The sequence below is a fragment of the Erpetoichthys calabaricus genome, chromosome 14, assembly GCF_900747795.2.
Source record: "Erpetoichthys calabaricus chromosome 14, fErpCal1.3, whole genome shotgun sequence".
NCBI classification, from domain to species: domain Eukaryota; kingdom Metazoa; phylum Chordata; class Cladistia; order Polypteriformes; family Polypteridae; genus Erpetoichthys; species Erpetoichthys calabaricus.
The window spans coordinates 5,471,607-5,593,502 of record NC_041407.2 but is presented as its reverse complement, the minus strand read 5'-3'; the positions used below and the strand labels follow the sequence as shown (position 1 = coordinate 5,593,502).

General features: G+C 43.2%; 4 protein-coding genes across 7 annotated transcripts in view; 1 reads left to right on the top strand and 3 right to left on the bottom strand.

Annotated features, from left to right (window-relative positions):
- Window positions 1-2,942: 2,942 nt before the first annotated feature.
- slc25a10a (solute carrier family 25 member 10a) lies at window positions 2,943-70,028 on the bottom strand. Its single transcript, XM_028818369.2, has 11 exons — window positions 69,598-70,028; window positions 57,292-57,411; window positions 51,387-51,495; window positions 50,257-50,305; window positions 40,033-40,074; window positions 32,690-32,733; window positions 28,850-28,920; window positions 26,929-27,021; window positions 17,022-17,099; window positions 14,841-14,897; window positions 2,943-12,714 (listed from the first exon to the last, which is right to left on the bottom strand). Exons 1-11 carry the CDS (start codon window positions 69,685-69,687, stop codon window positions 12,613-12,615), a joined length of 855 nt encoding a protein of 284 aa, XP_028674202.1. The 5' UTR covers window positions 69,688-70,028; the 3' UTR covers window positions 2,943-12,612.
- Window positions 70,029-75,709: 5,681 nt separating this feature from the next.
- On the bottom strand, window positions 75,710-94,544 carry LOC114664301 (ficolin-2-like). Its single transcript, XM_028818368.2, has 8 exons — window positions 94,430-94,544; window positions 92,422-92,535; window positions 89,621-89,674; window positions 83,620-83,655; window positions 81,693-81,820; window positions 80,021-80,150; window positions 76,238-76,372; window positions 75,710-76,151 (listed from the first exon to the last, which is right to left on the bottom strand). The coding sequence occupies exons 1-8, from the start codon at window positions 94,512-94,514 to the stop codon at window positions 75,904-75,906; spliced, it is 930 nt and encodes a 309-aa protein (XP_028674201.2). The 5' UTR covers window positions 94,515-94,544; the 3' UTR covers window positions 75,710-75,903.
- Window positions 94,545-100,276: 5,732 nt separating this feature from the next.
- arl16 (ADP-ribosylation factor-like 16) lies at window positions 100,277-105,196 on the bottom strand. The gene is made up of 5 exons (XM_028818925.2): window positions 104,911-105,196; window positions 104,677-104,735; window positions 103,923-104,039; window positions 101,794-101,909; window positions 100,277-100,856 (listed from the first exon to the last, which is right to left on the bottom strand). The coding sequence occupies exons 1-5, from the start codon at window positions 104,969-104,971 to the stop codon at window positions 100,691-100,693; spliced, it is 519 nt and encodes a 172-aa protein (XP_028674758.2). The 5' UTR covers window positions 104,972-105,196; the 3' UTR covers window positions 100,277-100,690.
- A 5,111-nt stretch (window positions 105,197-110,307) lies between these two features.
- Window positions 110,308-121,896, top strand: part of hgs (hepatocyte growth factor-regulated tyrosine kinase substrate) — a 24,382-nt gene continuing 12,793 nt past the window's right edge. For 2 of the 4 annotated variants that reach the window (XM_051936267.1, XM_028818387.2), the window contains exons 1-9: window positions 110,308-110,472; window positions 113,852-113,936; window positions 114,750-114,825; window positions 115,976-116,068; window positions 116,393-116,516; window positions 116,786-116,838; window positions 117,242-117,310; window positions 119,734-119,858; window positions 120,178-120,256. In XM_051936267.1, the coding sequence (XP_051792227.1) occupies window positions 110,436-110,472; window positions 113,852-113,936; window positions 114,750-114,825; window positions 115,976-116,068; window positions 116,393-116,516; window positions 116,786-116,838; window positions 117,242-117,310; window positions 119,734-119,858; window positions 120,178-120,256 (741 nt within the window). In that variant the 5' untranslated portion in view covers window positions 110,308-110,435. Of the gene's footprint in view, window positions 110,473-113,851; window positions 113,937-114,749; window positions 114,826-115,975; window positions 116,069-116,392; window positions 116,517-116,785; window positions 116,839-117,241; window positions 117,311-119,733; window positions 119,859-120,177; window positions 120,275-121,896 lie in introns of all 4 variants that reach the window. The other 2 variants (XM_028818386.2, XM_028818385.2) reach the window with 1 other exon arrangement.

The following is a 121,896-nucleotide window of genomic DNA, read 5'->3' as shown; positions in this document are numbered from 1 at the left end:
AGGGATCACCAGGACTCTAAAGACTTGGACCTTCGTCCTTTTATTGAGATATCAGGAGCGCCACACACCCCTTTCCAGTGACCTCATGACCCCATGATCCTCCCATGCTCTCCCAGTCCATCTACTGACTTCATAGGATAAGTCACCAGAGACATGATGGTCTCTCGACACACCATGAGTGACAGGATCTCCTCGATAGCATTCTAACACAGCCAGACCCCCCCCCCAACCCACCCCCAGCCAGCTGCAGACATAACCTTCTGTCATTGGTCCTGGCAGCAAACACTGCGCCGGCAGAATGCACTTATTGTACCGCAGTCCACTCCGTCGTAATGTGCAGATCAGAGTGGGAATTCCCATTAGAGTCAAATGCAAGAAGATCTCCGATAGGAGAGCCACGATCCAATAGATGTGAAAAGGTGCGATTAGTGGGGGTTTGAGGGGGTTGCACCCTTGGTCTTTCAGTTTCGAGCTTGTGTGGAGTTTCCAGAAAGACATACAGTTCTGGGCAATCGAGTTTACAATGTTAGCTCACTGGAGTTAATAAGGATTAGGATGATCTTGTGAAGTTGGGTCAGAATCCTGTTATCTTGGATTGATTACAACTGTGATCTCGTTAACTAGGGTTAATTAGGGCTGAAATCCCAGTTAAGTTGGGCTAATCAGAATTGAGTTTTGGATCCAGGTAACTAGAGATCATTAGAGCCAGACCCATTAACAAGGGTTAGTTAAACATGGTGGAAGTTCATGGGCTCAACAGGGTTGGATCGAGCGAACAGAAAGGAATGGAGACTGTGATCTGGTTAACTTGGGTTAATTATGTTTGTTAACTTAACATTGCGCTAACTACAGTTTATTGTGATTGTGTTAACTTGATTTGAGCCATCATTAATTATCTGAAGATAATTAGGGCTGTGATGGTTGGAATCCAACTGGAGTTTGGAAAAAGATAACTCTGGTCATAATCTTATTAATTAATTAATTATAGTTATCATCTGTGGTGGGCTGGCGCCCTGCCTGGGGTTTGTTTCCTGCCTTGAGCCCTGTGTTGGCTGGGATTGGCTCCGGCAGACCCCCGTGACCCTGTAGTTAGGATATAGCGGGTTGGATAATGGATGGATGGATGGATGGATAGTTAGTTATCATCTGGATTCAGTTAGTTTAGAGTTAACCAGGATTATGATTCTGCTAAGCAGGCTTACTCAGAGATGTTATCACACTAACGAGGGTTAATAATTAGGCTTTGAATCAAGTTAACTGGGATTTTGATTCCATCAACTTGGGTTAATTAGAGCAGCAATCACATTAGATATTGTGCTAATTAGGGCCATATTAGCATTAATGAGGGTTAATCAGGGCTTGGCCATACTTACCTAGTGATGTGATTCTGTCCACTGGGATTACTTACTGATTTGATCTAGAAAGCTAATTAGTGGTAGGATTACATTAATTACACTTAATTTGATTTATCACATTAATTAGTGTTGATCATGGTCTGGATGTTTTAACTGGGGTAGTAATCATATTAATTAGATGTGGAGTTATTACGATTGCAATTCTGTTCACAATTCTAATTAACCCTAGTCACCACATTAATTAGACTGAGAGCTAATTAGGGCTATGATCCCATTAGCCAGGGTTAATTAGGTGTATCCTGATGTCCTGGCTAAATTGCCCAGCACAGTCTGCTCATTCATCCCTGGTCTCTAATTGGCTCTCTCTGTCTCACCACCTAACAGCTAAGGTGAGATGAGAGCACTGGCGCAAAAATGGCTGCCGTCGCAACATCCAGGGGGTGCCACACATTTGAGGTGGTTGAAGTGGCCCCCCTCTGCCTACATAAAGTGCTTTGAGTACCCCTATATAAAAAGTACATTTATATGGGGATATAGGGGTTAATCAATTAATTAGTATTACAGCTGGTGTGTTTCCATTAACCGGAGTCAATTAGAATTGTAATCACATTAATTAAATCCAAAGCTAATTAGGGTCAGGCTTACATTAATTAGAGTTATCAGAATTATTAATGTTAACCAGAGTTTGGAAAGTTAACTGGAGTTAAGTAGGGGTGTTACTCTGTTGAGTAGAGGTTGCTAGAGTTATAAGAACGGTAATCAGACTGGAGTTAATTAGGGTCACAATTCCATTAATTAGATTTGTCACATGAATTAGTGTTAAGAATTTTAAAGTTAGCTAGAGTTAATTAGGGGTGTAATTCGGTTAACTTGAGTTAGTTGGAGAGGTAATTAGGGTTATTAATCCATTAATTAGATTTATCAAACTAATTAGGTGAAGCGCTAATTAGGGTCATGAGTCCGTTAACTGGTGTTGGATTAACCACACTAATTAGTGTTAACCAGAGTTTGGAAAGTTAACTAGAGTTAATTAGGGGTGTAATTTGGTTAACTTGAGTTAGTTGGAGAGGTAATTAGGGTCATTTGTCCATTAACCTGTGTTGGAGTAACCACACTTATTAGTTTTAATGAGAATTTGGAAAGTTAAGTAGAGTCAATCTGGATTGTGATTCTGTGAAGTAGAGTAAACTAGAGTTGTAAATGCCCTAATCTGATTTCGAGTTCGTTAGGGTCAGAATGGCATTAATTCGGGTTAATTAGATGTATCACATCAATTGGGCCTAATCAGAGTTTGGAGGGTAACTGGTGTTCATTTGGGTTCACTCTGCTTAATTCGAGTCTCCTCGGTGAAGGAGCTCCTGACCCAAAGCTCCCACTCCACGTTCACCAGCCCCACTCCACAAGCGGCAGCAGACACCTAAATTGAGGACACCTCAGCCAGGCCGCCATAGCAGCCTTATCCAGGGTGCGTTTCAGGAATTTTCAAATGCGTTCTTTCATTGTTAATGTGTCAAACAAAGAATATCAATGAGAAGTCTGCATCAGTCGAGGAAGGGAATAATAAATCTTACAGAAAACATTTGGATTGCAAATTAATGACACTTTATTATCATTTTTTAGGCTAACATTATAAGAAGAAACTGCACAAAAATATTAAAAGTAAAAAGTCTGGAATGCTCTGAGGAGTCAAACCAGGAGTGACTAAAGCACACATGATGTCTCATTATGGATCAAAGCTTGGAATGATTCATCAGATAATTGCTGCAATAAAATTCAAAGTTAAAACGATGATGAACAAAAACGCCAAGGATGTCATTTTTTTTTTTTTCGACTCACAGGCGTCACACAGAAACAATATTTTCCACTTAACGTTAAGTTTTAGATCTTTGGACAAGAGGAACATCACTGGATTTTAATGAGCCGTAATCAGACAGCCCACTGAAGGGCGCTGCTGTTAATCATCTGCGCCAATCATTTATAGCGCCTTTCACAGTAAGTACCATCACAAAGAAACAAACCAGCACAAGATAACTGAACAATATGCTGAATGACAGACGGGACTACGGAAAGTGCTCTGTGAGCCTCCTGCTGGCCTTTGATGCGGTTTTGGTTGACCAGTTCCCATAAATGGGATGATCTGGTTCGATTTCAACATTTTTTCCACAAAATTCCTATCTTTTTCATGAAACTTTTTCCTTATTTAGTTAGCACTTTTTTTCTGATTTCAACCACGTTTTAAAGAAGTTAAAAATAAATTGCATCTTTTCAGACACCATTTTGTTTTCCAGTTAGTGCTGAAATGTGAGATGACCAGAAGTCTGTGACGCTTCCATCACAATGGTGTAAAAGGTAGCATTGTGAATTTTCTGGTTGTCCGAGATTACGGAGTCCACAAAAAGATGGCGTGTTTCGTTGCCTTAGCTACTTGGTAAAAGATTACTGTGCTTTTCGTGAAATTAGCTTCAGCTTCACAGTAACTAAAGATTACTGTGCTTCCTGCTTTTGATGATGATTTTGGTTTGGTGTTTTGGCTTGGTTATTTGGTGTATTTGACTTTGGATCTTGGCCTGTTATTATTGTTAAATTTCACCTTCTGGTCTTAATGCAAACCCAAAATGTCTTCTGATCACTCTATGCAGTTCAAGAAAGAGTTCTCATCAAGGAGAATAATCACCAGCTTTTAAAACTGACATCACACTTGAAATAAAATAAACCTACGAGCAAAAAAAAGTCAAATCTGTCAATGGAAAGAGGACAGCTGGTATCGGAAAGATGGCAAATACATACAGGGTGAGCAAAAAGGAAGTATCACATTTCAAACGTTTATTCTACAAAAATGCTACAAGATAAAATAAATTACATTACGACACAAGAAAGGGGATACAAAATAGATTTTTTTCACTGTGTTTTAAAAATTATGTCGTCAAGATGGTGGCCATCGTTAGAGATACACTCTTCAAGATGATTTCTGAACGCTCGTATGACTCTTTCGGCCATTTCAAGGGGAATAGCGGTGATTTGCACTTTGAGCTACATTTTTTTGTATGAAAATGTGCTATATAAATAAATGTTGTTGTTGATTTTGTGGCGAATAGCAGCCTTAAGAGCTTCAAGGTGTTGAGGTCAGTGTGTGTGTATACCTTTAACTTGAGATAGAAATCGCACAGAGCAAGACCAGGTGAGCGTGAAGGCCACCAACATCGCTGTGCAGGGAGATCAGCTTCCCCGGAAACATACCCTGCAAAACTTGCTTGGATCTCCGCACCGTATGAGCTGTCGCTCCATCCTGTTGAAACCAGGCATCCACCCCATCCATTTCTTCCAGCTGGGCCCCAAAAAGTTCTCCAGCATTTCCATGTAACGTTCTGAAGTGATGGTGATCGTTGCTCCCCTCTCCTCAAACAACTTAGGGCCTAAAACACCAAATTATGCAATGGTGCATCAAACTATAAGACGCTCATTGTGCAGGGGTCTCTGATGAAGTTCATCAGGGTTTGTTTAAACCCAATAGCGAAAGTTTTGCTTATTTATGCAACTATTCAAATGGAAATGGGCCTCGTCGCTGCATTCCAATTTGGGATGTCACCATTATTAGAAGGCGCGTTGTGTAGTGATGATTCATTGTTTTTGAAGAATGCATCGACAGCAGAAGCACGGTTGCCGACTGAAAACTACACGGGATTTCCTATCAAAGGACCCCCACCCCAACCCACTTGGCTGCCTGTACCTCGCGCAATGACCTCGAGAAATGTGGTACTTCATTTTGACTCACCCTCTATAAAATAAGCAATAGGAGAAACAAGATGGTGTCCTGCAGAAGGTGCAAGTCCATGGGTTAAACTAAATCCATTATCAAAAGACGATTTAATGACCCACTGAATTTTTCTTGTATGCTACAAACTTCTTTTTATTGTTATTTAAGAAACCACCTTTTCAACTCAGTCATCAGTAACGTTTTTCAACGATTCGAGAGTTTCATCTGGTTAATTTCCGCTCATTATGACCAATCTTTTATTTTTATTGTACATTTTACTTAGCACACCTCACAACGGCTTAACAAAGCAAAAAGGAGTAGAACTTCAAGTCACACGACACACGTGGGCTCAAGGATTAAATTTAGCCCGTTTCCATGCGTTTTAATAACCCGGTTATTCACAGAAACGCAGTTTCAATCACGCCATGTATACCCTTTATTCCGGTTACAGTCACCAGGATATGAGGCTCTGAGAAACCGGTTTAACACACGTAGAGTTTTCGGCGAGTAACCCGGTTATGCGGCCGTGTAATCCCTTAACTGGGTTGCAGTTAAGAAATTTTGCATTCCGTGCTGTCGCAGATGGCTCAAACCTGGGCACTGAGATGCAAGACCAGGGGTTGCCGTTGAGTATTAATGCTTTTTCTCCTCTCTCTATACAAAACTCAGGAAGAAAAGACCACATAAACCGCTGATGACATCACTACGGGCACTTTCAGATGACCTCACACCACTTCCTTCCTACAAACATGTCCTTCCTCTTCCTCTGCTATAAAAGCCGGCGCTGTGGTCACTTGCCATCAGTCCCAGTTTTAGAGATCCAGGAACATTATATAGAGATCAGTCTCTATAGACTACTCTTTCATACTGCACAATATACCGGGTGGATCCCCAACTCTTTTCGATTTGTTGCGTGCTTTATTACAGTGCATGTCCGTTGCACTCCATTAAACTGAGTACATCTTTGCTTTGCACACGCATCCTGCAGCCCCAGATGCAAAACGGTGGATACATTTCCTGAGGCAAATACTCAGGTGATCACATTATTCCATCTCCCACCACATTTCAGAAATTGATAAATGTATGTTGATGACCTGATCGTACAGTGTTAAGTTTAGCAGCACAATCTTGGGAGACACAGGCCCCCATGCTTGGTTTCGGGTTCATGGCAGCCATTGATGTTGTCTAATTAATTTTTTTCTTTTAGAGTGCTTTCCCATAATTGGACTTGCGTGTGTAAATAGGGGTGTTTAAGACACCAGGTTTCTGCCTTAACCGGGTTACTAACCTTATCCCAGTTCTGCATGTGCATGTCAATGAACTCATCGTCTGTGCTCAACGTTTTGATTGCACATCTCAATCATTTGAAGTGGTTTATTTTTTTTGGCTTACACCCATATTTGAATTACCTTGCAGGAATAATAAAGTCCATTTAATGTAATCTAATGAAACATCAAGGCCCAGAGAAAGATAAGCCATCTGGCTGCTGTACTAGAGCTGCATACCGAATGATCACGTAAAGAACACGAGATTACTGGAATAAAAGTCAGCCTTTCAGATGCAGGTAATGAGTGCTCCGTGACAGCCATAAGTCCACAGGCACTCACTCACTCCCTTGGTATTACTTTACCTCCCATACGAGCCAACATTCTTTCATTTTGATGAAATAAAACCATAAACCGTCAAACACTGTGTTACATCGAGTCTGTAAAACTCAAACTAGTTCCTCGTCAGACAAAACACAACCATACAGCCGATAGAAAAATATGCATCACATTTTATAAAAAGCCACAAGAACGGCGTCAGACATTTATATCCAAAATTTGAACGGGTAAAACTATGCCAGGAATAGAATAGAGAATACAACATTGCTTTAGGATCTGAATGGCCTAACACAGGCTCTGATTTACTGGAAGGGCTGAAGGCAGGGGGTGAAGACCCCCTAAGAGAGAGTTCCTTGTTAAGGATGATGGATGAAGAACAGTAAGCGAGACAAGAGAGAGACGTGGTGCGGAGGTTAAAGGAGAAACAGACCAAGTGGACTGATTAGCCAAAGAGTTGCACCAAGATGGAGGTGGACGAGGCCTATCGGAGAACCAAAGGAGACGCCGATGGAGGTGGTACCAGATGATAAGAAAAGAATGGAACTAACAACTAAAGGATGTCCAGGACCATGAAGAGTGGAGGAAAAAAGGTTTGGGTGTAACGTCTGCAACAGTTCAGGCATGCTGGGGGTGGGAGGAAGCTCAACCGGATATTAGAAACACGGAAATGAGCCGGACAGAATTCAGAAGCTGCTCCATTCACAGAACAGGGCGAGACGTCCTGGTCCTCTCCACAATACACCTGGACTATAACACTGGGAAAATTGGGGAAAATGGCCAGGAAAAGGGGTGAGGATGAGGATAATGAGAAAATAATTTAAACCACCGGCGAGCTAAAAAGCAATTATGTCCATTGAAATACAACGAATTATAAATTCATAGGTAAATATGATGGCAGGAACAATCATTATGGCACACGTAAACCAAAAGGCACTTGCCTTCATCACTTCTCCATGACGTTACCTCAAAAAGCTGAGAGAAAAGAACCTTCCGAGGGGTCTCGTACCGTAAACGTCCAGAATTCATGGAAGCAACGATCCTAAGGTAATCCGCAGAAATCCTGTTAGCTAACATGGCGTAAGTGTGCATACTGTACAAAGAAAAGCAGAAATACTGTCAGTCTTCAAAATTCATTTTCTGTGCTGTGCAAAACTTTTAAAAAACCACCAAATCTGCACTCATTCCAAATCAAGCCCCCCAGGAAGGAGTTTTCAGGTTTGCGAGTGAAGCGGTTATCACTTTTATGGTTAAATGTGCATCATAATGGAAGCCGCAGCGCCTTGTGATGGCAGCACCCTGGGTGAAGTGGGCCATCAAACGTTGTCGGTGTACAGTGAGGGGCATCGTATCACACTATTATCAAACCCTGCTCTGCAAATACAGTAAACTGGTGGACGAGCCAAGATACCGCAGGGGGGCGTAGGATAGCAGTTCAGTGTCATCAAAACTTCTAAGGTATATCAGGTCTTAGCTCCAGGGACAAGTGCCGGACATCTGCTAAAAAACATTCTCTCTTTATAGAGGGGGCATGACATTCATCAGGTCTTCTTCCTTTTGGAATCATCATGCTGTGAATTGTCTGTCCATAGATGAACAAAAAAAAAGTTAATGAAAGAGGGGACAGATGGGAGACCAAGGAAAAGCAAGGCCGGGATGCGATGTCAATAACAAGCACAAGAAGTAACCGTTGAAGTGGGTCGGAATTTAAGTGACAATCGGAGCTCATTAAACTCAAAAATCTGGCCGTTATGGAAGAAGCGGATTCTGTTAACTTTGGCTTACAGCAGAAAGGAAACAGACGCCAAGTCGGGACACAGCTGGAATAAGGAAACCATCGTGGCTCCCGATGACGGCACGTGGCCCACTGGTCTGCCAGATTAAATTGAAAACTGGAAATGCATGGATGTGAGTTTTCAAAGAGCTGGTAAGGAGCCCAATTCCTTCTGATTCATTTGGTGGATAGAGCCAAGACACATCTGATCTCGTTTTTACCGCACGATCCTTAACGGAACACGTGAGTGCAAATGAAGGGGAGCGTTTAAATTCACATTTGCTGGGCTAAGTTTACTCTGCGCTGGCAGAGTGAATAATGACTTAAAAAAAAAAAAAAAGATTCTGAGGGATGACATCAACAATTAAAATGTGTAAAAGGACCGAGAAGGGAATGAGAAAGTTTAGAAAATGAATGGACGGACTCTCCTGGTTTTCTGGTCTGCTGTTCCTTGGCACAAACACGATGCCACGCCACTTGGGCTCTAGTTCGCTTGTGTTATGTCTGTCGCTGCACAGCTCTGGATGTAACAAAGGCATCTCGCATTTCAATATGAAGTATTAACAATCCGACAACACATTGGACCCAACCATTTAGTAGTGGCGCTCTGCTTTCAATCTGGCAGTGCAAAGATGATGGAGAGCCTGCTACGTTTTCATCTTGCCAAGTTTAGAAGAAGCCAATAAATGGAGCAAAGACCACAAGATGTCAGACGAAAAAAAAAAAAAAAAAAGAGAGGAGAGCGTTCAGCGCCTTACGCTCCTCCATCTGTCTAACTATCTCAGCCAGATACGTTTAAAAAGTTGTCCAGGTTTCCACATGAAGAAGTGCTCCCTGGTTCTCCATTTTAAAATACTAAATACCCCTAAACCCTTCTCCTTAATCTCTTATTAGATGTCCCCAAGTGAGTGATTCACTGTTTGAACTGAAAGGAATCCCTGGCTCAGCTTTATGAATGCCTACTTGAGGTCGCCATGCAGACGGTCAAACTCCCTTAAGCGGTCAGAGTAAGACTTGCCCTTCAATCCTTGCATGGACAGCTGCTGCGTCTCTTTTGTGACGTAGTGACCTGACCAGCCAGCCGTGTGCAGTCTAAAGGCCTCCTTAGTGAATTTCTCTTATTTTTGTAACCCAGCAGGAATGTGATATGCAGGGTGAGTCAAAATTATGTTAACATGAATGGATTCTTTTTATCTCGGCCACACCTTTCCAGGTCGATGGATAGGTCATAGTGGACCATTGCCATGGCCTCCACACTCCCCTGATTTGACACTCTGTGATTTCTGGTTATGGGGTATGGTGAAGGAACGCGTGGATAGCCACAAAGTTTGTGATATCAATGACCTGAAGGACAGAACACAGACTGTGGTATCATCTATTCCCCACGAAATGTGTGTCCGGGCTTTAAATGGTACTGTTGCTTATTGGTTTGTGTGTGTTGAACGTGATGGCAAACAGGTCGAGACATTCCTGTAAATCATCTTGCACATGTGAAGTATGTTTTGTGAATAAATTGTTTCTGTCTTTCAAATGTTAACATAATTTTGACTCACCCTGTATTTTAATTGGGGCCTACATATGTCATAGCTCTGTTATGAAGGCCACAATCGATCAAAATGCATGAGCTTTGGTGGCCGATTGTGCCAAAGGCAAGCCTCCATTCCAGATCTGCAATTTCTTGGATCCCTGGTGCACCTTGGGTTGCCTGGAGGCCTTTTTCAGCCCTCTGGTGCACATCTCTCTGCCTGCTGGTCAACTGTGCATACTAATGCTCCGTGGCTTTGGGTAGAATTACTCAGTCAGCCAACGTAACCAAACAGTGTGGCGGTGGTGTCAGTAGTGGCTACAGTGGACGGTAACCCTGTAGAGGCAGCGACCTCATAAGGCCACACATGCAGTGAAGTGACGAAGAGAGAGCAGGCAGGGAGGACTGGTGAAGAAGAGTGGCAGGAGTGATTTGTAATAGGTCTAAAAAACGGTAGTGACGCCAGCTGTGTTGTATGGTTTGGAGACGTTGGGAATGACAAAAAGACAGGAGGCAGAGCAGGAAGTGGCAGAGTTGAAGATGCTACGATTTTCGTTTGGAATAACAAGGGTAGACAGGATTAGGAATGAGTACATCAGAGGGACAACACAGGTATGACAGTGTGGTCACAAATTGAGATTGAGATGGTTTGGGCACATGTAAAGAATAGATGATGGGTACACCGGAGAACGTTGAGGATGGAACCGCCAGGCAAGAGGAAAAGAGGAAGGCCAAAGAGGAGGTTTATGGATGTGGCGAGGGAGGACATGAAGGCAGTCGGTGAGCCAGAAAATGAGATAAAAGACAGGGGACAGACGGAGACAGATGATTCACTGTGACGACCCCTAAATGGGAGCAGCCAAAAGAAGAAGCTGACATGGAGTATCTTACACTGGGACTACATATGAAACGACTGGAGGGTAGCAGGGTGCAGGATTCTGAGCCACACAAGTAAAATGAAGGTTTGATTGATTCTGACCTTCAGGCTGACTTGGACCTTCCGCTCTGTACCAAAAGCTTCTGGAAGGATCTCATGGCGGCAGCAGCCAGGCGAATTGTACGCACCACAATGGTGTAATTTTGGGTTGAGGGCATATCAACCTCCCATCTAAGCTTTGTGCAATTCCTAAACAGGTAAGCTCAAGTGACAATCCAAAAATCCGAGTAATTCAGCGGACACCTACATTCGGGCAAAAGGAAGGGGTTTACAATACTGGCAGGAAGCTTCACAAAACGAGAGTACATTATTTTAAGAGAATTTGAAAAGCAAAAACGGTCACAATTTTCCTCAATCAGAAACCATCAACAATGGTGACTGATGTAATGATACCCTTTACTTCTTATAAAGTGGGTACCTTTAATCATAACCTTTAAGGTCTCTGGCAGAACTGGCACCTCCTGCCATTCCACCAGAAAGTTCATCTCACACTCAGTATTTATTAAAGATATTGGCTGTCTCCTGTAAACACAAAAAAGTAGAATATGCAACACTCGTTCAACCATTAAGGTCGATGTACCGGCCCAAAAAAACACTAGGTAAACCCCCCCAGACTGGTGATCCACACCTTGGCAGCCTGATTAATACAAATTACACAGTTACAAACAATACAGTAGAATTAAGAAGACTCTGTCTCTACTAGTTCAGTGTTTCTGAATAAGTGCCAGTCTTATGTTTGACATTTTTCACATTTCTATCTATACACTTTATGTAAAGCGACACCAGAGTGGGCATTCAGACTGAACACTCCTGGCTTTAAGGCACTTCTGGTTACATCGTTGCCCACTTCCAGTTTTATACTAAGCACCAACTCCCCAAGTAATTCATCCTCTAGAAAACCTCAAGATCTGTTTTAATTGGCCATACTACAGAAGAAAACGTACAAATCACAGAAAACAGTGTAAACGTGCACATACTTGGTGGGGTCTCGAGTCTACAGACCAGTAAGGAAAACACCAAAAGTAAAAAATAAAAATAATAAAAAATAAAAATAACAGGTGAATTAATGCCCCTTTCAAGGTTTGTATGATTCCAGACAACCATATAAAGCCAGCCGTCTCCATCTGGAGGCAACCCAGAACTGTCCTTAGTGTAAGTGGACAAAGGGCCCCCATTTAAACTAACACAAGTGACTGTGACTAATTAAAGTTGAAAATGCCACTAAAATGCCCCTTTACTGCTTTGTGGCCTGCAGTGAGATACAGTGGTGACAAATGACCTCATTCAGGACACACATTACACAAATTCATTCAACTGCTCGTTTGTTTAAGAAAGAGTGATACTGCTAAGCTATAAACTAAAACGTCTTATTTTTTGTCTCCCTAAATGAAAAAGACACCACATTTAGTGTGTTAAATCAAAATGACAATAAATCAAAATCTTTTCATTACAATATATTAAGATTCAGCATAAAACTATCAATTAGAATTACTCCCCTAACTAAGTACACTGGAATTGTATTTCATTTTTATAATTAAAGGCTGCAAACTTGATTGACAAAGGACATGACTCCGTCGTCCGTTTCTTTTCGTCTGTCGCTGCTCTCCACAAATTGGAAAGGTGGGAAGTGCCGACTCTCCATGCTGGGTCCCCCTCCCCCAAAACATCATGCTATAACTTTGATCCCAAAGTTCTTTCGAAGTTGTTCAAGAAAGACAAATGTGAGGATCGTGTGTGGGACAAGTCGAATTGCAGCAGGAACAAAGCCCTGTAGTGAAGAGAAGTCAGAAAATAATGAAAGAAAAGAATAAAACGTTTACTCTTCTACTCTATGGCAGCCAACAGGCAGACTAAAGCCGATGTCACATTACACGACTTCTGGTTGGAGGGGATGTCAAACTGCCAACTGCTCATTTTGCTGCTGGGGTATGTCAGATTACGTAACTAGGAATCACAGGCTCATGTCAAACTTGTAGCAGCATTGCTTAAAATTGCCTACAACTCCCAGCAGCCCTGGCAGAGCTACACCATTGGGCAAATTCAGAGGGTGCAGGGGTTGCTGGGAAGGAGGATAATTAAGCTGGCAAATTCAGAGGGTGCAGGGGTTGCTGGGAAGGAGGGTAATTAAGCAGACTCTTCAAAAGGGAGCCAAAAAGATGCTGAGGAGATTGTGATCAACTGTAATCCACGGTGGTTGACTTGTAAGTTGTAGCATTTGTTTTTAAGCCTCACACACACAATTGAATTACAACTCAACCACTGTGAACTTCAGATTCTATCTGGATGTATGTACCTCAAAGTGCCTGCTTATCTATGTGATTTTGTCAAGGGTGGGTACCTCTTTGTCTGCGGAGCACACCCAAACTTCTCACTACAACTGGAACCTGGTAGGACAAAACTTTACATTTCTTTCAGAGGGTAGTTCACTGGGATTGTCATTCCACACTCCATTGTCATCTGCGCCTGCTGTCCTGGACTGTGTTTGGACTTTACTGTTAGTGTCTGTTGTTTTGTTCTGTTTCATGTGTGTAAATAATTATTGCCGGCGGGGAAACTGGGAGGACTTTTGCACATGTGCCGTTTATTTAATAATATTTTTTTTCCTTCTTTATTAGTTGAATATATACTTTATTATCTTTATTATATGTTTAATAATTTATCAAGTCTTTGAACCACTTATCTGTGTCTGTGTGTGTGTGTGTGTGCGTCAGGTCAAGGCAGAGGGTGTTCCTGCAGTGCCCATAATAAAATAAACAAATCTCGGTCTTTGGACAGTGTGAATCTTAGTGTCCTTGTGACCGCTACATGACTGCGTGAGAACTTTGCAGCACGGTTTCACATTTTGCAGGTATTGCAAGCTCCACCATTGTTTTGGACCGCAAATAACTGTTATTTTAATTACTTATTATTTGGCTGACACCTTCATCCACTGCGACTTATAATATCTGAGATACAACTAAATAAAGAAATGTATTTGTTTTTCCAATTGGAACACAGGCAGGTGAAGTGACCAGCTCATGGTCACACAGTGTTAGTAGCTGGACTTGAACCCACAACCTTGGGGTTGGAAGTCCAAATGTCTTACCCATTATGCCACATTGCCTGCCTGATGGAGCCTGAGCCCGTGCCAAATCTTTGCAGTTACAGCACGTTCAGCTGCAATCTCAGCCCCCCCATTATGTTGAGGTACATAAAACACGAGACATCAGACAGATGAGCCTCTCTCCTGTTTTTAAGGCCCACAATCCTTATTGATTACTAAGGGGCTTTGCCACCCGCCCGCTTTGCTTTCCCACCCGCCCGCTTTGCTTTCCCACCCGGGGCGCGCTACGCACCAGCCACTTCACATCTCTGCCGCTCATGTTGTGAAGGGGGTCTAAACGCACGCTAAGGTGATGCGGACGGATCATCTGCTGGCTTGCTGCTGCCGAGCTGCGTGTTCTGCTTGTCCCACTGCGCGTCAGTCATTTAAAAGCCTGCACAGCAGTTGTCCTTTTGTCTCACTGGCTTGTCTCGCGGGACGTTAAAGTGTCTTCCGAGAAGATCATGTCTCGACCCAAGATTTTTTTTATTACAATAGAGAGATATGGATTGCACTCACAGGTGGGCGATCATTGGTTGTCCGCGCTCACACGCACACAAGCCCGCCTCTGCTACTTAAGACGAAGTCAAAGTGGATTTGTCAGGGCTAGTCGCAGACTGGTCTGACTGAGTCACTGGGCATGTCAAACTTGACAGCTGGAGTTTACTGGAGCACGCCACGACTGCCTGCTAAGATTACGCAAATGAAGTCCATGACTGGAAATCGCTGGAAAAGTCGTGTGAAGTGACATGGCCGTAACACATTACATTCATTGACAAACAAGTCAGAGTAATTCGGGGTGATGGTTTTACCTTATAAAAGGCCAAAGGTCCCAGTTTTCCTGTCTCCACTATGCAATGTATTACACCCTGAAAGGCACAAAAAAGCAGAAACACAGTCATGAATAGAAAAACTGGCGGCGACTGCTCAGAGTCAGCACTTCTAGAAACCTTAACTGTGTGCAACACAAACACGAACATGGACAGAGAAACATTTGCTCTATGAAAACTGTAGCATAACGTTAAAAATACAAACACTCACAATTTATACATAAACAATAAAAATGGAATAATGCCACACAGGTGAGATGGTACAAACACTGGTAATGTAATTGCTGCCAATCACAACAGGCCACAGGACCCGCTATACCCCAGTAATGTGTGAGGACCCTGCTAAGTCAGGGGCACCAAGAAAAGCCCAGGACCCTGGGAAACATGCACTTAAGTGGCAGCAATGAGGACATGTCAGGTAATAAATGTCTCCCTGCTCTCCTCCAGGTCTCTGAGGGAATGCCTGGCCACTTTGATAAGAGGGTGAGGGTCCAGGATTGTGTGGACACCTGGTTATACTCCGAGTCGGGAGGTATAGCCGTGGCAAGGGTAGAAAGAGAGGCCAAAGAGAGAGAAATGTAGGAGGTGGCAAGCAGGAAGAGATAAACTGAGGTGGGCGAAGTGGGCCAAGCACCCTGCCTGGTAGACAGGAGTAACCTTAGTTTAATCAGGCCCAGAGGACTGCAAGGTTTATTTTTTTACCTATCATTTGGTATCCTTACCACCTAAACATGATACTCTTCTGTTTATTCCTCTTCTTCTTCTTTCAGCTGCTCCTGTTTGGGGTTGCCATAGTGGATCATCTGTTTCCATATCTTCCTGTCCTCGTCATCTTGCTCTATCACACCCATTACCCTGCACGTCCCCTCTCACCACATCCATAAACCTTCTCTCAGGCGTTCCTCTTGTCTGGCAGCTCTGTCCTTAGCACCCTTCACTCATTATACCCAGCATGTCTCCTCTGCACATGTCCAAACCAACGCAATCTCGCCTCTCTGACTTTGTCTCCAAACTGTCCAACCTGAGCTGACCCTCTAATGTCCTCATTTCTAATCCTGTCCATCCTCATCACACCCAATGCAAATCTTAGCATCTTTAACTCTGCCACCTCCAGCTCTGTCTCCTGCTTTTTGGTCAGTGCCATCGTCTCCAGCCCTTATAACATAGCTGGTCTCACTACTGTCCTATAGACCTTCCCTTTCACTCTTGCTGGTACCCATCGGTCACAAATCACTCCTGACACTCATCTCCACCCATTCTACCCTGCCTGCACTACTCTCTTCTGCACTCCCAATTACTCCATACTGTTGTATTTAAACTCATCCAGCTTCGCCAACTCTACTCCCTGCACCCTCACCATTCCTCTGACCTCCCTCTCATTCACACACATGTATTCCGTCTTGATCTCACTGACCTTCATTCCTCTCCTCTCTAGAGCACATCTCCACCTCTCCATGGTCTGTTTGACCAACTCCCTACTCTTATTACAGATCACAATGTCATCTGCAAACCTCTTAGTCCACGGGGTCTCCTATCTAATCTCTAATGTATATCTTTGGGTATAATGGAGGAAAACAGCAGCACTAACCACGGTACTAATGTGTCTTTCCCATAAAGGATCCACAACAAAGGCAGCTGTGACTTCTGTACCACTTTAAGCCACACGTGAGGAGTGGTGGATCGGAGGTTAAGGATCTGCGCTGGTATCGGGGAGGTTTTCAGATTCAAATTCTGCTACAGTCTATTCTGTTGGACCCTTGAGCAAGGCCCTTAACCTGACAGCTGCTCCAGGGGGTGCTGTACAATGGCTGACCCTCCGCTCTGACCCTCCAAAAGGGTCGTGTGAAAAGACTTAATAAAGTGTATCAAAATCAAAAGGTGATTCCCTTTGTAGTTTGCATTCCTAAATGTTCTCCTCATTGTGTCTTCGTGGAGGAAGTTTGACATTTCTTCTCTAGATTGTCTTCGATGCACCTCAGAACAAATCCTCTGAACCCGTGTGTGTGTGAGGCATTTAAGGAGTGAGGTCTTTGCTGCTACATCTTTTGCCACATCATAACCCACAATTTGTCATTTTTACATTCGCTTTCACAATGCATCTACTAAGACGTAGGAGAGACCTGCGTGTTATTAAATAAAAGCAGACATGTGTGAGCATCTTACCCGGTATTCCCCTTTGGAGTTCATCAGCCTGGTCTTCAAAACATCCAAAGGCTGGCAAAGGAAAGTGGCACAGCCACCCTGCAGGGAAACAAAAAAAAGAAAGAAAGAAAACAAGCTTTACATGTTTTTATTTTCAGCTTGGGTGCTGTGAGTTTATTTTAGTCGAGGCCAGTCCTTACACGCTGCTGGTGCCTTATCAGTTTTGGACGCGCTAAGCTGACTCTGCTCTCCAGCAAGGTATGCAAACTTGCCACACAATCTGTGGAGGGAAGAAGCGGCGGTGTAATGAAGCAGACATGTCACAGTCAGCAGCACAACAGTGGTGCAGTAAGCACATAAACGGCAGAGTGAGCCGAGGTTGATCCTTCTGGTTTATTCTTTATGATTCGGAAATGGGATGAGCAGGATAGAAAATGGAGGAGTCTGTAAGGTGCGTGGGTACAGTGGGGCAGCAGCTGGCTGCACTCAAAAACGCAGGTCCTGCTTAAACGTGAAAATGAAAAATCAGTCCTGCAATCACGATGGCAAATTCTTACTTGTAGGTGCTAATCCAGTACAGCAATGTGTAAAAGTAAGTGCACCCCATGAAGTGGTTTTTCTTCTTCAAAACTAGGGGGCTTCGCTAGCCAAGACATTCCCGCCAGCACTATGCGCCGTTGTGAAGAGGGGGGCTGAACGCACTCTAAGGAGACGCAGTCGCTCCTCCGAAACCCCTCTTAAACGGTGACACAATGGGAAACAAATAGTCAGTCAGTCAGTCATTGTCCAACCCACTATATCCTAAGACAGGGTTACGGGGGTCTGCTGGAGCCAATCCTAGCCAGCACAGGGCGCAAGGCAGGGACAAATCCTGGGCAGGGCGCCAGCCCACCGCAGGGCACACACACACTAGGGACAATCTAGGATCGCCAATGCACCTAACCTGCATGTCTTTGGACTGTGGGCGGAAACCGGAGCACCCGGAGGAAACCCACGCAGACACAAGGAGAACATGCAAACTCCATGCAGGTCTCCTTACTACTACTACGCTACCGTGCTGCCTGAGAAATAAATTGATTTTTTTTTTTTTTTTTTACCTCCTCTTTGCTCGATCAGTTGCTGGCTTGCTGCTGATGCCGTGCCGCGTGATCTGCATCACGTGCGCCGCTGCGAACATTTAAAAGCCTGTACAGTAGCTGTTCTTTTGTCTCACTGCCTTGTCTCTCTCCTCCCCCAGACATCCTCAAACACTATTCGATCTCTTTTCACTGTTCCATTATTTCACTGAGTAATATTTTTCACTTTTTTGCGCTAATGCGATCTTTACTATCATTTTTTTAAGACGTTCGAATTTTCCTACTTCCATCATCTCTAACATGCTCTGCATTTGTACTGTGCCAACATTTTTGAATTCTTTACGACGTTCTACTTTTGTCTTTTTCCGGCCCTGGGCGTGGTTAAAATCTCTTGGCACAAAGTCTAGTCTCACGGGATGGGCTGATTATTACTTTCCTTATTTTCAGAATTTGCACATAAGATTATTTTTGTTCTTTTTTGCATTCTTTTCTCTCCAACGCTTTTGGGTCTCTTTTCGACGCGCAGCTCTTTCTTCTTCACTTAGTCGTTGATGTGTCATCTAGAACGTATAAAATTTTTTAAGAGCTGAAAACACAGAAAGTGTGTCTGCCAAAAGCATTCCAACAACTGAGAGGTTAGATGACCGTGGTCTTGTTTGAAAATGGTTGTAAGTGGGGCGTGACTTGCAAAAGTCTCCGTCTCAAGGAACTTGCTTCCAAAGGTTGTAAGTATGATGTGACTTGACTGTCTCGCGGGAACGTGAAAGCGTCTCTCTTCAAAAGATCACGTCTCCTCACAGGAGAAAAAGTCTCATCTCGTCCCAAGATTTTTTTTAATAATATAGAGATATCTGGACAAATCAAGTTTGGACCTTCATTTAAACAGTATCTTTACATCCTATGAACAATCACACTCTAACTTTAGCTTTCCATCAACACAACTTTTCCACTCTCTCCAAATTAGAAACTTGGCTGAACAAAATCTGCCCCAATTTTCCTCAACCTATTTCTATCCCAGAAGAGATATTGATCAGTCTTGGAAAACTCGGACAGCATTTCTATAATATATAAAAACATCAGAAGGTCCCGTCCTTTTAAAAGATCCCAAAGTACAGTGGGAAAAGGAACTCTCACTCAATATTTCAGAAAAGGAGTGGAAGGCAGCCATGCACAGAATTCACTCAAGCTCCATATGTGCAAAGCATTCAATTATTCTCATTTAAAATTGGCCAAAATGTTTCCAGGGAAAGACCCAACCTGCGAACGTTGCAATCGAGCTCCAGCCTCACTGGGCCACGTGTTTTGGGTGGCGTGTATCAAATTAACATCATTCTGGAACAAAACTTTTTAAATGCCTGTCAGACAGTCTGGGTGTCAACGTAACTCCCAATCCATTCACAGTTGTGTCTGGTGGGCTCCCAGAGGGGCTTAAAGTGGAGAAGGACAAACAAACTGTAATCTCCTTTACCTCACTATTGGCACGTAGTCTTGCTCAACTGGAAGAATCCTAACCCACCTCTTTTAAGTTTGGGGGTAACTGACTAACTATTTGAAACAAGAACGGAAATGACCGGTGAGGTCAGCTCAAGCCCATTTCTGTACAGCTATATCGTTGAGTCAACACGAGAGTCCCTCACTCGAAGTCGCTCCTGCTTGACGATACCGTTGAACTGACACCCACAAATACTGCTTAGTATCAGCTCATCAGTGTGCAGATCCCTAAATTTCGATCTAAAGGAAAAGAAAACAATGGCAACAATGTTTAGCATCCATTTCGGGGTGGCAGGCCATGTTTACTACATTACAGGACCATCACTGGGGCCCCTGCGTTTTTCAAATCGGACGAAAACGTCCTGCCCGAAGGATTCCTCGAAAATATCGGCAGACACTATAGATGTTGACTTTTGGCATCCAGGTAAAACCCATCAACGTTTGTGTCACCGGTAACATATACAGTTCACATATCTGTATACAGTGCATCCGAAAAGTATTCACAGCGCATCACTTTTTCCACATTTTGTTATGTTACAGCCTTATTCCAAAATGGATTAAATTCATTTTTTTTCCTCAGAATTCTACACACAACACCCCATAATGACAATGTGAAAAAAATTTACTTGAGGTTTTGCTAATTTATTAAAAATAAAAAACTGAGAAATCCCATGTCCATAAGTATTCACAGCCTTTGCTCAATACTTTGTCGATGCACCTTTGGCAGCAATTACAGTCTCAAGTCTTGTTGAATATGATGCCACAAGCTTGGCACACCTATCCTTGGCCAGTTTCGCCCATTCCTCTTTGCAGCACCTCTCAAGCTCCATCAGGTTGGATGGGAAGCGTCTCTGCACAGCCATTTTAAGATCTCTCCAGAGATGTTCAATCGGATTCAAGACTGGGCTCTGGCTGGGCCACTCAAGGACATTCACAGAGTTGTCCTGAAGCCACTCCTTTGATATCTTGGTTGTGTGCTTAGGGTCGTTGTCCTGCTGAAAGATGAACCGTCGCCCCAGTCTGAGGTCAAGAGCGCTCTGGAGCAGGTTTTCATCCAGGATGTCTCTGTACATTGCTGCAGTCATCTTTCCCTTTATCCTGACTAGTCTCCAGTCCTTGCCGCTGAAAAACATCCCCACAGCATGATGCTGCCACCACCATGCTTCACTGTAGGGATGGTATTGGCCTGGTGATGAGCGGTGCCTGGTTTCCTCCAAACGTGATGCCTGGCATTCACACCAAAGAGTTCAATCTTTGTCTCATCAGACCAGAGAATTTTCTTTCTCATGATCTGAGAGTCCTTCAGGTGCCTTTTGGCAAACTCCAGGTGGGCTGCCATGTGCCTTTTACTAAGGAGTGGCTTCCATCTGGCCACTCTATCATACAGGCCTGATTGGTGGATTGCTGCAGAGATGGTTGTCCTTCTGGAAGGTTCTCCTCTCTCCACAGAGGACATCTGGAGCTCAGACAAATTGACCATCGGGTTCTAGTCACCTCCCTGACTAAGGCCCTTCTCCCCCGATCGCTCAGTTTAGATAGCCAGCCAGCTCTAGGAAGAGTCCTGGTGGTTTCGAACTTCTTCCACTTACGGATGTAGCAGCAGACATTTTTCTGTAACCTTCCCCAGATTTGTGCCTCAAGACAATCCTGTCTCTGAGGTCTACAGACAATTCCTTTGACTTCATGCTTGGTTTGTGCTCTTTCATGAACTGTCAACTGTGGGACCTTATATAGAGAGGTGTGTGCCTTTCCAAATCATGTCCAGTCAACTGAGGTGGACTCCAATTAGGCTGCAGAAACATCTCAAGGATGATCAGGGGAAACAGGATGCACCGGAGCTCAATTTTGATCTTCATGGCAAAGGCTGTGAATACTTATGTACATGTGCTTTCTCAATTTTTTTATTTTTAATAAATTTGCACAAATCTCAAGTAAACTTTTTTCACGTTGTCATTAAGGGGTGTTGTGTGTAGAATTCTGAGGAAAAAAAATGAATTTAATCCATTCTGGAATAACATAACAAAATGTGGAAAAAGTGATGTGCTGTGAATACTTTCCGGATGCACTGTATCTGAAAAAAATCTAATTCTCACTTAATAATAATAATTTTTTGCATTTATATAGCGCTTTTCTCACTACTCAAAGCGCTCAGCAATTGCAGGTTAAGAGTCTTGCTCAAGGGCCCAACAGAGCAGAGTCCCTATTGGCATTTACGGGATTTGAACTGGTTTGTTTCCTGCCTTGCGCCCTGTGTTGGCTTAATTGACTCCGGCAGACCCCCGTGACCCTGTGGTTAGGATATAGCGGGTTGGGTAATGGATGGATTTATATTTCTGCTTGTCTTGATGTGTACGAATGTTAATACAACATTTCTAGAAGCCTCCGACGTTACATTTTGCTTAAAAACGTCCTCTCTGCGGGATTGAGGACGCAGGTTTTTGGCAGATCCTGTTTGCCCCTATACAGTCTTCTTATTGCTGCTCGTTCCCCAGGAACTACTGCTTTGCATGCTGTTGCCTCATATGCATGAGATCCCTAGTGACCCCGGTATGCCAGCTGCCTGCTAGCTGCCATCTTCTGCTATCACCTGTCCAGCCTGTGACGACCCTTCTGCAGATTCCACTTCTATGTATTTTAGTCAGGCAGGCAGGCCCTTCGCTATTCCCCATTAAATAAGGTTTGCGTCAGGCCATCAATTTCCTGATTTAGTGTGCTTGACGTCTTTATATCGAACAGAGCAAAAGCTGACCTTTAAGATACTAACTTGGACTTTTTACAGACTTTAGGCCTCAGCTGGCTGTACGTGGACTGTGACCGAGAGACCTCATAAGAGAATATATTGCGGAAGCAGACGGTGCAATGCTGGATTTTCCTAACTCCTGTGTCACTTACTTCTATAGACAGACAGACAGACCCTTTATTTGTCCCATTGGAGAAATGTGGCATTCTAAGGTTACCAAAGCGTAACAATTTCACCATCTGATGGAAATAAAAGTTGATTGCTTTATTCATATAATAAAATAACTGGACTGGCACTGCTGGCCCTGGCTGATTCCAGCTGTATGCACAATGCTGACAGTATGGGCTGCAGCCCCCAGTGACCTTAAATTAGTTAAAGTGAATTCAGGAAGGGCGCAAACAGATCTCTCAGTGACAGCTTTTTACATATTTTGAGGGTATATCAAACACTAGAGGCAATTTAAAAATTATGCGGTAGCTGCAACAGATAGAATTGGATACAATAGAAAGTGTCAGTCTCTCTCTATATATAGAGGAGGTCATCAAGAACACAGCTGGAAAATTGTGAAGAGGAAATTTCACACAAACATTTGGACGTTTTTCTTTACACAGAGATCTACAGACACTTGAAATAAGTGACCAAGTAGTGTGGTAGTAGTAGGACTTTAGGGACCTTCAAAATTTGACTTGAGGTTATTTTGGAAGAATTAGTGGATAGGACTGGCAGGTTTTGTTAAGACTGAATGGCCTGTTCTCGAACAGATTGTTCTAATGTTCTAACACGTTTGCGGTGGATCAAAAACATACCATGTATTGCAAAAAGATGTAATAAAATAATAAAAATGTTCAACATGCGCAACAAAAGCAGGAGAGAGACCTAAGAAAGAGCAGGACAGCAGGCTGAAGTGGTATGGATCAGTGATGAGGAGAGACAATGTACATGTGGGCAAAAGACTGATGGGAGTGGAAGTCCAAAGTGGAGGTGGACGGGCAAAGTAAAAGAAGATTTGAAGGAAGAAGTCTTGACTGGAGGAGGTCCAGAACTGAACCGAGCTGTATGGAGAAGGTTGACCAAGGAAATTGACCCCACATAGAAGTGGGAAAAGAAAAAGAAGATGAAGAACTGGTGTATTGTTACTACATTACCTCTAATTTTTAGGTGCATTATTGGAAGAGCATTGATTTATGATCCATTTTAAGAACATTTTTATTATTTACTAGTTGCAAGGGAAAAAAATAAAATGTAGTCTGTAAGTTATTAAACAGTAAAACATTAACATTTAAGAAGTAAAGATATATTGAGCACTACTGGAGTGGTTTGGGGTAAACTACATTTTAAAGGCGCTATAACACAACAGGTAAGTAGTACTAACAGTCGCTAAAATGCATTTGGATTATCTCTCGGTAGTAGATCCCTTGTGAAAGGCGCTACACGACCGCTGTGGTATAGAAATGACATTTTCTATGTGATCGTCTAAATTTCTGCCTGAGAACCTTGCACTACGTGCCTGTGATTTACTTCTTAAAATAATTAATGACAAAAGGAACTTTAAGTGTTGCGGGGTTTTAGTGACCCAAACTCACCTTCAGGGACAGTAAGTAGTAGTGCAGGGTAATTTACAAACAGAGTCGTGCTTCGATGGCACCGATTACTTTCATTCGCAAAGATTTCCACTCTCCCAGGATCTGACGGGGCACTTGAAGTGTCACAAACAGTGCGAGAAGAGAGGACGCTGCCCAAAACTGGGAAGCTCTCCACCCCGCGGAGCAGCCCGATATTCCACGCCTCCCAGTGTCCACTTTGTTCTCACACACATTGTTTAGAGCTCGCCGCAGTTAAAATGTAGAAAGACGCAAAGCTGTTTTCCTCATCTCTTCTACTATCAAGTACTGCCAACTAAAATAAAGTGACAATGTGGCAGTTTCCGCGACAGTCACCTGGACGAATAAATAAAACTTCTCAGTCAGAATGCGCCTGGCGGCGGAGGGGTCAGCACTGTAGTCCAGAGAGGAGGGCTGGGAGAGGACAACGCAGGGTGTACTTCTATGGGAGAGATCGGCGCGTTTGTGTTTACTTCTTTTCAATATCAGTAAAATAACTCTCCCACAAATAACAACAATTCGTAAAGACGATATAAAAATGGCGTCCACAAACAAAGAGATTAGTTCCTGTATTATAATATGTTCTGTGATCAGGCCGTGATCATCAGCTCTCTCTGGATCGGTTCGCAGCCGAGTGTGAAGCGGCTGGGATGGGAATCAGCACCTCCAAATCCGAGACCATGGTCCTCAGCCGGAAAAGGGTGGAGTGCCCTCTCAGGGTTGGTAGCGAGATCCTGCCTCAAGTGGAGGAGTTCAAGTATCTCGGGGTCTTGTTCACGAGTGAGGGAAGAATGGAGCGTGAGATCAACAGGCGGATCGGTGCGGTGTTCGCAGTGATGCGGGCTCTGCATCGGTCTGTCGTGGTGAAAAAGGAGCTGAGCCGTAAGGCAAAGCTCTCAATTTACCAGTCGATCTATGTTCCTACCCTCACCTATGGTCATGAGCTATGGGTAGTGACCGAAAGAACGAGATCGCGAATACAAGTGGCTGAAATGAGTTTCCTCCGCAGGGTGTCTGGGCTCTCCCTTAAAGATAGGGTGAGAAGCTCAGTCATCCGGGAGGAGCTCAGAGAAGAGCCGCTACTCCTCCGCATCGAGAGAAGTCAGATGAGGTGGCTCGGGCATCTGATCAGGATGCCTCCTGGACGCCTCCCTGGTGAGGTGTTCCGGGCACGTCTAACCGGGAGGAGGCCCCGGGGAAGACCCAGGACACCCTGGAGGGACTCCCGGCTGGCCTGGGAACGCCTCGGGATTCTCCCGGAAGAGCTACAGTAGAAGAAGTGGCCGGGGAGAGGGAAGTCTGGGTATCTCTGCTCAAGCTGCTGCCCCCGCGACCCGACCTCGGATAAGCGGAAGAGGATGGATGGATGGATGGTCATAGGTAATTTCCATATTGCGTGGTCATACGTAATTTCCGTTTCATACGTAATTTCCATATCGCGTGGTCATACATAATTTCCGTTTCAAACACGAAAAGAATTTTATATTATTGATATTTTTTGCTATACATGGCATGTTTTTGATCCATAGTAGTGTTCAAAGGCAGTTGCTCTCTCTGTAGATGAACTGCAAGCACCCAGTAATTATAGCCAGTATTAACTGCTCTGTATGATCGTTTGCTTGTCACAGCACACCCAGGTCTTTGCCTGCTCAGTGTCCCATTCCGATTGCTCCAAATGCAGTATTTCCTTTTCGAAAACAAATAATAAAGTAGCCAACTGTGATAGGGCCTTTCACGCCATAACCTCCTCCACCTTGAACACATATGACCTCCTGCACGACGAGACAAGACAAACAGCCTGCCCGCCACCCAGCTGCTGCAGACCTCCATTTACTGACCTTGGGACACAGTCAAAGATGTTGCATCTTCCAGTCCATAATGTGCAGTGAAAAACCTTCAAGCAAATTCAGCATCCGCCACTCAGTTTCGTTTTCGGTGAACGTAAGAAATTTGACGCACGAGAGGAGATCGTTCCGTCTAGTTGTCGCTCATTTCTTCAGCTAACAGCTAAGCGGTCCCCTCCGCTCATCCAGATCCTTTTTGAAGGTTGTCCGGGTTTCTGCTTCGATGACGTGGCTTGGTAGTTTGTTCCAGATTCCCAGAACTCTTTGCGTAAAGACCTCCTTTCTGGCACTTTTGCTTCTTTTCTACTGGTGTCCTCGAGTACGTGATTTACCGGGAAGTTGAAAGAATTCTGCTGGCGCTACTTTGTCAACGTCTCTGAACGACTGCACCCCAGCGAATATGGACAGGCCCCCTAAACAAAGACTGCGACGACAGCCACACACATTATGATTCAAACAGGCAAAGTGAGCAAAAAAGAATGGACCGTTAAAAGAATTACTTTGAAATTATGTGATTATTAGTAACAAAAATTAAGGGTGTACTCGCACTTGCAATTCGTTCCGCGCCCGAGTATGTCTGTCGACATGTAATACCCCCCCAAAAGTCTAGTTCGTTTGATTAGTGTGATTGCTAAGTGCCAGGCCAACAGCACCGTGCCTTGAAAGAGGTGGTCCTGAGCACAATACGGTAGGATTTGGGAACAGTGTGATCACTGAATGTGCCCGAGCACGGCTCACAGACATGACATCACTGAAGCGACGTCATTTCATTCGATAACATTCGAGTTAAAAACAGGTTTTTATTCTCTCCTCACAGATTGGCAAGAAATTCTGCAAATTCTTACTTTAACGTCATTTGTCTCCGTAAAAATCTTCTTGTCAGTGCAGCACGATTAACAGCAAACCGCTGTAAATAAATCTATAAGAGGGTAGCGTCGTAATGCCCTACACAACTCCAAAAGAAAAACAACAAATAAGGAGGATCATTTTGACATGCACTCCGTGTTCGGATCTTGTTTTGGCTTTACACAAAGCCGCAAGGTGATGAGTGGCAGGCCAGCAGGGGGTAGTAGGGAGTCAGTATAAGTTTGCTCGGGCACGGTAGGGAAGAAACGGGCCTAGTGTGAGTACACCCCCCCAAGGTTAATCAGAGGACCACTCCCCAAAAACACTTACCGCAATAAAACTGGAAAGGAAGTGGGTGAAGATATTATCCGACAGGAAACCCGTGCTCAGAACGAGCTGCTTAGCTTGGTCGTAGCAGGCCAGCTGTAAAGAGAAAGCAACAGCAGACTCAGTGCTACAATTCCTGCTCTCCTGGTCCATGTCATCGGACAAGAAAGGCGTACTCAGCACTTCCAGGCACAAGCTGAGTATTATTGGCTAAAAATGGCATTCACCCTTTGATGTATGCCCTTTCGTAGAACATGCAGCGGGTTCAGGAAGTTTGGTTGTAAATTTGGTTTTAAATGTCCAAAAATCTACAGTACATAACACGTAACAACAAAGTGTGCATGTGTGTTCAGATAGTCAAAAAAACTGAAATCTCTCCTTCATACAAGTATTCTGACCCTTCACTGTGGCACTCCACTTGGATGGGAGACCATCTTGGAAAAGCTTGGGTGGCTGCTGGAAGAGGTGTTGGCAAGGCCAGCAGGGGGCACTTACCCTGTGGTCTGAATGTAGACCCCAATGCCCCAGTGCAGTGATGGGGACACCATGTCAAGTCAAGTTGGGGAGCATGCACTGGTACAGCGCGTTTGCCGCACCCACCACACAACGAAACAACTCAGGATCCTGGTTGGCAACCCCGCAGGCAGACACACGGTCCAGTCCTACCCTCCGGAAATGACCCTCTATCTGCCACAGCCAGGTGTTATGTGGGCGACCCCTTGGCCTGGTCCAGCCACTCTGGATCCCCAACAATGAGGATCTTACAAGTTGGATCACCCTCGGGGGGGGGGTTAGCGCCAAATGGCTGTAGTGCCATAACTGACACTCCCTCACAATGCAAGTAATGTGCCTCATTCGGGACTCCATGAGCAACACAAAGTCAAACTAGCGGGACCCAAGGATTTTCCGGAGAGACACACATAAAGGAGTCCAGTCTTCATTTCAGGTCACTGGATAGCGTCCATGTCTCGCAACCATATAGCAAGACAGGAAGCACCAGGACCCTAAAGTCTTGGGGACACCGTGCTGTAAAAATGGCGCCACCCTTTGGCTGAGACATAAAGCCGAAGTCCCGACTCTCTCTGGTCATTAAAGATCCCTGGGCATCCTTAGTAAAGAGTATCCCGATGTCCTGGCTAAATTGCCCACTACGGCCCCCTAATCATTCCCTGTCAATCCCAACCCTTCACTACCTAACAGCTCATGTGGTGAGCATACTGGTCCAAAAATGGCTGCCATTGCATCATCCAGGTGGGCACTGCATATTAATGGCTCTTCACTCTTGATGTAAAGCGCTTTGAGTAGTAAGAAAAGCGCTAAATAAACGTAAGGAATTATTAGTACTATGTTACTCCATTGAAAGCCTTTTGGCTTTATCTCATTTCATGAAGTTCATGCATAAGAAACTTTGTGAAAATCCTTCTGTAATATTAAAAAAACTATTCAATCAAATGTATGATCTGGACGGTGGAGGTGGGCTATCAAGCCTCCTTCAGGCAGTAGGCAGGAAACGGTCCAGGACAGACCCCCACAGGGTCCCCTTACAGCAACACCAGGGTAGGTTTTTTTGTTCTTTATTTCGCCTTACACTATTTCTTGTATTAGGAATTAGTTCGTTTTCGCCTACCCCTTGGGGTCAGAGACCAACGTCAGCCATTGTATAGCGCCCTTGGAGCAATCGCAGGTTAAGGGCCTTGCTCAAGGGCTCAGCAGAGTAGGATTCCCTTTGGAAGTAACGGGGATTCAAACCGGCAGCCTTCCAGATACCAGTGCAGATCCTTATTCTCAAGAGCCACCACTCCGTTTAGAATTTGCCAAAAAAATTCAAACAAGAGAGTCTTTGGGATGCACAATATACAGAACATATAAAATTATTATATACAGTATATCATTTTTGTTTGCCTAGAAAGACATCACATCTTACCTGCCCCACTGTGACCAGAGCCCCTCGACTAGATGCCATGGTGGCTCCAGAAAAAAGTTTCCTTAATCCCTCTGGAAGAAGAAGACATGTTGCAGTTTTAGGATGCGTCCCACGGGTCTAAGACCACAGTACAGCTCCAGTTCAATTAGTTCCAATAAGGTACACTTAATTTTTGAGCAAAGCGTGTTGTATAAGAATCACAAATACATGAAACAAAGAAAAGTAACATAAACAAAAAACATAATGTTGAAAGAGTGAAACATGAAGCATTCTATACACACATACTAGTTGGGTTAACCGGCTTCACGCGGCTACAGTGGCATCGGCCAATCACAGTATGTCGCGGAGGACTTTTCTGTATACATTATTTGTATTGCCCCCCCATCACCAAACAAGGGCCAATATTATTAGTTGACTGGAGCCCCTTACTTTAAAACATGAGACATTCAATTGTCCAGAAGTAAAACATTCCTGTCGTAGGTCACTTCCTACTTTTCTTAGTGACTCGGCTTCTGTAGCTGGCCATTGCAAAATGCCGTTATAGAGGAAACTGTGTTCTTTGGAATTCAAACTGGTATTTAGTAGGAATAATGGGTATAAATACAGTCATATGAAAAAGTTTGTGAACCCCTCTTAGCCTGCATAATAATTGACTCTCCTTTCAACAAAAAAAGATAACAGTGGTATGTCTTTCATTTCCTAGGAACATCTGAGCACTGCTGTGTTTTCCGAACAAAGATTTTTAGTGATGCAGTATTTAGTTGTATGAAATTAAATCAAATGTGAAAAACCGGCTGTGCAAAAATGTGGGTCCCCTTGTCACTTTGCTGATTTGAATGCCTGTCACTGCTCAATGCTGATTATTTGGTTGGATGAGCTCGTAAGCCTTGAACTTCATAGACAGGTGTGTCCATCATGAGATATAAAGGTATTTAAGGTGGTCAATTACAAGTTGTGCTTCCTTCCCTTTGACTCTCCTCTGAAGAGGGACAGCATGGGATCCTCAGGGCAACTCTCCAAAGATCTGAAAACAAAGATTGTTGAGTCTCATGGTTTAGGGGAAGGCTACAAAAAGCCACCTCAGAGGTTTAAACTGTCAGTTTCAACTGTAAGGAATGGAACCGGGAAATGGAAGGCCACAGGCACAGTTGCTGTTAAACCCAGCAGGTCTGGCAGGCCAAGAAAAATACAGGAGCGGCATATGAGCAGGATTGTGAGAATGGTGACAGACAACCCACAGATCATCTCCAAAGACCTGCAAGAACATCTTGCTGCAGATGGTGTATCTGTACATCGTTCTACAATTCAGCGCAATTTGCACAAAGAACATCTGTATGGCAGGGTGATGAGAAAGAAGCCCTTTCTGCACTCACGCCACAAACAGAGTCGCTTGTTGTATGCCAATGCTCTTTAAAACAAGCCAGATTCATTTTGGAACAAAGTGCTTTGGACTGATGAGAGAAAAATAGAGTTATTTGGTCAGAACAAAAAGTGCTTTGCATGGCGGAAGAAGAACACCACATTCCAAGAAAAACACCTGCTACCTACTGTCACATTTGGTGGAGGTTCCATCATGCTGTGGGGCTGTGTGGCTAGTTCAGGGACTGGGGCCCTTGTTAAAGTCAAGGGTCGGATGAATTCAACCCAATATCAACAAATTCTTTAGGATAATGTTCAAGGATCAGTCACAAAGTTGAAGTTACGCAGGGTTTGGATATTTCAACAAGACAATGACCCAAAACACAGTTTGAAATCTACAAAGGCATTCATGCAGAGGGAGAAATACAATGTTCTGGAATGGCCGTCACACTCCCCTGACTTGAATATCATTGAAAATCTATGGGATAATTTGAAGCTGGCTGTCCATGCTCGGCAGACATCAAATTGAACTGAACTGGAGAGATTTTCTATGGAAGAATGGTCAGAAATACCTCCATCCAGAATCCAGAGACACTCGTCAGAGGCTATAGGAGGACAGCGTCTAGAGGCTGTTAGATTTGCAAAGGAGGCTCAACTAAGTATTGATGTCATATCTCTGTTGGGGTGTACCTGTCTAATTTTGTTATGATGCATATTTTCTGTTAATCCAATAAACTTAATGTCACTGCTGAAATACTACTGTGTCCATAAGGCATGTCAGAAATCAAAAGGAAGTTGCTACTTTGAAAGCTCAGCCAATGAGAAACAAAAATCTAAAGAATTAAGAGAAGTTCCCAAACTTTTTCATATGACTGTATAATGCCACCCCATGGCAGGTCCTGTCGGCATCCATTAGATTTGAACGTATCTCTTTGACATGTAATCTTGTATTGCTACAAAATTTAGATTGCTAGCCTCTGAATCATCGTTTACATTAACTTCGTACAAACGGCATCGAGGTTTACAGGCCGCACATTTACACGGCCCACGTTAATAAGCTGAACATCTTAAGTGCTGCACAGATAAGATCAGGTGAAAAGAAATAATAATATTACAGAGTTACATACAACACCCACCCCCCTCTGTGTTCTGTCCATGGGGGGGATCACTTTACCAGGCACAGCAAGCATTTAAACTGACCAAGGTGGGCCGTCGCTCCTGACTTGTGTTGTACCCTGGGCTTGAAGTGGGCTGGCATTTCCCTGTTAATGCACTGCAAACCGCTCCAAAGGGACAGCATAATGCGTGTATTTTACCAGCTCACAAACCCCCCCCCCATTCTAGAATGTTCATGTATCTAAAAGAGTGCTCAACCATCCAGGCCGGCTTGAATTTGTATGCCATTTACACCTCATCGTGAGGAGTAAGGAGAAGCCGACAGAGCAGAGGGCTACCACGTGTACCCAAGAAGGTCACCTTGTCCCCACGTCTTCTCCGAGTTTCGCCCCTAACTCTCCCCTGACACCTAATCAAAGCACCGTGATGTCCCTACAACTGATGGATTAAAGGCCAGAAGTCCACATGACCGTCATAATCAAGTTCTTCCATGTGAACCCTGAATACCATGAGGACTGATTGTGAGGTCATTTATGTTAGGTAGAAGGCTTAGAGAAGGATGGGTGGTCTCATGGCCTCAGACCCCCTGCAGATTTTATTTTTTTTCTCCAGCCATCTGAAGTTTTGTTTTTTTCTGTCCTCCCTGGCCATCGGATCTTACTTTTATTCTATGTTAAATAGTGTTCCCCAATTCTATTTTTTTTTTTTTAATTTGGTCTTTTTTCACTTTCTTCATCATGTAAAGCACTTTAAGATCCATCATAAATGTTGTTGTTGTTTCACGTTTTCCACGCTGCTCTCCACCTCGTCCCTTTTCTTCCTGCAGCCCATCAAGTCAGAAGTGTGACCTTAAAGAAGTCGTCGGTTCACTTGGACATATTGAAAAAAAATGACACATAAATAATAGGAGGATTGTTCTGTGCTTGTGAAGTGCAGGAGAGGTCAAATAGAAAAAACACATTCTGTAAAGTTATTTTTATTAGTTAGCCTGGCGGTATCAAAAAGCCGGCGTGTTAAGGGAAAGAAATAAAACCCCAGAGAAGGTACCGGGAGCTACACTGCTTGCCGGCGCCATTATTGTCAGCATCGATTAACCCAACAAATGGAACTCGGATTGTGGCTAAAACTAACAGGCATCTTGCGTAAGGCTGCCATTAGGCTCATGTCATTAAATCTAAATTTGCAAAAATGTTCCGCACCTTCTGTTTTAAAAGATGCCCCCTAAATGCCAAGAATGCCTGTGGTCTGTTCCCCTTATTAGGTTAATATTTGACTGGGTTGAAAATGACGACAGGATGATAACCTCGCATAAAATACAATAAAACACTGCCTCTCTCTCTGGCCCACTGAGCCATTATTCCTTACCTTCTCTCCAGACCCTGAACATCCCATCCAGTGCGTGAGCGTAGCTGAAACAAAAAGAAAAACAAAAATGGAGCATTAAAAGGCCACTGCGAACTTCAGATCATGAGCCAAACCTTCAGTGAGATTCTTGGACGCCGTGCCTGCATTGCTCATGTGTTAGAGCCGTCTTTCCTTGTGATCTCATTTCAGGTGTGCCTTGAAACCTCGGGGGAAAAAAAAACGTGCCGCAAAGCCATGGAAATAAAAATAAAACCAATTCTGATTTTTTCATAGCCCGACAAAGCAGTGAGGCAAAGATCCAAGAGGAAGCGAGTCATTGTCTCAATATGAAGAGCAAGGATGTGCTGATGGTAACGATTAAACCTCTGTTATCTGCTTTAGGCGGAGTGGTGGCCCTGAGGCTAGCGATCCGCACTGGCAATCGGAAGGTGGCTGGTTCAAATCCCGTAAAATGCCAGAAGTGATTCCACTCCCTTAACCTGCAATTGCTCCGTCCTGGGTATGACGTTAACCTGCATCCAGCTCTGTAAGGAGTTCTCTGCAACGAGTGATGTCGCTAACCGAGTCAGAGGTGACTTAAAGTATACGGGAGGATGTGCGCAGGTTCTATGCAAATCCCTTTACATTTTATATAAGGTACTTGAACATGCGTGGATTTTGGTATCCTCTGGGGTATTGGTTCCAGGGTTAGGGTTAGGGAGGGCTAACTGTACAATGCAACACGAAACAACAATGGTAGATTAGAGGTACCAAAGGACCTGGGGTAACGGCAGAAAGCTCTGGGCCTATGGCAGGACCCTGAGGGATTCCTCACTGGCTTACGAACTAAGGGCTCAAGTGTATTCACTGTGCCCAACAAATTCAAATCGTATTCTGTGATATCATCTACTGTTGAATTCTGCTCTGTATTTGTAATACTTCTACTGCACTATTATATTGTAATAATAATAATTCTTTAATAATACTTTGCAATTATATAGCGCTTTTCTCACTACTAAAAGCGCTCAGCAATTGCAGGTTAAGGGCATTGCTCAAGGGCCCAAAAGAGCAGAGTCCCTTTTGGCATTTACGGGATTTGAACTGGCAAACCTTCCGATTGCCAGTGCAGATCCCTAGCCTCAGAGCCACCACTCCGCCTGTAGCGAGGATTACTTGTATTCTGTTCTGTGTATTTTATTGAATTTACCCCCGCCCCTTCTTTTTTTGACACACACTGCACGCCCAACCTACCTGGAAAGGGGTCTCTCTTTGAACTGCCATTCCCAAGGGTTTTTTTACGAGTTTTTCATTGTCTTCTTAGAGAGTCTAGGCTGGGGGGCTGTCAAAAGGCAGGGCCTGTTAATGCCCATTGCGGCACTTCTCGTGTGATTTTGGGGCTATACAAAAATAAATTGTATTGTATTGTATTGTATTGTAACATGATACAAATAAAAGTGTGCTCAGTAATGTTAAAATTGCACATTTTTGATACACGTGACGTAACAGGCAAACCAAGAAAGTGAGGCTTTAAGAGGCTGAAGGACATTCAGGGATACATTTAGATGACGGTGCTTTGAAGGCCTGTCTGTAAAATCTCTGGATGCAATATAGGGGGAAAACTTTTTTTGAAATCTTCGTCCTTTGCTTCTGTCTTTTGAAATGCACCATGTGTTATACATTACGGTGTGGACAGGAGCCAAGTGTAATCGAAGGTGCAGTGTTACTGCAGAGCAGACACACACGCTCTTATTTATTTTATATGCACGCACTTGGCCTGACTTAACACTTCTAGGCATCAACCAAACAAAGCCCAAAAATCCACACCGAGTCCTGACAATGGTGCCTGAACACTTGCCAGGTCTCAATCACACGGACTTACTGAGGCCGGGTGTGCAGACCACTCTTAGAGCAGTAACAGTGCATGACAGCGCCCTCTAGAGGCATACTGCAGATATAAAAAAAATTCCAAAAAACTAAATACACAGTAAATTATTTATAATAAATTTGGAAACATTCCTAAAATCCCGTTTTCACTTCATCATTCTGGGTTATTGAGTGTTGTGCAACGAGGGGGAAAAAATGAAATTAAATGATTTTAAAATGTGAAAAATGTGAAGACTTTCTGACTCCGTTGTGCTAAATCCGTCTCTCTTTTAAATCCACTTTTTTTTCCAGTTCAGGGTTGACAATACCCCCGGGATCAAATGGAGCAAGCAGAAAACAGCTTTACACGGAATCCCGGCCTGCCCTTATCACACACCCCCTGTCACACTCGCATCAGGCACGTTTAGAGTCACCCACTGGCCCTCCAGAGGGTCCTGACAATTAACATCAACGGCCGAAGGCCTTGGTGAGCCAAACAAAACAAAAATGATTTTCATTGCTGGCCTTTTCATTTGGAAACCTTCATTACTAACTAACATCATAAGGCGTATTGTGTTGAACTAAAAAGCAGACTGCAAGATCTCGCTTTGCGTGATTGAATTTCCAAGGTCTCGGCCGAAGGAAAAGCCATTCAGTGCGCGCTGTGATGTACATAATGACGCAGGAAGTCACAATTACTATAACAAGCATGTATATTTAGATAAAGTTATTTATTTAGTCAATGTAGTTAATTGTTATTGTCCATGATCTCCAGAGAAATTTAGAAATGAGTAAAAAGTTTAACAATAATAATATACTTTATTTATATAACACCTCTCCCATGCTCAATTATTATTATTATTTGCTACATTTGTAAAATGAGGGATGCCCATACCAAGGGCACGGTGGCACAGTGGGTAGCGCTGCTGCCTCGCAGTTGGGACACCTGGGGACCTGGGTTCGCTTCCCGGGTCCTCCCTGCGTGGAGTTTGCATGTTCTCCCCGTGTCTGCGTGGGTTTCCTCCGGGCGCTCCGGTTTCCTCCCACAGTCCAAAGACATGCAGGTTAGGTGGATTGGCGATTCTAAATTGGCCCTAGTGTGTGCTTGGTGTGTGGGTGTGTTTGTGTGTGTCCTGCGGTGGGTTGGCACCCTGCCCGGGATTGGTTCCTGCCTTGTGCCCTGTGTTGGCTGGGATTGGCTCCAGCAGACCCCCGTGACCCTGTGTTCGGATTCAGCGGGTTGGAAAATGGATGGATGGATGGGATGCCCATACCCAACCAACAGCCATACCACATGAGCTTCAGAACAGATAACCCTCCCCGCCAGCACTTGGATGGGACACCATCTAGGAAAAGCTTGGGTGGCAGCAGGAAGAGGTTTTGGAGAGGCCAGCAGGGGGCGCTTACCCTGTAGTCTGAATGTGGATCCCAATGCCCCAGTGCAGTGACGGGGAACATTGTGCTGCAAATATGGCGCCATCCTTTGGAAGAGACATAAAAATGAGGTCTTGAGGTCATTAAAGATCCCCAGGCATAATCAGTAGAGTGTATCCCGATGTCCAGGCTAAACTGCGCTCCATGGCCTTGTTATTCAGGCCTCCTAATCATCCCTGGTCACTAATTGGTCATCTCTCTGACTACTGCACCACCTAGCAGCTAAAGTGTGGTGAGTGTACTGGTGCAGAAATGGCTGCTGTCACATTGTCCAGGTGGGAAATGCAGGATTTGGGAGACCCTGTTCTGTGGGGCACCAACCTCACCCGGAAGTGTTTTGAGAGCTGCAGAATCATAGCACCGGAAGCACTCTCGGGGGATTAGATAAAAGGAGCTGCCTGCCTCATGGTGTTCCTACATTGATGGATTAAAAGAAAGAAGTCTGCATGACCATCATCATCAAGTCCTTCCATGAGAACCCGAAATACAAAGAGGACTGTTCATTTAAGTTAGGTAGAATGCCCAGAGGGGGCTGGGCGGTCTCATGATCTGGAACCCCTGCAGATTTTATTTTTTTTTCTCTCCAGTCGTCTGAGTTTTTTTTTTTTTTTGTTTTTTCTGTCCTCCCTGGCCATCACACCTTACTCTTATTCTATGTTAATTAATGTTATCTTATTTTAATTCTTACTTTGTCTTTTATTTTTCTTTTCTTCATCATGTAAAGCACTTTGAGCTACATTATTTGTATGAAAATGTGCTATATAAATATAGTGGAACCTTGGTTCACGAACACCTCGGTACATGTACAACTCGGTTTACGACCAAAAGTTCGCCAAACCTTTGCCTTAGTTCACGACCACACACTTGGTATACAAACAAGCCAGTTTCCCTTTCGGTTTGTGCGCGCTGATGATTTCCGCACATGTTGCATTGTTCTCGGTCAGACGTTTTCTGCTGAACTGCTGCAGTGTAAGAGAGAAAGAGAGAGAGCAGGCAGGCTCGTGTGCTGATGAGAGAGAGAGAGAAAAGGAGAGAGAGAGAGCAGGCAGGCTCGTGTGCTGATGAGAGAGCAGGCAGGCTCGTGTGCTGATGAGAGAGAGAGAGAGAGAGAGAGAGAGCGAGAGAGCAGGCAGGCTCGTGTGCTGATGAGAGAGAGAGAGAGAGCAGGCAGGCTCGTGTGCTGATGAGAGAGAGAGAGAGAGAGCAGGCAGGTTCGTGTGCTGATGAGAGAGAGAGAGAGAGCAGGCAGGCTCGTGTGCTGATGAGAGAGAGAGAGAGCGAGAGAGCAGGCAGGCTCGTGTGCTGATGACAGAGAGAGAGAGAGAGAGAGCAGAGAGAGAGAGAGAGAGAGAGCAGCAGAGAGTGCGAGAGAGAGAGAGAGAGAGAGAGAGAGAGAGAGAGAGCAGAGAGAGAGAGAGAGAGAGAGAGAGAGAGAGAGAGAGAGAGAGAGAGAGAGAGAGAGCAGGCAGGCTCATGTGCTGAGAGAGAGAGAGCAGGCAGGCTCGTGTGCTGATGAGAGAGAGAGAGAGAGAGAGAGAGAGCAGGCAGGCTCGTGTGCTGATGAGAGAGAGAGAGAGAGAGAGAGAGAGAGAGAGCAGGCAGGCTCATGTGCTGAGAGAGAGAGAGAGAGAGCAGGCAGGCTCATGTGCTGAGAGAGAGAGAGAGAGAGAGAGAGAGCAGGCAGGTTCGTGTGCTGATGACAGAGAGAGAGAGAGAGAGAGAGAGAGAGAGAGAGAGAGAGAGAGAGAGAGAGAGAGAGAGAGAGAGAGCAGGCAGGCTCGCTTGCTAGAGAGAGAGACAGCGCGTGTAGCTGAGAGCGAGCCTGTACGTGCAGCTGAGCAGGGAGCCTGGGTGTTTGTTAGTGTTATTCAATGTTTTTACATTAGTTTACTATTACACTGTGCATTCTATGGTGTAATTAACTATATTTGTGCTTAAAAATATTTTAAAAAATATATTTACATACAGTTCGTACAGTCTGGAACGGATTAATTGTATTTACATACAATCCTATGGGGGAAATTGCTTCGGTTCACGACCAATTCGGTTTACGACCAGAGGTTTGGAACGAATTATGGTCGTGAACCGAGGTTCCACTGTAAATGTTGTTGTTGTTGCCTCACCTCGGAGAGCCAGAGTTGGGAGGAGGTGGACGAGGCTTGCGTGGAGGTGTGGAGGAGGCAGCAACCGAGAGAAAGAACAGGGAAGAGAGAAGCTAATGTACTGTGGCTTTATTGTGCTTATGGCGGGAAACGCTTGGTTCAAAGAGTTTCTCACTAAATAAAGACTCTTGTGCTTTGAGCCTGCTTTCTTGTGTTGGGTTTTTGGGGAGCTGGAGCACTCCCTACTGTCCACACACTGTAAACACATATGGCTCCCTGCTCCCCTACACTATTGTGGGTCTCTCTGCTGTAGCACACTCCACAAACAGTTAACCAGGTTGGGGTTGCTACCTTCCTTTAGGGTCCTGCGTATTTATATTAATATATACATTCGAAGAGCTACGACAGCTGCCCCTCTTGGCAATTCGTATATTCAATTCAACAATCAAAGAGCAGGGAAGTTATGATAGCATTAGTAAACGACCAAGAGTACAGAAATTAAAGGAACGCTGGTATCTTACGATTTGAAAAATTGGGTTGTTCACTAGTTCTTATTACCGGTATACCGCACAACCCTAACTGACAATAACAAATGAGAAAGCGAGCGATCTTCTGACATAAAATTATCTGCCAGGTAATATCAGTCTAATTAAAGTTCCACACGCCACACAGGTAACAAACTCATTACTCTCTATGAACTGAGACGGAGTTCAGGTTTATTATTTCCATGTTCTGCTACTTTCACTTCAGCCTGCTTTTTCAGACACCAACACCCCCCGTCAGTTCTCTCGCTCTCATTCTCTTTCCTACTTTTCCCCACCACATTCCCCTTATTCTGCTTTTTCCAGAATCTGACAGATCAAAACATGGGCCTCAAATTTACTGCTGCTTGCATTCCTCCGTTCCAGCCACAGTGAAAAGCCCAACTCTCTTAAATTGTGTACTTAACCCCTAAACACATACACACGCACTGTCAAGACTACAGGGGACGTCAAAAGAAGAATTCCCCTCTCTGTTACCTCACTACTGCTCTACTTGTGTGGAAGGAGGCTTCAATCACACCTTAACTCCAGAATCTCACTAATTATAGTTGCATGCATCACACATAAGCCTGTTATTTAAGAAAAAATAAGCAGGCTGACGACACTCACGTGTACCGGTCGTTCCCTCCTAAGGAGTCCTTGCATGTCTGTCTGATATCGCAACCCGGATGAAGGACCACCATCTACAGCTCAACCTAGCAAAGACAAAGCTTCTTGCCATCCCGGTCCAGCCATTCTGTTCAACTCCGCATCTCTCATTGTCGCTAATACCTGCCAATTCAGTACGCAACCTTGGGGAGTCAGGGAGGAGGTTGACGAGCCATTCAATTTCTCTGACCACATTTCAACTGTCCCTCATTCACGGGAGATTCACACTGTGTAACATCCACCAGATCAGGCATTATCTGACTGAATATACAGCACAACCTCTGGTCCAGGCTTTGATCTTGTCATGTCTGGTCTACTGCAAGTCACTTCTGGCAAGAAGACCTGCATGTGCTATCAAGATGGTGCAAAATTCTGCATCCCCTGCCAAGGCGGGTGTGTGTCACTCATCTCTTCATGTCGTTACATTGGCTCCCTGTAAAAGTATGTCCCACTGAGGCACACGGCCAAGTAGCTTGAGCAGGTCCACTAAATATAGACAATGACTGGACACGGGAGGAAACAGTGCCAACCACTACACTACTGTGCGGCCCCAGAGTTAAATTATGACCCACCAAAACAGAAAGATTTATGCTTTGCTAACTGTACCAAATAAAAAAATGTGCTGAAGCATTCAGTTCTAAGAGAGCAATTTGTGGTAGCAGATGCGAGGGGTGAATAATTTTGATTCCCACTACACAAACAAAACAAAAAACAAAAGAAGCCAAACCCAAACCCTCTTGTCGTGACACGGGATTTTTAAAAAACTGCTACTTACTTTCTTCTTAGTTCAGCAGGAAGCTTCATATCATTCTGCATTCTGAAAACAAAAAACAACGAGAAGCCATCAGCTTATTTTTTAATATTCCGTCTACAAGTCTCTTCACAACTCCCACACAAAATGATGGCAGCAACAGGAAGTACTTGATTGGTTTTAATTGTAGCATAGCGTTTCCCCCAGTCCATGTGCAGTTTCCGCTATCTGCAGTTGGAAAATGTTAAACGGAAAAACAAAAAATTTGAACAGGAGCGTCAGTAGGCCTTGTGCCCCAGGAACCAATTTACCCAAACTCTGCTCTAACATTACAGTAATTATTTACCGCTCAGATGCTGATCTTTCTGACCGCAAAATCAGTCATTACGATAGCAATTGATGAAAAGAATTCATAATTAATTGCAGAATTACGGTATTTGAGGGTTCCTCTAGAGTGCCTCTTTCTCTTGCATTAATCAGCATATTGTCATCTCATAACAGACTTTACCATAACAAGTTTGGTATTTTTCCATCCAGCCATTTTAGCTCTAGACCGTCCTCAAGAAACTGTGACACAGGCACACACGCATCATCGAGATATCAATGTTTTCGGTATCAGGGGACCCTAAAACGTCAAGGAGGAGATCAAAATTTTTTACGACTCATAAGCTTTTGCTTCTCCATTATAGATGATAGGTTATGGTGGGGGAAGGCGCAAAGCAAAAAATATAGGACTTAAAATTTCAAAACAGTGCATTAACCTCCGGCATGAATGATCCTGTTGTCCACCGTTTTTGACGTCACCTGCTCCGGCCATCCTCCCTCTTGCTGATAGTCACACTATAGCATCAGAGGTGTGAAAGCTATCCACACTCGCGGTATCACCATAAATATAACTTTTAGTTTGCTTAATACAGTAAAATCTCGCTATTGCTTATCCATGCCTACAAAAGTGTAACCCACCGGTGGTCTACTTGGCCATGCATGGTAGGTAAAAAACAAAAAACATTTTGGGGGCCTAGGGCTAGGGGGTGGAAAGAGAGAAAGCGCAATGTGATTTCTATTTTATCCCTTATACCCAAATAACCATTACTGACAACATAACAATACGCTCCATAACTGTAACACTTGGCAACAATATGAAATCTATGTCAAAGCTATCGCATGTACAATATACTACCTTAATCTAAGACTACAAAATGTCAACAGAAATTTAGAAGATATATTTCCATGACCAAATAGTGAACTTTGTGAGCTGGAATGTTAAGGGTCTCAATCATGAATTAAAGAAAGAAAGAACTCTCGCACTTAACAAGTTTAAATGCCATGATTGTATTTTTACAGGAGACTCACTTATTAAGCAAGGACCCATTTCGGTTAAAAAGAGAGTGGTCTGGCCAAATTTTTCATTCTAGCTATACAAAGTAAACCAGGGGGTGGGAATCTTAATACACAGAACTATCCCATTTGTAGTGTCAGATGCAATTTCTGATTCTGAAGGGCGATATGTCACAGTGACGGACAATTTAGCTAATACTAAAATGATTCTGATTAATATCTATGCACCTAACGTGGATGATAGAGCTTTCTTCCAAAATGTATTTGCATCTACCCCTAATGTGGACACTCACAAAATTATAATGGCCGGAGGCTTTAATTGTGTTTTAAATCTAGACCTGGGAAAACATTTTGGGGGCCGATCATGCAGCAGCAATAACAATGTCTACCTGGTGCCAAGTGGCGTGGCTAAGTTATTGAACCCCATTTGTCATTGGGGCTTGCAACTGTTCCCCATGCATGAGGAATTCCCATTAAGAACAGGTCATAAAATCACACGGAGCCCCTGCCTGTTGATACTTCTGATTGAATGGTTTAGTCAGGTCCTCAGATCGGTGCTGCAGCAGTCACTTGGGGCATCTGGTGGAGCCCTAGAAGATGACCAGCCTTAACTAAAAGGTTGTAACAATGTGAACCTCCAGAAAGATACTTACCAAGCCTCAAGTGGTGACAGCGGAGGTCTGGCATGCCTGCCTAACCACATTTCTCCCTGCCGAGCTTGCATCCCACCCGAACCAAGCCCTAGTTTTCCTATAGGATTAATGTTTCTTCAGTATCCGTGCACGGTTTCTGAGGAACGTAACCTGAATGTTCTTTAGGAAAGAAATTAAAGGAAACAAATAAACCCCGGTGCAAACACAACCCACACAGTGTGCAGGCTGGGAATGGGACCCCACATCCCTGAACTGTGAGGCAAACATGCTAAGCTTTGTTTGATCTGTGATTTTAAATTATGAAGCAGAGTGGGGACATCAGGGACAAATGGGTCTTTGTCCCAAACATTACGGAGGGTACTGGATGAGCTTGTGTTTTCTTTTTCAGTATCTTTTATCTGTTTGTCACTCTGTTGGCATAACTGTCCTCTCTGATCACCCAGCACACAGCATTGAGTAGTGGATGGCCCAACATTAAACCCGGTAAGAATGAGGAGCTGACACACTGCCACTTCACGCTAAGTACAGCTCCTCCACGGTTTACACAAAGCATGACTCAGCTCAAGAGGACCATTCCCTTCTGTTTACTTTAAGCCAGGAAAAATCCCAAGTAGTGTTCTTTCAGCTACAAGCTGAGTGCTCAGGGGTCTGTCCTTTTAGAGAACCCACACCATCCCACAGAAAATGAAAGTATTAGCTAGTGTCGTAAAAGGACGGACCAGCTGCTCACTGCCACCAATATCAAGTCTCCTCTAGAAAGTCTACTGAAAATTTGCAGTTCTCTGCCCTTCCATACGCCACCAAAAGTGAAAAGCCCAAGGTCCTCGGAGAGTTCAGTGTCAACTCCCTGCCAGCCTGAAGGATATGGTTATGAGCTTCAGAACTTAGGTTAATAAGTTATCAATATCAAATCCAGTTATTCCAGTTCAAGGCCATGAGGGCTGCAGTCTATCCCAACAGCATTGGATACAAAGCAAGAATAAACTCGGGACAAGGTTCTGTTACATCACAGGTTCTACCCACATGGTGCCAACTTAGAACTGCATATTAACCTAAAATGCACACATCTGGGATGTAAAATGAAAACCAGAACACAGACGCAAGTTTCCCCACTTGGGACGGGCAATTTCTGTGGAAACGGTGCCAATGTGAATTTTATTTTAATGTTCCACAGAAGGGTAACGGTATGTGTGGCGATTTCCCAATTCTTCTGTCTGTTTTAGCGCCCATGTGTGTTCAGAGAGAAAACTGATTTCACTTTTACTTGTCGTTATGCTCCTATTAGTGTTGGGCTGGCACTAAAATTTTGATATAAATATTTGACAATTCGTTTTGTTCTTTTGTGGGCACCTTCAAGCAGCACTTGTTTGACACTTCCACGCTGGCAGAGATCTGCACCAGATATGCAGCTAGTCAGTGGTATTCAAGCTCTGGGACACATTCCAACACCTGAACGTGAAAATGTAACGTATCTCCATCACTTGTCTGCTTCTTTAATTCCCCTTAACTGAAAACAAAGCAGATGACACGTCAAAGAATGACTCCTACTCATCAAAACAGCTTCACAGTCCTCTATAACGCTCCCTTGTGTGGCGACACAATGCCACTTTAAGGCTCGAGTGGGGAGTTTGCATGGCTGCTCTGCGTCCTACTGGCTCACGTCCACCTTACTCTCATCTCCTCCGGCATCCAAAGGACGAGCGTAGATTCTTAATCCTCACCTGGTCAGTGCATACAGGTAGTTTTCCCATCGCTGGAAACGAGTTATAGGACGATTTAGGCCCTGGGCCACTTTCAGGTGTTACCTTCCCAACATAAGACATGAAGTTTAACGGTTATGAAAAACATGTGACGTGCAAAGAGTGGTTCAGTGCAAAGTGATGTGTGCTCGGGAGTTCAGGGGACCACCCCTCCCCTCCTTATTGCTTTTGAATGAATCACAACTTCACAGAGGACATTATTGCTTGGATGCAGTGGACGGTGCAGTGTATCAGGAAGGCAGCTATGAAGAGTGATGCCATGTCTTCTTCTTCTTCTTCTTCCTAACCTGTGGGCCTCAGCGGCATTGCAGGTGGGCTGACAGCGATACTGGATAAAACCCTGCCCACCTCCCTCAACTGCTCCACTTATCAAACTTAATTCACTGCAGCAGCAGCACAGCTGGTGGATTGCAGCTGACCCCTCGAGATGAAACCCCACGCCATCAGCCCGACAATCGCATTCAATTCATAGTAGGTGGATTGTGGCCTATCCTAGACAACCTCCCTAACCGCCACTCTGACGATCAGACTCAACTCACCAAGGTGGAAAAGCATCGACGATCATGCTCGATTCTTTTAACCCCCTGACACGCTGGTCTCTTTGACAACTGTGCTTGATTCACAACCGTTGCAGGGGATTGCGGCCGGTCTCGGATGACCCCCTCCACCTCCCCCACCGCTAAACCCTGCTCTGATGATTGCACTCAATTCATCAAGGAGGAAAAGCATCGACAATCACGCTCCTCTAAACCTCTGACATGCTGATCGCTTTGATGAAAGCACTCGATTCACTGAGGGGGGACCTCCCCACTCTCCCAGCTCAGATGATCACCCTAATTTTACAGAGAGGGACCAACCAGCGTGTGACAAAAATATTGGCACGTGAAAAAGTGAGACGTGACACCACAAAGGTTGGGAGTTTTAGACACCTGTCGGTGTAACTGATCTCCCATACCCTACATCTTTAGTAGACGAATTTTACTTTGGTTTCAAAATTTAAAGAACCGATGACTGATGGGTCCTTTTATCAGCTCATGCCTCCTTTCATTTTGCATTGTCTGAGATTTCAAGGGGCCGGTAGTATTGGATGTAAGGCAGGAAACAACCCCGAACATGGTGTCAGTCTCATTATAGGGTACACACACACATGCTGGGGCAATTTAGAGCACCCACCTTACCTGGCAATCGCACAATCTACACAGACAAGAGTTCTCAGGGTAGAATTCAGACCCCAAACTATAGAGCTGTGAGCTAACCGATGTGCTATTATGGCGTTGCAGTGCCAAGCCTGTCTGACGAAAAATCTAACTTGGCCTGTGCAGCAAAACAAGTCACAACAAATAAAGAGTTAAAACGTACAGTGCCATGAGGGCACAGTAAATACCACTTCAGGGGGATGCAGCATATAGTGGACCAGAGTAACAACAACCAGAAGAGCCGACGTAAATGTGAACTGAAGTTAAATGAAAGGCAAGAAAGAGGGCATACTGGACATCATGACAGTAAGGTCAGGTCAGGTTGGGGAGCCTGCACTGGTACAGCGTGCTGCGCACCCGCCATATGACGAAACAGCTCTGGATCCTGGTTGGCGACCCCTCACTCAGATACACGGATCCATCCCAACCCTCTGAAAATTACCCTCTATCCGCTGAAGTCCGGTGTTACGTGGGCGTCCCCTTGGCCTGGTCCAGCCACTTAGGGTCCCCAACAATGAGGTTCCTGCAAGCCGGATCACCCTCGGGTAATTGCGCCACATGGCCACTCCCTCACAATGCAGGTAATGTGCCTCATTCGGGACTCCATGAGCAACACAAAGTCAAACCAGCGGGACACAAGGATTCTCTGAAGAGACACACATGAAGGAGTCCAGTCTTCATCTCGGGTCACTGGATAGCATCCATGACTTGCAACCATATAGCAAAACAGGGATCACCAGGACTCTATAAAGACCTGGACCTTCGTCCTTTTGTAGATATCAGGAGCGCCACACACCCCTTTCCAGTGACCTCATGACACCCCCATGCTCTCCCAATCCGTCTACTGACTTCATATGAAGAGTCACCAGAGACATGAATGTGTTAGTGAACCTCTCGACGAGGTCGACACTCTGCAGACAGACACACGGCTTGATCTTGACAGTGGTTATGAAAAATGTGAAAATGGCACAGACCTGCAAGAGACAAGCTTTTCTGTAAAATTAATAAAAAAAAAAGAGCATTGTTTGACACTGGGAGTGCCGCCACGCCTCCAAGTTCTCCGGCTGGCTCTCTGCCGACACTCCTCACTACCCCTGGATTAGCGAACGCTAATATTTACTCGCAGCGGCCTGAGTCCAGTAAACATGTCTAAACATTTCTAAACCGTCCTGTTGTGGAACTCAGCGGCCCATTTGTCTCATCTGCTAGCGCCTGTCAGCAGAACACTTGCTGGTGTTTGGCTAAACTGGGAAACGTGCCTGGTGATTGAACCCCAAGGGGGCTGACAAATTTGTCCACATCTGTAACTTTCTCCAACGTGCTTAACCCAATGTGGGGAGCAAGTCGCACTGGGCCAGACTGACCTCACCCAAACCTTTGGAGATGTGGGGGGGTGACCCAAAGCACCTGGAAAAAAAAAAATACACAAATCTGAGGGGTACCCTTTACCAGTCATCTTCTCGCTCTTTGGGGGGGTCATTTCTGGAAAACACACAGGATGTGGCCGCAATCATTCCTTAATGTGCGTTTCAAGACCTTGATGATTTCCATTACTGTTTTTAGCAAACTGTTTCAAATACTCATTACCTGCTGTAAGTAATATGGAATAAAGAATAGTGGATGCCAATTAGTTTGGTCTGTCTCAACTTATTTGTTTTGTAACCAATGTTTAAAGGGAGAAAAAAAAAATTGGGAGTGGTCTCGACTTTCTCATATACTCAGATATGAGAGATGGATATTTGAGAAGTAAACCACAAGACAATGATTATATTTTATATGTACATTAAGGAGCCGCCAACAACAAATCAAATCAAATTAATAATATTTAGTATAATAAAAGTAAAGTTAAAAAGAAAAAAAAAAAAAAAAAAAAATCGGACACTGTAGCTGCATGAATAAAAGGTAAAGTACCACTTTCGGTTAGCAGAAATAGGCCAAAAGTTGATAGAAATCGAACGTTTTGTACATATTCCTTGTATAGAAAATGTGGTTGACCGAAGTGAAAGCGTACTGAAGTTATCATGTTTATACAAACACACACACAGACAGACAGACAGACATAATTCAGGGAGGTCTAAAACATCGAGATTTCATCAAAATGTCGAAATTGAATTTTTGGACGATTCCAATACTTTCCCTATATGAGAAAGTAAAAAGGGGAACAATAGAATAAGAAAAGTCCAACATCAAAAACCACAAACAATTCCACCTCCAACCTGTAGATGGCAGAAATAAAAAAAAAAATTTGGACGTGTGTGTCAGTAGGCTTTGTGCCCCTGGAAGTTACTCAAACTCCTCTCTAACATTTCAGTCATTATTTACCGCTGTGATGGTGATCTTCCCGATTATAAAAATCAGTCATTACGACAGCAACTAACGAAAAGAATTCATAATTAATGGCAGAGTTCTGGTATTTGAGGGTTCTTCTAGAGTGCCTCTTTCTCTTGCACGATTTGGCTCAAAAACTAATCGGCATGTCGTCATCTCGTAAAAGGCTTATGTTTCAAGTTTGGTATTTTTTCACCCAGCCATTTTAGCTCTAGTCTGTCCTCAAGAAACTGTGACACACACACCCATCATCGAGATATTGATGTTTTCGGTATCAGGGTATAGCAGTGCTACCACTGGAAGGACTCCATTTCCCAGCAGCCCCAAAAGGGATGTCTGAAATGGCCACAGGGGCTGCTGTGGACAAGAAGGGTCAATGGGAAACTTGAAATGGGGCCAGCGAAGCAGCAAGAGGGAGTTCTGTGTATCCCGTGTGCCCCGTCCTAGGTAACCACTGTAAAGTCGTTTGTACCCTGGATCATTTCTTGCAAGCATAAATGGACCGTCTCATGCCTATCATGTAAATAGTGGTGGATTTGTCGTTGTGCGTCTTTGGAGGGAGAGCTCCCACGAATCTCACCCCTCGCCGCTCAGGACTACTGGTAGGACTGTTTAATTCATTTATTACGGGAGCTGTTCCCAGGATTGTTATCGTCATCTTTACTCCTTACCAATTCGTCCGTTTCTACTGCACTGGAACTGTGATAAGAATGTTGTCGTCAGTGTTTATTGTTGGGTTTGATTGTTGTATGTAATATTTGTATCGCCGAAGGGGAAGGGAAGGACTGTCTGATTTTTGTGGTTGCTAATTAATTTTCACTGAATATATTTTTACACATTTGTTGGATTCGTGTCTCTGTCTACGGGCGAGTACGGGTCGAACCAAGGCTGGGCGCATTCCTGGAATCTCCACTGAAAAAATAAATAAATCACCATCCTGTCGATCTAAGCGGAACAGGACCGCTACAAGGGGACCCTAAAATATCGAGACTAGTCGGAAACCGGAGATAGAAATTTTTGACAAATCTAAAGCTTTCATAATAGGTTATAGTGGGGGAGGGCACAAACCAAAAAAGGAAAATAAAAAAAAAAGATGCCAGCAGCAGGCTCTACACGTCCCGATAACAACAAAATAAGCCATTTTTAATAAGTGGGGCTCTTTCTGTGGACAGAGAAGAGAAATGAATACGAGCAGCTGAAAGTTCTAAAAGAGCTCCCAGAATTTCTTAAGACATTGGTCTTGCCTTTTGCAGCGAAATGGCAGGAGGAGGTGAAGAACTCACTGAAATCAAATTCCCGTTAGAGGATAAAAACTCAAGAAGTGGAGAACAAGGAAGACAAAGACATCCAAAAAGAGCACCAGAGAGGGTAGGGCCAAAATATATGAAAATAAAATGGAGCCCAGCACTCTGAGAGTGGGTGAAGGGCCGAGCCTGCTATTAAATATCGACTTGAATAAATTCTGCAAACGATTTTATATCGAATAAACGGCTGGTCTGAATTTTTGAAGCAGCTTTTTTTTTTTTTTTTACTTCTTTAACAATTCATTCACAGTTTAAGGCCGTAGAGGAGTGCAGATAAAAAAAAATATATAAATATAAAATTGTGATTCTTTCTTGAAACAGTTAAAGGGTACCAATACTTCCGGCCGTGTCTGTACGATAAAAAGGCCATTCACGGTGTGAGACTGCAAACTAAACACTTGGCTCCAGTTCAGGAGATACCACCAACCCGCCAGCGTAGTACTGAGAAGTTTTGCAACATGCTGTCAATCTTAATCTGGATTACCATACCAGACTTTAGCCATGATGACTCGGGCACTGGAGCATCGCAAGTTGTTCATGGTGGCTTAGCTGTTACTCTTCTACAGCGTGCAAAATGAATAGTAAAACAGGCCATCAACCTCAAGCACCCAGCCTCATTTTTGACTCCCTGTTTCTCTTCTATCCTGATATAAAGTAAGAGGAGGAAACGTAACCAAACCCTATAAAAAAAAATCTCTGCAGTTGGGTTTATGGAAGTGGCATCGTTTGGGGGGGGGGGGGGGGTCTTTCTGGGGTTTTAAATCCTGATCTAAGACAGCCTTCCTCCTTACCTGTCTAATGTACTTTGGCCTCTAGTCCCTGATGTTGTCAAACTCAGCCCTTGTTCTTCCAGTTTCAAAAATTCTCATCAACCCCGAGAAAACTGCAAGGTTGTGCACCCCTTCTGCTAAAACTCCTAGGTGGACCACCCCCTGCTTGTTGATCCTGCTAAAAACCCAAAATGGACACACCAATTAATTGCTTGTTGACCCTGCTATAACTTCAAGGTGGACCACTTTCCTTGCTTGTTGACCCTGCTAAGACTACTGGTTGGACTAGCCCCCAGTTTGCTGATTGTGCTAAAACTTCAAGGTGGAGCACACCTCCTGCTAAAACTCCTAGGTGGACCACCCCCTGCTTGCTGACTCTGCTAAAACTCCAAGGTGGACCACCACCTTGCTTGATGATCCTGCTAAAAACCCAAAATGGACACACCAATTAATTGCTTGTTGACCCTGCTATAACTTCAAGGTGGACCACTTTCCTTGCTTGTCGACCCTGCTAAGACTACTGGTTGGACTAGCCCCCAGTTTGCTGATTGTGCTAAAACTCCAAGGTGGACCACCCCTCCTGCTAACACTCCTAGGTGGACCACCACTTTGCTTGATGACCCGGCTAAAACTCCAAGGTGAACCACCCCCTGTTTGTCAATCCTGCTAAAATCACAAACTGGACAACCCCAAACCCCACCAACTTTTTAACCCTGTTAAGCTCCAAGGTGGACCACCCTCCTATTTACCATGGGGGGGGGGTGTTAAGCCCTCAATATGTGCTGGAGTAAGTGACGCCCACATAGAGAAGATGTTCCAAGTTTGCATAATTAAAAAATCTGTAGATTCAGATGAACACCATCAATACAGCTACATAACAAACGTACGGGGGGGCTTACCTAACATTGACCATATCAGCTGGCGTTCCTATAAAGCCACCAGTGAAACCTGCAAGAAGAGGAACTTGTGTCAAAGATGGGATGTCAGGCAGTCAACTCTGAGACATAAACCTTTACATTATTAAGTTCAGAGTGGCCAATGGCCACAGCCTACCCATGTGTCATCAGGGTACAGGTGGGAAGCCACCACTGAGGGGGTCGCTTTTCCAATGCCGGGCAAACATGTGCACAGCTCCATACTCACATGGGTCAATCTGGAATGGTGAATTCAACAAACACACACCTCTTATGTGAGGGGAAAACTGGAGGAAAACCCACAGAGACACAGAGAGAACATGTGAAGCCCACACAGACGTCAACTGAGCGGGGTATCCAAAGCACCAAGGCTACCCCCCTGTGCCACCTAACTGCACTATAAATCAAGAAGGGCTTGCAGACAAGTAACCCTTTTCTTAATTAGTGACCACTTTGTGCTGTTGATTAACTCATTTTACCTCATTTTAATTAACTTGACTCGGGGGCCCCCCAGTCCTTTTTGACATTTTAGCTTCCCCCTCCCTGGAATTAGGGACAGGTGGCTTCAGCAATTTCTAACGCCACAAGCCCTTCTAAATGGTCCTCTGTCGCCCTCTGCTGGATCTTACTTTATCTATTCAAAATGCACTGAACACAAAGGTGACATTCACAGTGCCAGGAGGAAGCAATTCAAATCCGAATGGCTTGTCTTAGGGTGACACGGATCTCATGCATTCAGGGCTGTGTGGACACAGAAATCCGATCTTTTCAAACCAACTCTGAGCCACTTACATACTTGGTCCCACGTATTCCAATTCATGGCCATTCGACATGAACAAGAATGGGCAGATCGGAATTCATGTTTGTTTTTGTTTTTTTTTTGGCCTAACAGTACACATGGGCGGAGTGCTGACGTCATCAGCCTGCACCAGCAACGTAGCAAAACAAAAATGAAGAAGGACAGCTACCGTACTGTGACAACAACAGTCGCGGTCGTCACAACACTGCCGGCTCCTTTCTCAAGGATTAAGCAGGTTTGGGAATTTTAGGTAAAAAAAAAAAAAAATCAGGATTGAAAGTTTGATTAGATGTTTTAATAACGCTAAAAAAATAACCTCCAAAGGCTCCAAGTAAGACTTTCTGGTAGAAGGGAAGAGGTCCTTGACCGGCCAGTTTGTCCCTCACAGTCTCATAAATGGCAAAGCGAGTCAGAGAGTAGGTCATCTGCAACACAAAGAAAAGAATACCGACTGAATAACAAAACGTTCAACAAGCTGGCTTTAAACTACACAAAATGTAACCAACTGATCCATGTAAAGATGTACTACCCATCCAAGATGGGATGAAATATAAGTAATCAACATAGACTTTAGTGTTAGCATTTGCAGTGCACCATCTATTGGAATGTATTTTGTAATGCATGTAAAAAATAAACTGCACTGCATTTGTCATTCCAACATATGGCACATCAGGAACATTTGCAGTAACAGAATGTACTGCATTTGTCGCTCCAACACATGGTGCATCACAAACATTTGTAGTTATAACATGCATTTCATTTACCATTCCAACACATGGCCCATCACAAAAATTGTAGTAATAAAGTGCATTGCATTTCTCATTCCAACACATGGCACATCAGAAACATTTGTAGTAACAAAATGCATTGCATTTATCATATCAACAGATGGCACATCAGAAACATTTGTAGTAATAAAAAGCATTGCATTTGTCATTCCAACACATGGCGCATCAGAAACATTTCTAGTAATTAAATGAATTGCATTTTTCATTTCAACAGATGGCTCATCAGAAACATTTGTAGTAATAAATTGCATTGCATTTGTCATTCCAACACATGGCCCACAATATTAAACACGTTGCATTTGTTATTTCAACAGACGGTGAATCAGAAGCAAAATCCATTACTACAAATTTTTGTGATGTGCCTTTTGTTGGAATAACAAAGGCAATGCATAGGTCTCTATTAAATGCCATTTGGTATGAGATTTGAAAAAGCAATGTTAATGTTTCTGATGCTCCACCTGTTGGAATGACAAATGCAATGCACTTTCTTACTACAAATGTTTCTGATACGCCATGTGTTGGAGTGACAAATGCAATGCATGTCTGTTGAATGCCATTTGGTATGAGAGTTGTAAAAGCAGTGTTAATGCTTGTGATGCGCCATTTGTTAGAATGCATTTTATTACTAAAAATATTTGTCAAGCACCACCTTTTGGAATGTCAGAGATCTAGGAAGCGGCCGGACACACTGACACGTATCCTTTCCTTTAGGCAGATGAGCAGCAGTTACTTCATTTTCCAATTCAATCCTTCAATTCACCAGTCAGGTTTCAAACAGCCATGTCTGTCCCCTTCTGATCCCCACCCTTCCACCCTAAAGACAGCAATCAAGTCACCCTGGGGTGGGCGTGAGCCTGTCAGACAATCTATGGAGTGTTTAATTTCAGTCTAAATGGTGTGCCGTGTGGGACGTAATTAGAAATCGTGTAGGAGGCCCAGGAAAAAGATGCATGACAAAAAAAAACAAAAAAAAACAAAAACCTTTTCATTTATTTATCCATATATTTCGTCTCAGACTTCACCTCCATGTGGCCCTGGTTTGTAGAACCAACCAATGGAAAGACAGCAGAACAGTGTCATCTCCTGCCTAATCCAATTATAGGTGACAGCAGAACCGGTCACAATTCAAGAAACCACCCTGAACGGGCAAAAAAAGCCCATTTACACACACGCCTCCCTTCACACAGAGTCACGTTGAATTTGCCAATTTAACTACCCTTCATTTTCCTGCAGACGCGGGGACAAAACCTACGCAAACATAGGGAGAACGTGCAAACTGTACTCGGACAACAATGCGATGGGTGCTGTCAAGCCCAGGTCCCTAGGTCTGCGAGGCAAGCAGCAGCACTAACCACCGTGCCACCACGTGAAGGAATTCCTAGGACAAGCGCTTGAAAAAGCCCACGGGCTGTGACTGACAGAACCCGCACTATTAGTGAGAGATAAGGGACCCTTATAACAAATGCAGGCTATGAAAGCAATGTCAGTATGTTAGGAATGGAGGCCACGTGACTGAAGAGCAACGGTTACCATGGAGAGAAGCTCCATCAGCCCAATTCTACAATACCTGGGAATGGACGGCTTAGCTTCTGTGTGTGTGTGTGTGTGTGTGTGTGTGTGTGTGTCAAGTCTGTGCAGGGTGACCTAAGGGGTGGAGAGGCTAATGCTAGCTAACTCATGTTAAGGGGGTCCGGCTGTAAGGCCAAAAGCTTTCAATAATTACATTAAACTTTATGCTGGTTCTGCTATTTGAAACATGTCTAAAGATGTGACACCCTGAACTGGCAAACTGACAATAAGTCATTATTACAGTATAAACCACCTGAAATGAGCTCTCATTAAAGTCCAAAAATAAATCGAGCTTCCACAAAACAATTTCAGCCCACAGCTTTAATGGCCATAATGACCCTGAACAGAAAAAAACTCTAAAATACGACTGACGAAAACTCTCTCAGCTCACACCGTTAAACTGCAGCTCTGCCCGCTGCTCCCTTGTGCCCTTCAGTGATGGTTTATAAAAGTCTGCTTAATAGAGGGGTTTCTAACATGAACTGTAAAGTGGTTTTGCAGGGAGGGTCAAAACACTTAAGGGAGTCCTACTGGCTGCTTTGGAAGCCTAAATTGAAGAAAAAGCCGAACCCGCAATGAAGTGTAACACATGCAGTGCTTTTAGCCAATCAGATTTTCCTAAAACACCATCTAACGATCCCTATGGTTAAAGGCATCAAATGAAATCTCTCTATTATAAAAAAAAAAAATCTTGAGACGAGACGAGGCTTTGGTCATGAGATTTTCTCAAGTCCTGTCCTCCTCTCCACCATTTCCGGTTCACGGCCCACGCCAGTGGTCCTCTCACCTCTCATTGGTGTGAATGCTTTTGTCAGACACACTTTCTGCACTCTCAGCTCTTATAAATTTTAACGTTTTCCTCACTTTAAGTTCTCAATTAAAGAAGACGTATTATGTCCAAATCTCATTGAAGAATTTTATCCCGAAGGGTTATCAACAGAAGAAATGAGAACACGGGCAATCCTAGCACCGAGAAATGATGGAAGTCAAACGAATTAACGTGAAAATTGTCAATCGGTTACATGGCAGATCGGTTAAATGTGTATCAATAGACTCTGCTGACACAGTTGGTGGTGATGGTGCGGAAGGTGAAAACATCTATTTATAATAACACGAAGAATATCTACAACCGGGCGGCACGGTGGCGCAGTGGGTAGCGCTGCTGCCTCGCAGTTGGGAGACCTGGGGACCCGGGTTCGCTTCCGGGTCCTCCCTGCGTGGAGTTTGCATGTTCTCCCCATGTCTGCGTGGGTTTCCTCCAGGCGCTCCGGTTTCCTCCCACAGTCCAAAGACATGCTGGTTAGGTGGATTGGCGATTCTAAATTGTGTGTGCTTGGTGTGTGGGCGTATTTGTGTGTGTCCTGTGGTGGGTTGGCACCCTGCCCGGGATTGGTTCCTGCCTTGTGCCCTGTGTTGGCTGGGATTGGCTCCAGCAGACCCCCGTGACCCTGTGTTCGGCTTCAGTGGGTTGGAAAATGGATGGATGGATGGATATCTACAACCGTTAACACCGTCAGGTCTTCCACCGGACGAATAACTGTAGAAAGAAGGACGTATCGTAATGTTATTACGGAATTTATGTCTGAGTGATGGGCTATGCAATAGGACAAGATTAGCTGTATTCAAAATTAGTCGAACAATTCTGACATGTAAAATTTTAACAGGCAACAAGAAAGGTAATGTAGAGCATCTAACATTAGACACCAGAGAAGATCTTGATATGCCATTTAGTTTCCCGTTAGAATAGCTTTTACTGTGACTTTTTATGTGTGATCAGCATGGATGATAATAATAATAAATCCATAATCCACTAAATAGTATCATCTCAAGATAGAAGAACAGCATTCAGTGACAGACTGCTGTCACCGTCCTGCTCCACTGACAGATTGAGGAGATTGTTCCTCCCCCCCAAACTATGCGACTCTTCAATTCCACTCGGGGGGGGGGGGGAAACGCTAACATTTAACATTATACAAAGTTATTGTCTGTTTTTTACCTGCATTATTATCAATCTTTAATTTAATATTGTTTATTGTATCAGTATGCTGCTGCTGGAGAATGTGAATTTCCCCTTGGGATTAATAAAGTATCTATCTATCTATCTAATTAACAAATCACAGGGACAAACATTCAAAAAAGTCGGTTTATTAATTAGAGAGAAAGAAACGAAATTCACTCGCAGGCAGTTATACGTTACGTTGTCGCGATGAAAGTCCAAACACGGAATCAAAATTCAAAGCGATGTTGACGAAAAGTGAATTCAAAAAAGTGTTTTTACTGAAGTTTTACAGTAAAAGTTTAAAAAGTATGTGTGTGTTAATTTCAAAGCCAAACAGAATGAAAATGTAAAACGGAACGAATACCTCGAACGCAACATGAAACATCATTTTCTTTCAATTTATTACATTTTACTATTTTTTACTACGGTTAATTACTCGATGTAATGTAAAATAGTTCTATTATGCATACGTAACAATTCCCATGAAAATAACAATCTGTGTAAATTGTACATCCGCTTCCCCACACGTGAACGGCAGAGCCATGAAGTGGCTAGCACATAGCGCCTGCACGCAAGCAGGGGGCAGAGCCCCCTAGTAATAATAATACTAATAATTCCTTATATTCATATACTGCTTTTCTCACTACGAAAGAGCCACTTCAACCACCAATAATGTGCCGAACCCACCTGGATGATACGACGTCAGCCATTATTGCACCAGTACACTCACCACACGTTAGCTATTAGGTGACGACGTGGTGTGTGTGTGTGAGAGAGACAGATAGCCATTTGGGGACAAGGGATGATTAGGGGGCCAGAATGACCAGGCTGTGGTGGGCAGTTCGGCCAGGACATCAGAATGCACCCTACTGTTTACAAAGGATGATCTTTTATGACCAGAGAGAGTCTGGAGCTCAGTTTTATTTCTCATCTGAAGGACGACCACCATGTTTATCCCCGTCATCGCACAGGGGCATTGGGACCCACTAAGAGGCACAGGGTAAGTACAACCATGGCCTCACCCACACTTCTGCCAGTAGCAACCCAAGCATTTCCAAGATGGCCTCTCATCCAAGTACTGACTGGCCCTGAACATGAATCAGGTACAATTGTTGGGGGGGAGCATGGGGATATGCAGCCCCCCACATTGGTAAACCAAGCACGGTTATCAGAGCAAGGTAAGGGGACGAATTAAGCAGGATCGTCACAGGGAGTGGGTTTTGAGTGCGATTGTTGGAGTAGCAACCCAACACAACCCGCTAACCCTTATAAACAACTGCAACTTGCTGCCCACCTGCGGCAGCCCAGTGGTCAAGTAACGCTACTCTACTGCGCACCATTATGAGCTTTTGATAAATTAGAATAAATAAATAATAAATAAGACCAACTAGTTTACCCTAAAGTCGCAAAAAGCTTCCTTTGCTAATCTGCACTTAATAAATATGGTGTCTTCGGGCCAAGTTTGATTTTAGTGTATGAATAAAGCCAGAAACATCAACTTCAAAGAGAAGAGAGACGAGCTGCCTGATGACACACGTGGACATGCGGTCATCCATCTTGAGGCCAGCAGCTTCAGGGCTTCCACGAGCCCCCAGGGTGAACTTCAAACTGCTTATGGCAGAATAACAGAGGACATCCGGGCACAGAGAAGAGGTGAACGCTGCAAAGCCTTACAAGATGGCCGTCTAACAGAGTTTACTTTTCATGCAAATTGCATTCAAGATTACCAGTTAAAAGACAGCAAGGGTGGAAAAAAACCAAACAAACTAAAAGGTACTCTCATATAAAACCAAAAAGGGGGTCCGCTACATCTACTGAACAGCTGAGGCAACTGATGCAGCAAATGGTACAAAAACAACACTCACCTGTCTGAACAAGGAGGCGCTCAGCCCGTTGTAGAGGGCAAAAAAGCCGTCGCTGCGAACAACGTGAAGGGCCATCCCAGTCATCCTCATCTTCACCTCCTGCTGCGTCTGCAAGTGCACCTGCCAAGACAAAGCACAATGGTGGGACTGGGCACACGAGACCCCTGCTACGTACCGCACAGCACTCTGGGTAAAACTCTTACAGGAGTAGGCTCACTTACTGCACACAGCGGATATCCAAGTCCATACATACAGACCCTTTAAGATACCTACAGTGCCCCCATGATGTTAGGGACAAAGACCCATTTTTTTCCTTGATGTCCCCCTTCTGCTCCAGAGTTTCAAATCACTGACGTGAGTGAAGTGCGCACTGCAGACTCCCACACACTTCAATTACGCAACACTTTTTCTGCAAGGTCAAGCCCCCAATTATTCACAGCACCTTAATGTTTGCTCATTTGAGGTCTTAACGTTTTAAATGTGTTTGCAACTTTTCCATTCATTTTTAGCACATTGGTGAAACTTTTATTTTTCCTCTGAATCTACACCAGAAATGAATTTCAGCCAGGAAATCAAATCAATGTGGACATCATCCACCCCTACATCTCTGCCATGGTTACTGTGAGGGGACGTCGTAGTATGGCTGCAATTCTAAAAAGAACAGTGGAAATGCATGCCACCTGGAATAATTCCACATTAACCCCCCCCCCAGTATACTTAAAAAAATAATATGAGGGCCATCTTTGCATGTACATGTAGATAAGTGTCACTTCCCACAGCCTGTGATGTCACTCACCTGTAAGTGCGGGCACCAGCATAGATTTTTTTTTCCCCCAGCATGCACATGTTAAATATAGAGACACACACTGGGCAGGTCACCTTCAAGTCCGTGGTGTCACAGGGTGGGTCACCTTCATGTCCGTGGTGTCACAGGGTGGGTCACTGTCACGTCCGTGGTGTCACAGGGCGGGTCACCTTCACGTCCGTGGTGTCACAGGGTGGGTCACTGTCACGTCCGTGGTGTCACAGGATGGGTCACCTTCACGTCCGTGGTGTCACAGGGCAGGTCACATTCACGTCCGTGGTGTCACAGGGCGGGTCACCTTCACGTCCGTGGTGTCACAGAGACGCACACACAGGGTCTGGTGGCCTTTACATTTAGGGGTTTAGAGGTCGGTTACTAGGGTGTGGTACCGTGTTGGCCATTATGGATGCAATGAGAAGTCAAGCAAAATAACACTTTTTGCTGGCTAACTAAAAAGATGAGAGGTTTAAATTTAGGGGTTCACCTCTGGCGGTTTCCTGCTTACCTTTTCCGCCATTTTAGGTCATTTGTTGCATTTCAGCCAATTACATTTGAAGAAAAAAAAAAAACTGAACACCCGGGGTGCACCGGCCACCCCAACCCGACACAGACACCAGTTCTGTCCAATCAAGTCCTTTATTCAGGGAGGGACCCCGGCCCCCGGAGCAGTATCCAAGGACTGACACCCACAGCCACAAGCAGGACACAACACACTCAGCCTCCTTCTCCACGCCTCATAAGTAATCTTTGTCCCTCTTCCTCCCGGAGTAGTGGTGGCAGTTGGCTCCTTTTCCAGGTGCTCGAGGACCCTCTTCCGGCAGCACTTCTGGGTACCACACAGGGCTCAACAGTACCTGCAGCACCCCCGGTGGGGAGTCTGAGGCACTGCTGCAACCCAGGGGGGGTGCCATCTATCGCTCCGGGGGGAGGCAATGCTCCGAACATGTTCTCTCCCCCAGTCCTTCCAGTATAGGGACTTCCTGCTACAACTGGAAAGACAGAGGTGTTCTAAAACTTTTGACCGGTAGTGTAGTCCATCTAGCACGTTAAAAGCCCACCAACCTTGACTTTGGTCTCCATCGAGAGCTTCTGTCGTGACATGCGTAACGCAACTCATGAATGGAAGTGCGGGTTACCTAAGCTATGAAGATGGGCTTTGGGTCCTTCTCAGCACAAGCAGTGTGACGTGGCTGACAGGGAAAGCACATTTGTGTGGGCACCCCGAGTGCAACAGGATAAAAAAAAAAAAAAAGAATTGGCGGTGTGGGCTTCCTCCACCCCCACGTCACTGGGCTTCAGGTGTTTCACACACCCCTGAAGTGGAGTGGCAGACACAAGAAGACGACGGCGATGTGAGCAGGTGGCATGTCTGTCAGGAAATAATCTGCGGCAACACTGGATGGTAGAGCAGGACACTGCAGCAGCAATTCCAGCCTCAGCCAGGGGAGCCACGCCAGCCTCAGCCAGGGGAGTTGGAGTTGAGTTCTCACTTGGAAGGAGTCGAGGAAGACAGAGAGAAGAGAGTTACATTTGTGTTTGGAATTCATCAAGAAATCCATTTAAAGGCCTTCAGTTAAAACAAACCCGAGACTTGGGTCTGTGAGGTTGTGTCTGCGGTTTGGCGCCCCTTACAGGTCACAACTGAGGATTCGATTTGCACCAACTTCAATCCAATCAAAATTCAATGCAATGAGCAGAAACCCCAAGGAAGCAAGAGTGTAAGACAAAGAAAGGGCAGAAACTCCCATCTGCAACTGCCGCTTCACCAGACAACCAGCAGCAGGCGCAATCGCACAAACACCTACAGTGTGCCTCTATGCAATACGTGCCAATTTAAAGATGCCATTCAGAGTGGCACGCCCATCTCTGGAATGTGAGGAGACACTGGAGGAGTAAACCCAAAATGACCCCAAAGAGAGCCGGAGAGAGAGTTAGAGAGGGTGAGCGGGCAGGGCAGGGAGCGGAGAAACTCCTAATTCACTGTGAGTCAGCAAATCGGCAAGCAGCACCAAACACCCTGCAGGAAGTTCATGAAGAAATCCTGTTGTAATGTGAAGAAGGATGACCAGCGGCTCTTTGGAATGTTATTGAAAAGCAAATGTCATTAAATGTTAAATAGTCCTTTTTTTCTTCTATTTTATGGCATTTCACAAAGCTAAACAGAGACGGATTTAATGTCCTTTTAAACCAAGAGGTTAATTACACAGGCTGAGTATAAAGACACACACACACACACACACACACACAGAGTGCGCAATTCATATTTGTTTGATGTATTTTACTAGCTGAGTGCTCTAATGTAGGTGTGGAATGGGTTAAAGAAAGTAAGCAGAGGTTTATGGACTTTTCAACTGGTGACCCTGTCATTATTTCCTGACATCCCACCCATCATCCACACTGCCCCTCTATCAATGTCTCTGCTCTTGTGAGTCCAGAACTTGTTCTTTTAAGGTCCGATTGGGTTATGACCATGAATGATGCCATGTCTGACCCGCCCTCTTAGTTTAACATTGACAGTTCGCAGAGCTTAAAATTATGAAGAAAAGCCCACAAAGTAGGAGATAAACAACAACCCCTTGATTTTTCTTTGTGTTGTGCTGTGCCTCCACTCTCGAGCGAGCCTCACGCAGCACCACCTGTAAAAGCGCACGATGCTCTACTGTATCTGACAGTAGAGAGAAGCAGCATAGGTGGCATTAAGCTCCGGTCTTTGTGTCTGCTAGTTTGGTTTCAGTCTGTTCGGATGTTTCACTTACTCTGAGCCAGCAGGTGGCACACTGTAGCACACATACCAAAAAAAAAAAAAAAAAAAACACTCACTGGGACCCCCAGGTCAAAATTTTGGGATCAAAAGTATTGTACCTTGTCTGTATGGTCATAGAGAGCAACTATGCAAAATTTGCACCCAGTTGCTCAAAGGGTGTAGGATTGTATAAGAAACATATTTATCTCTATTTTATATATACTGTACATTCACACACATAATATATTATATTACACACTCGCATATATACATACAGATACATACACATATAAATACTTATACACACAATATATATTACATTACACACTCACATATATACACACACACGCATAATATATATATGTACACACATACACACACACACATATACATACACATATTAAATTAGACACGTACATATATACATACACACACATATATATATATATATATATATATATATATATATGCGCTGTGGACCACCAGGGGCCATATCGCTCCCCAAACCCCAACACAGAAGTTCAACATAGCAGATGTCCTATTCTTCAGTGGGGAAGAGTTTTCCGTTGCCCCCCCATATATATATATATATATATGTATGTACGTTATAATGGCACGGTGGCGCAGTGGTAGCACTGCTGCCTCGCAGTTAGGAGACCTGGGTTCGCTTCCCAGGTCCTCCCTGTGTGGAGTTTGCATGTTCTCCCTGTGTCTGCGTGGGTTTCCTCCGGGCGCTCCGGTTTCCTCCCACAGTCCAAAGACATGCAGGTTAGGTGGATTGGCGATTCTAAATTGGCCCTAGTGTGTGCTTGGTGTGTGGGTGTGTTTGTGTGTGTCCTGTGGTGGGTTGGCACCCTGCCCAGGATTGGTTCCTGCCTTGCGCCCTGTGTTGGCTGGGATTGGCTCCAGCAGTCCCCCGTGACCCTGTAGTTAGGATTCAGCGGGTTGGAAAATGGATGGATATTATATATACACACACATTATTACCCAAATGTTTTGCTGTGGCCCTCAGCTGTAAGTCCAAATGGCCTCAACTCAGTCAGCCATAAATGAGCACATAACCGAATATATAAGATGCTACTGGTTGTGTCCGCCTGTCATGTCATTACTTGCGAACCACTAGGGCTAGAGCCTTGATCTTGGTCTGAATTGAAAACTTAACCTGATATAAACTGATATGCGTTGCTGAAGCAAAAAATGTGTCTGGCAGCAAGTTCTGCAAAGTGATCAGAGAGACTGATGCCTTTCCTGTGACAAATGGCATAAACTGACCACAGTGACAAGGCAGAAAGAAAAAGACGAGCTGTGACATCTGCTGAGCATGAAGCAAACTGCAGAAGCTTACTATGTAATAGAAGGAAGAAGAAGAAAAAGAAGAAGAATGGCGGCCCCAGCATAAGCTTATATGGTACAGCAAACTGGTAAAGCAGCAACCTTGATCTTGGGAGGACTGGAAAGAAAAAAAAATGTAGAATTAAATAAAGAGACACTGGGGAGGTTGGCATCCCGAGCTTTGATTCTTCATTAGTCACAAGAAAAATCAGTGTGGGTGATACACCATCTCAGGGAAGTGCCCTTCTGAAATAAACAATTAGAAATCTTCAAATGAAATAACTGAAAAAGCCTCTGCCCGTCTAATGAAGGAGTAACATGCTCAGCTGAACCCACGCAGGGTGGGCATTTTGGAGACCCGGCCCGGGTTCAGCTGAGCGGGCCGCTCCTTTGTTAGCTGGGCAGCTCCTGCAGATGGACGCCTCAGCTGCTCGTTGATGGCACGTCAGGAAGTTCCTGTTTCAGGTGACTCAGCAAGTCGGCCGCACCACAGGCTTTTTGTGAGGAAGCAAAAATCTGAACGCCAATTGTGTTTACCGAGGGCTCCCGCGCCATCCTCAGGCAGACCGGAAATGTGGAAAGATAAGGGGCTGGGATATGACATGACTGAACCTTCTGTCGTCTCCTTGCTGCCAAGCCAGCATTACACAGCATTTCTTTCACCTTAGAAACTGGAATTGCAAACGTATTTTTTGGCTGACAACCAAGCACAGACGTAGCGAAACAAAACCAAATCAGAAAAGACAGGACACGCATCCACTTATAGAGACTTATTGGGCTGCCGCCTTTACCCAAGGCAACTTAGAACACTCGAGACACAACTGGTTCCATTTCTTTTGGTTTCCCAATTGGTGCCCAGGCAGGTCACGTGACTTGCTCAGGGTCACACAATGGTGTCAGCAGTGGGATGTGAAGTCCAAAGCCTTCATCGAGTACGCCACACTGCCTGCCACTACATCCACTTCTGGGGGGGATCGGCTCAGGCTCTCCATGACCCCGAATTAAAAAAACGGCTGCAGGAAATGAATGGGATTGATTAACTGAGGTGGCACATTGGTCAGCACTGCTGTCTCACACCTAAAGGGGTCCTGGGTTTGAATGCTGGTCTGTGTGAACTGTGAATGTTCTCCTCATGTCTCTGTGGTCCTCCTAAGGACAATGGGGTATTAGGTGAACTGGTCACTCGAAATTTTCTCATTGGGCGACATTTAACTGGCATGCCACCCGAGGAAGGTTTTAGTCCTTGTGCCTGATGATGCCAAGGTCTCAACAACCCTTCAGAGCTTTATAAAAATCCACCCTCACTCACACCAACCCTGGACGAGACAGCGGTCCACGCAGGGCAAACACATCCACTCTGTTCAGGTCACCATTCAAACCGTTTCCATGGGGTGCACTTACTTTTTCACACATCTGTTTAAAAAGTGCTGCAGTTCCTATACCCGTTCACCCCATGGAAGTCTACACCAAAGGCTCACGTCCCTTTGTTTCGTTACAATGCCAGTCAGCTTTGGCGGAGAGCCACACAAACAGCAATGGCGTCACCGTCCAAACGCCATACCAGAGGACGCATACTTCACACTTCCATGCCAAATCCTGCAGTCAGGTGGCTCAAGAATTTTTAAACAAGAGTTTTTAAAAAATTCCCAAAAAAAAAATTTTTAAAACATATGCCACACGAGGCCCGGGCACACCTGCCATGCCCTTTAGTGGCCACTTGGCAGAAGCTTCTTGTCTGTGCTTTGCATGTCATTAAAGTGTCTCTGTATTCAAGCAGAACATGGGCTGCTTTCTAATCTGAATTATCCTCGCGGGCATCCGTTCAGATAGGACCCGCGGCACACCATCGACCATCACATCTGCAGCTCGCCCCTTTGGAGAAGGCGACAGAGGCGTCCAGGAAGGCCACCACCTGCTAGCTATGACATCAGTCACCGCTAAAGAATGTGATTTGAATTCAGACGCTGGGACCAAATAAGGGTCATGTCTTAAGGTCTGCTCCTCCATTAAGGGCACCAGCATGAGGGCTGCCGAGGAGCAGAAGTTTAATGGACCACCCTGGTGTGGGGAAATCGTTTCGACATTTCATAGCCCACATCAGCCGAACTGAAACCAAACCAGGGTGGCAGGGCAGGGTGTAACAACGCTGCCTTAAAGAGAGAAGTCTGCCATTTTTCAAGTCAAATTGGCCCTAGTGTGTGCTTGGTGTGTGGGTGTGTTTGTGTGTGTCCTGCGGTGGGTTGGCACCCTGCCCAGGATTGGTTCCTGCCTTGTGCCCTGTGTTGGCTGGGATTGGCTCCAGCAGACCCCCATGACCCTGTGATCAGATTCAGCGGGTTGGAAAATGGATGGATGGATAGTGTGAACATGTCTATTATTTTGACGCAGTTTTGCAGCCGGGAAAAATTATATGGGTGGCTGCCCCAAACCTTTACCATGTCTTATGGTTGTTTTTGTGACACCCCCCAATGACTTTTTTCTTTACCCGAAGATAAAGGAAATATTGAAAGGAAGACATTTTGCATGACATTCATGACGTCAAAGCGTAATACGACGACAGCTGTGACGGCCATTCCAGGAAGAGAGTTCCAAAATGGCTTTGAAGGGCAGACATGGTGCTGGCATCAGTGCTTACCTTCCCAAGGGGAGAACTTCGAAGGTGATATTCAGCAATGAGGTACATAGCCCTTTTTCTCGGATGAGTTTGCGAACTTAATTGTCAGACCTCGTGCAAATATACACTGAAATGGACACGCATATAAACTTGGCAGGACAGCAGAGTGACGCAGTGGTAGTGCTGCTGCCTCACAATAAGGAGGCCAAGGGTTGGTGTTCCCTGCGTGTTGATGGCATGTTCTCCCTGTGCCCTTGTGGGTTGACTCCCACAGAGCAAAGACATGCTAGTTAGGCGAGTAAAATCGGCCCCACGGCGTGTGTGTGTGTTCACCCTGTGACGGACTACCCAGAGATTTTTCCTGACTTGCACCCAACAGGGCCATCTGATTGGTCAGTTTGGCTTTGATGTATGCAAATGAAAGAGGAAGAGCAAGTGTGAGACACACAAGAAGGAGTGATAGACGGGAAGCACAAAAGCAGACAGGAGGAATAGAAAGGCAATAATGGCAGAGTCTGAGAAGCAGGCCTCAGGGGAACGTACTTGAGAAAGGGAGCGCCAGTCAAGAGAGACTCAGACGCACACACAGACACCAGGGAAAGGCGGGTCAAGGCAAGAGATAGCAAATATCGTCAAATGACTCGATTACCTGTCATTCAGCTGGCAGCATGGCTGATGTATACAGACAACATCGCTCTGTCGATCCCCAACTGACTCAATGACCAGACATTCCTGACTATTTGAAGATAATAGGGGGCTTCACCCCCTGCTCACTTCGCTCGCCAACCCCCTTGCCTGCGCTACGCACCAGTCACTTCACGTCTCTGTCGCTCGCGTATGTGGATTTCACTTTTAATTCACACAGATAGGCCTCTTCATTGGGAAGAAACACTACTTTTCCCTGATGGCAACACGAATTAGTCGATCTACAAGTCTCCGACTTAAAGTTTAAAGCCAAACAATATCTACATACTTCTGTCATATCACCTGTGTCCATATATTCGATCGATTTTTGCTTTTACCTTTTCGTCAATATCGCATTGAATTTTGATTCCGTGTTTGGAATTCCATCGTGACAACACAACGTATAGATGCCCGTGAGTAAATATCGTTTTTTTTCTCTCTACATGAACTGTGTCTGTCAATAGCATTAACACAAATGAGGAATGATTGAACCGTGGGCGTGGTTGTAAATGTTTTAGATGTGGACGGGACTTTTCCAAATCTCCTTGCATAAGCTCTTGTCTTGCGGGGCTTGAAATTTTCACCAAACAACCAATGTTTTAATTCTCGTGGATACACCTCTTCATTGGGAAGAAACACTACTTTTCCCTGATGGCAACACAAATTAGATGACCTACAAGTCTCCGACTTAAAGTTTAAATCTGAACAATATCATCGATCTCTTTTCGCTGTTCATCGAGTAATAATTTCTATTTGTTTGAGCTAATGCAATCTTTCCGGTATCCTTCAATAAGGGCGCGCACAAAAAGGCGAGCTTCAAAAGGGCGACCTCAATTGAGCGTGGCGAATAAAGGCGTTCGTAGATAATTTAGATAATAATAAAATATCTACGTGGCATTGCACATAATCTACAGCTTCAAGTGTAACACAACAATGAGTAAGAGTAGAAAACAACGAAATATAGAGAGCTTTAGAAATAGTTCGTTAGAAGTTCATGCATTAATTAATTGGATGTTTTAATATTCTTGCTTTTGCCTTTTTATACGTTCAATCATTGCCTTTATCTAATAAATTTTCTGTAATAATTTTGTTGCGTTTGCCTTTATTCGCTGCGCCCAATTGAGGTCGCCCTTTTGAAGCTCGCCTTTTTATGCGTGCCCTTATTGAATAGAACCATCTTTCCTATTCTTTTTTTGAATCTTTCGAATTATTGTACTTCCATTATCTCTAACCTGCTCTGCATGTGTATCGCACCAACATTTTGGAATTCTTTACAATACTCTACTTTGTCATCTACTCTTTGTCTTTTATTTCCGTATTTAAATCTCTTGGCACAAAGTCTCGTCTCGCGGGATGTGAAAATGTCTCTCTGAGAAAGTCACGTCTCGTCTCCTTACGAGATTTACTTTTATAATGGAGAGAAAATAAGAAGTAAAAGTCGACCTCACCAAAGGGTTCATTTAAACGTGCAAAAACAAAAAAAAGGAAAAGAAAACCACACTGACATTTCTCAATTAACAGAAGGAAAAAGATCTGTGTCAGACTGCAGCAGTTGCACAACTGCAAGTCAGTGAGATTGTGGCTCGAGTTCCGCCTGTATGATTACTTTTTAATCGCAATCTTACTTATGTTTCATATTTAAAAATGTATGCAGAAGAATAAAGATCAACACAATATGATGTTAAAAATCAAAACATACGCAGTATTACGCCTACAAGAACTTGCAGATACACACAGATTTAACACCAAGTACCCTAAAATTGTATTTTTTGAATGGTGGCTCTGAGGTTAAGGATCTGCGCTGGTATCTGGAAGGTTGGCGCTTTTAACTCCTGTTCCTGCCAACGGAGTTCCCACTCTTTGAGGCCCTTAACCTGCGATTGCTCCAGGACAATGACTGACCCAAAGGGGTATGCGAAAACTAACAAATTCCTAATAGAAGAAATTGTACGAGGCAAAATAAAGAACAAAAACAGAAGAATAATTCAGCTTTTCGTTTTCATTTTGGGCAGGTATGGCAGTGCAGTGGTAGAGCTGCTGCCTTGCCGGGTCCTCCCTATGTGAAGTTTGCCGTCGTGTCTAAGTGGGTTTCCTCTCCCAGTCCAAAGTCATGCAGGTCAGGTGACTTGCTGACATTAATTTGGGGCTAGCGTTTGTGTTTGGCGCGTGTGTTCTGGCACCCCGTCCAGGGTCTGTTCCTGCCTTGCACTCTATGTTGGCCAGGATTGGCTCCAGCAGCCCCCCATGATCCCTCTGGATTAAGCGGGTTGGAAAATGACACACAACATTTTGATTTTCCTCTTTTCTTCCTGATTCCACCACAGATGTTTTTTTGTGAAACTCGTTCACACTAAACTCCGACATGCCCTTTTGGCAACAGACCTTCCTGCAGCAATAAAACGAGCAGAAACTTGTGCACGACTGACAAGTTTAATTACACGAACTTGACAGAAGACTAGTTTGGAGTAACATTTATAACTAAATATTACAGGAGGCTGCGTATGTGTTTTTTTTTTTTGGCCCCCTCAAGTCATTCTAAACCAAGAAAACAGAAAGCCAATACGATGAAGTAAATCTCCTTTTCTGTTAGCCTCACCACACTCATGAGCCCACCAGAGCAGTGTGGACAGCGACGTGCACAGAGAAAAAGTGTAGCATCTTCAAAGAGGTCAGGACTTCAAGAAGACCCCTGGTGCAGATCTCTTTCAAACCTGGGAGGGGTCTTGTCTGTCACCCCAACCCAAGTCCTCCCTCATCCATATCCTGGATGATCCTCACATACGTCCCTGGTCCTCCTTGCGCTCTCCTGCACCCCCCGAACCGACAGGAGAAAAAGACTGCAGGTCTTGAACTGGACTCCATTGAGGTCCTGTACTGTATACATTACGGGTCAGGAATCATACTGCTGATTTAATCAAAGGCTAAGCTCGCCGGTTAATACCGCTAAGGAAATGTTAGCGGGCTCTAAAGGCAAGAACTACTAAGACATTCAAACAATCCTACTGGAGTCACTCTGGTTAAATAATGTCAGGTTCATCTGTCTTTTCAGAACTCCTCCATCCAATCTAAATTCCATTTATAAGAACTTACTTGATATAAGACTGGACGGGAGTACAATTCTGCTTTAACTTATTGTTTTATGTTTTGTGCTTACCGCTGTACAGAACGTTGTGATGGTGTCATGTAGTATGTATTGTGTTGTTTAATCGTATTTACCTTATTATGTGCATGGATGGAATAACAAGGGAAAGTTCTAGCAACAAAGTTCAAGTTAGTTAGGTCAGGTTAAGGTTATAGATATACTACTGGGGCAGATCTGAAGGGGGGGGGGGGGCAGCATAGAGTTCAAAGTCCGGACAGCACAAGGGGTAGAAGTGGCTGCAGAACCGGTGTGATGGCTTTGATACCTCCATTCTGGTAACGCTACTGCCTCGGAGTAAAGAGATTTGCATTCCGGGTAGCGCTTATGAGAAATATGCTATATAAATGTTAGGAATTATTATTATAATATTTTAATAAAGAGACCCTGGGAAGGGTGGGAGCAATCCTTGACAATGTTGTAGGCATTGGGAATGAAATTCCTGATATTTTAAATAAATAAAAAAAAAAAGACTTGCACACTTGGGATGAAAACCGGCAGTTAGGTCATATAAAGACAGCCACTGGTTTAAAGCATTAGTCGGTAAAACATTTCTGGGATGTGATCTTAAAGCCCACTCGTGACGATCTGACATATCTTAAGACAGTGGAAGGAAGTCGGTCAGGCCCCGGTTGTCGGTCACGATTCGATCTGGTGTTACAAAACAGTAAACCGTCTTTTCCCCAATCATAACAGTGCCAGTTTGATATACTGGTGTAAATGATATCCTACTTTCCCTTATTTTGCAGGATCTCGTAAGCAGCAGCAGGTTTCTGGGCCGGGCGCTTCACGCGCCGCAGTAGCCAGTTCTTAAAAAAAAAAAAAAAAGGTGCAGCGAGGCCCAGTGATGAGCTCGTGCAAAGGGGCCACTGAGACCCTCAACTACAGGACAATCCGAACCGCAGATGACAGGATGAGCCGAGTCACCACGACGGGCCTCCCGACTAAACTCAGTCAGTCACACTTTGCAGAGCTCTCGCCACACGTACCTTGAGCAGGTCGAGCGGATGAGTGCAACATGCCGCCCCGCAAGAAGCTATCCCTCCGAAGTACCACCTCGAGATCCTCTTCTCTGTCATTTCGACGGCCCTTCGTCGCTTTGCTTGGCCAACTTAAATCTGGTGATGCGAATGTTGACTTGAGGTCCTGCCTGGGCTTGGGGAGCCAGCCCGCCCGGTTAACTGTCCTCCTTTTATAATGTCAAAACAGGAGGATTTCTTGGTCACCCGCTACCAGTTAATGTTTAAGCTCCTGCAGGAATGCAACATGTTTGCAGAATGGAGAATTATGACACGACTATCGCTGTAACGACTGCATTTTCGCTCCCACGAGCAGCTGCCACTGCCGCACCGTGAAGAAGTAGAGCGAAGTGCCAGCCAATAGCAGAGTGCAATGGCAGACCGCCCAGTTTTGAAGACCCCGCCTCCTCGAGCTCGCATTTTTATTGGACCGCGGTTATCGCCAAACGTTAAAACGGGAGGACTTTGAGCCCCAAGGGACGCAAAGTTAACGAGTATGGAGAAAGGCGTTTTTTTCACCTCGTCACACGGCCCAAGTTCTTATTTGTCTGTGTCAAGACGTTTTAGTTGGTACATCGTCTTCTTTCGTGTTATCCTCAGTGAACCACCCATGCTTTATTTCGTTCGACGTCGACCTGTAAATGACGACGTCAACATACGCCCCCCCTGTGATTGACACCGCCTTAATCGAATAGTAACGCGATATTCAACGTTAACCGCCCTCTGGCTCTTGTTTGATTGGTCAAGATTCGAACACGCAGCTTCTTGTCTCCACCCCCGCCGTCCCATGTGTTTGACTCGCGTAAACTTGAACTTGCACCTCATTAGAGGAGCGCCAGGCTTTCGTTTTGGCTGTGCTGGCGATTTTTCTTGAAATATCAGGGTGAGGTCATTTATTTAAATGAAAATTCGACGCTTTGTTCTGTAATGTGTTATAGATCATACGCTATATGTTTAAAAGACAACAACAGGGCGACTGGTGCTTTGTACACGAAACATGACGTTCAGTTTTCTAACGATGAGGTTCTGCTTGGCTTGTGACCTTCGATAAAAATAAAATCGACGGTCAGACACACGGAGGAAACAGAAAGCAGGGTCAGCCTCGATGTTCCTCATATCCGTGCAGCTACTCAAGGTTCAAGGTTCTTTATTTGCCATTTGTGCGTAAAAGCAACAGTCAAGGCACATTGGAATTCTTGTGCAGAGCTCTTTCAGAGTCATACATTAAAATATATATATATATAATAAATATGAATTATACCAACACTACACAAAAAAGTGGTAATATCTACACAAAAAATACAATTATATTGCAGATATTGCACACAGTGGCGTATCAAGGTCTGGTGGCACCCGGTGCGGAGTTTAAACTTGTCACCCCCATGTCCACCAAAATATAAAATGAAATTTATTGAGAAAGCAATTTTTTATTCAATTGGTTAAGTAAAGAGGGCATAATGTTAATTATTTTGTAAACAATTTTTTATGAATAAAAAAAAAAAGTAAAATGCCTTTTTATTAATAAGCCAGTTTAATCTACAATGTAAGAAATCTTTTTTCATAGTGATAGTACCTTGTGCATAACTTTATTATTATTATAATACAATTTAATGAAAACTCAATTGTTTACAAGTTTCGTTCTCTAGGTTCTAATCCAACAAACTGTACTTTAACAAGATACTTAGAATCTCTTCTTTCTAACGTTTTGTTCTGCAGATTTTGAAATTGCGTCATCAAAATCGAGACCTTCAGCTACACTCTTTTCAATTGACAAAATGGCTAAGCTGGAGAGTCGTGCTTGGTTCACAGTGGATCTGAGATCATTCTTAATTAGTTTGAGTTTCGAAAAACTCCTCTCACATGATGCAACAGAAACACATAAAGTTAAGAAGAATCTTAATGCTAAAGTGAGATTGGGAACAGAGTCTAAAAGTTCATATTCAACCACAAACTCTTAAGAATCTTAAGGAAGTCCAACCAAGAGACTCTTCTTTTGGAACTTTGGTGGCTTTTAGAAATCTTCTTAGGCGTGGAATTTCTGCAAGGATACCATGCACAGAAAGCACGCCAGCAAGATTATGCCAAATCACCAATTAACCAGAATTATGACACATGATTTTGTCGTGTGTCCCGGCTCGTGTATATATAGGGGCCTTAAGGTAGTGGGATGGGGAGGGAGATATTGTCCGTTCGCTCGTAGAACGATCCTAAAGTAAACTTGTTTATGGTCGGTTCTAGAGCGGACAATACCTACCCACCCCACTGTCTAAAACGTTTTGCGCCGACTATATTATTATGATGTTCGGGTTAAAGATATCATCTTGTTGCACAGAACGACTTGGGGCGATGATGTATTTGTGGCAGGGATGAGACAAGGAGTCACAGGACCAGTTGTTTGTTTACTTGAGCACCAGCACAGTTCAAAAGAAACGAGACAGAACACCCCCACCCCCCCACGCACCACACAATAATACTAAATCATTACAGCATCACATCATTCACCCGCAATTTGCTACAATTAGGGATTGTTAAAGCCCATGTAAATTATTTGACATGTTATGTAACAAAAAGGCGCATTAATACAAAAACGGCAATTTTTTTGTCACCCCCTCAGAGCTGGTACCCGGTGCGGACCGCACCCGCCTTCCTACGCCACTGATTGCACAGTTAAAATATTGCACATTTATCACTCGTCATTTACATGACAAGTGAAGTGAGGTAGTGAGGGGTTATTGCACATGTTCAGTAATTTTGTTTTCCCCATCAGTCTGACTGTGGTGGGGAAGAAGCCATTGAAAAACCTTGTTCTGCGAGTGATGATGCTGTCCGCTCTGCTGTGTCTCAGGTTGTACGTACAGCTTTTGTGTCTGAGCAGAGAGTGAGCTGGATGGAGTGAGTCCCTGATAATTCCCTCTGCTCTTTTCCGACAGCGATGTGCGTACATAGAGTCCATGGAAGGAAGTTTTATCCCTATGATCTTCTCCGCAGTCTTTATGACTCTTTGCAAAGCCTTCCTCTCTGCCTGTGTGGTGTTCCCATACCAGACAGTGATGCCTGCGATGAGGATGCTCTCTATCAGTCCTCTGTAGGCCTGGGTGAGAGGGCGATGGTTCAGGCCGGCTTTCCTGAGCAGCCTAATGAAATAAAGCCTTTGGCTGTGGTGTTAAGAGTCCAGCTCAGGTCTGATGTAACCTGCAGTCCCAGGACTCTGTTGCTGTCAGCCCTCTCCACCTCAGTCCCTTTGATTATAAGAGGCAGTAGAGGGGGAGGATTCTTCCTGAAGTCCAGTATTATTTCTTTGGCCTTGTCTGTGTTGAGGATGAGGTTATTCTCCTCTCCGTAGACAAGAATGTTGTTTACCAGGGTCCTGTACCCTGACTCGTTCCCCTATGATGAGCCCCAGGATGGTGGTGTTGTCCTGGGTGGAGACACAGTCATAAGTGTACAGGGTGAAGAGTTTTGGGCTGAGGCATTAGCCCTGTGGGGATCCTGTGCTGACTGTGAGCTCAGCAGACACCCGTCCTCCCATTCTCACCACCTGTGGTCTATCTGTCAGGAAGTCCGGGATCCAGTTACAGGTGGGAGTTGGGACGGCGAGGTCTGTCAGCTTCTCGATCAGTTTGCCTGGGCGGATGGTATTGAAAGCAGAACTGTAGTCCAGGAAGAGCATCCTGGCATACGTTCTGCTACTTTCCAGGTGTTGCAGAGTATGGTGTAGGGCTATTGCTACTGCGCCATCCACTGATCGGTTGGGGCGGTAGGCAAACTGGAGGGGGTCGACAGTGTCCGGGACCATGTGGTTGATGTGCGTGAGAACCAGTTTTTCTAAGCACTTCATGGTGACTGGTGTGAGTGCCACTGGCCTGAAGTCGTTTAGGGTGGATGTGTCCGGTCTTTTGGGGACTGGTATGATGGTGGAGGATTTGAAAATATGGGGGACTACTGCCTGGGATAATGACAGGTTGAAGATGTCAGCATAGACACCAGCTAGTTGTTCCCCACAGGCCTTCATAACTCTAGAAGGAACTCCATCGGGTCCCACAGCCTTGTGGGGGTTCACCTTCTTCAGAGCTTCTTCTACTGGACTGAAAACAGTTAATCTCATGTGTGTGTGTGTCGTCTGTGCCACAGAAAGACAATATAACGCAAATCTAATCAGAAAGATGTCCGCACAGACAGAGCAGACCCCAGTTTACACGGCCAACATTACCAGTCAAGATCACCTGCCGGATGAAACAATGGATGGGTGCAGAGGATGGCACCACCACTCGGAGCGACAGCCGTCACGAAGTGGTTAAGTTCAAACAGCGTGGAGTCAAGTATGAGGTGAGAACGTCAGCTCAGTCACTTCCACTGAATCACCGGTGCCAATTACTACGAGGAAGGGCTCATCTTCTTCTAATTAGGAGATTAGAACAAAAGAAATCAGTGAGGCTCCCAAGTGGCCACAGCGTTGGACAGACAAATAATCCACACCAGCTGGCCACTGTGCGACCCTGAGCAAGTCTCATATACGTCTGGGCGCTGGTGGGTCTCAACGCAGTGCAATTTGTTAGCCGCTTTGTATAAAATGGAAGTGGAAGTGACTGAGCTGACGTTCTCACCTCATACTTGACTCCATGCTGTTTGAACTTAACCACTTTGTGACGGCTGTCACTCCGAGTGGGGGTGTCGTCCCCCGCCAATGCCTCCGTACCCACCCATTGTTTCATCCGGCCGATGACGGTCTTGACTTGGTAGTGTTGTGTTTCAGGCCCCGTTTTGTAATTGTAATTGTAGTTTGTGTTGTTTTTCAAATTATCATTTGTCAGCCCCCCGCAACCCTGTCCAGAATAAAGTGGGCTTCCAGAACAGTACAGTATTAGTGTTTTTTTGTTATTATTAGTATTGTTATGTTTATTATTTAGCATTCATGGATTTATAATTGCCTGTTGTCGTGTGTCAGCCTGGGTTATTTGCATACTCATTATTGTTTTTGATTATTATTTTTATGTCCTTTCTGTTATGTTTGCTTATGATTTTATTTGACACAAGTAAAATCTTCAGGCTCAACTTTTTCATTTGCCTCATAAGCAAAGTGCTGCCATGTCTCACTTCGACAGCACTGTTTATCAACTAGTTGGGGGCTGTCACGCCTCAACTGGGGTCACGATTCACGTTTTATGTCTCTTTTGTTCGTTACTTATGTGTATTCTGTTTGTGTATTTAAGTTGTATGTTATAGTCCATGTGTTTTATGGTGGTCCGTACTCCGTTGTGCAGTTGCTCCTTTTTGGGTAAGACGTTAACCCGCATCCAGCCCTGCAAGCGGGTCCTCCAATTCTTGGGGAAAACTTGGGCTGATGGTGGCAAAATTGGCACTCCAGCTGGTTCATCATGTGGTGGGTGTGGCAACTCCCAAGGGGTGGGGCCACCTGCCAATCACCACCAGGAACTCTTGGAGACCCTCTGAATTTTGGAGGCAGTTCCTGGAGGTTCAATTTGAGTGTAGCTGGGAGTTGGTGAGTTTACTTGTCTTACTTTGATTTATTGTATTTATTGCTCGGTGTCTGATTGTGTTTCTGGATTACTGTTTTGGGGTCTGTCAGCCTTGGATTGCTTTTTAGTGTCTTTGGGCAATTCCTTTGCTTCTTATGCTCCATGGAGCTTTATTGTTATTGAAGAACATCTCAGAATAATCCTATTTATTTTATAAAGTATTGCTAACCAGGGTTTGACAGTGATGCCCCTCTCTAGTGGGCATTTTTGAAAGTGCTTGAAGAACTAATTTGGATATATGTGCTTTGGGGCTCTTAGTTCACGATAGGCATGACTAGCATTGTCAACCTTCTCCAAATCTTTATTTTACTTTATTACACACACTTCCACGTGTAGACGTTTATATATAAAAGATACTTTGTCACATGTGCGAGCATGGCGTTGGTTGTTATCCACTGGACCAGGAGCTGGCACTGTGTGCAGAACAGAAGATTGACAGTCACTCCATTGCTGACGTCACCTCTGTTGTCCGTCCACCTGGACCCGCCCCTTCCTGTCACATGACCACTTAACCCGGAAACCGACAGAAAATCAACAAAACATATTGTAAGTAGTTAAAGCAAAGAATATGCATTTGTATGAATATCATTAAAATATCGCCAGGTGAGAAAACAAAATGCAGAATTAATAAGCAATTAAAAGTAAGGATGAAATTGTCAAGAATTAAACAGTTGAGGGCACGGCAGGGGAGGGGGGGGGGGTAATCCCCAGGACTGAACATGGTAACTGCTGATTTAATTTATACAGGCCTGAATTTCATATCGCAGTACTTGTAAGAGTAATTATATCCCTTTCCTGTCCTCCAGTTGATTCCATTGGCATAACTCTCATGGCTGCCGCGTAGATAAAGTCCATTCAGATTAGAAAAATGGCAGTCTGAATACCACCACCCTCCTTTGTAGGCACTGGCACAGAAACTGGCCGAACTATCATTATCCTGGTCTTTAGTGGAAAACATCATGTTCTTCTGGGAACTCAGAGAATCCCCTGCAAATTAAGACCAAAAAAGAAGCACATAATGGCATAAGCGGAGCAGCAATCACTTTAAAACATCGACCTGATGGCAAACTCACCTGCTGTTCCACTTGTAAAATCCCCAAGAATAAGTTTGTACTTTTCCGTTTCCCCCATAACGTTAAAAGAAGCGTACTTGGCAAACGTGCTGGCATTTTCAAAGTCGATGAGATCAATGCGCAGTTCGTGAGATCCTTTAAAACACAATGAATGACAGTTCATTAATGATGCGCAAAGCAAGTCACTGTTAATGAAGCAGACGAACAATGGGGGACACACATAGACACAGAGGGCATTTAGAGTATGGCCCCTGGAATGAGAACGCTGCTGTGCCCGGTCCTTCTCCTGCCAACCAGCAGTAAGCCACCAAGTGATTCCTGCACCTGTGATTATGAAGTCCCCAAGTGTTGTTGTGAACTTGGAGTTTCACATCACGTAGATCCCAAAAAGTTGCACGCATTTCCAGTAATGCCCACTAGAGGGGAATAAACCCCTCTAAAAATAAAAATAATATCTATCTATCTATCTATCTATCTATCTATCTATCTACAGTGAGTGCATACAGAAAGTATTCACAGCGCATCACTTTTTCCACATTTTGTTATGTTACAGCCTTATTCCAAAATGGATTAAATTCATTTTTTTCCTCAGAATTCTACACACAACACCCCATAATGACAACATGAAAAAAGTTTACTTGAGATTTTTGTAAATTTATTAAAAATAAAAAAACTGAGAAATCCATGTCCATAAGTATTCACAGCCTTTGCTCAATACTTTGTCGATGCACCTTTGGCAGCAATTCCAGCCTCAAGTCTTTTTGAATATGATGCCACAAGCTTGGCACACCTATCCTTGGCCAGTTTTGCCCATTCCTCTTTGCAGCACCTCTCAAGCTCCATCAGGTTGGATGGGAAGGGTCGGTGCACAGCCATTTTAAGATCTCTCCAGAGATGTTCAATCGGATTCAAGTCTGGGCTCTGGCTGGGCCACTCAAGGACATTCACAGAGTTGTCCTGAAGCCACTCCTTTGATATCTTGGCTGTGTGCTTAGGGTCGTTGTCCTGCTGAAAGATGAACTGTCGCCCCAGTCTGAGGTCAAGACCGCTCTGGAGCAGGTTTTCATCCAGGATGTCTCTGTACATTGCTGCAGTCATCTTTCCCTTTATCCTGACTAGTCTCCCATCCCCACAGCATGATGCTGCCACCACCATGCTTCACTGTAGGGTTGGTATTGGCCTGGTGATGAGCGGTGCCTGGTTTCCTCTAAACGTGACGCCTGGCATTCACAACAAAGAGTTCAATCTTTGTCTCATCAGACCAGAGAAATTTCTTTCTCACGGTTTGAGAGTCCTTCAGGTGCCTTTTGGCAAACTCCAGGCGGGGTGCCACGTGCCTTTTACTAAGGAGTGGCTTCCGTCTGGCCACTCTACCATACAGGCCTTCTGGAAGGTTCTCCTCTCTCCACAGAGGACCTCTGACAGAGTGACCATCGGGTTCTTGGTCACCTCCCTGACTAAGGCCCTTCTCCCCCGATCGCTCAGTTTAGATGGCCAGCCAGCTCTAGGAAGAGTCCTGGTGGTTTCGAACTTCTTCCACTTACGGATGATGGAGGCCACTGTTCTCATTGGGACCTTCAAAGCAACAGACATTTTTCTGTAACCTTCCTCAGATTTGTGCCTCGAGACAATCCTGTCTCGGAGGTCTACAGATAATTCCTTTGACTTCATGCTTGGTTTGTGCTCTGACATGAACTGTCAACTGTGGGACCTTCTATGGACAGGTGTGTGCCTTTCCAAATCATGTCCAATCACCTGAATTTACCACAGGTGGACTCCAATTAAGCTGCAGAAACATCTCAAGGATGATCAGGGGAAACAGGATGCACCTGAGCTCAATATTGAGCTTTACGGCAAATGCTGTGAATACTTATGTACATGGGATTTCTCAGTTTTTTTATTTTTAATAAATTTGCAAAAACCTCAAGTAAACTTTTTTCACATTGTCATTATATGGTGTTGTGTGTAGAATTCTGAGGAAAAAAAATGAATTTAATCCATTTTGGAATAAGGCTGTAACATAACAAAATGTGGAAAAAGTGATGGGCTGGGAATACTTTCTGGATGCACTCTATCTATCTATCTATCTATCTATCTATCTATCTATCTATCTATCTATCTATCTATCTATCTATCTATCTATCTATCTATCTAATAAACCCCCAAACCACAGCTGAATAACCGGGCAAACAAAGAAGCTTAAGAAAACGTTTTTGTTTTTTACAAAAAATGCTCTGTAATATTGTGAAGCTCCGAAGAGCACAAAGGCAAAACAGAGTTGCCTAACCCACAAGACAATTCACGCAGACTAAATCCTAAAACAAAAATCCAGAAAATGGGCAAAAACAAAATAAAAACAGAGCAAAAGAGGGTCAGACATTTACAAAAGTGCAGCAAAGCACAACAACTCACCAAAACTTTGTGGTACATTCAAAATGAACCTCCAGGAACAATGGGAGACCCTTCAGGTTTATAGGGTGGAGGGCACTTCCTAGTGATGATTAGCAAGTGGGCTCACTTCCTGGGGAACCACCCACAAAACACAGAACACAACCCAGGCAGCATACACTCATACATTTGAACACCAGCCGGGGGGCAAGGGAGGGACCCCAGCTGAAACACAAGACCAAGACGTCATATTTTGGGTACTTTGTGTCTTTCCCTGTCCCTTTTCCTCCTACTAAGATCTGAGCCAGCTATGGTGAGGCCTAAAGGACAATTTGCTGTGGTCATTAGGGTTGCAGTCACCTGAGAGGACTATAAAAGACACTGGCTTGCACAGCCACAGCTGTTCATTGTCATTGTCATGGATAAGCCAGTGTTCCTGTCCTAGCTTATGTTCAAGTGTCCTTTTTTCAGTCTTCTTTGGTCACTTTTCATTTCTTGTATACTAGAGAGTTCCAAGTATGCACAATAATCCCAAAAATGACTCCAAAATGGTGATTTGAGGGACCTGGTAACTGTCAAGCCCTGGCGAGTCAAGAAAGGGCAAAATAAATAAAATATTAAAAGATTTTTACAAAAATGCTCTGTGACATAAAAATAAGGAGTCCTTGTGTGCCACTAGGGGGAGCTGCTGGAGGCAGACTCTCCTGTCACAGGGAGGTTACGCTGACCCGGAAGTGCTTCCTGGATGCAATATGTGACAGCACCGGATGTACTTCTGGGTCCGGTATAAAGGAAGCTCCTCTGCATCACCCGGGACAGTCGGAGTCGGATTAAGCTCACCTGGGGTGAGTGGAGAAGGGACAAGTCGTATTTGTTGGAGTTGTAGAGTATGCGTGAGCTGCTTGTGACAAGACATCTGGAACTGTGTCTGTGCTGTTATGCCAGGGATATGGGGTGCTGCAATGCCCCCTTGTGGTTCACACTAGGAAATTGCAGGTGCCACAGCATTAATGTAACCTGCTTGCCCTATTGTGTATAAATTGAAAACAGATATTTTCCTGTCCATTTATGCATACCCTATAATTAAAAAAAGGTAATATTTTTTAGGGAAACTCATCATTATCATAGCACAAGCAGACGTTCATTCAGCAGCAGACCAGAAATTGATAACCCATAATGCCCTAGTAATACAGAACAACAGAGGATATTTTTGGGTCACGACTGACTCTTGATTTAAAATTTACTTTAAAAAAATCACAAACATCTTTGCTATATGGATAAAGTCTGACATATTTACATTGCACAACATCAAGTCCAGATGTAAAGTGACTGGTGTGGATGTGCTTTGTATTTTATACTGTGTTATAAGATGGAGGACAAAGGACAAGCCTCTACCTGCTGATGTCAGACTATGAATGTAATCATTCCCAAGCCAAAATTCTGACTGTTTATTTCCAAAGCCTTTTTTATACGCAGTCCACTCTCGGAAAAAATCAACTGAGCCATCCATGCGTCTCTGGAACACCTGTAAGAGTGGCAAGAAACTGTCAGTTAGTAAGCACTCACATCTGGAACATCACACTGTAAGTGAAAAATTCAAAAAGGGTAGTGACATCCTTCACACTGTTTTGCAACTCTCTGATAGTCGGTGCGATTTTCAACATTGTGGTGTGCTGGCCTAGTGACATCTCTTTAAAAGCCGAGCAACAAGCTAACTAAGAAGACCGGCTCAGTTATGGGACACCCACTGAACCTTCTGGAGGAGAGAAGGAAGACAAAACTGATGGCCATTGTGAGCCATGATGGAGCACTGAGGGTGCAGAGCCAACAGAAGAGTGACAAGAAACTCAACTGGGGCTCCTTCATGCCAACACATACATCTGCATAGTGCCAGTGTATGTGAAGGGGGGTGTTTGTTATAATATTTCTTGAGCTTCTGTAAAAAGCTAAATTTCACTCAGGGACAAATAGATAGATAGATAGATAGATAGATAGATAGATAGATAGATAGATAGATAGATAGATAGATAGATAGATAGATAGATAGATAGATAGATAGATAGATAGATAGATAGATAGATAGATAGATAGATAGATAGATAGATAGATAGTTTATCTATCTTGCCAACTACACTATTATCTATCTATCTAATCTTGCAAACCACTATAATCTATCTATCTATCTATCTATCTATCTATCTATCTATCTATCTAATTTTGCCAACTATGCTATAATCTATCTAATTTTGCCAACTACGCTATAATCTGTCTATTTTGCCAACTACACTATAATCTATCTATCTAATCTCACCAACTACACTATTATCTATCTATCTATCTATCTTGCCAACTACACTATATCTATCTATGTAATCTTGCCAACTACACTATAATCCGTCTATCATATAGTGCCTTTACTCTATCTATCTATGTATCTATCTATCTATCATATAGTGCCTTTACTCACTCTATCTATCTATCTTGTCAACTACACTATAATCCGTCTATCATATAGTGCCTATCTATCTATCTATCTATCTATCTATCTATCTATCTATCTATCTATCTATCTATCTACTCTATCTATCTATCTTGTCAACTACACTATAATCCGTCTATCATATAGTGCCTTTACTCTATCTATCTATCTATCTATCTATCTATCTATCTATCTATCTATCTATCTATCTATCATATAGTGCCTTTACTCACTCTATCTATCTATCTTGTCAACTATACTATAATCCGTCTATCATATAGTGCCTTTACTCTATCTATCTATCTATCATATACTGCCTTTACTCACTTTATCTGTCTTTCTTTAAAACCTCTCAAGTACAGGAAGCTGAAAGGTGCTTCCAAGAACAATTTATTGTTAAGACCTTTTGCCACGTTTCTCGGACTTTGATTTCCAGTACTATCATAGTTCACTTGTTTTGATTTCCAGACCTCGGTTTTTCCTGTTCCTATTCATTCCTCCCATCTTCTGGTCTTTCAATGATCAAAATGTAAATTAATTTATTCTTATTAAGTGCACCTCCACTCAAGACACTTAGCCATCACTTACCAGCCAGCCACCCCCATCGGTGTCCATGTCACAGAAGACACTAACAGGCTTCCCTGTCACCGAATACACCATGTACCAGCCGCTCAGCGTGTTTCCTGCGTCTAGAAGCTGCTTACAGTTCTGGGCACCTGTGTTGGCCGTAGAGAATATTTTTGTTATAACAGAGCACCAACACAGCAGTGTATCTGCTAAAGATGCTCATACCAGATCAATAAATAAAATGCTAACACATGTAGTCCTATCACAAATATTCCAAGTGCTACTTGTGATTTTTACCAGCAGTATCCCACAGGATCTCCACACTCCTCTTGTACTGTGTGTATCGCTCTCAATAGAGGACCTATTTACTCTTCCAAAACGCACACACGCTCACAAATGTTTTGTAAAACAAATCTGTTGATTGCAACAAATTTCATTTCAGTATTCCTAACTACTCCTAATCCATACAAAACTTCAGCTGGAGTTCACGCATGCTTGATATTTAGACGCCCTTCATCGATCTTACAGCCACTTGCCGGAGTACGGAGATGTTAAAGTCCAAAATTTCTTGGACAGACGTGCTGTTGATTCACAAAAACCCAGAAAAGAGCAAAAAGGCAGGCCACAGACTACACTATCATGTCGGGTTTGGACTGTCGGTAACACCGCCATCATGATGGAAGAGTGCCAGGGAGGACACCCTGAATGTCCAGTAGTGAGTTACAAATGAATGATAACATTGAGGGCACCTAAAGTCAGAGTTATTCAATAATTAAAAAGAAAAGTTAAGTTGCTTTGAAACACATCCACTCCTCCATTTACTGAAGTCACTTCATCCAGTGCTAAGGATGTTGGGAGCTGTAGTCCATCCCCAGACAGAGGTGGGAAGCAAAACTGGTAAAAGGAAGAAGTCCAATGGAGGGAAGACTCACACATACCCCATTCTCCTTCATAATGGGTCGGTTTGCAGGCGCCATCTACTTTACCATACCGATCTTTGAGATTTGGGTAGAAAACTGAAGAAAAAATTATGAGAGGCCGACAAAAGACTAGGATTTCCCACAGTTTACAACACCAACAAAATGTCAGGGAGGCAAAGGTTGCCGCGTTAGGATTGCACTTTGTTGTATTGTTGTTGGCACGTAAATCAGTCGGTTGGATCTTTAACAGGGATAACTTGCGGCACCCCATGTTCCTCGTAATCTCCAAATAAAATCAAATCCCAGGCATGCCAAGAGCGGAGGAAGGTGGCATTCCGCAAGTGCCTGGCATTTTTAAACTTTGCTCACAATGTATGTTAATTTTTAAGCAAACACAGTTAATGGATATTTAGATCCATTGTGGATAGTTAATGGAGGAGTATCGGCGCCTGCTGCGGATGGTGAGTAACTGCGGAGGAGCCTGGGAATTTCAGAAGGTTGAAACTTTAAGGGTGACTTGAAACCCTTTGGTTTTCTGTGCTGTAGCTCCTTCCCCCCCCCCCCCCCCCCCCCATCTTTTTTGACTGGAGGAGAGTAACAATGACACAATGTTTGTATATATTGGGACCTCTAGGGGGCGTCATTGAGTCCCAAACACAACGACTGCACCACAGTCCTGGATTTAAGGTCAGGTGATTTTATTTACTGGTTTCTTCTTCAGTAAACCACAATACAGATGATACATTTAATAAAAATAAAACAACAATGCTAAACACCTAATCTTAATATGAAACGTCGGTTACAGCCAGGATCAGCGCACAGAAAAACTCTGAGCCCAAACACCCAAATGAACACACTAGGAACTCGCCAAGTATTGTTACTGTTTTGTTCTTTTGTTTATGGCCTGATGTTTCATTTCTTTTCATATAAAATCTCCTTTTCTTTCAACAGGTTGCACATCCGTGTAGCATCAGAGCATCTTGTCAATCGACATTTGTTTTGCTTAGTTTGTTATCATTTAGACTCACCTGTTTGTGCCAGGTCACCCGAATTTCCCTTTTCTCCTGCAATGAAATAAATGTTAGGTTAATGGCTTATAACAAAAACGGCATTAACTCGCTTCCCCTTTCTTGAACATACACACCACAAAAACCTGCAGTTGGGTCTTGCAGATGACGGCAGCACACGTTTGCCAAAGATCTGACGCGGGTGAGTGCCGTCTGTACAACAACATAATGTAACCCAAGTTCTGCCACTGATGTTCAAAGTCCCCAGAGGTCTTGTCATCATAGTTTGCCTCTTAATATCTGGTCAGAAATCTGAAACATCCTAACAGTGTAAACAGTGGGCAAAGCGACGAGACTTAAACCTGTGATCTATAAAGAAAATCGAATTTCTGTCTGTTCGTCTTTTCAAGCGTCACACGAAAACCTCTGCACCTGTTTCTATGAAACTTTGTGCTTATTTCCGGTATAGTCTAACTTAAAAACATTGGCTAATAAAATTTGAGATATTCTATGTTTAGATAACTAGAAAGAAATTAAAACTATGATATCCCTATTAACAGTATTTTTTATGAGCTGAATTAGGACTAAATTAATAGCATTGCATATCAACCAGATGGCACTACCTGGTCAGTAGTGTGCCTCATTGAAATTGCTCAGAAGGAATGACGCCGTTTATTTAGAATCCATCTTATAGCTTATTCTTACTCTTATTGTTTTATATATTTACTAGCAAAATACCCGCGCTTCACAGCGGAGAAGTAGTGTGTTAAAGAGGTTATGTAAACATATATATACATATACATATATACATATATATACATATCAACATATACACATATCTACATATACATATATATATACATACATATACACATCCACATATACATATATATATACAAATTTACATATCTACATATATATATATATATATACATATGTACATATATATATACATATGCACATATATATGTATATAAATATAGACATACATATATACATACATACATACATACATTCACATATATATATGTAGATATGTATATATATATACGGCATTCGTAGTCTGAATCACAATCTGATTGTATGGGTGGTTACCTACCAGGTAACACTTATGGTTGGCCAGCAAGTCAGCTAACATCCGCCACGGTGCCTTCAGTTGTGAGAAGCAGATCATAGAATGGTTGAAAATAGTTTAGTGTCAAATAATGCAAAGAGTACGCGACACGTGTTTCGCCCTAATTCTGGCCTCATCAGGCGTACACACGCACTGCATATAGCCAAATTCCGTGAAGTGTTGCTTTTAAATTTTAATTAAGAAGAAAAGAAAACCTTTTTAAATTGAGGGAAAATATACCAATAACAATTTGTTAAGGATCTGTTTTTTTGTGAAGCTGCCTTTACACAGCCTGTCCGCTGTTTTATAAACGAAAGCCATATAAGGCCGTCTTTTCTCCTTGCTTAGCGGTTCTGTATTGTTTTATTGTTCGTTTATTACGATTGTTATACTGTAGTTATTGTATAAGTATTTGAGACTCACTTTTCTGTTCAGGTACCCATTTCCTTTATGTAATCCGCGGATTCTCCGCTATTTTTTGTTCGTTTATTACGATTATAGTTATTTATTGATTCCCTTCTTTAGCTGACTGCCTGCTCATATAAGGTGCTCTGCTGTTTTTTTGTGAAGCAGTCTTTACACAGCTTCTCCGCTGTTTTATAAACGAATGCCATATAAGGCCATCCTTTTTCCTTGCTTCGCCAAGAAAGCAGCCTTTTTATTTAATTCACGGGTTCTCCGCTGTTTTATTGTTCGTTTATTACGATTGTTATAGTTCTCTTTGTATACCACGTTGTCAGTTCAGCACTCCGGTTGTAATATGACCAAGCCGTGCAAGCTTGTTTCCGCAGTAGCTGCACTTATGAATATGCTTGTATGCGTCACTCGCTCGCTTCTTATTGTTTCGCTGCCTTCTCAATTGTGCAATGAATTTTTTTATTCAGCGCTCTTTGGGGCTGTTCCTTGTTTTCTACGTACTGCGTTCACAGTCAGTTCACGTGATTACGTGGGAGGCGTGATGACGCGACACGCAACGCCGCCTCCCACGGCCAGCGAGCTGCAGTCTATTACAGTATATGGACAAAAGAGGTTCCAGTTATGACCGTTACGCTTTGAATTTCGAAATGAAACCTGCCTAACTTTTGTAAGTAAGCTGTAAGGAATGAGCCTGCCAAATTTCAGCCTTCCACCTACACGGGAAGTTGGAGAATTAGTGATGAGTCAGTCAGTCAGTCAGTGAGGGCTTTGCCTTTTATTAGTATACTAGCAAAATACCCGCGCTTCGCAGCGGAGAAGTAGTGTGTTAAAGAGGTAATGAAAAAAAAAGGAAACATTTTAAAAATAACGTAACATGATTGTCAATGTAATTGTGTTGTCATTGTTATGAGTGTTGCTGTGTTTTATATATATAAAATACACACACACACATATAAACATATATATACATATACATATACACATATATATATACATATCTACATATATATATATATATATATATATATATATATATATATATATATATATATATATATATATATATACATATACACATCCACATATCAACATATATATATACACATATATACACACACACACGCTTTATGGGTGATGATTGTTTTACTCTTTTTATCTTTATTTTATTTTATTGTAGAATCAACTCCTATCTGCGCACAGCAGGGCAGCCGTGGGCAGATGCGTATGGTGTATTCACTCCATGTTATCGTGCATTGCGCTGTCAGTGTTATTTTGATAAAAGAATTTGAACAACATATAAGAAGCGTATAAATTATTAAACAGTAAAACATTAACATTTAAGAAGTAAAGTTACATCAAGTACTACTGCAGTGCCTTCGGGTATACCTCATTTTTTGTTTGCCCATTACATGCTTAAATGTATAAATTTAGACCTGGCCGGCATTTTATCCCGGCCAGCACCCCCAGGCCGCTAGATGGAGTCTTCCCTGCAGTGCAGCATGGAGGTGCCCCGGATTCCTGCAGGGCATGGTGGGAGATGAAGTTCTACTTCACAGCCCTGCTGGGTGCCATTGGGTGACGCTGCAGGGAGACACAGGGATTTCTATTTTCCCTATAGCCCGGAAGTACTCCCTAGTCACGGGGACGGAAGAACTGAAGTACTTCCAGGCTGAAGAAAAAATAAGAGTTTTCATCTGACCCGGAAGTGCTATGGAATCACATGGACTGAAGGACAGAAGCACTTCCGGGTCACGGACTATATAAAGGATTATGGGAAACCCAGCAGGCTGAGCAGGAGTTGGGAGGAAGTGTGACGGAGCTGCTGGGTGGAGAGTAGGATTTATTGTATTATTGTGTTGATTATTGAGTATTGTGGAGGTGGAGGTGCTTTGTGCACATTATTGAAGCAATTAAAAATATTACTGGGACTTTTACCCAAAGTTCTGCCAGTTCCCGAATTGGCCAGCCATTTCGCATTTTGGCCGAGAGGTGTGGCCAAAGTCTGAATTACTAGAAATGACCAATGTATATGCTACTTTTTCCGGCCATTTCGCAAAGTGCCGAGAACTCCCTGGCCAAAATCCAATGCGCTGATGTAAGACTGTCCGCTCAAGGTGCGAAGATGCTTAAAAACTTTCAGATGCAGATTCAGAAGTGTAACACTGCTTACACTGCACCAAACTCCAATTCCCATGGAGCCCTGTAGGAAACCGAGGCATCGCCCCAACCCAGAGGGGGGACAGCCCTCTAGCGTCCAGGGGGAGGTATTGCATTGTCCAGGGCTGCTCCCCCTGAATATAGTGTGCAGGGGCATCCCAGCTGGGCATGGACCCCGGCTGCCTGCCACAATATATATACAGTATATATAAAAATTATATATATATACATATATATATATGTATACTGTATATATATAAACTATATATATATGCAAATAGGAGGCAGCCAACAGCCCCAAAACATAGTAATTCAATTCCGGACCAGGGGGTGGCAGTGTTCACTGACCCTTTCTCTCTTTCCCTTGCAGACCAACTGAAGGAAATCCCGCAAGAGCCTGTCAACATTACTTTTGTTTCTATCCCCAATGACATCACTTCCGGTTCTGGACACAATGATGTCACTTCCACTGAGCCAGCTATAAAACGTCATCTTGTTACCATTAATTCACTTCTGTCTTGAACACAGTCTGTAAAGATCTTTTGATTGCTGACATTTACATTTTTGTTTCAAGTATACGTCTCCCTGTTGTCTTTCACAATATATATATATTCCCTCTACAGAGAGCAGAGAGATTGCTAGAGAGGCATTGTGGATGATGGATGGGACAGCTAGTAATAACAACAGGATCACCATTAAAAAAATTGAGAGTATACTCAGTTTACTCGTATACTCAGATATGGGCATTGGTATTGGAGGAGTAAACCACAAGACAAGGATTATATTTTTATATTACATACATTAAAGAACCGTCAACAACAAATCAAATCAAATGAATAATGTATTGAACAATTATTATAAAAGTAAAGTTGAATAAATCGGACTCGGCAGCTGCATGAATAAAAGGTAAAGTACCACTTCCAGTTTAGTGGAAATAGCTCAAAAGTTGATAGAAATCTACGTTTTTTGTACGGAATACTTGTATGCAAAATTTGGTTGATCGAAGTGAAAACGTACTCAAGTTATCGTGTTTACACACACACATACGTACACACATAGACATCATTCCAAAAATGGTATTTTCAGACTCAGGAGGTCTAAAACATGAAGATTTATCAAAATGTCGATATCGAATTTTTGGACAATTACAACTCTTTCCCTATACTTCATATACGAGAAAGTAAAAACACACAAACCGTTGCTTTCTTTCCTTACCCCAATCTATAAATACGCCTGGGTAACACCAGGCACTTCAGCTAGTGCTTATGTAAAACAGAATGTTTGTCTGTATGTTTTGAAGACAGAAGTAAGACCAGCAGTGATGTATGAAGCGGAGATGTGGGCAGTAAAGGGAGCACAGCAGAAGAAGACAATCTCATGTGTGGAATTACAAAGAAGGATAGAATAAGAAACAAGACACTCAGAGGTACAACAAAAGTAGGAGAGATAACTAAGAAAGTGCCGGAAAGTAGGTTAAGGTAGTATGAACATGTGGTGAGGAGAGGCAATGAAGATGTGGGCAAAAGACTGATAGGAGTGGAAGTCCAGGGGAAGAGAAAGTGAGTTAGGCCAAAGCAGAGGTGGATGTATAAAGTAAAAGAAGGTCTGACGGGAGAGGAGGTGCAGGACTGAACTTTTGGGAGGGTTGAGCAATCACATCAACACTGCATAGAAGTAGGGAAAGAGGAAGAAGAAGAAAACAACCTCTCTTAATGCTGCCATCTTCAGTGGACCGTGCATCTTTTAACCTCAGTATCTCCAGAACACATCGTGATAATCGACATTATGATTTTTTTCTTTACTTCTAAAGAATTAGAAATGATTGTGTAACAAGACAGCGCCAATTTCAGGTGTTGACCACAATGACTATTGAGAATTTGTTACGTTTGCCATGCAGTAACTCTTAATGGTCGCTCAGATCACAAATTCATTCCCTCTTTTCTGAATGCTCATTTTTACGCTGAACAAGAAAGGTCCGATTGCGTTTTCGTCCAGGGCAAATGACAAACGACAAAACGACCCTTTAGTGAGGAGGCCCACGCCTGAGCTGGGGTCACAAGAGTCTTTCGAGACGGTGGGAGTGATGGAGGCGGACCCTTCACTGCTCGCGTGGCCCTCATTTGTCTCTCAGCGACAGAGCTGTACCAGCTAATCCGGATAATTATGGCGTTTTCCACCTGATACGTTCTAATCTTTAAAGTGATTTCTTTGTAATTCATCCCTAATTATCAGGTATTCCAAGCAGTTAATCCTTTTCTATGGTAATGATTTCTAATCCCACAGTAATATTGTAAACATTTTTATTTTTTCATTTCTTGGACATGGGGTTCTTACCTTTTTGTCCCACTGCACCACTTTTTCCAATCGCTCCTGGTTCTCCTTTGCTCCCTATGGCAGAAGAAGAAGTAGAAGATAGCAATGTGAGAAATGTTAGAAAATAGAGCACAGCATCCTCTCCGACATCTTTGCTTGGTTAGGTGGTACCTTTACAGTAAAACCTTGGATTGCGAGTAACTTGGTTGGCGAGTGTTTTGCAAGACAAGGGAAAGATGACTGCAGCAATGTACAGAGCGACATCCTGGATAAAAACCTGCTCCAGAGCACTCTTGACCTCAGACTGAGGTGACGGTTCATCTTTCAGCAGGACAATGACCCTAAGCACACAGCCAAGATATCAAAGGAGTGGCTTCAGGACAACTCTGTGAATGTCCTTGAGTGGCCCAGCCAGAGCCCAGACTTGAATCTGATTGAACATCTCTGGAGAGATCTTAAAATGGCTGTGCAGCGACGCTTCCCATCCAACCTGATGGAGCTTGAGAGGTGCTGCAAAGAGGAATGGGCGAAACTGGCCAAGGATAGGTGTGCCAAGCTTGTGGCATCATATTCAAAAAGACTTGAGGCTGTAATTGCTGCCAAAGGTGCATCGACAAAGTATTGAGCAAAGGCTGTGAATACTTATGGACATGGGATTTCTCAGTTTTTTTATTTTTAATAAATTTGCAAAAACCTCAAGTAAACTTTTTTTTCATGTTGTCATTATGGGGTGTTGTGTGTAGAATTCTGAGGAAAAAAATGAATTTAATCCATTTTGGAATAAGGCTGTAACATAACAAAATGTGGAAAAAGTGATGCGCTGGGAATACTTTCTGGATGCACTGTATATACAACCTTCATTTAGTAATATAGATAGTGTAAATAATGGATAAATGTGTGTTGGTGTTTGAACCATCGGTGTCCGCCTGTCTGTATCCGGGCCAGCTCTGACAGCACTTAAGTGAGAATCGCCTGCATCACGAATTCCCCAGGAACCGCTCAGCCACACACACCATGCCCAGTCGCTAAGCCGTGAGTGCGGTGATTATTTATTAAAAAATGAATGGCCTTCTTGACATGAGCTGTGGACCCGCTACACCACATCAGTACTTTAGCAACACCAGCTTTATTCAGCTTGAAACAGGAACAGCGCGGCTTTTTATTGTAACAGGATCTACCGCTCTCCTATACACAGACACAGCAATTGGGCAGGGGCATGGCCAGGTTAGTGGCCAAGTAATCCTGTGTCCTGCGCATTTAGAATGTTCCTTTATCACCCATTGATGGCAGGCGCTTACAGCATGTCCGCGATCTTTTCAAACTGCTACAACACCGGGAGCCTGCGGTTGCTTCAGGACACTCTTTTCTGCGTGTCGTCCCATTGGGTGGAAGCCCAAAAGAGTTTAGAAACCTTACAGTGCGTAAAGCATTTTTTAAATTTTGTGTCCAAGCGTAGTGCCTCTTCAGGCAAAAGCGACTGTCATTGGAGAGGTAGGTGTCCTTGGTGAAGTCGCCAAAGAAGAAGATGATTACAGTGAGCCAACAGATCTGTTAGTTAGAGTGAAAGCCGACCCACACAATAACCCTCCTCTCTCTCGTCTCCCTCACACCAGCCATGATTCTTTTCAAAGGTAAAGTGCACGTTAATTTGTTTTACGTATTTTTACTTTATATTTTGTATTAATCCATCCATCCATTATCCAGCCTGCTATATCCTAACTACAGGGTCACGGGGGTCTGCTGAAGCAAGGCAGGAAACAAACCCCGGGCAGGGTGCCAGCCTACCGCAGGGCACACTCACCCACACAATTTAGGACCACCAGTGCACTTAACCTGCATGTCTTTGAACTGTGGGAGGAAACCCACGCAGACACGGGGAGAACATGCAGACTCCACGCAGGGAGGACCCGGGAAGCAAACCTCAGGTCTCAAAACTGCGAAGCAGCAGCGCTACCCCTGTGCCACCCTTATATTAATCATTTTTATATAAATATTTGTGGGTTGTGAAATGAATCATCTGAGTTTCCATTATTTCTTATGGGGAAATTCGCTTTGATATACGAGTGCTTTGGATTACAAGCTCGTTTCAGGAATGAATTCTACTCACAATCCAACGTGCCACTTGTATGTCTTTTGTTAAATTGCTTTATCACTTGTGATGTTGATGGTGGCAGTGTGTCTGTGTGTGTGTGTGTGCGTGTATATCTGTGTGTGTGTGTGTGTGTGCGTGTGTGTGTGTGTGTGCATGGGTGTGGGTGTCTGTGTGTGTGTGAGTGTGTGTGTGTGTATATCTGTGTCTGTGTGTGTCTGCATCTGTGTGTGCATGTATATCTGTGTCTGTGTGTCTGTGTGTGCGTGTATATCTGTGTCTGTGTGTGTCTGCGTGTGGGTGTGTGTGTGTGTGTCTGTGAAGGTGTGTGTGTGTCTGTGTGTGCGTGTATATCTGTGTCTGTGTATGTGCATGGGTGTGTGTGTGTGTGTGTGTCTGTGTGTGTGTGTTTGTCTGTGTGTGTGTGCGCGTGTGTGTATATCGGTGTGTGTGTGTAACACAGAATTTATGTCTGTTTGTTTTGAAGCCACAGGTAAGACCACCAATGACGTGTGGAGCTGAGACTTGGGCAGTAAAGGAAGCGCAGCAGGAGACCCCACAGTGTGAGCTGACAAGTGTGGGCCTCACCCTGTGACCAGGCTTTGGGTAAGCGGTGATTTCTTTATTTCTTATCTTCTCATTATTCAGCCATGTCCCAGTCACACTGTCATATAAGTATTGACTGCAACCCGCCTAACGTTTCCGAATTATAAGTGAAGTGACGCCACCTTACCTTTCATTCCTGGAGTTCCGGCATCCCCCTTAAGTCCTTGTGCTCCTGGATATCCAGGACATCCTTGAAGAATGCTTAGCTTGTCTTTGTCATTCAGGCTCACGGTATGTATTTCTGAAAATCAATCAATCAATCAATCAACAATCAGACAAATCAATAAACCTCTATTAATGTTCCAGTGACACTTTATTGGCCACTCTGAACTGGCCTTGGTGACAGGGTGGGACAGGACGTGTGTGTGTTTGCCCCATAGTGGATGGGCAGCCTGACCAGGATGGACTTAAGCTATTAGGTGGGTTTCAGCAGAACTGACTGACTGACTGGAAGTGTTACAATAAAGAAAAACTCCACCCAAAAATGGTCATTTTTCATGTGCTGCTTACCCATGTCGTCCTCAGTATGACGTTAATCTGCATCCATTCCTGCATGTGGGCCCCCCACCTGCAGGGAAAAACTTGGGGGTTGGTGGCAGAATTGGCACTCAAGCCACCATAGAAAACCTCCCACTGGTTCCACTCCATCTGAACTGGTGTGGTGCTGTGGTGTCACCCCTTACATGGCTGCACTCGGGTCCTATAGTTGGTTTATCGTGTGGCGGGTGCAGCAATGCGCTGTGTCACCACATGCTCCTAACTTCCCCTTACCCATGTGGATTGTAGTGATGGACGAGAATGACTGCCAATGGTGACCAATGGTGGACAATAGCAAACAACATAAAAACGTCCATGAAAGAAAATCCACCATCACTTGTCTCACATCTCTTCTGCCTTTGCTTCCTAATCTTTGGTATAAATTCTCCCTGACTCTGTCCCCTGGTCTCAAGCCGGTGTCTAAATTAAGTGCAGGACATCTTATTGGTCACCATCGATTAGGTCATTGGGGCTCATGGACTCCTTCGATTTAGGTCTTCAAAACACCTCTTTGATTAAAAGGATTCTTAATAGTCACCAAGATGCTCAAACCCGTAAATGACATGCTTGTTGACTGTCATCTGACCCAAACTGTCACTTTTTGTTCCCTGAACACCCCAGGTACATTTCTGCATTTTTTTGACTGCCCTTCTCTGTTCAGGTTCTGCTCTGCGCCGTCTTGATTTTCTTTCTTCCGCACTCTCTATTAGCAGCCCTGTGCTTCCCCACATTTTCCAAATCCTAGTTAATGTTAAATGCCAAGCAGGGTTTTAAATTCCCCTTTAAGTTGTTTGCTTTGAATTTCAATAAAAATCTGATCACAAAAAGATAAAAAAATTAAAGGTTGCTGTAAAGAAAAGAAGGTAAGAAGCACAACACCTCGGCTGTGCACTCTACTGTGAATGGACCCCGCAAGAGAAAGATTATGGGGGTCTATTCTTGACATGGCAAATGCTTCCAGTGAATTTGAACTGGGAACAAACCTACACTGGTTAGAAATGGATGAACAGAATTGTATTAATATTGGTGATGACTGGAATAAGTCTTTATGATTCAAGTTGAACTGTGCATGACGTACATGGAGGCAACTGTTCACAGATAGATAGATAGATAGATAGATAGATAGATAGATAGATAGATAGATAGATAGATAGATAGATAGATAGATAGAATTTGGTATAGTAGGCAGGAGTAGATAGATAGATAGATAGATAGATAGATAGATAGATAGATAGATAGATAGATAGATAGATAGATAGATAGATAGATAGATAGATAGATAGATAGATAGTTTGCCCTGTTACCTTTTTTCCTGAAGCTCATGTAAGATTTTAACAAATAACACCAATGACTTCCCCCTCAAACAGACACAAGAATGTAAAAAAAGAACAAACAGCAAACGCCTCCTCACCTGCCTGCCTGAGCCGTTGACTTAACTTGTGAAAACGTCGGCTCCCCCAAATATTTGTGAGCAAACAGACCCTGGTAAATTCCTATGCTGTTAACTCTGGATTTGCAGAGGCCATTGTGCTATTTGCCTTCTCGCCATCATCGCATTTTACTAAGCTGTGCCTGAAGTCAGCCGCTCATCTCCTTACCTGGGCAGCTCCCAGCAGTGACGGTGTGTATGATGAAACTCACTACCAGGCCCAGTGCTGTCTGACCCGCGTTCACAAGCACCATCTTGTCAGTACTAAGCACACTCGCTTTTTGCGCTCCACCGGGTCACAGGCTCACTTTATATTGGCCTCACCTACATTCATTCTTTTGACCGGAACATCTGATACAGATGTCAGAATTGCATTAGCGGTGCCACAGTGTCTGCCTTTGCTGGAAAACAGTGAAGATCTGTTGAAATCCCTAACCAGATGGCCACATTGGTCACACCAAGCGTTATCTGGCCAACTTTAAGCAGAAAAATAACGACTTACTGTAGAGCATCACAAAATTAAATCTTTGTTACCTTGTTTTAGTTGCCAGGCCCATATAAAAATGGGAAAAGCTACAGAAGAAGAAGAAGTTGTCACTTCTCTGCAATTCCAAAGCACATCTCGATAGAATCTGATCCACACTGGATGGGTCACACACTGCCAATTTACATTCTCCAGTGTAGTGTATATTGGGTGTTCCTCGCGGTCTTGGCTAAATCCCCACCATCTCTCTCACCCTATGAGTCTAATGGCTAATGCGTGTTGAGTGTACTGATGTAAGAATGGCTGCCCTGCTGTCTATGTAAAGCAATTTGAGTGTCTAGAATAGCTAAATCTGTCTGTCTATCATAGAGTGCCTTTTGTATCTATTTACTTTATGTAATATGACAGATAGTGGGCGCTGTCGTCCCCTTGAACCCCCAGACCAGACACCAGATAAAAGTCCAAATGTTATTTTTATTATAATAACAATGTGCACAAAGCACCCTCCACTCCACAATACTTCAACAATAAATCAATAATCAAATCACAATAACCAATCACAATCCTCCACACCCCCCAGCAGCTCAGTCACCCTTCCTCCCAGCTCGGCTCGATCTGCTGGGGTTACCCATAGTCCTTTTATACTTCTTGACCCGGAAGTGTTTCTGTCCCTCAGTCCATGTGACTCTTAACACTTCCGGGTCAGGTGAAAACTCCTTTTCTTCATCCCAGAAGTACGTCATTTCCTCTGTCGCTGTGACTAGGATGTACTTCCGGGTTATATGGAAAATACAAGTCTTTGGGCCTCCCTGCGGCGTCCTCTGGCGGCCCCCACGGTATCCAGCAGGGCGGTGAATAAAGACTCCAATGTCCATGATGCCCTGCTGGTTTTCGGGGCACCTCCATATTGCAGGGAGGGCTCCATCTGGCAGCTTGGGGGTATTGGCCAGGAGAAACTACCGGCCATATTCCACAGTATCTATTTATCTAATCCCACCTACTATGTTAAAATTAAAATCTATTTATCTATACATGTGTCTATCAATCAATCAATCATTGAGTTTATTTAATGTATCTAGCTAGCTATCTATCATCTAGTGCCTTCAATCTATCAGTATATCAATCATATAATGTCTATCTATCTATGTATCTATATCATATAGCGCCTTTCATGTCTATCTATCATATAGTGCATTTAATCTCTACTATATAGCATCTTTCATGTCTGTCTATTATATAGTGCACTTCATATCTACTATATTGCTCTTTTCATGTCTAACTATCTATCTATCATATAATGCTTTGCATATCTATCTATCCATCTATCCTATAGTGCATTTCATCTCTATTATATAGCGCCTTTCATGTCTGCTGTGACGGATGCCGGCCGGGACGCCCCTTCGCTATATGTTCATGGGGAGCAGCCATGGACTGTGCAATACCTCCCCCTGGACACTAGATGGCAGCCCCCCTGGGTTGGAGTGATGCCTCAGTTTCCCGCAGGGCTCCATGGGAATTGTAGTTGGGTGCAGCCCTGTTGGGTCCCGCAGGTGCCGCCAGGGGGTGCTGCGACTGGGATTCCCGAGCCGTTATGGGCAGTGTATTCGCTACACCTGGACTATAAAAGGGGCCAGCAGCCACCACTCAGGAGCCAGAGTCGGGAAGAGGAGGACTACGCTTGCCAGGGGGAGTGGTGATGCAAAGGATACTCTGTGTGTATTGGTGTTTTTTGTGTGCTTTGGGACTGTGTTGTGCCTGTGGGACATGGGGAAGACGTGCCCCACAGGTAAAGAAAAATAAAAGTTTTTGGTTTATTTTAACGTGCCTCCGGTGTGAGTCTGTGTCGGGTCAGGCACCTATATAGTGCCTTTGTTACACTGTCTATCTATCATATACTGTTTTGCATATCTATCTATCATATAGTGCATTTCATCTCAATCTGTTATATAGCGCCTTTCATCCTTCTGTCTATCTACCAATCAGTGGGTCAGGCAAGTCATTCCAGCAGGAGAAAGTAAAGATAAACCTTCTCCAGTCCGCCCAGTCACAATCCCTAACGTGTTGCCCAATACCAGGCGTAGTTCTCACGAGTACTTTGCTCTTTGGCAGTCACCCCTCTAGCAGATGTTCTTCTCGCCCCCTTTTTGCTCAGTCCCCATATCTCATGCTTCTTAATGGCGTCAAGACGTGCGGACATGAGGTGTTTTTATTCTTTGCAGCTGTTTCCATTGGTCACACTCCAGTCCTCGGGTTCCTGCTTTGTATGGCCATCTTCATTCCATTTTGACAAATTCAGGACAACAAATCAATTAAAATGAATTCACAAGAAGTTAATTAGCAGCACAAACAGGGCACTCATTAAAAAAAAAGAAGGGTTAGAATGAAAACCTGCAGCCGCGGTGGTCCTCGAGGACCGGAGATGGCGACCCCCTGCTCTATACGATAACACCGGCTGTCAGTTGTTGTGTTATTTTCTTGCATCTCAGTAACAATGGCTCCTGCTTTTGTACTTTTCCTGGTGCAAACGCATTCCCCTCTGGGATTAATTAAGGCTACCTGACCTAATCCTCTGAGGTCATTATACCACATGACAGGTCAAAAGGTCCTGCAAGGAAACCCAATTCCTCATCAGATTCGAAACCCTCAATAAAGTTGCTCTTTCAAAAAGTTTCTCAGTCCCAGCATTTCTTTGTTCCTACATTATGGCTTTGACGCTCGAGTTTTTGATCTCCTGGTTTTGACCCTTCTTCTGCTGAACTCATATTCTCTGGGTCACCCGTCAGCTTGCTATCATTAACAGCATTGGACCTAAAAACCTGAACACCAATAAAGAAGAAGTGAGGCCTCTGAAAGACCATAAAAAGACCAGGTAAGCAGAGAGCTGAGGAGACTTTGTACCAGCAAAGCAGCGGGTCCAGATGGAGTATCGCCACGACTGCTGAAGGCCTGTGCATTGGAGCTGGGGAGTCCTCTACAGCGCATCTTCAACCTGAGCCTGGAACAGGGGAGAGTCCTGAGGCTTTGGAAAACATCTTGTATCACTCCAGTCCCAAAGGTATCACGTCCTTGTGTGCTGAATGACTTCAGGCCTGTCGCCCTGACGTCACGTGTGATGAAGACCATGGAGCGGCTGCTGCTTCACCACCTGAGGCCACAGGTCCGCCACGCCGTCGACCCTCTGCAGCTCGCATACCAGGAGAAGGTGGGAGCGGAGGATGCCATCATCTACATGCTACACTGATCCCTCTCTCACTTGGACAGAGGCAGTGGTGCTGTAAGAATTATGTTTCTAGACTTCTCTAGCGCCTTCAACACAATCCAACCTCTGCTCCTAAGGGATAAGCTGACAGAGATGGGAGTAGATTCATACCTGGTGGCATGGATCGTGGACTATCTTACAGACAGACCTCAGTATGTGCGTCTCGGGAACCGCAGGTCTGACATTGTGGTCAGCAACACAGGAGCGCCACAAGGGACTGTACTTTCTCCGGTCCTGTTCACCCTATATACATCGGACCTCCAATACAACTTGGGGTCCGGCCACGTGCAAAAGTTCGCTGACGACACTGCTATCGTGGGCTGCATCAGGAATGGGCAGGAGGAGGAGTATAGGAACCTCATCAAGGACTTTGTTAAATGGTGCGACTCAAACCACCTACAACTGAACACCAACAAAACCAAGGAGCTGGTGGTGGATTTTAGGAGGCCCAGGCCCCTCATGGACCCCGTGGTCATCAGAGGTGACTGTGTGCAGACCTATAAATACCTGGGAGTGTAGCTGGATGATAAACTGGACTGGACTGCCAATACTGATGTTCTGTGCAAGAGAGGACAGAGCCAACTATACCTCATTAGAAGACTGGCGTCCTTCAACATCCTCTTTAATAAAATCCCTGTGTGCATCCATGTGTCCGTGTGTGTGTGTCTTCTGGTGAAGTGCGCATGCGCGGGGCACGGTGCGATGCTTCAAAGGCCGCCTGACGCGTCACACAAGACAGACAGGGCAGGACCTCGCGCGGCCGACCCAATCGGATTTCGGTAAATGAGGTAAGACCTAAAACATAACGCATGAAAAATCCAATTGGGTACTGAAACGCGGAGACCTGCTTCCCCAAAGAGGTGGGATTAGTGTTTGTTGTTCACTCTGAGGATGTCAGATTTGCAATTAACAAACTTGGCCCGGTAAAGTGTAAAGTGTTTTCCTAAATATACGAATTTTCATGATATTACAATAGGATGACTTTTAAAAGTAGATTTATTTTCGCGCACATAAAATCTGTTGCTGGGGAGACGCCATACATACAATAATCAGCTGCACGCCAGCACAGATTAAAATACTTGCTGGAGAGACGTATTACTGTGAGAGAAAATTAAAGGCACACAGTACAGTGGCGCATATTACAGCCACATACAAGCCAGTATTACTGTAACAGAAAAGAGACGGTCCTTTGCCATTTAATATAGACTGTTCCTACTAATGTTTATGCACTACTATTCTAGCGCCCGTTATTGTAACCGGCTTAATGTCCATCCATCCATCCATTTTCCAACCCACTGAATCTGAACACAGGGTCACGGGGGTCTGCTGGAGCCAATCCCAGCCAACACAGGGCACAAGGCAGGAACCAATCCCGGGCAGGGTGCCAACCCACCGCAGGGCTTAATGTCTAGTCTGCAATAAGATGCTGCAGATGTTCTATCAGACAGTTGTGGCGAGCGCCCTCTTCTACGCAGTGGTGTGCTGGGGAGGCAGCATAAATAAGAGGGACGCCTCACACCTGGACAAACTGGTGAGGAAGGCAGGCTCTATTGATGGCATGGAGCTGGATAGTCTGACATCTGTGGCAGAGCGATGTGCGCTGAGCAGACTCCTGTCAATCATGGAGAATCCACTGCATCCACTGAACAGGATCATCTCCAGACAGAGGAGCAGCTTCAGCGACAGACTGCTGTCACCGTCCTGCTCCACTGACAGACTGAGGAGATCGTTCCTCCACCACACTATACACAATAGAGAGGGTTATCATCTGCTCCATTATTGTATGGCACGGTAACTGCTCCTTGCAGGAAAAGAAGGCACTCCAGCGTGTAATTAAACTTCTCTGGAGCAACCTTCACCTCCCTACAGAACATCTACACTAGTAGGGTCAACAATAGGGCGCACAACATAATTAAAGACAATACTCATCCTCAACACACGCTTTTCACGCTGCTTCCCTCAGGGAGGCGCTACAGGAGTGTGAAATCACGCACCACGAGACTGGCGCACAAGCAATCAGACTCCTCAACAATGCTAAACGTTAAAGTCAATCCAAACCACAATTCATAGCCTCATAAATGGTACTGACTACTGCGGTGTGTCATCAGGCACTGTGCACCTTATTTTGTAATCTTATGATTGTTTTCATACTTCTTTTGTCTTTCTGTCCTTGTATATGAAGGTGAGCAAGCAAAGGAAGAATTTCATTACATGGTTTTAACATGTGTTTTTACTGTGTATATGACGATAAACTTCTAGTATCTTGTAAGAGGAGAATCTAGAGGAAGAAGCAAAATAATCACAAAAAAAACCCCTAAAAACCCTAAATGAAGTAGCAATACTTACAATAAATTCTTTATTAACTCAATTTTTCTCTTTCTGCCCTACTTGTAAAAACAGAGGGAGGACCCAGCAGCAGTGACATCATGGTGGCCCCGCCTCCTGTGGCTCCACCCACACAACACAGCAAATGACAGCAAATTTAAAGAAACAGAACAGAAAAAATAAATAAATCTAACAGAAATAAAAAAAAAACTAAACAATGAAAACCAATAAATCAAACGTAACAAAAATAACAAATAAATAAAAAATAAGAAGAAAAAGCCCAACAGTGTTGATTTGTGAGCAGTCACTGCATTAAAACATCATTACGTTTAAAGTGCTGTTGCAGACCCTTTTTCGTTCCTTCATCTCCTCTGAGCGAACTGCAGCCAAGCGAGAACGTCCCGAAGTCCCTGCCCGCTCCGGGCGCTCATTTCTAGCACCGTTATTGATTGCTTGGCACAGGAGATGATGCCATCCAGTCGAAACAAAGATTTCATTTCCAGCAGAGACACGGGGCAGGGCAGGTCACTGAAAAAAGACGCGGAAGAGTCAGGAAGGGAATGGAACAGCGCGGCGCAAAGAAAACCAAGTGACAGGCAAGGGAGTGATTGAAAGACTTAACACGCTACTCGACGATAAGCAAAAACCCCTACTTGAGGGGGGAAGAAAGGGTTTACTTGGCTACAGCAAGCCAAGACTACAAGAAACAGCAAAAGGCACATTTAGTTTAATTGAATCTGAATTTGAATTGAATCTTAAAGCAGATTTTTAGCAGGATACCATTACATCACAATATTCAAATCACTTTATTATTATATTATTATATAATAAAGTCAGGGAATGTGGACTTTGGACTTCACACCCTGAGGTTGTGGGTTCAAATCCCAGTACTGACACTGTGTGACCCTGAGCAAATCACTTCACCTGCCTGCGCTTCAACTGGAAAAACATTAGAAATTAAACCAATTGTATTTCAAACTGACTGTGCTACCCATCTAAAGTGCAAATGTTTGTCATGCACCATCTGTTGAAACGACAAATGCAACATATTTCATTACTACAAATGTTTGTGACGCACCATCTGTTGAAACGACAAATGCAACGCATTTCATTACTACAAATGTTTGTGACACACCATCTGTTGAAACGACAAATGCAACACATTTTATTACTACAAATGTTTGTCATGCACCATCTGTTGAAACGACAAATGCAACGTATTTCATTACTACAAATGTTTGTGACGCACCATCTGTTGAAACGACAAATGCAACGCATTTCATTACTACAAATGTTTGTCATGCGCCATCTGTTGAAATGTCAGACAAAGCCATCGGATGGACACACAAACACTTATCCTTTAATTAAGGTGGATATTGTATTTAACCTTGGATAAAGGCAAACAAGTAAATGACACCTTTATTATTTTCCAGCACATGGTGCTTGTAAAATAAAATACACTTACATTTTGTTAAAGAGAATCAAGACTGTGGCCAATTCAAGAGCTGGCGCAGAAAGGACTTCCAGTAGCTGAATGCAGGATGAGGAGATCTGGAAGGGGTTTGCAGCATCAATCACAAACTAAAGAGGAAGACAACAGGACCAACAGGTAAGTCTGGATGTGACAAAACACAAAATGACCAAAAAGAGCAACATCACGAACTGCCATCTGGTAGCGCTGTGGCCTAGCGGTCAAGGCGCTGGAGTGCAAATCACCAGTTAATCAGTTTAACCCCCGTTCTTCTTCTTTCGGCTGCTCCTGTTAGGGGTCGCCACAGTGGATCATCTGTTTCCACATCTTCCTGTCCTCGTCATCTTGTTCTGTCACCCCCATCACCTGCATGTCCTCTCTCACCACAACCATAAACCTTCTCTTAGGCCTTCCTCTTCTCCTCTTCCCTGGCAGCTCTATCCTTAGCACCCTTCTCTCATTATATCCCTCATCTCTCCTCTGCACATGTCCAAACCAACGCAATCTCACCTCTCTGACTTTGTCTCTCAACTGTCCAACCTGAGCTGACCCTCCAATGTCCTCATTTCTAATCCTGTCCATCCTCGTCACACCCAATGGAAATCTTAGCATCTTTAACTCTGCCACCTCCAGCTCTGTCTCCTGTGCCACCGTCTCCTGCCCATATCACATAGCTGGTCTCTCTACCGTCCTGTAGACCTTCCCTTTCACTCTTGCTGATACCCGTCTGTCACAAATCACTCCTGACACTCTTCTCCACCCACTCCACCCTGCCTGCACTCTCTTTTTCACGTCTCTTCCACAATCCCAGTTACTCTGTACTGTTGATCCCAAGTATTTAAACTCATCCACCGTCACCAACTCTACTCCCTGCATCCTCACCATTCCACTGACCTCCCTCTCATTCACACACATGTATTCTGTCTTGGTGGTCCTACTGACCTTCACTCCTTCAAATGCAGACAACAATACAAATCAGTTTAATCCCCATGGATGACCCATAAACCTGAGCCCATGGTGGGTCTCATATCAGACAATGATGAGACTCACTATAGAGAAGAGATACAACACCTAGCACTATGGTGCTCAGCCAACAACCTCATCTTGAACACCAGCAAGACCATTGTGGACCATAGGAGATCCAGAAGAACAGAACACACTCCTACAGTATATGCATACATGAGGAGGCTGTAATGTGTGTGGACAATATCAATATCAAGTTCTTGGGTATCCACATCACATCGTATCTGACCTGTTCTTTGAACACATCTCACCTGGTAAAGAAGGCCCAACAAAGACTCTTCTTCCTCAGGAAGATGAGACATGCTGGATTCTCCTCTTGGCTGCTCACAAACTTCTACAGATCTGCATTATCTATCACAGTATGACAGTGTGGCATGGTAGCTGCACAGCACAGGACAGGAAGGACTTGGCATAAGGGGGGAGAACAGCACAGGGGATCGTGGGAAGTCCTCTCCTAGACCTGAACTCGGTATATGCTGGAAGAGTGCAGAAGAGGGCCAACTGTAGAGCTGCGGATCTCACCCATCCGGGAAATGGACTGTTTGTACCACTGGCTTCGGGAAAGCGGTACAGAAACATAAAAACACGTACCAGCAGACTGAAAGACAGCTTTTTCCCCAGAGCTGTGAAGTCCATCTGCCCCTGCTGATACCCACACACACATACATCTACCACTAACCTGCCCCCCTGTAGACGTGCACACACACTTTCTCTCGTAATCAAACACACACACTCCTATTCCTCCCCTGCAGACCCACGCACACAGATCACTGGTCTCTGCAGGCGTACTACCTCAGGAAAAGTCTGGACTTGATGAGGTCTTATTACTGCTGTCCTTTATATTTATTTTATTATTGATAGTGTATTGTGTATTTAAGTATTCTGCCTTGAAGCCGTGTCCTACCAACAAAAAATTTTGTTATAATGACAATAAAGAATTCTATCTATCTATCTATAATACATTTCCTAAATATCAAACAATACTAAATACTAATAGCAATGATAACAATTAGAAATAGATGCAACATCACGCAGATAGCATCTTATTTAAAGCTCAGTAGTATGTCAGTGTGAATTATGACCTCAAGATTATTACTTACAATAACAGAGTCGAAGTCTTCATAATAACTGGGCCATATTGGTGCCATGCAGCCCCCCATTTCTCTCACTGTAACCTTCTTCTTATCAACGATAATGTCCGACAGATTTGTGCCCACCTAAAGAGAGAGCACAAATTACACCAAATAAGCAGAGTCCCTGTATAGCACCTTTTTATTTCTGCACTGATCACTCAGGTTATGAACTGCAGTGAATGCTAAGGCACTTGACAGATCTGGCCGCAAATCTGAAATTGAATAAATCTGCTTTAGGGCTAATATGGCGTACGTAAATTACTGAAATGTGCTCATGGGTGGGCTTTATCACAGATCTGTTGTTTAACTGCCCTCCAGGTCAGAATTTGAAAGTACACACCACAGTAACTTTGACTTCCCTTGATTTAGTGCAGTGAAAAGTACCGTTTGCCTGTAACGGTGTAACTTTTAAAATAAAAGTACTGTGACAGAATTTAAACGTTGCGCAAATTTAAACTGTGTTACTAAATGATGTTTGCGGTAAATGCAGTTTGTGGTGTTGTTCAAAAAGCGCACGTCATCAGTATACAGCAGGGTTCAACTTTAAGATTAGGCGCCCTTACACTATTTTAAGATTAGGCACTTCATCTAAATTTTAAGATTAGGGACCCTGGTGTACCTGGCCTTTCCCCTACAAACCTTGTTCAAAGACCCATCATTTGCATTCATTTTACTTATCGATTTATTCAGCACTAAAATAATTTAAAGGTGAGTTTCTTACTGTCGGTAACGTAGCCGGTGGATCCCCGAGCTCCGCGCCGCTGTCCTGCGCGCTTATCTGTGAAGCAAGAAGTTAAGGAATTCAAGCAGATGCGCCTTTATCTTTTTTATTTTAACGCAAAAGACTTACATTAAACAGAATTTTGCACATCAATGAGCAGGTCTCGGAGACTCTCTTTGAAAGCCACCTCAGCACGAAACAGCAATCGGAGAAGCACAGATTTAAAAAGGATATTCTGCAGTCTTTTCAATAGCAGCGTCTTTCCGACTCCCGTGGCCCCGAGCAGCAGCGGCATGGTTAGCTGACGTTTCTAAAACGAGCACGTTTTCCTAGGATCAGTCGCCTTTTTCTGCTACGCTATAAAAAATGTAAAGCCCAGTTGCATGAAACATGTTAAGAAAAATGTAATAAATGATAGCACAAGACTGTTAATCCTTAATATGCAGCAGAAACGTCAAACCGTTTCGTAAACTATAAACGAAATAGCGGAAACGCGTGCGTAGCAGGAAACACACTGATGGGAGCCTTGGTTACGAGAAGAGACCGCCTACTATACTACTATGCGAACAGTTGATTGGCTAAGGTGTCCGCCAACGAGTCAATACCGCATTCTGATTGGTTTAAACTTTAGAGCCACAACCTTTCCCAAGGAATACAGAAAAGGGCGAGTGGAGTGCCTGATTCGGTTCTACTAAAATGATTACAAGTCAGCCTCAAGCGCAGGGGTGTTAAACTCAAATCCTAGAGCAGCGTTTCTCAACCTTTAAGTATTTGCGACTCGAGTTTTCATAACAGTTTTAATCGCGCCCCCCTAACGTTTTTTTGAAAGGAGCCCACTAATACCAATTTGTTCTTTTTAAATTAATGATATATCATAAGCCAGGTTTCCATCCAAGGAGTTTTTGCGAAAAAATATTTAGCGCTTCAAATTTTTTACCGATATAGTTGATGGAAATGCTAATTATCGATAAAATGTTGTACGTGTCGACATAATATTTTTCCGTTTAACTTTAGCGCATAAATTCCATGTCGATACTTCAGATGTCGCAAAAACTACATTGGAAACAGTTTTTGTCGGAAAAAAGGGCTTTAACGCAAATAAATGTGTCACATTTTCATCACGTGCAATCAAAACGAGAATGGCGGAGCGGCTCGCATGGTCTGATGAAGAGAGTTTTTTTTTTTGATTAAACGTCGTTATTTTGTATTAATTCAAATTTCAGTTTTAATTAAAAACCTTAAGGGAAGCAGGTTAATTCAGTTGTTATCGCACTGTGAAGGGATGTTGAAAGGTAGGCTCACCTGTACAGATCCGATGCTGCAAACACAGCTGCATCATGGGCACTTCCAGGAGTGCCAACGCAAATGTCTCGTATCATGCACCTGTCATCAACAAGGGCCTGGAGAACAATAGATGGCCACCCTTTGCGATTAATGTAATCGCGGTAGCCTTCCGTCGGGGGAAGAATAGGCACAAGCGTGCCATCCAGCGCACCGTAAATCTGTGGCACAAGATGCACCAAGGAATTGCGGTATGCAATTTCATTGGCCTCCGCTTCAGTCGGAAGTCTGATATAACGCCGCATTAATTTTTCTTTAATAGCGGTGCACACAGCATATACACATCGATGGACGGTAGTTTTACTAACCACGAAAGTTTCTCCAACTACTCTATACTCGGCACAGGTTGCCAGCTTGTAAAGGGCGATGGCAATCCGCTTTTGGGTTGGAACCGGTGGTCGGTGGCAACCTGTGATGGGCGCAACATCAGGACTGATGAATCCACACAACATGTCAAACGTCGGCCGTGTCATTATAAAATGTTGCAGCCAGAGATTTTCTGTTAAGTGTCTCTCCACCACCTCCTCCCAGAAGGTCTTATTCCGTCGTCTCTCCCATACCCGTGGGTTTCGTCGCACTGGTACTTTCTTCGAGCTCTAAGGCTATTCAGACAAGCAACTGCTTCATTCTGCTGTCGTCTTCGGATATTATGTACAATTCCAATTATTTGTGAAACTGAAATAACAGTAAGCTGGCAAATTTCAAAAAACTGTCTGAATAATCTCTCCATTTCTTTGTTTAGTGGAGGGGGTGTAACGTGGAAAACAAAAGGTAGATAATTTGCGACATACACAAAATTATGTATGGAAACGGCTCAAGGGCAGATTTTTTTCGCGATACAACAAAAGTTATGCGACAGTTCGTTTTGGGGGGGGGGGGGGATGGCGTCATCACGCACACCATTTTATCGATAAAAAGCCAGTTTGATGGAAACAGGCTGGAGACAGCAAATTTCGCACATTTTTTTTGCGTATATTCTGTTTGTCGATAACAAAACGTCGCAAAAAACTGGATGGAAACTTAGCTATAGATGCATATTTTATTATACCTACTTAATTTTTATCGACATTTATCTAACTCTATATTTATTTTTCTAGTATCAGAATGGTGTTTAAGTTAATTTGTTTTGGTTTCAGTAGATGTATTTTTCATATTTTCGATTCTTGTTTTCTTTTTTTCACATCTTCATGGCCCCCTTTTTGTTACTTCGCGCCCCCCTAGGGGGGCCCGCCCCACAGTTTGAGAACCACAGTCCTAGAGGGTCGCAGTGCCGTCATAAAAATAAAGTTGCCAAAGTGTTTTTTTCAAACCGATGCAGATAGATAGATAGATAGATAGATAGATAGATAGATAGATAGATAGATAGATAGATAGATAGATAGATAGATAGATAGATAGATAGATAGATGATACTTTATTAATCCCCAAGGGGAAATTCACATACTCCAGCAGCAGCATACTGATAAAAAAATATTAATTAAAGAGTGACAGAAACACAGTGCAAGTTAAAAAGTGCAAGGTGGAGAGTGCGAGGCAGGTATACATTGTAATGTGGGGGAGGAACGATCTCCTCAGTCTGTCAGTGGAGCAGGACGGTGACAGCAGTCTGTCGCTGAAGCTGCTCCTCTGTCTGGAGATGATACTGTTCAGTGGATTCTCCATGATTGACAGGAGTCTGCTCAGCGCCCGTCGCTCCGCCACAGATGTCAAACTGTCCAGCTCCGTGTCTACAATGAGGCGTCCCTCTTCTTCATGCTGCCTCCCGAGCACACCACCGCGTAGAAGAGGGCGCTCGCCACAACCGTCTGATAGAACATCTGCAGTATCTTATTGCAGATGTTGAAGGACGCTAGCCTTCTAAGGAAGTATAGTCGTCTCTGTCCTCTCTTGCACAGATCATCAGTATTGGCAGTCCAGTCCAGTTTATTATCCAGCTGTACTTATGGATGGATTCCCAGATTCAGTGCTGGAGTAGCACCGTGGCTACTGGTCTTCCTTCCATTTTCACCAATCAGTGGATCACTCTTAAGTCTCATCAATCTAATTGCTTAGCGGGCCTTTTTTTCTTATTCTGCATTCAGGAAAGAGCTCTGGTATGATATTTGCACTTGGAATAAATTCAACAACGTGTTTTCTTTGTCACCATTTTAAACACGTAACTTTCGTGTACATTTTATTTTAATTCACCTTATTTCTATAGAGTTTGGTCCTTAAATTGTATCCAGATACTGACAGTTAGTGAGTAGCAGTGCAGACACGGGTGCAAATGACCCTGAATGTTAAAGCAGATGAAGCCGCTACTTCATCTCTGTGCTAATTAGTAATAATAGACTTAATGAAGTGGTCCTCAAGTTCAGTCCTGGGGACCACTTTAACAGCAAGTGTTCATCCCATCCATCTCCTACTGCTAACTGGACTCTTGCCTTTATTAAACAAGGTGTTTTTTCCCAGTTTCTGCCTTTGTTTGTGTCAGCCTAGAAATTGCAAAACGGGTTTGCTAATGTAACAAGTATTTGTGTGTGTCTGTGATATAAATTATTGTTCTTTTTCTTGCTTTTTAAGATTTTTCTTTTTTATGTTCTCATTTAAGCCTTTTCTTATTAATCGGCTTACAGGTGAATTTTATACTGAAGTATCTGCTTTCCTTTAGTATTCAGTGTTATTTGCACCTGTGCCTGTGCTGCTCATCACTAATTGACAGTATTTGGATTCATTTAAGGGGGTAAAATCCACAGGAAAGGATGAATTTAAAAGAAAGACAATATTTAAAGATATGGCAAAAAATACAAATTTTGGAAAATTGTTTATATGTAAATATACCGGTACATATTTCTAATTGAAAAATAAGAAAAGAAAAGGTTTAATTAAACATGTACATCAGTTTGAAATCAGACTGACATTGTGCTGCCTTATCTAACGGAGACCGGGGTTCACTTCACTACTTCCTACATGAAGTTTGCATGTTCTTCTTGTGTGCAGGTGGGTTTTCTCCCACAGTCCAGACACATGCAGGTTAGATGAATTGCCATAGCTAAATTGGCTCTGGTGTGTGTGTGTGTGTTTTCACCCTGAGATGGACTGTGTGAAAGTTCAGGGATTGTTCCTGCCTTTGTGCCCACTGCTTGCTGAGACAGGTGCCAGCTTCCCCTCAGCCCAGCTCAGTATATCCACCCATTATCCAACCCGCTATATCCTAACTACAGGGTCACGGGGTCTGCTGGAGCCAATCCCAGCCAACACAGGGCGCAGGCGCAAGGCAGGAAACAAACCCCGGGCAGGGCGCCAGCACCGCAGCAGTTCAGTATAAAGTGGCTTTTATAGTGGAAGGATAGAGGGCAGAAAATTAAATCTAAGCAAGTGAAAAAATCTCACAGCAAGCCATTTCATCTTGTTTTCCTCATTGTAAGGTGTGTTGACTTTGTGAGAAATTTGTATGTTTCGCTTATTTTAAGAAATCATGTCAAGTAGGCTAAATTTCATTTGCCCCGTTAGCAGATTTGTTTGCTAAACAACTCCTATGTCACTTTTTTTTCTAATTTTTGCATATGGATTTTTTGCAGTGTGATTTCCTTGAATTTAAAACAGGAAAGTTGATATTCCAGGATATTCATTTACATTGACGACATCAGCATTAAAGTTAGCCTTTGACGTCATGAAGTATGGGCTGGACATAGCAAAGTCACAACATTTCATATATTTTTTTTAAATAATGGTGTAAAAATACCTGCATATAAATGTAAAGAGCCCTTCTTTAGTCAGTGGTGGGGACGGATGCTGAAAGCTCCTAGTTTTTAGTTCAGCTCTCAGGGGACATACTGTACTGTCAGATGATTATTTGTTTCATATAACGCCTTTCCACATATCCAACAAAGCACTTAACAGCTCAACAGAGTGTAATAGAAGACCGCAGTACCTATGTGTGAGGCCATAAATCGGCAAACCAGCAGTATACATAGACAGAACGATATATTTCACGCACAAACCGATAATACACGAACCAGTATAGTTCATATGAAAGAAACTAGTACTGTACACACGCAAACCGATACTAAATACTTATAAAACAGTAGTGTTAACGTGTAAACCAATAGATCACGCACAAAAATATCTGAGTTATGGCCCGTTTGGCCCCTCATAGTGGGAGGGTTATCTGACTCAAAGCGCGTTACATATAACGGGTACGCTACTTTCGGGCAGCAACTTTCCTGCACTTGCACTACCGACCTGTAGAGGCACTGTTCCATCCTGACGGTCCTGCATACGAAGTCGATGAGGTGCATCAAACTGCGCAGGCGCAGACGGAGGAAGCCGGAAGTGAAGCAGAGTAGTTGTGCACGAAGCGAACGGAACTGAGCTTTACTGTTGATCAGTCGCAGAGTGCAGACGCTGTTGTTGTTGTCGTCGTCTGGTCATTAACAATGGGTAAAGGAGGAGGAACTTTTGAGAGACTACTCGGTAAATAATATTTGTATATTTCACTCTGTTATTTATTATCGTCTTGTATGTGTTTGGTTAGGCCCTGTCCAGGTTTTGCTCATTAAGCTTTTTTTACACCCTGTTGAGTAGATCTGAAGAGAAAGACAAGCGATTGTACGGCATATTTGATCAGATGTATCTTTAAGATGACTGTCCTGTAATATTCATAATTCTGTGCAGTCTGTAATCGTCTGGTAATTGCTCTGTAATTCTCCGTTTCAAGATGTCTGTGCTTACTCATTCACGCAAAAGACTTTATAAAAACAGCCTCGTAAAATAAGATGACATGGCGTGATTGAGAAGTGTTATGTACACGCGAATAGTAAACGTGTGAGGAGTAATGGTTGACAAAGATCGTTTAGTTTTAAATCCAGTAGTCGTGTATTACTTGTGTTTGTATGGTACTGTATGTTGTTTATGCGTAGTTTTTAAATTCGGCTTTATTCCGGCCTAGTAAATGTAATCCTATGTGTACAAATTGTTCTAATTTGAACATGATCATTTCCACACTGAAAACAAAAGAAGGTTAAAGACACAACTTTTCGGCTGTGTAGCCTTCATCAGGTGAGCAGATAACAGAAACGGGAGTAGAAAGAGGGAACGCAGCCATGGCAGATAAAAGGGTTAAAGGTGAGAGTAGATGAGAAAAATCTGCCATTAGAAAAGATTAAGGAAGACAATAAATAACAAATTAGTCGATCGCTGACACCTGGAGAAATATGTTATGCTAGGGTGAGGATAATCTTAGTTTCTTTTTTATGGAAATGTCTCTGAAGCCCCTTGAAAGAACACAAACACAGAGAGATCAGCATGGCTATGACCAAGGAGTGTGAAATGGTCTACAGTCCGCTTTGTGAGGCCTTTAATTTTAAAGGCTCAAACCTGATCCCTTAAACAGCCTGCTAGTTGTTTCCCTGTTTCATCATGTAAATAGCTGGGCACTTACTACAAGAAATGCCAAAAATAAGATTTTTAGACTGTCAGCAGGCCTGTTGTTTAATTTTAAACTTGTCAGAGGGACCAAAACCAAGGGTATTGTTGTTGGCATATGTGCAAGTAACACCGCGCCTCCTGTTGCATCTCGAAGCACCTAGTGTGGAATGTGGCTCCTCTGTTAAATGGGCTGCGGATGAGAACTTTATGTGGGTTAGGTGGTCACCAGAAGGACATCAAGGGGAGGGTTGGCGAGAAAAAGTCTCCTGTTAAATGGGCTGCGGATGAGAACTTTATGTGGGTTAGGTGGTCACCAGAAGGACATCAAGGGGAGGGTTGGCGAGAAAAAGTCTCCTGTGGAATGACAAGTCCAAGAAATGGGGAGATTTAGTTTGATGACCCCGGGGGAGAGACTGAGAGTTAGGGTGGAATGGGAGGACCCTGTTGATGAGAGTTTCATTATTAGGGTTCTTCTTGGAGTGGATGTTACAAGGTCTACTCCTGGCTTAATTGCGGGCCCTGTCCATAATGTGAGAAGTGTCAGTGAAGAAGCTCCTCATTTTGAGTGCTTCATTATAGAAGTCAACCTCGACAGCACAGAGACAGCAGACTCTGAGGAACTGTGAAAGCAGCTGAGAACGTGTAGTATGGCTTGGGGTGGAAGATGCTTTAGAGAAGTTAATGGTGTGAGTCAGTTGGCTTATAAGTGCAGTTGTTTGTGTATTTGTGGAGTCCTTGCCAGCACTAATTATCACACAAAAAAGTCACTGGTGGAGATTTAACATCCTAATGTGTGGAGTACAATCTGCAAACCGTTACCACTATATGTGCATACTTACTTTACTGTTTATTTAAGACCATAGCATCTTTGACAAACAAGAGGAGAGACCATTCTGACTGTTAATAGCTATGATGTTCCACTATCTCATCCAAATTCTTTTTAGATGATGTCAAGGCCTCAACTAGCTGTCCAGATTTCCAAGTCACTTTGTCTAAAGAAGTGCTTCCTGGCTTTTGTTTCAGATGCAACAATTTTTTTAAATTTGTACCAGCATTCTTGATCATGTCACTATCTATTTCTAAGATTATTAATTCCTGTGAAAACTATAGACGACTCAGTGAAGGATTGTCTTTGCTGCAGACAAGTTTCTTGTCATCCACTGGGAATGAGCTGCAGGTTCCTATTCTTTATAAAAGTAGTGGATAGTGGTTGGTTGCCCAGGTGATCGGCATCGCCGCACGATATATTTCCGCTCCCCGGCTCTGACATGATAGATTTGGAGGGAGACCAAACCCTCTTCTGAGTATTTGATTCACCAAGGGGGTGTGACAGAAATTGAAGTTGATCATCTCATAAAAGTATTCAGTATAAAGGCAGCTTAGGTGAAAAAGGTATTCAGTGCAGATTACTTACTTTAAACATATTGTTCCAGAAGTTGAAATCTATACTTAACCTCATGTCATGGAAATATTTTTTTTTTATCATTTCCTGGTTTTGGATCATGTCATTTCATAGTGAGGCTCCTTCACTTCCAACACAATTTCTGCATCCATCCATATAAGACATAACATTCAGGAAATTCCCTTAATCCAGTTGAGTATCATAATGCCCAGCAGCTTTGGGTGTGAGATAGAAACCAGTCCTGGACAGTCTATTGCAGAGCCCCCCAGTCCTGTTACCATATAAAGACACATTTGGGGCAGTTATGTTTGGCAGTTTGGGTGGAAAACCCCACACGGACATGGGGAGAAAGTGCAGACTCGGCACAGATTTGAGCCAGGGACAATCTAATGTACGTGATGCCTTGGAGTGGTGGCATGTCAGATGTTGATTAACACATGCAGGTAAGAATTTCATAATACTGTGTACATGGGAAGTAATGACACTCTAAGCCATGCTGTCTATTTAATAACTAATTGCTAAAAGCAAGCACACTTACACCATACGAAACAACTCTATTCTTTTACTAAGTATATCATTTTAACTTTGTGCAACTAACAACAAAGTTAGTAGAATTTTTTTTTTCATCTAAAAGGGGGACCCTTAATAATTAATAATAATTCTTTGCATTTATATAGCGCTTTTCTCACTACTCAAAGCGCTCAGCGATTGCAGGTTAAGGACCTTGCTGAAGGGCCCAACAGAGCAGAGTCCCTTTTGGCATTTACGGGATTTGAACCGGCAACCTTCCGACTGCCAGTGCATATCCCTAGCCTCAGAGCCACCACTCCGTCTCTGTATAGCAACACAGCAATTTATTTCAATTCTATTAATTTTTCTGATTTGTTTTTCATGTCATAATGCATTGCTTGATGAATTTGTTCATAAGAAAGCAGTGCCTTCTACATTAAGATGCTTTTTTGTTCCCGAGTTTGCAATACAAGAAAGGCTGCTTATTGATTTAAGCTTTTATTTTTTATTTAGACAAAGCCACTAGCCAGCTTCTTCTTGAGACAGATTGGGAATCTATTCTTCAAATATGTGACTTGATTCGGCAAGGTGACACTCAGTGAGTATAACATTTTCCCTTTATTAATTTTGAATGAAGATTATATTAATTATAGATGAATTAAAGACTATAATTATAGATTAATAAAAGATATATAGATAGATTTATATGAAGTGTATTGCTGTTGTTTTTTTTTTTTTTTAATCTGGCAGAGTACATAGATTTTTTTAACCTTGTTTTACCTTGTTTCTAGTTAGTAAAGTTCTTGCCACAGCGGATAATCTTTTTCCATAATTATTTGTAAAAATAGAGTACGATGTATAGATACAGATCTGGAGATGCAGTTTAACTAATTTAACTAAGTCAATGCTACCTAGACATAAGACAGTATGCACTTGTCTCAAAATACAATTCATATTGTGATTCACACTTCATACAATATTCTCACTAACCTTTCAAAATGAGTGAAGATTTGCAAAACAACAATAAAGTTTATCAGTTTGAACATTCGATATCTTGTCTTCATAGTCTATTCAATTGAATATAGGTTGAAAAGTATTTGCAAATCATTGTATTCTGTTTTTCTTTACGTTTTACACAACGTCCCAACTTCATTGGAATTGGGGTTGTGTGTATATATACATACACATATAATATATATATATTTTTTTAACATGTGGTAGTAGATTGATTCCTAACACCTTCAGTGTATTTTACACAGCCAGTTTCTCTAATTAAACACATGTAACTCACTCCAAATGTATGATATATTGTAATATAATATACTGTACTGGACCTGTACAGATACTGTACTGTATCTGTATTGGTCTAAGTTTAAAATACCAGTTTTCTTTTTTTTTCTTTTTTTCACAGAGCCAAATATGCTGTTGCTGCCGTTAAGAAGAAACTAAATGACAAAAATCCCCATGTAGCATTATATGCTTTAGAGGTGAAATCAATTTCTCTTATATTTGTTTGATTATTTACATTTTTGAATCAATTTTAAGATGATTTTTTCTACAATAATCTATGTATTACTGCTTTCAATTTAAACCTTAATGCTCCAAAGAAATGTCCTTATAATTGTTTACTTGTACAGGGTATATTAATTTATTGTTGTGTGACCCAATGTAATTTGGAGTTTTCCTTAATGAAAGACATACTTTATGTTAATGTAACATCATAGCCATTTATTTCAAAGTGTCGGTCATGGCAATATTAACCAGCATTCTGCTGCGGTTACTTTTTAGCTCTAATTGAGTTATTGAAGCATAAAATGTGTACTATGTGCCAAGCCCCCTCTTACCCATCTGTAAGGGTTATAACTCTTCCACCCATAATGTTTTTCAAATCAATTTAGCATTTTGGAGCCAATTACATCAAGGTTTTTTGTTTTTCAGACCAGTGGTTTAAATGTCTGTTGGTCCATTTTCGGTTTTGTTTTGTCTGTCTAAGAAAGTGCAGTAGTACATCCTCTGTTTGTCTCTAATCTGTATTCTTTATGTATCCAGAATGTTTATTTCACTTATGATTAATGCCTTATTTTTGTGTTCAGTCTTAAGAGACTACAATATTTGTTACAAGTGAATGTGTAGATAGTTCATCAGGTGCCTGCTTTCTTGTAAATTTTGTTCCTTTCTATTATTTTTTTAGGTCTAAATTATTTACTTTTTCTATCCACCACACAGCAGTCAGAATTTGCTATTTTTTTTTTTTTAACACACACACACACACATATATATATATATATATATATATATATATATATATATATATATATATATATATATATATATCCATCCATCCATTGTCCAACCCGCTATATCCTAACACAGGATCACGGGGGTCTGCTGGAGCCAATCCCAGCCAACAAAGGGCGCAAGGCAGGAAGCAAACCATGGGCAGGGCACACACCAAGCACACACTAGGGACAATTTAGGATCGCCAATGCACCTAACCTGCATGTCTTTGGACTGTGAGAGGAAACCCACACAGACACGGGGAGAACATGCAAACTCCACGCAGGGAGGACCTGGGAAGCAAACTGTGCCACCGTGCCGCTCATATATATAAAATAGTAATGCAATTTTTTTTTCCAGGTTTTGGAATCTATTGTAAAGAACTGTGGGCAAACAGTTCACGATGAGGTTGCCAGCAAGCAGACAATGGAAGAACTGAAGGATTTATTTAAAGTATGATTATAATTCTGTTTATTTAGTTTCCCATTTCCAGTTTTTTTCACTTGTAAAATTTCTGAATTTTGAAATGTGGCATGTATACCTAAGTGAAGTTTATCAGTATTTTCGTTTAGATGGAGACATCCTTAGATGCAAATTGTAATTTTGAAATATTTCGCTTTGAACATTTAACCGTGACAGAATTTCCAATTTGTTCTTTGCTCCTAAAATTTTGCATTGTTAGTACAAGTTTGTCATTTTCTTTCTAAACAGCTTGAGATCACAAGTCTTATGTTCACTTATTTCTTTTTTTTTTTTTATTATTAAATTAATGTATAGAAACAGACGGAACCCAATGTGAGAAATAAGATTCTTTACTTGATCCAGGCCTGGGCTCATGCTTTCCGCAATGAGCCCAAATATAAAGTGGTTCAGGACACCTATCAGATAATGAAAGTGGAAGGTAATTATGCATAATAGATAACAAAAAACAAGATTGGGAAAAAGTGGGAAGAGGGATTACTCTTACCTAATCTACATACTACAACCAGCATCTTCTAAGATACATAGCTAAAAAGAGATGTTTGAGCAATAATTGTAACATTCTTAATGATAATTATTATCAATATTTAGTATTGTTTGTGTTGTGTTTATATAATCTGTTTTGACTTTTGTATATCTTTTAAGCAATTTCCTCAGGACTACTATGATTCAATTTGTTTTTTCCCTCAGGTCATGTTTTTCCAGAGCTTAAAGAGAGTGATGCCATGTTTGCAGCCGAGAGGGTAATTCTAGTATCCTCTTTTATTACTGGCAATGTTTTAACTCTTACAGCAATACAGTTTTGCGTTTGTGATCCTCCAAATTTTAATATTTGCTGTGAATATTGGCAGAAAAATATTTTTGCAGCAGATCCATTCCATCTAGAATGCTAAAATGATAACATTTCATTGTACAAAGTTAAATAAGTACAATTAGGTCATTTTGGTCTCTTTGTCCAGTTTTTGCTGTGATTGTAGAAATTGGCAGAATCTGTACAACCACCTTAATGTAATTCTAGAGAAATTAACTGGAAGGATTGGCGAGCCTTGTTGGGCTGGACGGCCTGTTCTACTGTTTTAATAACTTGGTAGTAATCATTTAATATTGTAACCTAATTTAGCCTGTGTGATTTGTTTGTTTCTTTAGGCACCTGAATGGGTTGATGCAGAGGAGTGCCATCGGTGTAGAGTGCAATTTGGTGTGGTAACAAGAAAGGTAAATAATAAATATATATGTTATGAATACTTAATTACTGTACCTAGCTATATACCTAAATATATCTCTGAAGTTATTTCTGTGTGTGTGTTCGTTATATAATTTTACACCCTTGGTCCAATCTCAACAAAATTTTGGACACATACAGTGGGGCAAAAAAGTATTTAGTCAGCCACCAATTGTGCAAGTTCTCCCACTTAAAAAGATGAGAGAGGCCTGTAATTTTCATCATAGGTATACCTCAACTATGAGAGACAAAATGAGAAAAAAAAATCCAGAAAATCACATTTTATGATTTTTGAAGAATTTATTTGCAGATTATGGTGGAAAATAAGTATTTGGTCACCTACAAACAAGCAAGATTTCTGGCTCTCACAGACCTGTAACTTCTTCTGTAAGAGGCTCCTCTGTCCTCCACTCGTCACCTGTATTAATGGCACCTGTTTGAACTCGTTATCAATATAAAAGACACCTGTCCACAACCTCAAACAGTCACACTCCAAACTCCACTATGGCCAAGACCAAAGAGCTGTCAAAGGACACCAGAAACAAAATTGTAGACCTGCACCAGGCTGGGAAGACTGAATCTGCAATAGGTAAGCAGCTTGGTGTGAAGAAATCAACTATGAGAGCAATTATTAGAAAATGGAAGACATACAAGACCACTGATAATCTCCCTCAATCTGGGGCTCCACGCAAGATCTCACCCCGTGGGGTCAAAATGATTACAAGAACGGTGAGCAAAATCCCAAAACCACACGGGGGGGACCCAGTGAATGACCTGCAGAGAGCTGGGACCAAAGTAACAAAGGCTACCATCAGTAACACACTATGCCGCCAGGGACTCAAATCCTGCAGTGCCAGACGTGTCCCCCTGCTTAAGCCAGTACATGTGCAGGCCCGTCTGAAGTTTGCTAGAGAGCATTTGGATGATCCAGAAGAGGATTGGGAGAATGTCATATGGTCAGATGAAACCAAAATAGAACTTTTTGGTAAAAACTCTACTCGTCGTGTTTGGAGGAGAAAGAATGCTGAGTTGCATCCAAAGAACACCATACCTACTGTAAAGCATGGGGGTGGAAACATCATGCTTTGGGGCTGTTTTTCTGCAAAGGGACCAGGACGACTGATTCGTGTAAAGGAAAGAATGAATAGGGCCATGTATCGTCAGATTTTGAGTGAAAACCTCCTTCAATCAGCAAGGGCATTGAAAATGAAACATGGCTGGGTCTTTCAGCATGACAATGATCCCAAACACACCGCCCGGGTAACGAAGGAGTGGCTTCGTAAGAAACATTTCAAGGTCCTGGAGTGGCCTAGCCAGTCTCCACATCTCAACCCCATAGAAAATCTTTGGAGGGAGTTGAAAGTCCGTGTTGCCCAGCAACAGCCCCAAAACATCACTGCTCTAGAGGAGATCTGCATGGAGGAATGGGCCAAAATACCAGCAACTGTGTGTGAAAACCTTGTGAAGACTTACAGAAAACTTTTGACCTCTGTCATTGCCAACAAAGGGTATATAACAAACTATTGAGATGAACTTTTGTTATTGACCAAATACTTTTTTTCCACCATAATTTGCAAATAAATTCTTCAAAAATCAGACAATGTGATTTTCTGGATTTTTTTTTCTCATTTTGTCTCTCATAGTTGAGGTATACCTATGATGAAAATTACAGGCCTCTCTCGTCTTTTTAAGTGGGAGAACGTGCACAATTGGTGGCTGACTAAATACTTTTTTGCCCCACTGTATTCAGCTTGGTGAGGAAGACTACAATAGATTACTTTGGAGACCAAAAAATTTACATTGGGGTACTCTGTGTAAGGGGAGGTTCTTTTTGCTGAAATAATTTTAACTTCATGAAATACACTGAATTCTTTTACTGTCTGGAATTTGATGCAACTTTCTAAGGCCACCTGCATTTTCCCCTCTTTTTTCAGTTTCATACTTTAAAAACCTGCTTTATTATGAGACCTAAATCCCCACCCGTCTTCTGTAGGCTGATTATGTCATCTAGTTCCTATGTTCCCAAACTTTCTAAAGCCAAAGCCCACAATACCGTTACACCATCTGGTCAGAGCCCCTCACCCATTGCTGCTAAGTGGAGTATGAGCTTGCATTTTGGTTACTGCTAATGGTATTGGACTTGTTGTAGGAATCGGTAGGACAAAAGTGCCAAGTGATAATATCAAGCTCCTTAATTGTGTCAAGAATATAAAATAACATGTAGCCTAGAAGAACGGTTGCATTTTTTTGGAATCTTATGCCTAAATATCCCAAATGAATTCTCATTGTCCGTTGCGTAATTGTAGGTAAACATTTTTTAACAAACTTTATGGACAAATGTATTGCCCCTTAGCAGAGCGTAAAAGAAAAGTGGCCAAGCAGAATTTCTAACTGTTCTTTCTTTCTTTTCTTTTAGCATCACTGTCGAGCATGCGGTCAGATCTTCTGTGGAAAATGCTCATCTAAATATTCAACAATTCCTAAATTTGGAATTGAGAAAGAAGTCCGGGTTTGTGAGCCTTGCTACGAGCAGCTCAACAAGTTAGTTTCTCTCTTAACTTGCTAGTATGGTTAAAATGAAATCTGCTTGCTGTGGCCTTCTTGTTTGCTTGTCTCCTTTTCGACTACAGACATTAATGACTGCATAAACCTGCGATATTCTGAGAATAAAAATAAATAATTGTGCAAAATAAGCTAGCTACTCACTCCATCCTTGTGTGTTACTGTCAGCATTTGCTTTGTTTAGTTTAAATTTAATAATTATTTCCTAGTTTTGCATATTTATTTTAATGAACCAGGACGTTACACATTTTAAGGTTGAATAGATGAAAGATTATAACAAAGCTTTCCTGCCTTTCAGAAAAACTGAAGGAAAAGCTACAGCCCCTTCGGAGCTGCCACCTGAATACTTGACTAGCCCGCTATCTCAGCAGTCACAGGTAGTGGTCGATGGCTCAGTAAGTAGCTCGTCTGTTCATAGACCTGAGGGGTACAGCCTAAAGCTAGAGAGTTGGCCTTCTATACTGATGTCTTTAAGGGATACAGAGTCATTAAAGGTCCTGCCAATGAGAAATAACAAAGAATTCTTAACAAAAGTAAATTTATAATGTGCTTGTAGTGTAGAATAGCATTTGCTCATGTCACAAATTGAACCTTTTCTTTCATTTTGCTTTATGCTGCTTTTTCACATTATACCCATTCAGTTTCCAAACAAAATCGGTCAATAGGTCTGGTCTTTTTAACATTTCTGTATATTAGGAATTCTGTTGGATTGCTACAGAGCATTAAAGACTTTTTCTTTGCAGATTTTCAATTACTGGTTAGTTTCATTTGATTTAAGAATGCTACATATGTAACAGTGCCCATGGAGTTCCTCTTTTTGTGAATATAAAGCCCATTTATTACTTTATACGTAAAGTGGAGACACATAATACTGGTAATCCAATATTGCTGGTATACAGCAGTTAACACGTAACACTGGGGCCTCTCATGCCTTTTTCTGATTTTTTAAAGTATCTCAACATCTGTTTCTGTTCTTTTTAAAAAGATTGTTTTTATCTTACAAATAGTAACTGAATGGGGCAGAAGTGGCCATCAGTAATTGAGTGAACCCTGCTGAATTCACTTTGCCTCAAGTTCAGTTAAAATACTGAAATATTTGGGAGTTTTTCCAAACTAGGCAAAATGAATTGAAGTGAATGGGGAAAGAGAAACTGAACTAGTTTTGACTGGATTATAATGGGGTAGTGTGGTCTTTTAAATGTCCCGGAGAATTATGGAAGCGTTTATGCTGCACCGACTGTTGTGGCCAAAAATGTAATCTGAGCCATGAAGCAGCAGTGCTAACTGCTACACCACCGTATACTCTTGAGTCCACAATACTCTCGAGTTCTCTCTCTGCATCTCCGAGTGCCTATAACTGTGAGTAACACAAACCCACAGAGACTGTGATGCAAGGGATCAATGTCATATGTGCTACAATGCAAGGAGCACAATATGCTTAATCCAGCAGTGAAGATAAAATCTACAATGGATCTATGCAGAATAACCAAGCATTTTCATAAAATTCTCATCATGCTCTGCTAATGTATCCCTCAAACGAAAATATTGTGAGTTTTTTTTAAAGGCCTGTAGGGTGCAAATCTGGCTGGAGTACAGATCGGTTAGTGACATCACACATGCATGTATATGGGGTAAGTTACTCTTGCAAACACAAAGTAGATTGGGCAGTGCCATAAAATGTGAGGAGTGCGCTTACAGTATGCATGTGTGAAAGTCAAGTTGGGCAGGTAGCACAGATTGGGTAGTGAATCTAAGTCAGCAATGCTGTGAATTTTTCAAAGAAAATTGTGGCACTCGAGGTTGTCAGCGAACCCAGCAAGTTTTCTGTGAAAAATGCTTTGGCGAATTTTGGTGATCAACACTACTGGCCATCTGTGACTAATGACTTTAGAAACTAAATCAGGTTGAAGTTAAACGTAAAATATATTGTAGATTTAGGTGAGTGGAGTGTGAGGGACTTTGACCTGTGCACATTTGTCCTTACTTTGATACATTCATGTTTTGAAATTGAAAGTAC

What these genes read in the sequence shown, in the direction of transcription:
- slc25a10a (XM_028818369.2), bottom strand. Translation starts at nt 69,687, where the DNA reads ATGACAGAGAAGAGGATCTCGAGGTGGTACTTCGGAGGGATAGCTTCT. An exon ending in CTTACTTGGAGCCTTTGGAG is followed by an intron (nt 50,306 to 51,386) that starts GTTATTTTTTTA and finishes CTCTTCTTGCAG; the next exon opens with GTTTCACTGGTGGCTTTATA. An exon ending in CTCTGGTCACAGTGGGGCAG is followed by an intron (nt 27,022 to 28,849) that starts GTAAGATGTGAT and finishes TTCTCTTTACAG; the next exon opens with CTGGCCTGCTACGACCAAGC.
- LOC114664301 (XM_028818368.2), bottom strand. Translation starts at nt 94,514, where the DNA reads ATGGTGCTTGTGAACGCGGGTCAGACAGCACTGGGCCTGGTAGTGAGT. An exon ending in CACTGCTGGGAGCTGCCCAG is followed by an intron (nt 92,536 to 94,429) that starts GTAAGGAGATGA and finishes ATTGATTTTCAG; the next exon opens with AAATACATACCGTGAGCCTG. An exon ending in CGGAACTCCAGGAATGAAAG is followed by an intron (nt 89,675 to 92,421) that starts GTAAGGTGGCGT and finishes CTTCTGCCATAG; the next exon opens with GGAGCAAAGGAGAACCAGGA.
- arl16 (XM_028818925.2), bottom strand. Translation starts at nt 104,971, where the DNA reads ATGCCGCTGCTGCTCGGGGCCACGGGAGTCGGAAAGACGCTGCTATTG. An exon ending in GCTATTGAAAAGACTGCAGA is followed by an intron (nt 104,736 to 104,910) that starts ATATCCTTTTTA and finishes TTCTTGCTTCAC; the next exon opens with AGATAAGCGCGCAGGACAGC. An exon ending in CACCGGCTACGTTACCGACA is followed by an intron (nt 104,040 to 104,676) that starts GTAAGAAACTCA and finishes CTCTCTCTTTAG; the next exon opens with GTGGGCACAAATCTGTCGGA.